General features: G+C 38.6%; 1 protein-coding gene and 1 long non-coding RNA gene across 3 annotated transcripts; one reads left to right on the forward strand and one right to left on the reverse strand.

Annotated features, from left to right (window-relative positions):
* Positions 1-208: 208 nt before the first annotated feature.
* Positions 209-67,389, reverse strand: LOC112657173 (uncharacterized). 2 transcript variants are annotated; one of them, XR_004818105.2, is made up of 3 exons: positions 67,168-67,389; positions 5,144-5,208; positions 209-725 (listed from the first exon to the last, which is right to left on the reverse strand). It is a non-coding gene; the product is annotated as an uncharacterized LOC112657173 (long non-coding RNA). The 2 variants fall into 2 exon arrangements; XR_007412321.1 differs by lacking the exons at positions 209-725; positions 5,144-5,208 and adding exons at positions 27,469-28,527; positions 28,843-28,922.
* A 19-nt stretch (positions 67,390-67,408) lies between these two features.
* TMX1 (thioredoxin related transmembrane protein 1) lies at positions 67,409-82,127 on the forward strand. The gene is made up of 8 exons (XM_025443059.3): positions 67,409-67,688; positions 70,795-70,910; positions 72,434-72,479; positions 74,674-74,802; positions 76,719-76,764; positions 76,859-76,960; positions 77,072-77,138; positions 80,335-82,127. Exons 1-8 carry the CDS (start codon positions 67,537-67,539, stop codon positions 80,511-80,513), a joined length of 837 nt encoding a protein of 278 aa, XP_025298844.1. The 5' UTR covers positions 67,409-67,536; the 3' UTR covers positions 80,514-82,127.
* The last annotated feature ends 62,052 nt before the right edge of the window (positions 82,128-144,179 follow it).

The following is a 144,179-nucleotide window of genomic DNA, read 5'->3' on the forward strand; positions in this document are numbered from 1 at the left end:
TAAAAATAAATAAATAAAATTTTAGAAATGACTCCTTTCTTCAGATTTTAATTATTTACTTAATTAAAATTCATAGATGTACACAAAAGGCACTGGATCTAGGGATAGTCAGATCTTAATGCAGTAAGAAGAAATTAGTTTTCTGCATAAGGGTTTAGAGATTTATAATTCATGGCCTTTATCACTTTGCTATGCTTCATAATTTTGCATTGCTTATCACAGTGTATTAACGAATACTCATTAAATGCCTGTGAACAAAATCCAGTGAGTTAAAGGACTGATATCAACACTGTCTTACCTACTTTGTCAGAGGAGAGAAGTGAAGATAGATTGAGTTTACTCTTTCCTTCCTAGAAGAATTTGGCCAGAATAATAATTCACTTGCCTCTAACTGGCTGGAAAATGTGGGAGGGGAGGTGAAAAAAAGGCTGGAGGGAAAGAAGAAAGCATCTATATTTTAAGCTTTTCTGTATGTTCCACACACTGGCGATGTGAAGGCAAGGTTCCTGGCTTTGTCTTGATTTTAGATCACTTGGCTTCTGCTGGTGACTGTGTAAATGAATTCATAATGTTTAACATATCCCAACTCACGTGCCTCTTCTGTTTTCTTCACACCACATTGCAGATCTGCTTGTTTGTGTTCTCTCATTCTCTCTGAGGCATTCCCCTCAGATGGCTTAATACCAGGGAGTCCTTCCTTCTATTAGGATGGTGGAGGTTACAGCCTGGAAGCAAATATCAGGCCTCAGGGAAATGCTCAGCAGGGAAAATCCCAGAGCACGTGTTCCCACCATGTGGTGCTACACAATGGACCTTCTGATATGTGACCTCTGGGAGAGAGGGCTAATGCCAGACAAAGCAGTTGCCAGCATGAACCATCAGTTTATCAAACCCTCTAAGATCACTGTCACTCTTTTTTTTTTTTTTAAGATTTTATTTATTTATTCATGAAAGACAGAATGAGGCAGAGACACAGGCAGAGGGAGAACAGGCTCCCCATGGGAAGCCCAATGAGGAACTTGATCCTGAGACCCTGGGATCACACTCTGAGCCAAAGGCAGATGCTCAACCACTGAGCCACCCAGGCATCCTGCCATCACTCTTCCTAATTGGCCTTCCTCTTTGAAATCAACTTTTTGTTGTTCCTGTTTAACGAGACGCTTTTATTAAAGACTTGGTTACATTCCATATTTGAGTAGGATAGCTTTGTTTTGAAATTGAAGTTCAATTTTATACTTTTCTTACAAGATTCACTTATACAGAAAGGATATGTACAGATACCAATGTACATGTAGTGGGGAAAATTTGCTATTTTGAAACTTTACAGAGAAATTAAAGGGGCCCAAGAGAAAAACAGGAAGAGAGATCTCTTTTGAGAGATGGAAGTCAGGCCTATCAGAGATGGCAGGTGACTTCAGAAACAGTGATTTCTTGAAATACACACACATATTAAAAATTCACATGGCTCAAAAATCAAAAATTGAAATCTCCCTCCCACCCCCACCCCCCAGTTCATCCAGACTCTCTCTCTCACTTTCCTTGCCCTAGTAACAACTGTTATTATTTTCTCAGGAAGTTTCTTGAATTTCTGTGTGCCTATACAAGCAGATGTGAATAAATCTATGTATTTATTTGTTCACTTAAAAAATTATCAACTGTTTAGGTAACACAGATTCCTGTCCCCCAAAAGATTACATCCTAGCTGGAAGAGACAGGCAATAATCAGTAGACATAATAAATTTGGAAACAACATATTCCATTAAATTAACAGGGTTAAGGAATAAGGAAACATTAAGGAAGGAGAATTGACATGGGGACCTATTTTCAACATGATCGTCAGAGGGGCCCTCCTTGAGCAGGTGGTATTTAAACAATGACTTGAGTTGAGAAATCCTCATGGGGGAAAAGTTTAATTCCATTCATGAGAAAAATGATTTCACCTGTTTTCTGTGTGCACATGTGGTATTCATTCTCAATTACAGGAGAGTGGTTGGCCTCCACTTCACAGAAGTGGATACACACATTTTCTCCCAAGCAGTGCCTCCTCCAGAAAACTGCCTCCCTTTTTGGGCATCTACCAGTGCCAGAGGGACTCGCTTACTTTATGTTGTTGATGTACAACTTCCTTACCCTAGGAAGAACCCAGAAGAAACTGCTGCATTTCCGCTGTGGTGGGCACCTCACATGCATGAGGAAGAGAGGCAAAGCAGAGCAGCTCATTGCTTCCCTCAGTGGGGAAGGTAATACAAAGTCCTCTCATTTACTGAGCACTTACCATTCATCAGACACACTGCTAAAGCACATTGCCTCATTGGACCTTTTGAACAACATTCAGTTGTTGTGAGATAGGCATTTCTATTCTGTTTTTATAGATTACAATGGTTAATTTTATAGATAAAAATTGTAGACTCGGGTTATGGAAACTGTCCAAGGCCACACAGACCCTAAGTAGTTAACTACAGAGTGTGAGGTTCTGGAGTGGAATAGATTCACTGCAGTCCTTGCTTTGCAAAAAAAATACCAGGGAAGGGACGCATGGGTAGCTCAGCTACCCAGATGTTCAGGTTGAACATCTGCCTTTAGCTTAGGGCGTTGGGTTCTGAGATCAAGCCCTGCATCAGGCTCCCCACAGGGAGCCTGCTTCTCTCCCTCTGCCTATGTCTCTGCCTCTCTTTCTGTGTCTCTCATGAATAAATAAATAAGTCTAAAAAAAAAAAAAGAAAAAGAAATACCAGGCAAGTGACTCATTTGCCTTGTCCTTCAAGTTTAGAACAGCTTGGTAGTAGCTTTGGGTAGTACAGGTAAATATGTATGTTATCTCCTGGAAGGTCATTCTGTGGTTACTTACAGAATGCATGGTACTTGGTATTTGGCTCGATATTTTTCACCTTCTATTATAAAATACCATATCAAACCTACCCCTGTGAGGCCAACGAATGTCTTTATTGGCTGTCATATCTCTAAGCCTACCTGTAGATTGCTGGGCAGTTTTAAAATTAATTACATGTTTCTCACATGGAACTCACAAAGTCATAATTTTGTTACTATGATAAAATAGTACAGCTGTCATTTAAAAGTTAACACTTAACACGACACAATCGCCACAATACACACATGGCTTCCATAACACTGTTTGTCAAGTTTTTAAGTTCCTCGACTTGTTGTCAAGAGTCCACAGGAGAAGAAACAAGTTTTTAGTAAAGTGGATCTTATTTATAATAATGTTTCCATTAAAATATATCTCTGATGTTCCTATCTCTAACTAAAGTCTAATTACTCATTAGAGGTAAGACATAACACCTTTATGGGATAAAACCCACTCCCAGGTCAATGCCAGGTGCCCTATTTGAGTTGTTGGAGCTAGACTGTCGATTTTATAATTAAAAGATCAATATTTAGTCCTTCAAAAATGGGGTCGTTTTAATGTTCTGCTGTCATTCTCTTTGATTCTTAGAAAGCAAGATTTAAAATAAACTTAGTTTGTAACCCAGGTAAAAAGTTGACCCAAATACTTCTTTCTGTCATCGAAGATTGATTTTAATTATTGAAATGTCAGTCTTGGAAGTATTATTTTGTAGAAATGAAACTGAGGAGCTTCTCAGGATACTTTTATGTGTGACTGCCTTACCAATCAAATGCATGTGATTTCAAAAACATAATTTAAGAGATTTATTTATGATTTCTCAGTATGCCACATATTCATTGTTCACTGTAAGATGCTTCAACCACAAGTGATGCTGACATAGAAACAATTTAGGGAGGAGGACAGAGATAGAAAATGAGTTTCTGACATTCTGATATGTTTTTAAAATTACTTGGAAGCAATACTGAGAAATATTCCTTAAGTAGTTGCCAGCTTTCAGGCTGCAATTTGTAGTGAACTCTAATTTGATGTCCAAAGACACCTCCTTATAGGAGGAAAACACAAATCATAAGGATAGATCTATGTGACACTTCCTGGAAATTCTTACAAGTTGCCATATAGTCCTATCTTATAATGCAGAAAACAAAACAACTGAATTCACCTCATGTGGCTGGCTGCAAAGACAAGAAAATGTCCTTGTCTGTTTTATTACTGTCATCATTATGATCATTGAGACCCAGTTTAGGAAAACTGCTTTCTATTGACTTTAGGTGTGTCTTTGGTCACTTGCACATAGTAGATGCTTGATGCCCACTTTTTGAATGAATGAATGAGATGTCTATGTTTATGACTGAAATGTGGAAAGAGTTGGAGGATCTTAAAACATTTCAGAGTTCTTCCATGAGGCAACATTGCAATGCTCATGCTAAAGAAAATCTTTCAGAGTTCATTTTCCCCCAAGTTGTTTCCTGCATGAATCATTCTAAAGTTCTCCCAGACACAGTGGGGCTCCCAAATGCCTGTGATGTAAAGCCTCTGCAATGTGTGAAAGTGTAGGAAGTGTTTTTAAGATTTTCTTTCCCAATCATCTTGCCTTTTGGCAGATGACACAATTGAGGTACAATATGTAGGTGGACATTTTCTAAATTATAAAATAAAGGAGGCTAGTGGGTGACTGCAGAGGCAATGACATTAACAAAGTAGAGAAGATAAGGTTTGAGAGTTAGAAAAAGCAAGAATTCTTTCACAATTAATAAAGAACCATGAAACATGATACTAATAGAAAGGATAAAGCAACCAAAATGTACATCGAGTATGCTGCAAGAAGTGCTAGGAAAGCAAAGATCATTTTATTTTTGAACCCAAACTTTTATTTTGATTGCTCTTCCACTACCCTAACTCCTATTTTCAGATTTCACACACTTTCTCTCTCTCTCTCTCTCTCTCTCTCTCTCTCTCACACACACACACACACACAGCTATACACAAAAGTATAATGTGAGCATGTGTGATTTACAAAATAAAATCAGACCATGAAGTACTTTCTAAATATAAAATGAAAATTGAACAATGTCCTCTTTGGATTCCATATGGTGACATTAGGTAGTTCAATCTCACACCATTGAGTGAGGGTGCACACCACTGTGATTTTAGCAGCAGTGGTATTTCAATCCTCAGCCTTGAAGACTGACACTGGGGGTTGTTATACCAAGAGTGGATCCACCTCTTTAGGGCTGACTTACTGGTACTGATATGTAAAATCAAAATGTCACACTTTACCATGAAATATAAAACTGTCACATATGCAGGAGTCCTCACATCACCATGATCAGCTCCTTCACTCCCTATAAAAAGACCAAATGGAGAAGTCATGTGGAACCAGAAGATTGTATGATGAGCACATACATTCTCATTAAAATGCAGGAAGTGAGAGCAATAGATCAGCTGATGGTATTCAGCAGGGGGCAGGGGTGGTGGGTGGTCAACAGAGATGCCTTTGGGGTCCAGGCAGGTTAAGAGAGCTGAGTGAAGGTAACTGATTGGGGAGTGAAGGTGACAGCTTTTACCCAGTTCAAGCAGATTTTTGCCACATGAAAATGTGGGCTTTTTCAAGAAAAGCAATAAATGGAGAATCTTACCACAAAATCTTTTAAGATTTTATTTGACTGTGTGTGTGTGTGTGTGTGTGTGTGTGGCACGCACAAGCAGGTGGAGCAGCAGAGGGAGAGGAAGAAGCAGACTCCCTACTGAGCAGGGAGCCCCATATGGGGCTCAATCCCAGGACCCTGAGATCATGACCTGAGCTCAAGGCAGATGCTTAACTGACTGAACCACCCAAGTACCCTGAATCTTAAAATCTTAAAAAAAAAAAAAAAAAGTTTCTAGTTAGTTTGAATATCAAAAAGAAAACCTACAGGATCCAGATAATCAATCTGGGAGCCAGGTTAGGTGGGTGTGACCTCTGCCTTGAGTCTCCATAGTCTGATGCATTTAGTTCACAGGAATGGGAATGCAGTCACTGGTTAAGGTTCTCTGTCCTCTGGACAGTGTTTAGACACACACAGCCAACATTTGCCTTAGTGATACTTGCTTTTCTATATTTCTGTGACCACCTCCCACATGGCTTTGGATAATACATTCTTTAGGCACCACAATATATTCATTCTTTCATGGCCCAGTCCTGCTGACCTGACAGCTGCTTGGTCTCTAAGCAGATGTGCACTGTCAGCTCTGATCACTATATATTGATTGCATGGTTTAGCACTCAAGTCAATCCTTATTTCCTGTATTGGAAGTTCCAGGGGGATAGAGTATTGTATCTCCATGAACTGACAATATTGCCCTATAAAACATATGTCATTTTGTCAAAATCTTACTTTATTTTTAGTTCTGCCCATTTGACCTGGGATAAACTATTTTTTCCTATCTCTTGATAAAAACAATGATCCTCCTGGTGGCTGGTTTAAAATAGAACCCATCAAATGGACCATCTGTATGGTATCTGTATGAGAGTTTAGTAAAGAGGGGAGTAATATTTGAGAACTGTTTAGTATGAAATAAAATGCAGAAATGATTATTAATTTTTTTGTCTAATCACAGCTGGCTCATTAGATATGTTATTTTTAAAATCAGCAGCATGGTCATAGAAACATTTTCTTCTCAATTTGCCACACCAGTAGGCATATGGTGCTGATGCCAGCATGATAAAATTGAGGCATTGAGGCCTTAAAAAACAACCCATATTATTATGTTTTCCTTTGGGTGCTAACTTGAGATTGAGCAGCTGTTCAACAAGTGTGGGAGGTGTTTCAAAGACAGCTTTTGGGTCTGGGCCTGAAACTCTGCAGAATATGGAAGGTTCTGTCCTATAAGCTGCACCAATCTGGGCATCAGCTCCCAGACAGTACATTTACTGCAATTTAGCATGTGCTTCATGGTCTCCAAACCTCCAGAGAGAAGTTAAAATATGTTTTATTTTGTCAGATTGGTCTGAAAGAAGCATTATGATCTCTGGGATTTACCTGGCTCTGAAGTTTTGGTTTACTTAAATAATCATTCCATATAGACAGAATTTTCAGAACAGTTAATTGAAAAGAGGGGAAGCTGCTCATGTAGTTGATATACAGATCTTATGGGCCCATGTTTCATTTGCTTATGAAATACTCATCCAAATCACGACAATAAAAGAAATTTTTTGTTATGGAAAATTTCAAATACCTACAAAAGTTGAAGGAAGGGGTGCCTGAATGGTTCAGTTCGTTAAGCATCTGCCTTTGGCTCAGGTCATGATCCCAGGTCTTGGGATCTGGGATCATGTGCCATACGGGGCTCCCTGATCAGCGGGGACTATGCTTCTTCCTCTCCCTCTGCTCCTCCCCTTATTCGTGCTCACACTTTCTTTATCAAATAGATAAGATAAAATATTTTTAAAAATTAATTAATTGTAAAAAGTTGAAGGAATAATAATAATATAATGAACCCCTGTGTACTCTGAAACCAATCTCACCATTTAGCAACACTGGTCAATTAGTTTCATTTATACCTCTACCTGCCATTTCTACTGCCAATGGATTAAATCTCAAACATTATCTAAAATATTTCAGTGTGTATTTTTAAATAATGACTTTTTTCCTAAAACACACAATAGTATTACCACACCTATAATTAAAAGTTAATCCTAAATGTCATCAAAGATCTAGTCAATGTTCTAATTTTCCTGATTATGTCATACATATTTTTTAATTGGTTTGTTCAAATCAGGATCCAAACAAGGTCTACATATTATGTTATTGTGTCTCCTAAGTATGTTTCTCTCTTAAAATATTTTTTTGGAATGTAAAATATATAGAAACTGCACAGAGCAGATACATGGCAATGAATTTTTATAAACACGAACACCTTTGTAACTACAATCAGGCCAAAATATAAAACTTGGCCTTTCACTTCAAAAGTCTCTTTCCACAAGACTTATCCTAATGATGAACACTGTCTTCCCCATTTACTTTTATAGTAATTGTTGCTTTGCAGATAGTTCCATCCTTTAGTGATAAAGTGTCTCTGGAAATTGTAAGTTAGCCTTGCCCATTAAAAAAAGATGTCTTTTAAGTGTTAACCTAATCATCGCTGTCTTTTTCTTACCTTTTATTTGGGTCCTTTGACCTAATTTTGCTTATTACAAACTTATGGTACAGTTCAACATGTTTCTCTGTCCTCGCTATTTCCTGAGAATTGGCAGCTGGACCCAGGGACTGGGTCAGTCTCTCGTTTGATGATCCTTTAAGCAAGAGCATAGGAGGTGTTGGGCAGTTCTATAGGAGGCACATCTGGTTGCCTCCCTCAGAATGTTAACAGCCACTGACGATTACTGCCTATATCTAGTAGTTCATTCGTTTACAAAATGGACATATTCTAATTCTAATAATTTCTATTTCATTTGTTAAATATTACTAATAAAGAGATACCTCCTCTAATCTATCATTTGGCTACCCAGTAGTATAGTTCATATAGGAAAGGAGGATAGATCCTTGATTCTTTGTTTTTACTTATTTATTTTTAAAGATTTATTTATTTAAGAGAGAGGGAGAGAGAAAGATAGTGAGTGGGGCAGAGGGAGAGAATCTCAAACAGACTCCCCACTGAGCACAGAGCCCACTGGGGGTACAATCCCAGGATCTATGAGGTCATGATCTGAGTTGAAATGATGAGTTGGATGCTCAATAGACTGAGCCACCCAGGCACCCCTCTTTGTTTTTATGTAAATCATCTTTCAAGATAATGAATTTATTCCTATCACATCCCGAAGGTGATCAATTCTTTATGTGTATATATATATATATATATATATATATATATAGTTACATAAAAACGTATGTGTACACATATATTATATATATGCACACACATATATAAATATGATTATGGCCTCATAGATTTAAATATATTTAATTTGTTTCAATCCATCAAAATTACTAGTATCATGATTGAAGTTCCACTTGTTCCACCTTTGACCAGGAAAATCTCCTTATGTTGTCTCCTGAACTTTTTTGTGGCAACCCTAGCAGTCTGATAATTTCCTCAGTATTTGGTAGACAAGATATTCCAGGCGTTTTTTTGTCATTTTCTGTCACACACCTGGAATCAGCCATTTTTTTTTCTAGAAACTCTAGTTTTAGTGAAAAATGTTACTTCAAGACCACAGTTTGGGCACTAGAGATGCTTACTGTTATGAAGTTGGTCATTATTTCTATTCTCTGTCTCTATTTATACTTATATATGTATATAACTTTTATACGCTACATATAACACATAAAAATATATACCTTATTAATCATTTTAAAATAAGTTGCAAATATCTTGACACTCTTAGTGACATTCCACCTATGTTATCATTTACAAAAATTTTACATTGACTTGATAATATCATCTAACATACAGTCCATATTCAAGTTTCAACTCCCCCTGCCAATGGCATTTACATTTATTTTTAAAATTCAAGATGAAATCCAGATTTCTGCATACTGTATTACTGTTATGTCTCTTTAGTCTTCTTTAACACAGAATAGTTTCCCTCCACCTTTTCTTTTTCCTTTTCTGACATTGACATTTTGAAGTCTGAGCTGTTGTCTTGTAGAATATACCACAGTTCTGTGTTGGTCCTATGATTAGATTCAAGTTAAACATTTTGGCAAGAATACTACATAGATGGGAAGCCCAGGTGGCTCAGGGGTTTAGCACCGCCTTCAGCCCAGGGCCTGATCCTGGAGACCTGGGATCGAGTCCCACGTCAGGCTCCCTGCATGGAGCTGGCTTTTCCCTCTGCCTGTGTCTTTGACTCTTTCTCTCTCTCCTCTCTGCTATGTTGCTCATGAATAAATAAATAAAATCTTAAAAAATAAAAAAAAGAATACTACATAGATGAATCTGTATAGTTTCTTTTATAGCTTATGAGAAAGAGGTGTAGTATGCCAATTTTTCTGTTATTACCGAGAAAGTCTGATAACTTAAGGTGTGTCTGTCAGATATCTTCATTGTAAACATCTTTTCCCTTTTTAATTAAAAAAGAGTCTGTGGGGTGATAATTTGAATAACATTATTTTTTCTCCAACAAACTTTCACTGAATGGTTTTAGCATCCTCTATTTATCCTTGAATCAATTATTAAATAAGGATTGCAAAATGGTGATTTCTCATTAAACCATTTCTTCTATATTTATTATTTCCCCTATATATATTATTTTCCTATAAAGGAGATCTTTTTCTCTTTTCTGTTTTTCTATCCCTTTCTCTGAGTTTTACTATGGGAATTATGGATATTTAAGTTTATATTATTCAGTGTGGCTAGTGGCAGCACTCAAAGTGCTTCAAAGAAATGCTTGGTCCACTTTCAGTTTCCTGTCACAATCACAGGACACTTTATAAAACATACAGAAATGCATAATGTAAGGTCATACATCATATATGAATATTGGGCACAGTGACCAGTATCCTGTTGAAATGAACTAAACTTGCACACTCCTGAACCATGTCCATACTTAGTGGGAGTCAAGCCAGTGAAGAGCTTTTTCATCTTCTCAAACTGAAACTCTGTGCCCATTAAACCCTAACTCCTCATATCCCTCTCCCCTAGTCCCTGTTAACTACCATTCCATTTCTGTTTCTATGAATTTGACTACTTTAGCTGCTTCAATAAGGGGAAGCATATAATATTTGTGTTTTTGTTTTTAGTTTTTAAGCAGCTCACAACCGTATTAATTATTTTAAAATATTTTGTTGGAAAAGGAAAAACTGTATAAAAGATTGACAGCATCATCGAGTTTATTACACAGTTTTCAACTTATCAGAAAGACAAATCACTGACAACACGGGGAACAAGGCCTCCCTTTTTTTTCCTGTTTGCCATCAGGAATTAAAACTGAAAATTGTATCATTTGAGTAAAAACAAAACAAAAAATTGGAAGAAAAAAAATTCTCCAGGTAAATGGTTTCTCCCACATTCTAGATATATTTTCCCTTAGACTATCACTTCACTTGATTATCTCTGCATTTTAAAAAGATATGATATGCTTAGAGTGGATGCATAAAAGGAGGGACTCCAAAGGTTGAGGAGAGAGGTGGTGAGGATGGAACTAGGGGTGGGGATAGATCCAACAGGTGAAGGGCTGAAGGAGGGCAATTGAAGTGTGGTGGCACATGTAGGGCCTACCTTCCAGGTAGATAAAGGTCCAAGGTGCTGAGGGTATGGTCCATCTACCAGCAGAATCACTAGTATCTCAGAAGTGGTTCCATGGGGATATCCCCTGTCTTGAGACACAGACACACATTTTTGAGACTATGCCTCAAACTGTGATGGGTTCTAACACGTGCCTGGCCTCTGGTCCACTTTTTCTACATTAAGAATTTTTCCTGTAGGAGTTCCAATGATTTGTAAACAGTTTTCAGAAGCTTTTACCACCTCAGTATACCCTTTGGATTGGCCATTTGCTCCATTCTCTGCAAATTTCAACTCTACCACATTATAGATTCCTACCCAAATCTGCTGCTGGTCTGTGGTCCAGCAGGAGAAGTTGCCACCTACCTCATCTATTTTATAGACCATTGTAGGCATGCAGAACCACAGGGGTCTTGTTGCTGAGCTTGGAGCTGGCTCCCGGCAAACAGGAGGAGGTGACTCCGTGCTGCTATCCTGTCATCTGAGGGCTATGAGGTGGCCGTCAACACATCATCATATAGGTCAATGTGATCCGTAATGCTAAACTCCAGGTTCTGATTTTTTTAAAAAGATTTTGTTATTTATTCATGAGAGCTATGGAGAGATAGAGAGGCAGAGACACAGGCAGAGGGAGAAGCAGGCTCCATGCAGGGAGCTTGATGTGGGACTCCATCCCAGGACCCTGGGATCACGCCCTGAGCCAAAGGCAGATGCTTAACTGCTGAGCCACCCAGGCATCACTCCAGGTTTTGATTGAACTCTTTGTCCATATATTTATCAATCAAGTTCACTCCTTCTGAGATGGTTCCAGAAGGAAGGGGGAGAACCCAGAAAGAGGCTTATTTCACTTAGCATAATGTTCTCAAGGTTCATCCACAAACTATAGCATGAAAAAGGATTTCCTTCTTTTTTGTTTAAGGCTGAATAATACCCCATTGTATGTATATACATATGCTTACCCATTCATTAGTCAATGGCCAGTGGATTGCTTTCACCTCTTGGCTATTGTGAATGGTGCAGCTATGAACATGGATATGCAGATATTTCTTCAAGACCCTGCTTTCAGTTCTTTTGGATATATATCTGGAAGTGGAATTGGTGAACACTTTCCTTGTTAAGGCTGAATAATATTCCATTGTATGTGTATACCACATTTTGTTTATCCATTCATCCCTCCATGGACATTTGGGTTGTTTCTCCCTTTTGGCTATCATGAATAATGCTACCATGAACATGGGTGTACAGATCTGTTTCTGGGTTCCTTCTTGATGAATGCTTGAGGCTCCCTGTTAATTTGTTCATTCATTATGCCTACTATGTGCCAAGAATAGTTGCAAGCCACAGGATACCTCGGTGATTAATCAGATAAAAGCATCTGCTCTATTAGCACTTAAATTTCAAGGAGGGAAGGTATTCCATAAAAAAGAAATATAATAAATAATGTATTAAGTGATATTATGATACATGTCTTGGGGAAAAATAGGGCAGAGTTAGAGTGATAAGATGAAATGGATGGGTTGCAATTTTTAAGTGGGATGCTCAGGATAGGCCTCATTAAGAAGTGGCATTTGGGCAGAAACTTGACAGAGCTTAGGGAGCAAAGTTCAGAAAATAAGTTCTATTCAGCTATCAGGGAGAAATGATAAGAGCATCAATTTAAGTAATTTCTTAACCAAAATTTGAAATGTGTAAAGAATTAAGTTTTTAGGATTATGTCAGTGATAATCTTTTCTCTGGCAGACATAATTTAGTGCTATTATATATAAAATACAGCTTGTGACACAGCTCTCTCTGTATTCACCGAACTCTTTTATTTCCTTCCTGGGCTCACAGGAAGACTACTTTTCCCAGACTCCAGTATCTAGGTGGGACTGGTGTGACTAGTTCTGGGTAAAAGATTGCAAATAGAAATCATGTAGGCCACCAGGTCTCCACCTCCCAGGTGGTCCTTCACCATCCCTCATCATTCTCTCTCTCTCCCTCTGCACTTGGGATGGATGGAGGTTCCAAGGCTCTAGGGGAGAGATGAGCCACAATATGAAAGAAGCCTGGGCCCCTGAGCCCTGCTAACTTGACAACATTATGAGATGAGCAAGAATTAAGCCTTTTGTGTGGGTGTAAGCCATTGAGATTTTGGGTTGTTACAGCAGTAAGGCAATTCTAATACGTATCTTATCCTAACATATAGCTGAAGCCAGCTGGAAGCTATTTCTTTTCCAGTTATGTGTAAAGCAAACAACCCTACATTGAGTCCCAGGTAGACAGTTCCTTAGACAGATGGTGCTGCTTTTCTTGCACAACTTTCTGCTGCTCCTACCTGAGGTTTGCTGGGCGTGAGAGAGCAAGGCCTTCCCTACTTTGAATAAAGTTTTGCCCCTCTGTGCAGGACTTCCCATGCACTGTATCACAAAAGGTGCTTCTGCTATAATGGCAGGGCCTTCAGGGTAAAACTATATCTGACATAGTCTTAAATATATAGACTCCTTAAATATACAATCTTAAATATATAACTTCCTGACTTCATTCGTGTACCTCAGAAGTAAAATGTTGCCTGGTATCTCCCAGTCACTTCCTGTTCTTTTTCATCCCACTCAGATGGGACAATCATTGTCCCCTCTTTCTGGTTTTTTTCTAAAATGTCTGAGCTGGGTCTCTCAGGTGTTTTTGTTTATTTTTGTTTTACTGTTTTGTTTTCCAGTCCCTAGGAAAGTAAAACACTTTTCTTCATGGGTCTTAGCTTTAAATCAATGGCATACCTCAGATGGTTCAACAGGAGAGGAGGCAAGATGGTGTACCAATTCATCTGGTCCCACAAACTTACCTAGATAACTTTCAAAACATTCTGAATACCTACAAATTCGACCTGAGATATAAAGAGAGAACAGCTACAATGCTACAGAGAGAAAAGTGATTGCTTCACTGGCATACCTCAGGTTTTGACTAAAGAAGTTATTTTAATGAATTTGATGTCTATTCTTGATTTGATAGTTCTGGGAATGGGTTGATTATCCAAGGTTCTAAAATGTTGGTCAGTTTTCCTGAGTTCCCTGTAGTTCACTAACATCTTGTAGCAGACAGTTGAAGTGCCCTGAGCCACACTCCTGGCCCACCTGATTTCGTAATCATTTGAACCATTCCATGCATTCTGACAACATCCTACCTCAAGTGTGTGCAAGGTATCTCTCTGCTTTTCTTAGTGCTTTCTCAGAAGCTGTGGAAGTTTGCTCAATTGGCTTGTGGATTTAGGGGAACCCAAGGTAAAACAGCTGGGAATGGAAGTGCTAGATAAAGCAAACCCTCAGGATGGGACACTGAAACTGGTGAGATGAAAACAAGGACCCCACTCTTACAGTGGTATGTGGAATGGAAAGAACCTCTGGTGAGCTTTTCCTCATAACTGCTAAGAATCTCACTAGTGGAAGACTGGCATGAGGGTTAGGTAGAGGGGGGAAGCACTGACTTCCATAGTTGCTCTAGTATTTATGAGGGTAAGTATGAGGACCACAGCCCTCCACCCTCAGAACTCAGGATGGGACATGGGAGCTGGTCAGTGAACAGTCCCTGTACATGGCCAATGTCTTACCTCAAGCATGTGCCAGGGGATCTCTCTGCTTTTTGCCTTAGGACTTCCTCCAAAGTCTTTTTGGTTCACAAAGAGGTGATTCAGAGGTGTGTGTGTGTTGGGGGGGAAATTAATGCCTGAGGGGATAAACTTCAATGAACGAGGAAGAAGTTAGGGAGTGAATCACCCCGCCTCCCTGTCTTTCAGTGGGCTAATTATGAGACACATTCTCCATAGTTTCTTTGAGGGTCTGCAGTGGGAGTGAGTCCCTGATGTCCACAGCAGTAAAAAGTCTCCCTGTTTTGGCCTCTTTTTTTGCTCAGAAAGTCACCATGTTTTATTCTCTCTCCTGTTCTGTCTCCCTATCTCAGTAGCCTCACTCTTGCTCCCTGGAAACACCTCCCAGTTCAACTACCACACCCCAGTTCTTGTCTCACATTTTGCTTTTAGGGGAGCACAAGCTAAAGCTCTTCTGTGCTAGAATTTCAAGTTCCTAAAATTCATATCTGGGTAGCAGAGTACATTAGGAACCAGTTAACCTATTAAAATATCCTCACTTGGAAAACATATCCTAGGTTAGCATTAGCTGATTCTTGATAATATTGGTATTCTCAAAATTGTACATTTCACTCTCTACCTCAAGTACATTCAGGGAGGATGCAAATTTTTCCTACAAATACTACCCAAGCCCCGTGGAAAGTCCTTGACAGCAGAGCTGAGACAGTAGAGGGAAAGCAAGAGGGAACTTAACTCCTGTAAAGCTGCTGGTCTGAGACAAGGGTTAAAAGTTTCCATAGGCTTAAATACCTCCTTCTGGGAAACAGAACAAATGACAGATAACAACCGCCAGGGGAACAATGGTTGTCTGAGCAAAATAAGAAGTAACAGTTTAAAGCCTGCTTGCACAAGGTATTTCTGTTTTCCAGGGCCCTAAAGAACATCGACCACAAAGAAAGGCATCCTGTGACTGTCTTGTGTCCAAGACTATTATTAAAAAGTAACAGTCACAAGATAATGACCATGGGACTGAAGGACACTTCCCCACTCACAGTTCCTCACCCTCTGGAAAAGCATCTTTATAAGCCTCCCAAGCTCCCTGTTCAGGGAGTGACATTCCTCTTTCTAATCAGCTCCCTTATATACAAGTTATCTCTAATAAACCCAAAATCCTTTGTCTCGTGTTCAGTGTTCATTTCTATGGCAAGACCTGGTCTTGGGGGTCTGGTAACAAAGCCAGGTAAGGCTTACAATAAGGGTGAGCAAATAACCGGAACCACTATATTTCATACAGAGCAGCTGTTATTAAAAGCAATAACGGGACCTAATTAGGTCTAGTGCAATTGAAAGTAATTGCATTTTCTGACGTAAGCACTTCAGTGTGTCTGAGTGCTTAGCCTTAGTTCTCCATGCTAACTCCCATCACTTATTTGCCCTGCTGTTAGTTAAGACCTGTTTTGCCTGAATTATTATCATTTCTGTTAGAGTTTGTATCTGACTGACTTTTGACCTGTACAACATCAGATGTCTCTGTTTCTACTTTTATCAGGAAAAAAATATCCTTCCTGGTTTATATCCCAGATCTTGCAATATTCTCTCTTTGGTAGACACAAGCCTTACCACTTCATTTGAAAGCTTCCAGAATCTCATTTTGTTTCTTTTATCTTCTCTCTTAGGAGTACAATATAATAATGGCTCCAGCCTCTCCAAACTTGGAACCCCTTAGAGCCCTCCTTTTCTGATTCCCCAGGAGAGGCCCTAAGCCCCAGGCAGGCAGTGAGATTCAGACTGGTTGTTTAGATGTTCTTTGTCTTCACTGTGGTGGTTTTCCTTTTTTTCTTTAAAGATTTTATTTATTTGTTTATGAGAGACACAGAGAGGGAAGCAGAGACATAGGCAGGGAACCTGATGTGGGGCTCGATCCCAGGACCCCAGGATCACAACCGGAGCCAAAGGCAGACACTCAATCACTGAGCCACCTAGGCACCCCACTATGGTGGTTTTCCATTACAAATTCCTTGATCTTAAAAATAACATCCTTGTAATTCAGTTCCTAGTGCAAAGTCATGCACAGAAAAACACTTAATATAATGTGTTTGTTTTGTTTTGTTTTGTTGTTTTGTGTTTGTTTTTTTAGGGAGGAGAGGGAGAGAGAATCTTAGGCAGTCTCCACATCCAGCCCGATACAGAGCTCCATCTCACAACCCTGAGATCATGACCCTAGTGGAAATCAAGAGCCGGTCACTTAACCCACTGAGCCACCCAGGTGTCCTTTAATACAGTCTTTTATAAATAAAAGCTGAAGGGCACCTGGGTGGCTCAGTGAGTAAGCATCCAGATCTTGGTGTTGGTACTGGGAACCAGCCCCAGGTCTGGCTCTGTGCTCAGCAGGGAGTCTGATTGAAGAGTCTTTCACTCTGTCCCTCTCCCACTCTCAAGCTCTTTCTCAGTCTCCAAAATTAACAAATAAGTCTTAAAAATAAATTAAGACCGAGCCAGATTTAAATCCAGAGAACACACAAAAATTTTTTTTAATGTGACAATTTAATATAATCTAACAAGTGAACAATATTTTGCCTTGGGTTAATATTAGAAGGCTGGCTAGCAGGTTCACATAGCTATAATATACTTCTTAATACTTAGAAGCCAAAAGTAATTTAAAAACACATAAAAAGCACTAAGCTATATGAGTTGGAGAGAGGAGGGTAACAGAATCAACCATATTCCTATATAATGTTTAGTGTTCTCTATGGTATAAAAATAGTGATATAGTAATACCCTATATCCATTATCAGTGCTATTCCTTGGTGTTACACAGCTCTAAAGAGCATAAGAAGAATTATGGTACTGGATAGGAGCTAGGTCCACTGAGCAAATATTTAAGGAATATTGAACACGACTGGAATGACAGAGATTATCTAATTTGACTCCATGATTTTATACCTGTAGACTTAGAGGTAAAGAGGCTTGCTTAGGGCACCAAGGTAGTTTGTGGAACAATGAGTCTTGTGACTGCTTGGACGGTATGCTTCTAACATTCTGTGTGGATATAGAGAGTAACCTATTGATTCTTCTCAGCTGTAGGCTTATCAGGAAACCAGGAAGTATTTTTAGGGATCTAGGTAAAAGGGGGGGGGAAATCTTCAAATGCAGACTAAAGTTTTATGAACAAAGATATTCATTATAGACTGTTTATAATAGCCAACAAATTAGAAATTATCTGAATTTCAACAATGAGGGAATTGTTAAGTAAATAGTAGGATAATGGAATAATAGGATAACACACAATGGAATACTGTGTAGACATTAGGGGTATTCTATAAAAAAAAAGTTTAATACCATGCAGGAGAAGCAGGATACTAAATTTATATTTGGTATCATCTTACTTGGGTAGACATGAATATAATGTATAAAAAAGATAGAACAAAAGCATACTGAAATGATACCTGGCTGTCATGTACCTTCAGGTGCTGAAACTGGGTGGTGATTTTTATTTTTATTTATTTTTAAAAAGATCTTATTTATTTGAGAGAGACAGTGCAGTGGACAGAGGGGGAGGGAGAAAGAGAGAATCCCAAGCAGACTCTGCACTGAGTGTGGAGGCCCATGCATAGCTTGTTCTCATGACCCTGAGATCATGACCTCAGCCAAATCAAAGAGTCTGATCCTTAACTGACTGAGCCATCCACCTGCCCCTGATTTTTAATTCTTAAAAAATTATGTTCTAAGGTTGCCTGGCTGGCTCAGCCAGGAGAACATGGGACTCTTGATCTCAGGGTTGTGAGTTCAAGCCTCATTCTGGGCTTAGAGCTTACATATAAACAAACAAATAAATAAAGTTCTCAACTTTTCATAATGACTTTTCTAACAGGAAATACTTTTAGGCAGAAACAGTATGATGATCTAAAATGTATTAATCAAAACCTATACATTTTCACATGAAAGAGAGTTTTCAATATTTTGCATCAATCTTTTGTTTGTTTGTTTGTTTGTTTTTGCATCAATCTTTGAATAAGAGAGGATGCATCTCAGGAAAAGCTACACTTTTCATCACAACAATGTGCTGCTGTGGATATTTTTGACATGCCAAATACAGAGGAAGTAACGTCAGAAAATATCAACTGGTTTTAAAGTTAATTTGCAACCCTGACAAGAAAACTAGTAAACTTTCAGATTTTTGTCTTTTTTACTCTAGGTTCAACTTTTTCCCCTTATTTCATTTATTTTAAAGATTTTATTTATTTATTTGAGAGCCGGCATGAGTGGTGGGAGAAGGGCAGAGAGGGAAGGAGAAGCAGACTACCCACTGAGCAGGGAGCCTGACCTGGGGCTCTATCCCAGGATCCTTTGATCATGACCCTGAGCCGAAGGCAGATGCTTATCCAACCGAACCACCCAGGCACCCTTCTTTCCCCATTACTTAAAATTCATTCTTAAACACCCTGATTTTATCTTGTGTGATAGAATAAAAATCATGGTCTTTGTGAGTTCAGGTCCTCTGAGAAGCAGATTCCAAGATGGGGTTAGATGCACATGAGAGGGTAATGGAAGTGATGGATGAGGAGGGGAGGGCAGAACTAGGCAGGAAGACCCTTTAGATGGAAAAAAAGGTCCAACTCCTATGGAAGCAGAGAGGAAGGAGAGGTTGGGTAGTACCGAGTCTCAGACTGCCGTACAGTTCCCAGAGAAGTTTAGGCAGGCCAACAGGGAGTCTTTGAGCCAAATTACCCATTGAAGGAGTCTGGAGTTTCACACAAATAGACACATTTGTACCTCATTGTGGGGGTGGCCTGTGGGAATTGTGACCTTGGTGCCCGTACAGTGGTACATTCAGAGGGATAGCTATTAGAGCCAGAGTCAATTATGCTCATTACAGGTGGTATTTGGCTAGCCCAAGTTCAGGGCCACGACAGTCATTAAGATACACATTACAAGGAAATGGCTGGCTGGCTGGTTCCCTAAGTCTTTGAAACACAGAATGAGTGACTTTGGCATTTTCTTATACTAAGTTATACTCTCTGCAGGTATGCTAAGAGGCAATGTCTCAAGCAACTTAGGAGTGAAGCACATCTGCATTTGTGGGCAAATAATGCATATCACTTTCTGATTCCTAACACATGAAGAAATAGTTATTGTATGCATATTTAACTTCTCCAGATGAACTTTGGCTGGGGATACTCAGCTTATCTATTCTGCTGTACTTTGGTTTTGCTAATTATCTATTTCAGGTAAATATAATGAAGATAATAATATATTGCAAATGAGATACCAATTCAGAACATTTCACAGTATTTCCTTTGGAAGTATTGGCTCAACAGATTATAATTACTGGAAAGCAGAAATGTAAAGCTGTCATACAAATTGAAGTGTTTCTACTATTTCTCTGAGGCATGTAATCAATTCAGCGGAAGCAATCAACAAAACCAGTTGTTTATTGTTATGCAGTCCAAATTGCCTACTGGTTAACTGGGTTTCTTCAGATTTAATTGACTAGCTGCTGAGCTGCTGTGATAACATATCAGCGTACCTAAATGGCTTTTAAGGTGGTAAGATTGCTGAAAGGCCACTATGGCTAATATTAATGAGTAAAACTCCTTTCAATTATTTTACACTTTGAAATAAAGACACTATTGAATTGTAAAATGGTCAACATAGCCAGTAAGTTTAGATAATACAACAGTTTATTGATTTTTGGAATTACCTTGCTATAACTGAGGAGTGACTTAAATTTTGTCTCTGGAATCTTCTTTTTCAGTGTGCCCTTGTATTACCCGGGCAGAATAAACCCTGGATGCCCTCCCTGCTCATGGTAGGAGTTCAATGACTACTACTTTTTTTTTTTTTAAACTGAAGTATAGTTGATATACAATGTGACATTAGTTTCAGGTATACAACATAGTGTATACACTGTACTTTACAACTCTATACTTTATGTTATGCTCACAAAGTGTAGCTACCATCTGTCACCATATAACGCTATTACAATACCACTGACTATACCCTGTAGGAGGTACTTTTCATCCCTATGATTTACACACTTCATAACTGGAAGCCTATACCTTCAGCTCACTCATTTTGCTCATCTCCCCCACACTTTCTGGCAACCACCAGTTTGTTCTCTTTATTTATGGGTCTGTTTCTGCTTGTTTTGTTTGTTCATTTGTTTTCTCTTTTAGATTCAACATATAATTCAAATCATATGGTATTTGTTTTTCCTCTGTCTGATTTATTTTACTGAGCATAATACCCTCTAAGTCCATCTCTGTTGTTACGAAGGAAAAGATCTTATTCTTTTTATGGCCGAGTAATACCCCATTGTGTGTGTGTGTGTATATATTCCACATTTTCTTTATCATTCATCTATGTAGGTCAGTATTTGGTTTGCTTCCATGTCTTGGTTATTGTAAATAATGCTGTAACAAACATAGGAGTGCACATATATTTTTGAATTAATGTTTTTGTTTTCTTTGCTAAATACCCAGTAGTGGAATTACTGAATCATATGGGATTTCTATTTTTCATTTTTTGAGGAAACGCCATACTGTTTTCCATAGTGGCTGCACCAAATTACATTCCCATCAACAGTGTGTGAGACAAGGCAGGAAACAACAAATGTTGGAGAGGATGCGGAGAAAAGGGAACCCTCCTGCACTGTTGGTGGGAATGTGAACTGGTGCAGCCACTCTGGAAAACTGTGTGGAGGTTCCTCAAACAGTTAAAAATATACCTGCCCTACGACCCAGCAATTGCACTGTTGGGGATTTACCCCAAAGATACAAATGCAATGAAACGCCGGGACACCTGCACCCCGATGTTTATAGCAGCAATGGCCACAATAGCCAAACTGTGGAAGGAGCCTCGGTGTCCAATGAAAGGATGAATGGATAAAGATGTGGTTTATGTATACAATGGAATATTACTCAGCCATTAGAAATGACAAATACCCTCCATTTGCTTCAACGTGGATGGAACTGGAGGGTATTATGCTGAGTGAAGTAAGTCAGTCGGAGAAGGACAAACATTATATGTTCTCATTCATTTGGGGAATATAAATAATAGTGAAAGGGAATATAAGGGAAGGGAGAAGAAATGTGTGGGAAATATCAGAAAGGGAGACAGAACGTAAAGACTGCTAACTCTGGGAAACGAACTAGGGGTGGTAGAAGGGGAGGAGGGCGGGGGGTGGGAGTGAATGGGTGACGGCACTGGGGGTTATTCTGTATGTTAGTAAATTGAACACCAATAAAAAATGAATTAAAAAAAAAACAGTGTGTGAGAGTTCCTTTTTTTTCCACATCCTCATCAACATTTGTAGTTTCTTGTGTTTTTGATACTAGCCATTCTATCTGGTATAAGGTGATTATCTCATTGTGGTTTTGATTTGCATTACTTTGATGATTAGTGATGTTGAGCATCTTTTCATGAGTCCGTTGGTCTTCTGCATGTCTTCTTTGGAGAAATGTCTATTTAGGTCCTCTGTCCATTTTTAATTGAATTATTTGGGGTTTTTTTGGTGTTGATTTGTATAAGTTCCTTTTTTTTTTTTTTTTAAGATTTTAAAAATTTATTCATGAGAGACACAGAGAGAGGCAGAGGGAGAAGCAGGCTCTTCACACGGAGCCCGATGCGGGACTTGATTCCAGAACCCCGGGATCACACCCTGAGCCAAAGACAGACACTAAACCGCTGAGCCACCAGGGAGTCCTGTAAAAGTTTTTTATGTATTTTGGATATTAACCTCTGGTTGGATATATGATTTGCAAATATCATCTCCCATTTAGTAGGTTGCCTTTTTGTTTTGTTGATAGTTTCTTTTGTTACGCGAACACCTTTTATTTTGGTATAGTCTCGACAGTTTATTTTTGCTTTTGTTTCCTTTGCCTGAGGAGACATACTTAGCTAAGTATTGTTAAGGTTGATGTCAAAGAGATTACTGCCTATGTTTTATCCAGGACTTTTATGGTTTCAGGTCTCACATCTAGGTCTTTAATCCATTCTGAGTGTATTTTTGTGTATGGTGTCAGAAAGTGGTCCATTTAAAAAAAAACTATTGTAGTAAGAACACTTAACATGAGATCTACTCTCTTAAAATTTTAAGTGTACAGGGATGCCTGGGTGGCTTAGTGGTTGAGCATCTGCCTTTGGCTCAGGGTGTGATCCCGGGTTCATGGGATCAAGACCTACATCAGGCTACCCGCCAGAAGCCTGCTTCTCCTTCTGTCTGTCTCTGCCTCTCTCTCTGTCTCTCTCATGAATAAATAAATAAAATCTTAAAAAAAAATTTAGTGTACAACACATTATCAATGACTGTAGGCACAATGTTGTACAGCAGATCTCTAGAGCTTATTCATTTTGCTTAACTGCAACTTTATTCCTGTTGATTAGTAATTCCCAGTCCCTGGCAACCACTATTCTACTCTTTGAAACTATGAATTTGACTATTTTAGACAACTAATATAAGTGAAATCATGCAGTCTTTGTCTTCCATGATTGGTTTGTTTTACTTAGCATGTTGTCCTCTAGGTTCATCCATGTCGTTGCATATTGCAGATTTCCTTCTGAATGATATTCCATTGTATGTATATACCACATTTTCTTTATACTTTCATCGGCTGAATGCCATTTAGGTTGTTTCTACTCTTTGTGAATAGTGTAACAATGAACATGGAAGTGCAGTATCTCTTCAAGATCCTGATTTCAATTCTTTTGAATAAATATCCAGAAGTGAGGAATCTTCATACTGTTTTGCATAGTGGCTGCACCATTTTTCAGTTTTCCCAACACCATTTGTTGAAAAACTGTCCTTTCCCCATTGTGTATTCTTGGCACTCTTGTTGAAGATCAGTTAATTGCACATGCATGGATTTATTTCTGGGCTCACTATTCTGTCCCATTGATCTCCATGTCTCTCCTTAGGCCAGTACCATGTTGTTGTGGTAACAATTGCTTTGTAATATATTTCGAAATCAAGAAGTATGATACCTCTGGTTTTATTCTTCTTTCTCAAGACTGATTTGCCCATTCATGGTCTTTCGTGGTTCCATGTGAATTGTAGAATTATTTTTTTCTATTTATGTAAAAAATTCCAATGGGGTTGTGATGGGAGTGCATTGAATCTGTAGATCATTTTGGATAGCTTTGATATTTTAACAATATTAAGTCTTCCAAACAATGAATACAGGATGTCTTCTCATTTGTGTCTTCTTTGATTTTTTCCATCAATGCTTTGTAGTTTCAGCACACGAGTCTTTTACCTCCTTGGTTAAACTTATTCCTTAGTATCTTATTCTTTTTGGTGCTATTATAAATTGAATTCTTTCAGTGTCCTTTTCAGATTGTTTATTTTATGTATAGAAACACAAGTGAATTTTGTATGTTGATTTTTGTATACTGCAGCATTACTGAGTTTATTAGTTCTAAGTTTTCTTGTGGAGTCTATAGTGTTTTCTATGTTTAATAAGATCATGTCATCTGCAAAAAGAGATGATTTTATTTCTTCCTTTCTAATTTGGATGTCTTTTTATACTTTTTCTTGCCTAATTGCTCTGGCTAGGACTTCCAATATACTATGTTGAATGAAAGTGGCAAAAGTGGGCATCCTTGCCTTGTTCCTGATGTTAGAGGTAAAGTTTTCAGTTTTTTACCACTGAGTATGCTGTTAGCTATAGGCTTTTAATATTTGGCTTTATTTCAATGACTGTATTTCTTGAAGAGAAAGAATGGAATAGACACTTTCAGTCTGTGATTCATTCTCAAAGTGTGGTTCCTAGACCTAGCAGCAACAGCATGCACCCAGGAACTTGTTAGAAGTACAAATCCTCTCAGGCTCACCCCAGACCTACTGAATCTGAAACTTTGGGAGTACAGCCAGCAGTCTGCATTCCAACAAATCATCCAGATGATTTTGATGCATGCTAGGAAGAAGTCTGGCTATCAGCATTTCCCATGTATATTTTTCAGAATGTGGCATATTAACAAGTGTTATGTAACAGAAGAGTTTTTTATTTTGAATACATTTGGGAACTTCTGAGCTAAAAAAAGCTAAATAGAACTCATGGACCATGCTCACAGAGGTCCCCTATGGGTCATTTCTCCTGATCCGTCACTAGTTACAGGAACCTGCTTATGTCCCACAAATAGCACATTTCATGTCCTTTCTCCAAAGAATCTAGTTTCTCATCCCTCTCAGCCATTCAGAGATAGTTCTCCTTCTATCATTCCAAAGTCCACCTTTCTTTTATCTACCCCAGTATGACTGACAGTGGGGAAACAGTGTAGTCTGCTGCCCCACTCACTCTACTGCAGGGTAATCACAGTAATTAATGAGCAACATATTAACCAAAGAGTAGGTTGTTCAGTCCTAAGTAACTACTCTTTTGGGACACAGTGAAATATATATTTAGAAAAAAGACATTTTTCTGCAAGGACACAGTCTTGCTAAAGACATAGCCAATTCCTATTTCTAAACTGAATGAAACATCTCCGTCTGAGGCATCTATATTTGTGCTATTTCAGTGGTTCAGTCCTCCCAAAATTAATGTGGAGTTATTTGCTTTACATTTCTCTGCAATGCAAAACCTAACAAAGGCCTGCCCACAGAATAGATTCCAGTTTCCATTTTAAAATGCAGAAATTGGTTATGGGCCCCCAGATAGCAGCTTTTTCTTTTCAGCAACTTAGAATTCAAACTCTACCTCCAGCAACAGGAAGAAACTTCAGGCAGCTTAAATATACTGGTGTGTGCCTGATATAGGACTTATATGAGAGAGTCTAAATTACCTTTTCACTTAAGAAAAAAAATGAATATACTCCAAAGCTTTCAAATTTTAGTTTAGTTTCCCCGTCAGTTCGACACTATAAGCCAAAGAGCAGGAGGAGAGCATGCAGAAAAAAGGATTATTCGACTCTAAAAAAACAATACTGTGTATCTTGTCTGCCTTTACTTGGATCAAGATATATCCCTATACAATAAAGTACAAACCTCTAATGGCTGCGTAGGAAAGAAGCCTTCCAAAGCACAGACCCTACAGAAAGTGGATAAAATCTGGGTGAGAAAGAACTTGGAAGTTAACTTAAGCATGATTTAAACCGTCTTAAAGGAAAACACCAAATTATGCAAAGTTGCTTGTGCCCTGTCATAATGAGAACAATTCAGTTCCAAAGGAGAAGGGGCATTGATTTAAGGATTGTTGGCATGGGGAACAATAGATGACGTGTCATCCCTTTATATCCTATAATAAGTGCGTGTCATCCCAGTCTTTCCTCCAGTTCCTCTGACTCAAATTCATGCATTGTTAAAAACTTATTAAAATGAACTGAATCAGAGCACTGCAGACAACAAAAATAGAGACAGTTTTTGACGCCAAGCCAAATAATTTTGGCTCTTCTTCCCAACGTTCATGTAAACAAACTGTCAGACACCCATACATGCGAATGGAAAATTATTCACAAAGCAGGCCAATCACTGAGGTTCTCAGAACAGTTCTAACAGCAGGGAATTAACTCACTGACATGTTGTCTGTGGAGGGCTGTTCCTTTCCTTAGTGTCATGTCATATTAACAGGTATTTCATTTTATGTTGTCCACCATGGAACACAAAACTCTCATGTAAATTATAGTAATTAAAACCCAGGTCTTTCTAAGCAGAAACAATAAGCCTTTTCCTCATGTGCTGCTGCTTCTTTCTCCATGTGGAAAGGAGATGCAGAATAATTGTCCCAAAAGTTTGGAGGTCAGATCTTAGGAAATAATAATCAATAAAGCAATCACAATTATCACATGATTTCCCTCATTTGTGGAAAATAAGAAATAGTGAAAGGGACCAATAGGGAAGAGGAGGAAACTGAGTGGGGAAAAATTGGAGAGGAAGACTCCTGACTCTGGGAAACAAAGGGTTGCAGAAGGGGAGATGGGATAACTGTGTGATAGGCATTAAGGATGGCACACGATGAGATGAGCACTAGGTGTTTTACTATATGTTGGCAAATTGAATTTCAATAACAAAAACATACTTGGTAAAGCAGTCACATCTATTAAAAAGATGGTAAAGGGGAAGAAAAGGGGGTGTAGAGCACCAAAAATTCATACAGGAGCTAGAAGAAACTGAATCTAGGGAGATGACCACATTAAAAACATAACTGGATTTTAAAAGTGCTCAATAAATACATGCTAAAGGTTTTGTCACAATTGGGTAACAGTTATAGATTGTAATGGATCCATGAAACAAAAAGTTTTAGTTGTAGTAGAGATTGCCAAATACTCTCCAACATCTGTCCTCCCATCTTTTATAGCATAGGATTTGTAGCTGACTACGTGGCCCACTAGTTTGTCTACATAGCCCAGGCCCTAGAAGCCAGCTGTGACCTAGAGGGATGCACACAGGGGGATGCGGGCAGAAGTGGCACATGCATCTCCCTGGCTGCCCCTGAAGAGAAGAAGCATGCCCTCCACTTCCCTTCTGTCCACAGGTTGAAATGTGGATGAAGATGTAGGTACAGCTGAGGGCAAACCTTAATGATGAGGACCCATAAGACAGAATCCAGGGTCCTGAGACCATGGTGTTGTCAAAGCAGCTCCTGACCACTCACATATAATTAGAGAAATAAACTATCTTGTTTAAGTAATACTGTTTAGATTACCTGTCATAAAAGCTGAATGTATATTCTATTGATGCAAGGTATGTTTGTTTAAAATGAAGGATGTAGAATTCTAATCCTCTACAATGAAGCTTGGTAAAATGACAGCCCCAGGCCAAATCTGGCCTGCTGCTTGTTTTTGTAAACAACATTTTACTGAAATACAGCCATGTTCATTCATGTCTATATTGTCTCTGGCTGTTTCCATACTATAATATCAAAACTGAGGAGTTGTGACAGAGACTGTATGGCCTACAAAGCCTAAAATATGTATTGTCTGGCCCATAACAGGAAAAATGTCCATGCTATCGAGGGAAAGAAAAAGAAAACCTAGTCATCCAGTACAAGTCAGGAAAGAGGGAGAAACAATAGAAAATCGAGAAAAAGAAAATTTAAAATAGAAAGTTAGGAATATAACTAAATGTTGTGGTGGTTCAAATTAATGTGAGTGGGCTGAAGTCCTCCACTAAACATGTTGACACTCATCAGGTAAGACAATGAGTCACATCCGGAGTTGTCAGGAAATCTGGGGCATTTGGATAAATTAGATGATTAATTAGAGAAGCAACAACAGAAGGGATTTGTTGTAGGTAGAATTTTCCTAGGAGAAGAGGAACTTTACTTTCAAGAAATTCTGTGTGAAAAATTCCAGGTAGCTATTAGTAAGCTAACTCAGAGAATCAGTAATCATTTCAGCTGAAGAGAAAAAGACAGGGAGAACAGGCAGTCTTGCTTCTCCAGTGATCTAATGGCCCTTGGTGAAATAGTCTCAGGGAAGAGTGGCTATCAGAGAGGTAGAAGGGACACAAAAGCCAGTTCCTCCAAAAACACAAACCAAGTCAACTGATGGAATTAAGGGCTTGGAAATCATCTAATTAGCATATACTATCTGCCAAATTTATTCCTTTACATTTAATAAAAGAAATGTATACTTAAGTATCCTAAAGAGCTCTTAACCACTGGAGAAATGCTGAGAAGGAGCCATGATTCTAGTTATGGGTAAAGGACAAACTCGCATCCTCTGGGGGTTACCCAAGGGCGAAAATGGTAAGGAAACCTGTCTTTGAGCTTCTCTGGGCTTCTTCTGTGTTTGTCTTGCCAGGAGGAGCATGCTAGCATTCTTGTCATTGACTGCGGCCTTGGTCACGCCTCTTTCAGGGAGCACTTGACTGGACTTCCTCCTAATGCAGCCACCTGCTATGATGTCATCTCCCCGGCTTCAACCATTTCCACCAGAAAAGATTACACAATTGCCCAATTACCTACAGAACCAAATAAGGAGATGCTGACATGAATGGAGCAGCTGCTAGGGCAGGCATGGGGAGGGGGAATGGGGATGTAGGGAGGGCACCCTGACTCTCCTCTCATGCCTCCTTAGAACTAGGAGTCTCCAAATTTGTGATTCAGTAACACTTTAAATCCAGTGTCAGAAAATCATTCATTCATTCATTCATTCATTCATTCATTCATTCATTCAATCCAGTGTCAGGGTGAATTTTTCTGGGATGCTAGAGGTTATAATTTGAAGAACTACTCTTATTATTAGTTCAGTTCAATAAGTATATCCTAAATGTTACCTGTATGTGAGGTATTATGTTAAGTATCAAGGATGCCAAGATGGATTAAAATATGTCCCCTGCCTTTGATGAACTTATACCTAATGGAGAGAAAAAAATTCAAGAATAAAACTCCCTCCATTCTCCTTCCACCACTTTCCCCTAATGCACAAATATAGACATATATGCACAAGTGTGCCAACTATTGGTCCCACATTTAGTTCTATAACTATTACAGTACTTAGGTTGGAGTGGACCCCAGAAACCATGGGTCCCTTCCGGTTTCCAAAATCAGTTGTTTTTGGAAGCAAGGGGACAGAAAATATGGATTTTGTGTTGTTTATAAGCTAAATCTGTTTTGCTGGTATTTTAGCATTACTTAAAAAGGGAAAAATTTGTCTGGTTTAAAAAAATAAAATTGGGGGGATCCCTGGGTGGCGCAGTGGTTTGGCGCCTGCCTTTGGCACAGGGCGCGATCCTGGAGACCCGGGATCGAATCCCACGTCGGGCTCCCAGTGCATGGAGCCTGCTTCTCCCTCTGCCTGTGTCTCTGCCTCTCTCTCTCTCTCTGTGACTATCATAAATAAATAAAAAAATAAAATAAAAAAAAAATAAATAAAATTGGGGCACTAGGGTAGGCTCAGTCAGTTCAGCCTCTGACTTTTGCTCAGGCTATGATATCAGGGTCCTGGGATCAAACCTCTCAGTGCATCCCAGTTCCTGGCTCACTTGGGAGTCTGCTTGTCCCTCTGCCCTTCCCCCACCCCTGCTTGTACTCTCTCTCACTCTCTCAAATCCCTTAAAGTCCCTTAAAGTCAGTATTTAATTTGTGCTATTTTTCTTGAAACTGGTTCTAACATTTTCTGGCACCCAACACATACTGCTTGAGTAATATACTAATGAAAAATCACATTTCAGTATGGAAGGGACTTGAACTCATTTTCAAGTGTTTTAGAGTTTTTGTTCATTTGTTTCTAGATTACTAATGGCTTTCTGAAAAAACAAAACAAAACAAAACAAAAAAACCCTAAAAAAAGCTCTCCCCTTTCCCCCTGCAAAAAAACTCCTCTACTTTCAAACTTTCAGTGAAAGGAAGGAAGGTTAATCAAGAAGATTTGGGACAAATTTTCCTGTCTTAGAGGTGCAATTTTGAGTTTCATTGACCACTTTCAGAGTTCTATTTGGCCCACAACCAATGTGTTTTATGCATAGCAGAACTAAGTGAAAGTCATTCAAGTTATGATGGTTGTCCCTCTGCTGACAACTGTCAAATTTGTCATCAAAGGGTTGCATGTTGTAGGATGACCTTGGGCAAAATTACCAAGGAAGTACAGGTTATCTTTGACCCCTCTCACTTTTTCTTTCCAGTCCTTCTGCCCTTTTCCTAGTTAACCTTCACCTTTCCTTAATATGACCAGTCTTCCCATGACTGACTGACAGCCCCAACCCCATTATATCTCATCAACCCCAGACTGGTTTTCACTGCCACTTGTTCCTAACAAAATCCTGTTTTTTATGTCATATTTCCTTAAAGCCCATTCTCCTCCAAACATTCCTGGAGCCAATCTGCTCAGGTAGAGTGAGTCAATGTATTTGTCCCTGTTAAATGTCTTAAAGCATTGCATTGGCAGCTTCACTGAATTTAGTTTGAGCTTATACCCTCGGATTTGATCAAAGGTCAGAATAATAAGTGACTATGGGAGAATGATCTTGCATCTTTTCCTAGATTACTGTTGAAAAAAAAGAGTTCATTTTTCCATTTCCTAAACACAAGGGTCTTTTTTTAAAATTTAGTATCAGAAAAATGTCTCTCTCCTGAAAAACCGGTGTCTTTTAACAGGCCATAATCAAATAATGAATCGTAATAAAAAATTCATTTGACTAGTTTCAGGAAACTTGGAGCTCAATCAATGTGTAAGCATAGTCTGGATTTGTGGCATATTTATTCCTTTCTGTGGTCTCTATACTAATGGTCTTAGGAGAAATGTCTCTTTTATTATGTGCCACCTCATGTTTTCCTAGAAGTAAACAAAATATAAAATTGATCATAAAATGTTATTCCTCCCAGAAGCAGATTTGCAATTTCCCAGAATCACATAGCAGCAAATGACTTAACAAAAGCAGTGGTTGTTATGATAACTGGGGACATAACATAGCCTTGGAGATTATTTTGGGATGGTGGTTTTTGGTGTCCCCCAAATTACAGTCCCAGGGTACTGCCTTAACAGGCCCACTCTCAGGCCTGGCCCAGGTAGATCCTGTCTGTTTTGCCTGTGTCCGGTAGGGAAAGTTTGGTGAAAGCCTCCTGGGAGCTCAGATGGTTGGCTTGAAAGAGCTATTCAAGATCAATGTAGAAAGCATGTCAATTTATAATCTAGTCTAGTCTAGAAGGTTAAACAGGAAGACCCTGGGAGGGGGTGCAGAGGGACAGGGGGCTTATCAACAAACTCTTCTGATATAAATATTCAAACCTAGTTTTCATTGGTCACAGTGCTATTTTTGTGTCTGAAATGATGCCCTGTGGGAAAAAAATCAGGGCAACTAGGGCATGGCTGTGAACACCTGGGACTTTATAACAGTTCTAGTTCTAAGTAAAGGTTCTGTTTCTTTTATTCATCCACCTACCCCCCAACCTAATTCCAAGCTAGTTCCCACTTAACTCAGAAGAAAACCTTCATTTAAAAAGCACCTTCACTGTGGATCTCCTTTACATGATGTAAAATGATCTCTTTTAGAATTTAATTCTGCACAGCTGGACAAGCAAGGGGGCGACGCAGGTTGCCACAGAAACTGCTGTTGGTGCTAGGAGTCTTTATACTTTGCTCCTAAAAATAAGATGTAAAATGTACTGAGGGTGTGATTAGCGCAGCACAGAAGGGAATTTCTAAAAGGAGAGCCAAGCCTCCCACCCCCACAGGCACGGGGGTGTTCTTCATAGCTGGAGGACAGGACAGAAATCCAGGAGCAGATGCTTAACATGGCTCCTCCCTCAAAAGGTGCAGGGAAAGACAAATGGGAAAAAGTGGCTTTTGAAGAAGAACACAGTCTTGAATCAAGCATAATTCACAGGAATTTCAAGTTTGGGATGTCCTAAAATCACCCAGGGAGGAAATACTGTTCTTCCTAACCTACAAAAAAGCTATAGAAACTTGGCCAAGAATCTGGATCAGAACATTGTAGCCTGGTGTCTTGCCCAGTGCAAGATGCCGTCTTGCTCCACTTTTGTCAGGTGGTCCTCCAGTCAGTTGGGACATGTTCAGTAACCTTTATTTCCTTAGGAAACATCTAAAAGCTGGGCCTCTCTGTCTAAATATTGTTGGAATCTGCCTTTCTGTAATGTGCACTCACTTGCTTTTGTTTACCTTCTGGAGCAACCAAAGAAAATCAATTGCCACATTATTTTTTTGGTCTTAGTATGATAATACTTCACTTACTACCAAAGTGGAACAATTAACACAAATGTCCACCACATAGCTCAGCAAGGCTCAGCAAACTGAAAAATCAGTCCATTTCACAGATCTCTGGCTTCAGTGCAGAATGACATGCCATTAAAACTGCATCATTTCATGATTACATGCAGAGAATATGTATGTACTCTCCAGCATATTCAGCATCTACCATATGCCAGGCATTGTGCTAAGCGCATACATTATTTCATTTTATCCAGTTACATGAGGTAAGTAGTTTATTATCCCCATCATATAGAGGAAATTCAGTTCAGTCTGAATGGCAGCATCCTCATGGGTGTGTGCACACAGTAGAGTAGCAAGGGCATAGACTCTAAAGTCAGAGGGGGTTGAGCTCATTGAACACCAGTTCCTCGACTTGCTAAATTTGTGATCTTGGATAAGTTATATAACCTGTTTAAGCTGCAGGTTTCTAAAAACTGGGTTAATAAAATGTCGTGAGTTAGTAAAAGTAAAGAGAAGTACATGCTTAAAATGTCAAATGTAAAGTGGGTGCTCTCAATAAACCCCAATTCTCCTTCCCTTCCCTTTCAGTCCTAGAGGACCTCACCGCCATTATTGTATGCCAGAGCTGTCAATCAAAAGTCACCTTAGATCCATGTGCAATCAAACCTGGAGAAGCTATCTGTATAGATATTGAACAGTCTGAGCAAATGAACCATTAAATGACTAAATCCTTTGCAAACAGAATATAGTGAAATGATATAAGCTGTTAACATAGAACAATTTACCTCCTTCAAGGAGGTAATATGGAAATCTCACTGACTGTTAAAATGGAAGGAAAAAAAAATAAAATGGGAGGTTGCAAATATAATCTTTAGTTGATCAGCTATATGCCCAGAAAGAGAGAATGAATGTAAAAAGATAATCAGGACTCTCCATCATGACACCGTATAAGATAGTCACATTTTTATCCCCATTGTGCATATTTAAAAAACAAACAAACAAACAACAACAACCCTGAAGCATAGAGAGGTTACGTAACTTGTCCAGGTAAACTAAGCAAACAATGATGGGGCCAGGATTTCAGTTCCAGGTAGTATGGCTCCAAAGGGCTTGCTCTTACTGACCCTTCTGTCCTCTCGGAGTCTACTGTATTTTGTGGTCATTTACTTTTTTTCTCTTCACTGTGCTATATAAGCTCCTCATGGACAAGATCTCATTCATTTTAAAATTTCCTGCAAGGTAGCTTTGCATATAAAGGGTGTGTCATTTCTTAGTTGCAAAGGACAGAGTTGCACACTCTAGCTAGTGTAAGTAGAAAATAAAGGAAGCAAATGATTTTAGTAGCACACATACCGAGGACCATAGCATCAGGGTGAAGGTTATAGAGACTGCAGGAATGTGCAAATTCTACCATCCTGTGGGGTTACCAGATGAAGGCAACACCACAGCTCACTGCTGCCCCCCAGAACACACTAGCTTGTAGCTGAACCTGGGTTCTGGCTGCCTCTGGGTGCCCACATCTTTGCAGTCACATTCCCCAGAATGAATTTGTATAGTACTAGCTTAGGCAAGGCACCAGTTTCTGAACTGAGGTGTTACATGTTTCTGATTGGGGTGGCCTCCATCACTCTGGGGTGGCCTCTATCACTCTCACATGCTGGTGTCTGGCTGCATGGAAGGTGGGAAATAGTTTCTGTCTTCCGTAATGAGAAGGACAGGACTCAAGAGATGGAGAATTTCCCAACATAGGAAGGGTGCTCCAAGGAGTAGGGCAGCCAAAAATACATTAAGTGTCTACCCCATCTGGGCTTGAATAAGGTGTTTTTTTCCCTTCTAACTTTCCTAAATCTTTTTTGCCTGAGAAGTAGATTGTCTGAAATATTGAGATGACTTTCCAGTGGCTGATTAAGAAGAAATGTTTAGAGTTCAGAGAAACCTCAGAAGTTTCCAATTCTATAGTTTTTTTGGCATTGATTTAGTAGGACACAGATAAAGGTAACCTAGCCCATTTAGCTGCTATAAGGGGTAATTAGCAACCTAAATGGTGCCAGAATCTTTAAATGGACTCCAATCTCTCCTCTATCCTCCTCACCTCACTTTAAAAAAAAAAAAAAGGCAGTTATGTTTTTCTTCCTGTTCATCTAGAGCCTATTGATTCCTATCTACTGATTATAAAGTTTCACTATTTTTGTTGATGTTTTACTGATTTATAAATTCATATCAGAGAGAAAATATATGTGAATGAAGGAACACTGAGTTAGCATAATAAAAAAGGTCTTTGAAAACATTAGGTATTTAAAATAGTAATTATTGTTATGCACAATACCATATTATCAAAGTATAATAAAATGAGATTTATTAACCAAATGCATTCTAATAATCTGCTATTTTGACTAGAAATTTGGAGATATAGCAAAATTCTAGAACTATGACTGCTTTAGTTTGGATTCCCCAATTGTAGACAATGACTTAAGTACAGGTAGTTGATTTGATCAGAGTGAAGAAATGAGACAAAGAAGGGAGGGCAGCCAACAAAGGACATGTTATCAACCCAGCTATCAATGTGGGAGGCTGAGCTAGAGGAACTTGAGGAACCAGCTTAGATCTCACTCATACCTCAGAGTTATCCTACCTAAGAAGGTGAGGGAGTGCTTGGGGGCTGCTCTCAGGCAGTGCGCATTTTCCTGCCTGCTGACCATCACAAGTGATGACAGTAAAGTTGCATCTGGGTGGTTCTTGTAGCAAGAGTTCTTGTCCTCAGGTAAAGAAATGGAGGTGCTAGCAGTTGGAAATCATGCTAGAGTAACTTGGTGAGTTTGGGGACTGTGGGCAGGACACCAAGAATGTCTGCCACCATGATTCCTAACTGAACTCTTAAAACTCGACTTACATAAGATGTTGACCTAGTAGTTAATCTATCTGTTAGGAGAAATATGTTTGGGACAAATGTTTTCTAAAGTTTCTATGATATTCTCCAGTTGCCTCATCTGTTTAAACCCTGCAGCCCCAGAGTTAATGCTTGCTTGTTGTTAATAGTATGATATAAATGGAATGTTTAATGCTTCTGCTATGAAGGGAAACTTAAGTTCTAGGATATTATTTGTAGTATATGGTATCAAAATACCTGATTTCTTGGTAGGATCTTTTGGGATGTTATTATGACTCTATTCCAGTACATTTTATTGCAATAATTTCCTAAGCCATGGGTAAGAAAAGATGCTTGTTACAGATTTATAGAGAAAGTGGAGACTGGGAGATGTTACAAAAACATTTTTTCATAATAAGAAACCATTCTGGGCCTATAGCTTGACCAGGGAGACAGAGAGAAGCAGATGCCCCCCATTGAGTATGGTGCCAGAGACAATGTGGGGCTCAGTCCCACAACCCTGAGATTAGGACCTGAGTCAAAAATCAAGAGTCAGATGCCCAAATGACTGAGCTACCCAAGAAGCCCCTAGTGCCAGTTATTTTTATCTGGGTTATTTTTTTCTTTCTTGCATAAAGTGGTTGGGATTGTTCCGTGGCTTTAGAAAAACAAATAGACAAGAACTTTTTTGGTTTCTCTTCTTATCTAGGGTTGCCAAATTTAGCACACAAAAATATAATACATACTGTTAAGTCTGAATTTCAGATAAACAGCAAATAATTTTTTAGTATAAGTATGTCCCATGTAATATCTGGGATATACTTGTGCTAAAAGTACCTGTTGCTTATCTGAAATTCAAATTTAACTGGACAAACTATATTTTATCTGGTGGCCCTAGTCTTAACCCACTTTAAAATCTGTTTTTGCTTTTATTATGTGACTGACCTACCAGCAATAACTGCAGTTCAATTTCCATTTTCAGCTCTTAAGGCCAAGGAGATACAGGCATAATCTCATCATTTATGGTGAAAATGCAATTATTACAGCAGATGTACTTCATTTGAGAAAGTTTTCTCTTGCCTTTTTCTTTTGAGACTGAAGTATTTCTAGGATTATGTGGAATAATAAAATGAAAAGTGTAATTATTATGGTGTTGAGTTGTGGAATGGAAATTAAAAAATCTATTACTAAAGGCAATTCTCATCCATCACATATGGCCTTTGTGATTAGTTTGTATGTAATCTGCTATACTCAAGGAGTTTTATATACTGTCTGTTATAATAAAAGTAATTTAATATGGGGTGCCTGAGTGGCTCAGTCAGTTGAGCATCTAACCCCTTATGTCAGCTCAGGTCATGACCTCAAGGTCATGGGATCAAGCCCTGCATCAGGCTCCACACTCAGTGGAGAGTCTGCTTCTCTCCCTCTTCCTCTGGCACAAAAAGGCATTAGAAGGCATAGCTGATGCCAGGTTGGAGATAGATGCTCTATGAGGAGGGGGTGCTATCCTTCAGGATGTAAATCCAATGCCATTTTATAGTACTATGTCCCAAATAGGGAGACTACATGGGGTAGGAAGCCAAGGGATAGCAGCAGGAACAGTACTATTCTCCATCATTACCAAGGACCGACTTGGGGACTTTGTGCTTCCCATTCTCACAACTTTTGGCTCTGTGGGTCTGGAAGTCCTTCACATCAAAAGGATGTTTCCAACAGAGAGTATATGAAGATACCCACTAAACTTATTGCTATGGCTGCCATTCGGTCACTTAAGGCTGGCTCCTTGTGCCAGTAGACCAGCAGATACACACAAGACTTCTCACACTGCCAGGTGCAGTCCACCCTGAGCATTATGAAGAGGTAAGCCTGATACAAAATGGGGGTAAAAGGAATATATTTGGTACTTAGGCTATCTACTAAGGCATCCTGTGGTTCTCTCACACCCAATATTAACTGAAAATGGGCAGACGTGAGACAGTAAGATGAAGCCCAGATGTGGATGTAGGTCACCGCACAAGCGAGCCACTTAGTAGAAGTACACACCAAAGACCCAATATTAACTGAAAATGGGCAGACGTGAGACAGTAAGATGAAGCCCAGACGTGGATGTAGGTCACCGCACAAGCGAGCCACTTAGTAGAAGTACACACCAAAGACCAGGGGAATCTAGAATAGGTGCTAAAGGAAGGTGGTAATGAACAATGGTTATAGCTTGGGGCCAAATGCTGCAGGAGAAACCTGCTTTCTTCCTCTAACCTTCCTCCTATAAGCTTCTGAAGAAATTGTGAACTAGAATCCTAGAGAACTTATATCTAGATGGAATGAGCTTAATGAACTGGAAGGCAGTGGATCTGAGCACTGCACAGGATGAACTGTAATAGATGCTGCTGGTGCTCCATCCACTCAGATAACCTATATTATACTTACACACATACAGTCTATTTTCATCAAGTCCCATGGCTAGAATGCTTGGAAGGTCATATACTCCCTTCCTGGGGACAATGATAGTCTGTTAGAGGTGAGACAACTTTGTATGATTTTTACTCCACAGCACCCCCCTCCCTACCTCTGTACCTCTGTCTTTACACACACACACACACACACACACACACACACACACACACATACACTAATGAATCAGGCCAAAGCTAGACCTGAGACCACATCCTTGCTCAGTGCCTTCCTCTTTCCTTACAGATTTTTTTTCCTGAAGATTATTCCTGCAGTAGAACACATTACCCAAACCCCTCTTGCAGGCTCTGATGCTAGGAAATCTAACCTGATACTTTGTCATTTCTGACTCCAGGAGGCAGAAACTATTTTTAAGTTGACTTAGACCAAATACAAGACTAATTCAATGATAGGTGGATCTTGGAAGAGAATCCCATGGTATAATTACAGGAGATTAAAAAAAAAGAGTACCTCCCTTCCAAAAAGATATTAAACATAGGTTAAGCCTAAACACTGGAGAAAATAGAATTGAGTAATAGTCGATCTCAAAAACCAAATATGAATTAGCAATGGTAGTGCTATTGTTTAAAGTATTGTTAAAAACAGAGATATATTGAAGAAATTTGATGTCTGAACAGCCAGGAATAAATTTTCCAGTATTTTCTGAATTGGTCAGACCCTTAATAAAAGAGTATACCCTTTTTGGTTAACACAGAGCATGGAGAAACTAGACACCTTGTATGATAGTCACAAAATTGACTGTAAGTACGAAGAGTAGGTTCTGTATGTGGAAAAGATTTTTGGGGGAGAGAAGTATCTTTTTCAGGGAGCCTTTATCATTGACTTTGTTTAGAATTGTCAGTGATCAAACGGTGAATAATAACAAAAATTGGACTCATTTTTAGTCAGTTTTATGACTATTTAAAAATTCTCTATAAACAATACAACTTCTATTGTGTATGCCTAGGTGGTTTGCTCACACCTCCCTGCACTTGGCATGACAGAGATGCACACACATGACAAAAGACTGAGATAAAGTAACAAGAATGTCTGAGAATAGTGCCATGCAAGACATGGCTTATGTTATGATATTGGTTTATGACAAGATAGGTACAGAAATTGAGAGGAAGATCTTAGTTATTTCTTACAGCAATTTGATTCTGCTGATATCCAGTATTGTCTTCTAATAATTCATTTTCTTTGTATTTTACAGAACTACTGGTCTGCAACAATGTTAAATTGTTTTTTTTAAGATTTTATTTATTGGGGTGCCTAGATGGCTCAGTTAGGTGTCTGCCTTTGACTCAGGTTATGATCCCGTGGTCCTGGGATGGGGCCTTGCATTAGGGTCCCTGCTCAGCTGAGAGCCTGCTTCTCCCTCTCACTCTGCTGCTCCCTTATTTGTAATTTTCTCTCTCTCTCTCTCTCTCTCTCTCAAATAAATAAATAAATAAATAAAATCTTTAAGAAAAAAAGATTTGAGAGACAGCGAGAGAGTGAGAGAGAGCGGGAACGGGGGGAAGGGCAGAGGGAGGAGAAGCACACTCCCCTTGAGCAGAGAGCCTGATGCAGGGATCGATCCCAGGACCCTGAGATCATGACCTGAGTGGAAGTCGGATGCTTAACTGTTTAACCAACTGAGCCACCCAGGTGCCCCACAATGAGAAGATTTTTAAAAATCATTCTTTACTCCAGATACTTTGAGAAAATTAGTTGATATCTCCTGCTGAAATACAAGATACACGTGAAAGTCTCTTGATTAAACAAGATGGTGAATAAATCTGTGAATCTAAAAACATAACAAATGGCTGGGCTTAAGAATGGATTAGAAGTCAACAAAGCTGATTATATCAGAACATAGCAGGTTATATTAGCACAATTTTAAACATTAGGTTCTATCCTGGAACAGACTTAATATGGTTTTCCCATATTCCCATATTAGTATGAAGAAGATGAAGATGTGAATATTTGGATGGCTGGTTGCATTATTTGTTTACCTGAAGGCAACAGATTGGAACCAGATAATTCCTTGGGAAGAGTGCTCACCTTGACTTAATAGGGCAGAATCTGGGTAATTGGAAGGATGCCAAGAATAAAATTAATACTATATGGATGATAATGTGCAAAAAAGAGTAGGAGGGATTCTTTGTTAATTCCAGAGCAGTAATAACTGAGATGACTAAGGCAGTATATAATGGAAGACATTTCTGATGGAAATAATTAGGAGATGAATGAAAGCGTCAATCTCTTAGTGACAGGGATTTCTTTCTATCCTAATTTTAGTCCTGATTCTTCTTTGGTTCTTCTGTTGTCTGAAATCTTCTTAAAACAGTTTGGCATTTCCTTTTCAAAAATGCCACCAGGCATCATGATTCAAGCAGCAACTTAGCCCCACAATGTTAATTTTCTCTATAGCAGAGCACAGTAGAGAAGGAAGGAATGTTTATCTCGCAAGGAAGTTTAAATCTATGACTTTTATAATTTCTATGATAGATCTTCTGGGGTACAATTATTAGTCATCTTCACTTCATTATTCATCCATTCATTTCATACTTTATGGTGTATTAGGAAATAATTCTTTGGCAAATGAATGGACTAGATGAATAAAAAAGATTGGAATAAATCTGAGTCTGAGGAATGCTAGATATTCTTGCCTATGGTAAAAAAAAAAAAAAGGAGAATTTTTTTTTTTCCTTTTCAAATCTATCATGTTGGAAAAACAGTCTGAGAAATCCATTGTTCCAATCACTCAGGAATCAACTGGGCAAAAAAAAAAAAAAAAAAAATGGAGGTCTATCAGGGTCCAAATGCTTTATGATTAGAATGTTTTTTATGAATAGGCAGGTTTTACTGACTTTTTGAAAAAGAGATCAGAGATACTTTTTACATAATCATATTTACTGCAAAAAACCACTTTTGATCTAATGACCCATTATCCAGTGTTCTGCCTGTGGTCAAGTTGCTACTATGTCATAAAACACTGTCATATTTTTAATAAAAGTTATATTAAAAATGACTCTTCTATTAAATAGCTATCTTATGACCTTGTTCAACAGCCAGTTTCAGTGTATAATTAATCTTGCCTCCATGAAATTCTTTGTATGCCTAGCTTGAAGTTTTCAGGTAATCATCGAATTTCTTTATACAACTTTTTTTTTTCTTTTTAAAGGTTTATTTATTTGAGAGAGAGAGAGAGAGTGCATGCACTTGAGAGGGAGGAGGGGCAGAGGGAGAGGCAGAGGGAGAGGGAGATGGAGACAAGGAGACTGCCTGCTGAGCAGGGAGGACAACTGGGGACTCTATCCCAGGGCCCTGAGATCAAGACCAGAGCTAAGTAGGTGGCTCAACAGACTGAATCACCTAGGCATCCCCTATAGCTTCTTTAAAGAATGACTTTGGTAACATGTGACTGTAGGACAATGTATAGGACCCATACTCACAACTATTTGTTGGTTTTCTGATTAAACTTGAAACTTGGTGGGTTTTTCTTACCCATCTATATACCACAGGAGGCAAAGCAGGACTCTCTTGATGGAAGAAGCAAAGCAGAACTTGTGGGACGAGACAGGAGGAAATAAAAATGTCAGAGGTGGCTGAGTGTCCTGAGATTTTAACCGCCATGGAGGGCTTTAAATTTCTAAGGTTTCTTTTTTCTTTTTTAAGATTTTATTTATTTATTCATGAGAGACACACAGAGAGAGGCAGAGACACAGGCAGAGGGAGAAGCAGGCTCCATGCAGGGAACCCAATGTGGGACTCAATCCCAGAAATCCAGGATCATGCCCTGGGCTGAAGGTAGGCACTACACTGCTGAGCCACCCAGGCATCCCAATTTTTAAGGTTTCTTATCCGTAATCCAATACTTCCCTGTAGCTAATAATTTCTGACAGTTTTTCATGCATTATTTCCAGAGGGAACATTGCTTTTAACAACAAGCACCATGTTATATCAAAAGAAAGACCCGTACAAATACAAGTGGGTGAATGTAGAACCTACCAGTTCACATGTTAATTATTCTTGATGAGGTAAAGTGTGGGTGAGATGAATAAAGTTTCAGACTCAGTTTCAAATAGCTGATAGATCTCCACAGACTCTGTCAACATGTATGTGGTATGTAGTATATTTTCATTGATCATAGTTTATGGAAAACATCTTTAAAAGTATGCAGCATAATCTACTGAACATAAAATACAGGATCCTTTTTTCCCTTAACTAAGTTAGAGCTCTTTTATTGAGAGAACCTTAATAAAGGATTCTAATTTGGCATTAAATGGCACAATAAACTGTGCACATAAAATTTTACTTTTCCCCCTACAGCTCTTGAAATCTAAGATGTAACAAACTGTTGGTAATCGTCATCAGTTAATTGTTATTTGCAGCTCAGTGTATAAATGAAATTTATGTGGGATTTCCCCCAAATACTTTAAGAAAAAAAATATAGGTTCAAATACTACTGTAGTAGAAAGGTTGGCTTTTGGATTCTGTGACCAGGGACTCTGGGATTCCTATATATTCCTATATATAATCTTGCTCAATTTCGACCTTTAAAGTCACAGTTAATCTCTATTTTTATTCCTTTTTTGGTTTGCTTTATTCTTGTTTTTGAAAATTAAACCATTAAGTGAGTCCAGATTTCTCCTTACACACTTAGATTGAATGTGGTGTATAGCATCTTATATAGCATCCCACTGAAGGATGATTACCATACTAAATATTTTTCTTGATTAATTTAATTGCTGTCACTCTTATTTTGTATTAACTAAGTAAGCATAAATGATGCATATTATTTTTATTACACTTATTATATTTCTAGAAAGAGGTACAATTTGTATTAGGAATTTTTACAAACTTCAATAAAATGCATTTTAATCATACAATAAAATAAGTTTTACTTTGTGAAAATTCCAAACAGAAAGACATGTCAATGAAAACTAAATTTATTAATTTTAAGGATGTATTTGAGAGAGAAACTGAGCACAAGTGGGAGGGGCAGAGGGAGAAAGAATCTGAAGCAGACTGTATGCTGAGTGTGGAGCACGACGTGGTATCACATCTTACAGCCCTGAGATTGGGACCTAAGCCGAAAACCAAGAGTTGGTCGCTCAACCCACTGTACCACCCAGGTGCCCCTCCTTTGTCACTTAAGAAATTTAATGATTGGGCCAGTTCATGCATTTATCACGTTTAAAGTCTAGCACTCTTTTTTTCCATAATGAGAAAGAAATGTCCATTTTTCTTGGCTAAACAATTTTGCATAGAGCACTTTTTAAAAAATTAGTATTAAAACAGAAATGGTAGACTCTTGGGCATGCCATGCATATTGGTGGTCAGCTTAAAACTACCTGTGTGTGTTCCCTGGTTTCAGTAGTATTTGAGCACAGAAGTCACCTCTCAATAGATGTGAGGATGAGTAGAGACCTCTTTTTTTTTTTAAACAAGATTTTATTTATTTATTTGACAGAGAGAGAAAGAGAGAGAATAAGCAAGGGGGAGCAGCAGGCAGAGGGAGAGGGAGAAGCAAGCTCCCCCCTGAGCAAGGAGCCTGATACGGGGCTGGATTCCAGGATCCTGGGATCATGACCTTAGCTGAGGCAGACACTTAATCGACTGAGCCACCCAGGTGTTGCTGGAAGAGTGGAGACCTCTTAAAGCCATGGTGGGGACAGTGTACATCTCTGCATAGAATGAATGCCTCCCAGCATCCAGCATATAGCATGGCAGAGGGCTAGGAAGTCCAGACATACCTGCTGTCTGGCCAGTCTCCTCCAGGAGGAGCCATGCCAAAGGCAGGTCAGGAGTAGGGGTAAATTGTATGGTGAAGAGCAGCACAGTCTCTATCCCCAGCTGGAGCTAGTTCCTTCTTACTCTTTGCTGCTTTTAATATCATAATAACATAGGCTGTACCACTGGCTGCTGGTGGCAGGAGAGAAGGCTGTGACATGAGATGAGAGATGTGATGAAGGATCACAACTACTCTGCGCAGATAATGTGTCACTGCAGACCAGCTAAAAAAAAATGGAGATGTACTCTGCATTTCCTACATTAAATACCTAGTGTAATACCTGACACATCTCTTGCATTATCCTAGAAGTTAGTGCTAGCAGATGGCACTAGTTTCCAGATTAATAAACATTACCATTTCCTTAGACATCAATTCAGATAAGCCAGTGTTCCTAAACTTGAAGGTTCTAGGTGGCCAAGAGACCTCCTTTTAGTGGGTGATTTTTCTTTGAGAATTTTATTGTTTTTTGAACACATACAAAGATGAAACTTCAAGTTTAGGTCACGGGCAGCTACAGTTTCATATGTTGGGAAAATGAAAGAGCAGAAACTTACTTAGCTAAGATCATTTGAATACAAAGAGCCTGAGATGAGTATCGACCATAAATTCTCTCACCTATTCATCTTAGGCTCATGTGTCAGTTTGCAGGGTCCATTCCTGAATTCTAATAGTCACCTTTTACAGCTGTTTCATTGATTTCTCTCATTTGTTTTCCAGAATGTGTGTTTTCTTCAAAAGTACCTCATAAATCACTTTTACCCAGCCTCCCATTTGGGCAGGATATGTTCTTTTCTAATGATAGATGGGACACAATTTGTTCTCAATCCAAATGATATAAAATTGGCTGTGAGCCATTGCTCAAACTTCTATTTTTATATATCTCCCCTTGGTTTTGTAAAAAAATACCTCTAATGAATACAGCTCAGATTTCTGTTCTTAGTAAGATGCATGCAGCATCTTAAACTTATTTTGTTTGTTTTTAGGACTATTTTCAGTTTATCTAATTTTAATAAACCTTGCATTTCATCAGAGTGAACCAGGATTTCTGTAGAAGCATATCATCTCACAAAGGAGTGTCTAACAAATCCTTAAAATGTTCTTTTACTTATGAATGACAATTGTCTTGAAAGCTGATCGTCATCATAGGCTGATGATGCAGGGAGAAGCCCACTGATTCTCTGGCAGATTGTAGCACTTTGTGAAGAGGAGTGGGTCTTTCATTTGAGAGTTTGGATTTTGATTTATGCAGGGAATTGCTAATGTGCCAATATCCATTCTATAGACTTTGTGTAAATATAAATAGAGCCTCCTCTACGGTCCAACTGCAAGAGTGCAAGAACTCTTCTCTCCTGTCCAGCATCAGGATGGGCTTTTCCCATGGACAGTGGCTGCTGGGCCCATGCTGCCTGTCTCCTTCTCTTTGTCTATCTTCTCTCTCCATACCAACTGCTGCTTTCTGAAGCCCCAGACCAACTGTGGCTTGAGGCTCAGAATGATGAGACAGGAGCCCACGATGCATTTGAATTTGCCTGAACCCCAGGGGTCTGATCTCAGCTCCTATATGCTTTCCAAGTAGGAGAGGCAAAGCCCCAGACAATGACTTGAATTTTGAGATGGAACTTGCAATAAATGTGCATAAACCAACAATATTACCAATGATGCTTCTTGTTTCTAGGACTATTAGCATATCACTATGATTCACTTATAGAATTCCTATGAGAACTAGAGAGATCCAACAAAGGAAAACACAGAACGTGGCTGTTTTCATATAACTTCTTTCATGGAGATGAGATTTTCTAATTTCATGAAGATTACCAAGAGCTGCTAATGTATTATAGATCCCATTGCTCCTGAGCTCAGTTTATATCTTCCAGCCTATTTCCTATGTCTAAATGGGGTTTTCCCTTCAGAAAGAGAAATTATAATCTGATTATAACATTTTCCCCAGTAGTTGTGAAGTGTTTCTTTCAGTTTCTGTCAACCTTATTTCAAGATGGAGAGCACTACTAGTATTTTGCCAGCCTGTTTGAAAGATGTAAGAGTAGTAGGCAGATCACTCAGATAACACATAACATACTTCAAAAAGCAATATAATGGCTGCAAATGGTTCTACACCTACTTTCCTCCTTTCCTCAAAAATATGAATAACTTCTATGAGACAGAAATGCCACTCAAAGGAAGCTAAGACAAAGTAATGCATTTTGGATATATACTACATTCATGAAATAGAATATTGAATTCTGGTGATACTATAAAAAATCTGGGTTAAGATGGAAGGATCTTTTACTAAAGAGATAATCTGATCTTTACAAGATGTGCTTTCAGGTAGAATATTGTTTGATTGTACTACATTGTATAAAGGATATTTTACATTTTGAAAGATTAATGTCATCAGATCTTCATGATATACAAAAAAATGTAATAAGTGAAAGGAATGGGTATTACTTATACTCTCAAATATGACACACTAAATCTCACAGTAGGCCATATCAGCAGAACCAACAAGTTACAGATCTACCTTTTTAATTTCAGCTTCATACCACATCGGGCACCATTTCCTACAACTATAGTGTTAACGTGTTTCATGTGATGTATTAATCAGTGACATTCTGATGTGTCAGGCAGTCAGCTGTACCCAGCAGGTTCCCATAGCCTAGCAGATGGTCCACCACTGAAACACACTGCAACACCTGTTCTTTAGAGGACTTCTAACCCAGGCCTTCTCCCTAAACTCAAATAATTTTTTTCAACTTTGTGTAAAAGTCATTCTATTATCTTTTATTGCACATACATACAAATTAATATTTCATGTATCTATTGGGAGTAGAGGAGGTAGAGACAGAAGAGAATGCTTTTGAGCCCTCAATAAAGTGAGAGAGTATATGTAGTGGTGTGTAAGCAGATGCAATGGAAGGCAGGCTCCCTGTGGCTGCCCTCTGCTCACTGCACCATCTGCTTTGCAGCTGGGACAATAGCAGGGGCTGAATTAGACAAATAACTTAGCCCTGAAGAGGGCCATCTTTAACCTAAAAAGCAACCAAATAGCCCCAGATGGCGGGTTAATGTCAATCCATAGCCTATTTAAGATGATTTGGGCAGCAAAATTGAGATAAAATACTTGATTTAAAAAAAAAAATTAAGGGACTAGGTCTTTAAAAAAAAAGTTTGTATCTTAAAATTTCATTTTTTTTATCTACAAATATTTGAAGATACAGATTTACATATTTAGATACATTAGCCCCAGTAGCACAAATAAAAGAGCCAGTTACAGATCCCCGAACTATTTTGATCATCTTCACTAGGAAGATCATTGGGGACTGTGGCAAGAGTTATAAATAAAAATCCTTTGGATAGTTCTCTCTAAATTTTAGAGTCTATAAATGACTGTTGACTAAAAGTATAATTATAGGTAGCTATACCATAGCAAATCAGTATTTTTTACATACTCAACTGCAACTCAAAATTCAGGTGTTACTGTTAGTTTGAATTAGGACAAAATGGTAACCTAAAATTAAAATAGAACGCATCCAAGACATGGTAAAAACTAAATCTCAAAGTTCTTCATTAAAAGGCAAACTAATGAAAACTGAATTAGGCCATGGGACAGAGGGAATTCTAATTGTAAAATGAACCATAGAAGGTCATTAGATTGACAAACAGGATGAATACCTGATTCTCAAAACCAGAGCCAGTTTGATAACAACCACCACATCAAAAAGCTCTTGAGGCATATAACATAGAGGATGAAGGGCAAAGATGAAGGGTTTCCAGAATTGAGGACAAAGGAAAATCTTAGTAAAGCATTTTATTTGCATACTTCTTCACAGAATAGTCTATAGCTGTTTACTTGAGGTCATTTAAACAAATCTACTCTTCAGGACATTTTCTAAAACCTTTCTTGTGATCCTAAGGGAATCAGGACAGAAGAGTGGTTGCAAGTGTATATCCTGTGTAGCTTTTATAACACTCTCTTGGCCAGCCCTCAGGTAGATCTACAGAGCTGGGATTATCTGAGGCCTGCTACTTGGCAGACTCACTGCTTAGTGCTGGGGATCCACCATGCTATTTTGTTTTTATATATACACACATAGCTAACATATTTACATTTTACCATATATTATACATTCAATAACGTGTTCAATATATGTTTTTTTAGGATGACAAATCCTAAAAACACTGTGAAGAGTGATGCTCTGGTGTACTGATAAAGGTTTAAAAATCAGCTCTCTCTCTCTAAAAAAAGAGCCTGATTTGTAGCATTTGTTGATTTCTGTGTGTAAATACTCCCCATCATGGCTAATTTTAAGCTACAAATCTGATGCACTGAACATGGGGGTTAGGTAGAAATTTGTAGCAGCCACTGCTATATGCTTTGGGGCCATACAGATACAATAGATACAAGTAACTTTAAAAACATAGATAATGGTCAAATGCAGTAAAATAATTAGGAAGTGGTAAGTTTTGAGTATTCCTTTTGATTTAACACAGCTCATTTATTAAATTATACCACTGAATTTTTAATAGGGACTGTGTTTGACAGTAACATGTAAAATTCCTGAAAATTTAACTGGCTTTTATAAACAGATAAGCCCTCATACCACTATTGATGAGGTAAGTTATTCCCATTTTACATTAAGAAGAAACTGAGGAACAGAGAGGTGTAGTAAAAGTTTAGTGACTTCCTTAAGGTTCCATGATCTGTGAATGGCTGAGCTGGGATAGCAAATTTAGTCTCCAAAGTTTTCCTGCTTCTCTGATGGGGCAGTGTAGACTTACAACAGCCCATAGGGACCCCAAATGCATCTCTATTTACATTCTTATCACTGGTTGTGGCAAAAACTATTTTGTAGATCTTTAGTGGGGAGGATAATTTTAGGAAGGAATGGATGATTATCCAGCCTTGATGGATAGAAGACTGGTTAGAGGGACACCCCAAGAAGCTAAAAAGGACGGCTTCTTCTCTCCTTTGCTCCCCAGCAGGAGGCTGTGTCTGAACTTAGGCTTACATGCAGAATTTTGTGGAATATTCTTAGTGGAGAATAGCAATGCAAAGTTACACTTCTTAAATTTATATTTTTATATGACTTATAGAAGTCATATATAGAAGTCATTTCTGGCTAAGATGAATGAATTTATAGACTTATAACAGTCATTTAGGCTAAATCCACATTTTCTTCAAAATCCTCATGGAAAAAAGAAAAAAAAATCCTCATAGAGATTTCTGAGTCAGTCATAATTCCAAATGAGAAAGACACAATATTTAGGGGAAGAAAATGTTACCTTTCAAGCAAAGAGTTTTTTATGAGAATTAATTAAATATTGCTGGTCATAACCATTACTAACCCTATACTGACAACAATTACTTTCTGGTATGACTTTTAGTGGTTCTCATTTTATATGTATCTTTTGAAATAATTATTATTCTGAGATTGAGAACAGAAATAATATAAGTCCTATAAAATATTAGGTAATTTTGAATACAATATTAACATTAATCTTGATATTATATATAAAATTTTTCATTATAACTGCACATTTTAATGATCTGCAACTGATAAAAGCAGCTGATAGCATTAAATTGCTTTTTTGTTATGACATTTTTGTGATGAACTAATTCATAACTTTAGGCTCATAAAATGAATATTTCAGTGAATTAATTTTATATTTATAACCTATGATCCTGGGCTGCATATTTATGAAACTCAGGCAAGTAAAAAAATCCATATTCATTTTTGACAAAAATGTAAATCATTTCAAAAACCATTTGAAGCAAATAAAGTACAAGAACATTCATTGCTTGGAGGCTAATTCATCTGAGTTACGAATTTATACATTTATGTGCTTCCTGTGGTCTCCATGGTAACAACAATAAAACAAGTTAACAGAAGAGGTTTCTTTTAATCCCATAAAGGAGGTTGAGACCCTTTCATGACATATTCAAATTTAAGCTATCAAATCAAATTCACATTCAGTCAGCTTCAAAGATTAAAAAGGTGATCAATACACTTGGATGTAATTTTCAACAACCAACAACCCAGTTACCAAATTCAGTGCTATGCACAAGTGTCCTTCATGGCATAAGGCTAAAAACAATGTTTTAATCTATTGCAAATATCATTAAACTATGCATTAATACATTTGCTTAATGAACCTCTAACCTTACTAATTTTCTTATCCAGTTTTTCAGTTTTCATTCTACAAATGAATATGGGCCACGTTGATAATGAATTCTCTGGCTGTCAGAGGTGGAGGCCAGGTCGCACTAGAGGCACTCACTGGAAAAATGGATTCAGAGGAGAGCTGGAAAAATAGCAGTAGAGCTCTCATTATGGCTTTGGGCACTGCGCTCAGCAGAGTCAGGTAAATCTGAGCCCCTGCTTTACCTACTGGATGTCCATTTTCCTGCTTTCATGACTCTTACCCAACCACTGTCTGCTCTAAAGCCTCTGAGAGCCATCTAACATTTGAGGCCTCTCAGGGAAAGATTTCACTATAAAGGTTCAAAGATTAGGAATGGTGGCAGGGCAAGGAGGTGGCTTGAAAATCCTACAGCCTCAAGCCCGACTTGCTTCTGCACAAGGTAAACATGAGAGTTGTTGAAAGTAACTTCTTTCATAGGACTACTACCATGGACTAGGCAAGGACTGCCACATGTTCAACAAAACCTCCTTGATTTCTGTCCCATGGCTAAACAACATCTCCCAGCCTCCCTTGTGCATGACTCAGTTATGGCTAATGGAACAAGGGCAAAACCATGCTGGCCGTTCCAGGCCTGTCACAAACTTTCTGTGTGATTCTCCACTTCTTCCCAGTCTATATTTGCCAGCTGGATGCAGAAGATCCAGCAAAGAAGTCTGGGAACCTAGCAGATGGGGGGCCATACATGGGAAGGAGACAGCTTCCCTGAGTGGCTACACTGGAGGCTGTCCTCCAACCCAGAACAACCTCCTCACACTTTACACAAGAGCAAAAATAAACTTCTATTGTGTTAAGCCACTGAAATTTTGAGATTTGATTGTTGTAGCAGCCAGGTTTACTTATCCTAGTATTGGGAAAAGGGAAACAGTCTTACATAACATGAATTTTTTTTATCTTTGATGCTTTTGCCAAGGCTGCCCCCTGTTTGTTAAAACATTACTATTTTCAGTGGAGAGATGGCTCCTGATGCTTATTGGATAACTAAAAATAGCAATTTTTAGTAGGAAGACAAAAGGCATTACAGAGGTTCAGAGAAAGGGAGAACAGTACAAATATATAAAATGTCTGGCTCTTAGTGATTTATTGCATAACCATATATACACAAATCAAATCATGCAAAAAGTAGAAATGCAGGTGATAATCTCTTCCTAAACAATTAATGGATAGAGTGGAATATTATCTAACAGCTAGAGGAAATAAGTAGCTAAAATAATAGTATGCAGGGTAATTACATTCTAAATGCATGGTATTTTAAATTGTAAAATCAGAAGAGAGATTTCTGACATAAAAAGACTCTCAAAATTGCTCTAGGTAATCATGACCTCTTTAAAAAAAAGGAAAGGAAAAAGGGGCTGGTAACCACTTACGAAAAATCAATTAATCAAGTAAGTGACAGTAAATAGCTGTAAACTGCTAATCCCTAACATACTTCTATTTATTTCTTTAGCTTAAGGAAATAGTAATATTAAAGAGTCGTCAGTGAAATTTATAATCAGTGTGATAACAATTTTTCCTCCCAAATTCCTATGATGTTGGATTCTTAAAAGGTTTATTTATCTATTTTGTTTTGTTTTTAGAAAAGTTCTCCATTATATATAGTCACAGTGAATAATAAGTCACAACTTATTGGGACATTTAAAATGTATGCATAGTATACATTTAAGTTTGACCAACATAAAGTTTGAATATTTAAAAGGAAACCAGGGCACCTAGGTGGCTCAGTGGTTGAGCATCTGCCTTTGGCTCAGGTTGTGATCCTGGGGTCCTGGGATGGAGTCCCACATCAGGCTTCTTGCAGGGAGCCTGCTTCTCCTTCTGCTTGTGTCTCTGCCTCTCTCTCTGTCTCTCATGAACAAATAAATAAAATCTTAAAAAAAAAAAGGAAACTAAAAAAGGAGTAGTATTTTTGAATTTTCATTTTGCCTACTATAATTTGAAGATCTTCATAATGAAAAATGATAAACACTAAAATCTAGTTTAAGTGACAATACAAATAAGTATCAAATTTAACATCCAAAAACTACCAACATCCAATGAACTACTAATTGCTCATCTGTTAGCTTTTCTCCCTTCCCTATTGCAAGGGATAAGCTGACGTTTTTGAAAGCATCTTCTAAACTATAAAGCATTTTATGAATGTAATATAAAGTATCATCAATCTAGATGATTTGAGGATAATATCATAATTTAATGAGTAATAAAGACATATGAGATTCAAGCTTCCTTCTGTTGGCCTGCACTCCCATTTTCACATCCAAGAACATGAGGATTTGGAGATGCTCCTTCTTTTATTCAAATAACATCTGTGTAGATATGGGATATCACCTTCACTGCTCTCCCCTCCCCCAATCTTTTCTTTTTCCAAAGAAGAAAACTATAAAGGAAACACAAGGATAAGATACCAACTAAAGCTTTACCAATTAGAAGGAGGACTAGCCATAGCCTTATGAAATTTCTACATGATCACTGCCCCATTTCAGATTTATGTAACAGTTACATATTGCCACAAAGCTTAACATTAAGCAATATTGTATCTAGTTTCTCCCTTTTCCCATTACAGTGTATATCTTTAAAACTGCTACTGTTATTGAGGAAATTTTTAAAAATTGCTTCTTTGATAACTTATGTCAGCTACAGGCTTTAGAATATGTAGTTTTCTGAAGATGAATACAATGGATTGCAAAAACTATTAATGACTGGGTCATCTGATTTCACTTTATTTTCTATGTGTGGTCATGGACACCATTATAATATTGTTCTTGTAAACTACACTGTTGCAGGGAACTTAAAAATTTTTAGTTAGAGGAAGATCTATAAAACAATGGAAAAGTTGGCTTTCATTCATAAATTGTCTTTTCTTGACATACAGGTATAATGGAAAGGAGGTTTTGAGGGAATAGATTAAACATGATGTATAGGAATTGGGTTCAAATGGTTACTAAATGGGAAAAGAGATAGGAGGTTGGACCTACCCACTTGTGAAGTCCTTAATAAACTTTTTATTTTGTAAGGTCTTTAAGGATTAGATTGACAGATATTAATGTGACGTCTAAAATATTAGAAAATATCTGAATTTAACACATGTCTAAAACTAATTATATCATAGAGCAGTTAATCCTCCCAAAAAGATTTAAATATTCTCCCAGTGCTGAGAATCTGTGAAGTAGTTAATTCCTCACTCTCTGGAATCCAACAAACCTGGTTTGAATCTGACCTCTGCCACTTATCACTGTCTCAGGCACATCGTTTCTTTTCTTTTCAAGACTCGGCTTCTTCTGCAAAGAGTGACTCAAGAGTGTTTGCCTCTGCTAGCTTCTGTGAGTATTAAACAGCATAATGTGTGGGCGCCTCTTAGTCTGGTGCCTGGTATACACAGTAATCATTCAATAAATCTTTGTGGTTTTGGTATTATTGTGGTTGTTACTAAAATATGGCAGTAAGCCAAAATTGTTAATCCCAAGGCCATGGGGCACTAGAATAACGTTAACCTATGAAGTCTACAGTGTGATGCTTTTTATGTTTTCCAAAACCTATTTCCTACTGAAATTCTTTTTAATGTTTTCTCCCTGCTATCAAAAAAAGCATCCTCTGCCACCTAGTGGTTCCTTATGACCAGTCAAGAAAAACCTAAGACACCACCCCCTCCCCCAAAAAAGTAAGGAAAAAAACCACCATACTTATTTTAAACAAAGGAATTGTGCTGTAGGTTTTCAAAAGAAGCAATACATAGTAGGAATAAAGCTGCTTAAATTTAAAATATTGACATATTATTTTTTCTCTATAATATTGGTCAAATTGCATTTGAATATTTAATTGCTAACAACATTTCTGCAGAGTGACTAGTATGGCTTTTATGCCACATTTAAGTTCCTTGGTTTCTTCATGGCATAGGTGATACATGAACATAAGGATTTTAACTGCCATGCTTTTAAAATATAAATATCACAAATGCTGATTTTAAAAAAGTGTGGGGTGCTTAGGGGCCTTCTATTTCTGTGTCTTAAGTTGGGGGTAAGAAAATGTTCATTTTATTACTCTTCTTTAAATATATATATGTGTTATGTAAAAATGATAGTTCATTGGGCAAAAGAGGCAAGAAGGGTCCTCTAGATAGAGGGGACACTGGATGCACAGGCGGGGTATGTGTAATATCAGGTTTTGGAAACCACAGTCGGTCTATGTATTTAGGCTACAAAGTGCAAGGTGAAAGGTGTGGGTAAAAAGGTGGGTGGGGCTCGATTCTCAAAGGCCTGGAATATGATATATCTTGACTTTAGCCTGTGGGATATTAGGAGCCATCATAGAACTTCACAGCAGAAAATACTGTAAGGATGAAAGCTGCCACTAAATAGTCACCTCCTATGTGCCAGATCCCTTTTGTTCTAAAATTATCTCAATCTTTACAATAACCCTTAAAACTTTCCCCCCTCATCTTATCTATTGAAAAGCTGAAGTTCATGGAAGTCAAGTCACTTAGGTGAAGTCACACAGCCAATAAGTGAAGAAGCCTGAATTCAGAGATGATCTATCTCTAAAGCATGACTCCATGTCAGTAAAACAGGAGGCCTATGCCATGCTTCCTGATATGGTCATATTTGTTTTAGGACATTATGTAGCATTCTCTTATTTTGATGGACTTTTTGAGAATTAGGGAACATACTTTGAGGCTGGGGACTGTCTCTTTAAATGTTTTTGTCTACCACTACACACAGTAAGTGTTCAGAGGCTTGCTGAATGACTCAACACTGAGTCCAGAAAGGGTGAGTAGAAGGCACTGAAGTGAAGCAGTGTTAGATGGAACTGCATTTTCATAAACGCATGAGGAGGCATTTTGAACAACCTTCTTAGGTTTTCCAGGCTACCTTATATAAACAAATAACATGTATTGACTATAGATTTTATATATTAACTCATATAATCCTCACAATGACCCATGACTGAGACAAGAGAGATTACATCACTTGCCTAAGGTCTCAGGTTACTAACTGGTAGGATTCAAGACCAGGGCATCTGACTTTAGAACACTCGCTCTTAAGTGTTTCACTCTGAAGTCCCCACTATACTAAACCGCCTCTCAGTGAAGACTGCTGTACTCGGTATGATTTAGCAGGGTAGTAATCTCCTAGAATGATAGTGAGATGTGCAGCCTGTAAGGAGCACAGAAGGAACAAGAGATGTCCTTGGCCTGCTACTGTGCTCTAGGGCCTCCAGCCAAGGGCCGAATTGGGCTCAAAGTCAGCCTGTGTTTTGTTGGCAAAGCCATGTGCCCTGGCTATTGTCCACACCAAATCAGGTCCCTAGTAGGGTTCCTTTGCCAGGACAAAAGTTTGCCTTTTTCAAATTAACATGAAGGCGCAATATAGGCAAGCCCCCTTGCATGGGGATCTGGTTTGCTAGGGGCAGTGAGGGTAGATAAAGAGGATAGTGAGTGTGTGGAAGAAATTACTAACCTTCTAGGACAATTCCAAGGTCAAAGAGTCATAAAACATGATCCTCTGCTTCAGAGTTTGGTCAAGAAAGATCCAGGCAACTCTCCAATCTCTAAAGACTCTTTTAAAAGTCAAATCTTAAATGAACTTAAAATGATCTGTACATAACATACCATTTGTCCCTAGCAAAGCCTGCTTATTTGGGAGGAAAAGACCAATTCTCAGGTAGAGCCATCTGAAAAAAAGTCACGTATAGGAGATAAATCCTCCCTTTGCACTTCCCAGTTTTATTACCTGCCAAATCATTTTAACTATAGCTACACAGGGGCACCTGGGTGGCTCAGTGGTTGAGCGTCTGCCTTTGGCTCAGGTCCTGATCACGGGGTCCTGGGATTGAGTCTCACATTGGGCTCCCGCAGGGAGCTTGCTTTTCTCTCTGTCTGTGTCTCTGCCTCTCTCTGTCTCTCATGAATAAATAAATAAAGTGTTTTTAAAAAAACTATAGCTACACAATGATAGCTTTGATTTAAAAGTATTATACATACTTTCTATAAATAACAAAGGAATTTGAAAATTGTAAAGTACATATATATGTGAGAGATTAGGACGGTCAAGATAATGGGAAGGATGTTGCTGATGAGATGTTGATGATGATGAAGTTGAAGTCAGATAAGATTTATTGAATTCTCATGATGCTGTGGGTCAATGTGCTGAATAATTCATATGTATTATTTAATTTTTAAACAAATATTTTTGGGACACCTGTTGTAAGCCAGGCATACTTTTTTTTTAATTAAAAAAAAAGATATAATTTGTTTATTTAACACACACACACACACAGAGAACAATCACACAAACAGGGGGAATGGCAGGCAGAGGGAGAGGGAGAAGCAGGCTTCTGCAGGAAGCCTGAGCCTTTGACCTGAGCCAAAGCCAGATTCTTAACTGACTGAGCCACCCAGGAACCCTGCCAGGCATACTTCCAAGGAGTAAAGATAAGTTGGTGAATGAGATGCAGTCCTCATGGAAGTGACACGGTAATGAAGGAAAGGCATGATAATCAAAATAGGCAAACATATAATATCAAGTAGTGGTAAGTGATATAAATCAAAAAGTAAAGAAGGATAAAAGAAATGGTCAGGGAAGGTCTTTGAGGAGGTAACAATTAGGTAGAGACATGAATGAAATAGGCAAATGATCTATGAAAACATAAGGGAAAATGTTTTCATACATCAGGCCCAGGGTTAGCAACTGCAAAGGCCCTGAGGTAGGAGAGAGATAGTGTGTTTGAAAAGGTGACCAAAACATAAGGGAAAATGTTTTCATAGATCAGGCAGAGGGTTAGCAACTGCAAAGGCCCTGAGGTAGGAGAGAGCATAGTGTGTTTGAAAAGGTGACCAATGGATAGAGTGAAGTGAGGAAAGGAGACAGTAAGAAGAAATAAGATCAGTTGGTGGCGGTACCAGTAGTAGCAGCAGCAATAGTGATAGTGGCTAAGTCAGTTAGTTGTAGGTAGGTCAGGATCTGGTAGTCCAGTTGAATTTCTAAGTCTGAAAAAAATTTTTTTAAGATTTTATTTATTTATTCATGAGCAACATGAGAGAGAGAGAGAGAGAGAGGCAGAGACACAGGCAGAGGGAGAAGCAGGCTCGATGCTGGAAGCGACATGGGACTTGATCCCGGGTCTCCAGGATCATGCCCTGGGCTGCAGGCGGCTCTAAACCGCTGTGCCACCAAGGCTGCCCTAACTCTGAAGATTTTGAGTTGGGAAATGATATGATCTGATAGAAACAATTATTCTGTGCACTGTAAGTCATTTAATGCTTACAACAAACCTTTGAGGTGGATCTATCATTTCCATATAACAGATAAGAAACAGAGGATTGGAAAATGTAAGTAGTGCCATTAAAATTGGAATACTGGTCTGTCTGACTTCAGAACCAGGTTCCTAGCCACCAGACCTAACCTATCATGACCATTAAAATGGAGCTGTAAGGTGTGGAAGCCAGCCTCCAAGATATCCCCCAGTATCCTTACCTTTTTGTATCTTACACTCATGTGGTCCTCTCCCACAATGAATAGATCTGACCTTTAGCACCAATGGGATGTGGTGGAAGTGACCAACAGTCAGTAGCCTCTGAGGCCAGGTCAGAAAAGACATTACTGCTTCTGCCTCGCTTTCTTGGATGGCTCCCTCTGGAGGAAGCTGGTCATGAAAACCTCAAGCAGCTTATGAAGAGGCCTTCCTGGAAAGGTGCTGAAGCCTCCCCCAGCCAGCACCTCCCATGTACCGGGCACATGAAAGTAACTTTGCAAGTGTATCCTCCAGCACCAGTTAAACCTTTGGATGAATGTCCCTCGAAGAATACCTTGTCAACAACCTCATGAAAGACCCTGAGCCAGAACTCCCAGGAATTAAGTCATTTCTAAAGTCTGAACACACAGAAACTGTGAGGGATCATGTCTATTATTTAATTTAGTTGAGGTAACTTTGGGGAGCAGTACATAATTAATAACTAGGCTTCTGTGAAAGCAATTGCCCCCTACACTGTTGATCTAAATATTCAGAATGGAAATATTAAAAACCAAAAGCAAGGGCACCAGGGTGCTCAGTTAGTTGGTTGAGCATCCAACTCTCGGTTTTAGCTCAGGTCATGATCTCAGGGTCATAGGATCAAGCCCTGTGTTGGATTCCATACTTAGCGTGAAGTCACGCTACAGATTTTTTCTCTCTCTCTCTTTCTCTCTCTCTCTCTCCTTCTGCCTCACCCTCAACATGAGCTTTCTCTCTCATTAAAACAAGTAAATAAATAAAAATTAAAAAAAAACCCAAAACCAAAAGCATATGGGCTTGCTCCTTTTAATTTTTAAAAATGACTGTAATAGTCTGCTTAGGTTTCTATAAGAAAATACTATAGCCTTGGTGGCTTAAACAACAGACATTTATTTCTCACAGTTTTGGAGGCTGGAGAGTCTAAGATCAAGGTGCAGACAGTTTTGGTTCTTGGTGAGGGCCCTCTTCCTCATTTACAAATGCCTGCCTTCTTGCTGTATCCCCACATGGCAGAGAAAACCAGTCTGGTGTCTCTTCCTCTTCCTATAAAAGCACTCATCTCATTATGAGGATTCCATTCTCATGAACTTATCTAAACCAAATGATATCCCAAAGGCCCCACCTCTTAATTCCATTGCATGGTGGGTTAAGGCTTCAACATATGAACTTTGGAGAGATATAAGCATTTAGTCCCTTAATGACAATTAAGGGTCATTTTCTATAATTACTGAGTTTTAGAGAGATACTTAAATATGTGTGGTATGTCAATATACATATATAAACTTTGATATTTAACGTACTAAAATTAATGTAATAGGTAAAAATAAGATAATATGCAATGTTGTTCCATATTAACTGTCAATTCTCATGGGCAAGGAAACTGTGACATCCATGGCATGCTCAGATAACCATTTCTGTCTGGGTCCATTCAAGCATTTCTTGTTGTCCTGACCCCGTATCATTTATGATCCTTTCTCTATCTTGGGCCATCTATGCAGGAAGAGCTGCTACTTGTGTCAAAGATTTCAATGCTAAGTGAACACATTTCTCTTTCTTCTTCTGAAGTTGACATTTCAAAATTTAAGTCTGGTGTCTGTGGCTTTAGCTTTCCTCACGCCTTGTGGACATCTGCAATAATATATATTAAGCTAATCTTGAGCTACAAATCCCCTCTAACTTGCTAAGTAATTATGCCAGTGATTATAATCCTTCAGATGGCTAAATCTTCACTTATGCCTAAATTAGGGGTTTCATGTGATGGCATCACTTTGAATACTCAGAATTTTCTCAAGTTTCATTTAAACATTTTATGCATGAATGAGAACATTATAAAATATTTAATACGCTTCTTTAAAGTAAAATTTTTAAGTCAACCTCATAAATTTAGAATGGTCCTTACTTTTGCCTTTCTGCATCTAGATGGGAAAGGAGAATAATTAATCTTCCTAATCTTGGCTTAGAGAGCTGTGAGACTGTCTAAGGATGTTATCTCACAGAGAGTGTAGTTGTCAGAGTTTAGCTGGGCTACTCCATAATATTGCTGCTTTGGCATCCTTTTGGGGTGGTGAAGCAGCCTGCAGTCTGCAGGTGGTCAAATCAGCCTTGAGCCCTTCTGTGAGTGTATGCCCTAGATAACAGCCCATAATAGAGTCATAAGTAAATGTAAGCTCCTGATAGGACTCCCTCAATGGCCCTTATGATAAATAGTCCCCACCTTCTTTCTAGGACTTTCACTTTGTGTACCTCTTAGATAAAAACTCTGAAATTTACCAAAACTCTGGGGTTTTTTTTTGTTTGTTTATTTGAATTGGCCAATTTGGCCATAGCCCAAGAATCCCAAAACATTCTACCCACTGACCCTCAAGACATACTGTGTACTTCTCTCAGGACTTGTGAGCAATAAACTTCTCTATTTCAATTTCCCTTGTGTTCTTTCATTAAACTGCAACTCGCCATCTGATAAAGGCTCTTATCAGGGCTCTAACAACAAGTATTAATTTAACAAAGTCACAACAAATGGCTAAGCTAATATCAGACAAAACAGACTACAAAACAAAAAAGTTACTAGATTTAGAGGGAAATTTTTTTTTAAGATTTTATTTATTCATTCATGATAGACATAGGGGGAGAGAGAGGCAAGACACAGGCAGAGGGAGAAGCAGGCTCCATGCAGGGAGCCCGACGCGGGACTCGATCCCGGGACTCCAGGATCGTGCCCTGGGCCAAAGGCAGGCGCTAAACCGCTGAGCCACCCAGGGATCCCCTAGAGGAAAATTTTATAAAGATAAAAGAGCCAATGGATCAGAAATGTATAACAATTATAAAGATATAAATAATAGAGCTCTAAAACACATGAAATACAAATGGTCAGAATTGAAGAGAGAAATAGTTCGGAACGGTAACAGTTGGAGACTTCAATACCCCATTTTCAATAATGGATAGAACACTTAGGCAGCAGATCAGCAAGGAATTAAAAGATTTAAACAACCCTATACACCACCTAGACCTAATAGACATTTACAACAGAAGAATGTAAATTCTTCTCAAGGGTTGGAATATTCTGTGGTTAGCCTATATGCTAGGCCATAAACCAAATCTCAATAAATTAGGAAAAACTGAAATCACAGGAAGTATCTCTTTGATGATAAGAGGGTGAAATTAGAAATTAATGACAAAGAAATTTGGGAAATTCAAAAATATGTGGAAATAAACAACACACTTCTATATAACCAATGGATGAAGAAGATATCAAAAGGAAAATTATTAAATACCTTGACAGCAATGAAATGATGACACAACGTGACAAAAATTAGGGGACGCAGCTAAAGCAGTGTTTAGAAGGTAACTTAGGGGTTCAGTGCCAATGTTAGAAAAAGAAGAAACATCTCAAGTCATTAACCAAATCTTCCCCCTTAAAATATGTTAGAAGGAGGAAGGGAGAAAACTAAATCCGAAGATGCAAAAGGAAGGAAATAATGAGACAGAGAATTTTTTTTAAAATAGAGAAAACCAATGAAACTAAAAGTTGGTTCTTTGAAAAGATTAATAAAATTGACAAACCTTTGGCTAAACTGACCAAGAAAAAAAGAAAAAAACTCACATTACTGAATTATTGATTAGTAAAATTAGGAATGAAAGAAGAGATATTAATATTGACCTTACATATATAAAAAGGGTAATAATGGGATACTATGAGCTACTATAGGACAAAAAATTAGATAACTTAGATGAAATAGACATATTCTTAGAAAGATACAAACTACCCAACTGACACAAGAAAAAGTAGAAAATCTGAATAGATCTACAACAAAAGATTGGATTAGGAATTTAAAAACTACCCACAGGGCAGCCCCGGTGGCGCAGCGGTTTGGCGCCGCCTGCAGCCCAGGGTGTGATCCTGGAGACCCGGGATAGAGTCCCACATCGGGCTCCTTGCTTTTCCCTCTGCCTGTGTCTCTGCCTCTCTCTCTCTCTCTGTGTCTCTCATGAATAAATAAATAAAATCTTTAAAAATAAAATAAAAATAAATAAATAAATAAAAACTACCCACAAAAAAAAAGCCCAGGCCTAGAACACTGCACTGTTGAGCTCCACCAAACATTTAAAGAATTAATAGAATTTTTCAAAAACACTTCTAAAACATAGAAAAGGAGAGAGCAATTTCTGCCTCATTTTATCAGGCTAGTATTATTCTGATATCAAAACCAAACAAAGATATCATAAGAAAATAAAACTACAGATCAATATCTCTTATGAATATAGATGTAAATATCCTGAATAAAATACCTGCAAACTAAATCTAGCAATATATAAAAAGAACTAAACATCATAACCAATGGGATTTATATCAGAAATGCAAAGTCGGTTTAAATCAATTAATCCAATACACTATATCAATAGAATAAAAGACAGAAACACCATGATCATCTCAATAAATGCAGAAAAAGCATGTGACATAATTCAACATTCCATCATGATAAAACTACACGACTACCTAGGAACAGAAGGAAACCTCTTCAAGCATTTGTGAAAAACCCAAACTCACATTAGACTTAATGATGAAAACTGAATGCTTTCCTCTCAAGAATAGGAATCAAGACAGACTTCTCTAGTCTTGCCACATCAAGACTATTCAACATTGTACCAGGGGTCTAGCCAGGAAAATTAGGGAGGAAATTTAAATAAAATGCATCTAGATTGAAAAAAAATGAAGTAAAATTATCTTTATTTTTTTTAAATTTTTTATTTATTTATGATAGTCACAGAGAGAGAAAGAGAGAGGCAGAGACATAGGCAGAGGGAGAAGCAGGCTCCATGCACCGGGAGCCCGACGTGGGACTCGATCCCGGGTCTCCAGGATCGCGCCCTGGGCCAAAGGCAGGCGCTAAACCGCTGCGGCACCCAGGGATCCCTATCTTTACTTTAAGATCATATAATCTTACATACAAAAAAATCCTAAGAAATCCACTAAGATGTATTAGAACTAATAAACATATCTAGCAAAATTATAGGATACAAGATAAATATAAATTCTATTATATTTCCATACAGCTGCAATAAACAAACAAAAAATAAAATTAAGAAAATAACTGCATTAATATTAGCATCAAAAAGAGTACTTAAGAATAAATTTAATAAAAATGCAAAGCTTATAATTTGAAAACTACAAAATTTGCTGAAAAAAATTAAGAAGACATAAATCAATGAAAGACACACCATGTTCACAGACTGGAAGGCTTAATATTGTTAAAAGGGAAATACTTCCCAAATTGATCTACAGATTTCATGTAGTTTCTTGAAAAATTCCAGCTTGCTTTTTTATGGAAATCAATAAACTGATTTGAAAATTTATATGGAAATTCAAGGGTCTCAGAATAGCTAAAACAATCTTTAAAAAGAACATGGAGCACCTGGGTGGGTCAGTGGTTGAGCATCAGCCATTGGCTCAAGTCGTGATCCCGGGGTATTGGGATAGAGTCCTGCATCAAGCTCTCCCCACAGGAAGCCTGCTTCTCCTTCTGCCTATGTCTCTGCCTCTCTCTGTGACTCTCATGAATAAATAAATAAAATCTTAAAAAAAAAAAAAAAAAGGAGAACATAGTTGGAAGACTCACACTTCCTGATTTCAAAACTATAGTAATGAAGACAGTGTGATAATGGCATCAAAGGAGACATGTAGATCAACAAAACAGAACGAAAATTCAAGGAAAAAAATAAAACAACATACATATATGACCAACTGATTTCTGACAAAGTTGCCAAGACCATTCAAAGGTGAAAGAATAGTCTTTCCAACAAACGATGTTGGGACAACTGGATATCCACATGCTACAGAATGAAGTTGGACCTCTTAAGCCACACCATATATAAAAATTAACTCAAAATGAATCAAAGATTTAAATGTATGAGCTAAAACTATAAAATTCTTTTATTTTAAGAGAGAAAGAGAGAGAGAGGTGGGGGAGGGGCAGAGGGAGTGAGAGAAAGAGAAAAACTTAAGTAGGCTCTATGCCCAGTGTGGAGTCAGATGTGGGGCTCGATCTTACTGCCCTGAGGTCACAACCTGAGCTGAAATCAAGAATTGGTGTTTAATCAACTGAACTACCTAGGTGCCCCGAACTATAAAATTATATGAAAACATAGGTAACCCTGGATTAGGCAATAGTTTCTTAGATCATAAAGACTTTCAATTCAAAGTGGATGCCCATGAGAAATGAGAACATTATATCCACACAAAAACTTGTACATGAATGCTCACAGAAGCATTATACCCAACAGCTAAGGAGTAGAACAAATCAAATGTCCATCAACTGATGAATGGATAACCAGGTATGTTCTAATTATACAATGGAATGTTTAATTAGCAATGAATAGAAACGGAGTACTGATACATGCTACAACATGAGTAAACTTTGAATACATTATGCTAAATGAAAGAAGTTAGTCACAAAGGGCCACATATTATATTATTCCATTTCTATGAAATATCCAGAGTACCCAAAACCATAAAGGCAGAAAGTAGATTGGTGGTTGCTGAGAGCTGGGGAAAAGGGTCATTGAGAGGAAATGGGGAATGATTGCTAATGTATATGGAATTTCTGTTTAAGGTGATAAATAAGTTCTAAATTTGACTGTAGTGACAGTTGCATAACTGTGAATATACTAAAAACCATTAAATTGTATATTTTAAAGGGCTATGTTGTGCTATAGGTACATGAATTATATATCAATAATGAGATTATTATTTTAAAAAAGGAAAAAAAAAACCATTCAAGATTCCAGAAGAAAAAGATGATGGCATATATCAGGGCTATGACAGTGGGATGAACAGATAGATTTGAGATGAGTTTAGATGTTAAAACCAACAGGACTTCATGATTTGGTTGATTAGTTAGGAGGGTTAATCTGGTTTTAGTAACTTAAATTTAAGAGTATTTCCTTGTGAGTTTCTGTGGTAAGCCCTAGCAGTGAAGCTAGATCATCAGTGGCTCTTCCCCCTAAACCTAATGAAATAAACCAGAACAGTGAAAAACTAGCTCTCAGAGGGAGAGGAACAGCCCTAGCCTGGGATAAGTCTTCAGTTACATTGTGAAGGTAAAGATGCACCAGTTGTTAAAATATTGAAATACTTGGTTGGTAAACAGCTGCTGCCTGGAGCCTAATGCAGGAATCTATCACCAGGGTGGATCCCAGGACCCAGAAATCGTGACTTGAGCTGAAGGCAACTGCTTAACTGACTAAGCCATTCAGGTACCTGTGTGTGTGTGTGTGTGCGTGTGTGTGTGTATTATATACACACACACATATGGAATATATATATATGGAATAGTTTATGTACACAAAAAAATTCCAAAAGCATACAAAAGAAAATGTTAATAGCAGTTGCCTATGGGGTACAAATTCTCACACAAGATGGGAAAATATTTTAGATGGTATTTCTTTTCACTTAACAGTCTTTAGTACTTTTAGTCCTAAGTGCATTTTTTGTACAGAAAATTTCCTTAAAAGGAATTTTAATAATCTTGAATGATTTATAGTTTAAAAGGAATACTCATGAACATAACCTCATTTTATCCTTTTATCAACCCTGTAAGTATAAACAGGAGGTATTATCTCTATATTACACATAAGAATATATTTATATTCTTTCTTAATACAGCACATACATTAAAATAAAAGCATGGCATATCTATAATTATGATTTTCCTTATTCATTCATTCAACAAATATTTATTGAGCATTTATTATGTACTAAGTTCTAATAGTGGCTAGGCACTATACCTTAGAGATTACAGTAGTGAACAAAATAGAGCTTTCCACTGTCATGAAACTTATATTCTTATTTTTTTTTAAGATTTTACTTATTTGGGGATCCCTGGGTGGCTCAGCGGTTCAGCGCCTGCCTTTGGCCCGGGGCATGATCCTAGAGACCCGGGATCAAGTCTCACATCGAGCTCCCTGTGTGGAGCCTGCCTGCTTCTCCCTCTGTCTCTGCCTCCCTCCCTCTCTCTCTCTCTCTCTCTGTCTGTCTCTCATGAATAAATAAATAAAATCTTTAAAAAAAGATTTTACTTATTTATGTATTTGGGAGAAAGTGTGAGAGAGAGAGAGAGTGCAAGCATGGTGGGGAGGAGCAGAGGGAGAGGGACAAGCAGACTCCATGCTAAGTGTGGAGCTGGACATGGGGCTCCATCCTATGACCGTAATATCATGACACAAGCTCAAATCAAGAGTAGGTTGCTTAGCCAAATGAGCCACCCAAGTGCCCTAAAACTTATATTCTTATTGAGTGAGGAAAGAAATCAAATCAGATAAACAAGGACATCAGTTTAATATCATGCAGAGATTTAGAGTAGACTAAAATCATGGATAATATGACTCTCTAACAGGACTTTTAAGAGATAACATTTAAGTTGAGATCAATGACAAAATGGAATGATATGAAAACAAGTGGATAAGTAGTCTAGGTACAGGGAATACCAATGCCAATTCTCTAACGTGGGAATGAGTATGGCATATTCAAGGAGCGATGGGAGTGTAGTAGGGTAAAAGGAGGAGGGAGCAGTTAGGCAGATTTCAGATCATGTAGGAATTTATAAGTGATAATAAGGAGTTTAAGAAGTTGGGATTTAATTTTAAGTAAAGTGGGAATCACTTGGAAGGTTTTAAAGAGAAATGGCTTGATCTTATTTAAGGAGGCAAGAGAGGACAAAGGGAGATCAATTAGGAATCTAATATAGTAGAGGCAAGAGATGATAGAACCTTGGAGTAGGGTGTTGGCTATGGAGATGGAAATTAGTGGTCAGATTCAGGATATGTTTTGGGGGTCGAGTTTATGGGACTTGCTGATGAAGTACAAGAAGAAGGGATGAAGAGGGAAAGCGCCAAAGAATTAAAATGTAAATTTTTGGTCTTGAACAACCTGATGGACGTTGGAGCTTTTTGCTGAGATGGAAGACTACGAGAGGGAGAACCAGGAATTTTATTTTTTGGCCACATTATGTTTAAACTGCCTATTTGATATCCAAGAGACGTCCAGCAAAGAGTTGAATATATGATGTCTGAAACTTCCCAGAAAGGTCAGAGCAGAAATGACAGGTATACTGATGGCTTTTACAGCCAGATTGAGGTTACCTGGAGGAGTGTGTGGATACAAAGAGAAGGAAGGGCCAGTAAAGCAAACTGGGGCAAGCCGACGTCTAGAAATCACATAAAAACCAACCAAGAAGCAGCAGCTAGTGAGGAAGGAGAAAAACAATCGAGTGAGGCCCAACTGAAGGCCAGACAGTAAGGCAGCTTCTAGGAGGGTGTGGTGACTGCAGGATGCTGCAGTCAGTGGAGTAAGATGAATATGGAGAAGAAACAATTGGCTTTGTTAACATGCAGATCACTAGTGTCCTAGAAAGAGCCTTTCAGGGGAGGGGTGAGGAAGTCAGCCAACTGGGGTGAGTTGAGGAGAGATGTGAGGTGAGATGTAAGGGCTACAACTACTAACGTTGGACTAATACTTTCTAGAGGCAGTGCACGTTTTGATGTGCATTTGCATTTACAACGATTGAGAAAAAAAATTTCTAATATTTGTTATAAGCCTATGTGTTTTGTTCCCATTTTGAATTTCAGATCTCGCATCTCTGTCAACTACTACATTTAAAAAGAAATTGAGGGCAGCCCAGGTGGCTCAGCGGTTTAGCGCCGCCTTCAGCCCAGGGTGTGATCCTGGGGTCCTGGGATCGAGTCCCACATCAGGCTCCCTGCATGGAGCCTGCTTCTCCCTCTGCCTGTGTCTCTGCCTCTTTCTGTTTCTCATGAATAAATAAAATCTTAAAAAAAAAAAAATCTTGAAAAAAAAAAAAAAAGAAATTGAAGGACAACATACATCCTAAAGTGCATACAGTGCACTAATCTCAACATGTACGGCTTGATGGTTTTTTATATGTGTACGCCCATGTAACCAACTGTTGAGACCAAGATAAAGAATGTAAAACGTATGCCCTAAGGTTCCCTTGTTGCACCTTTCCAGTCTGTATTCCCGTAGTAAACCAATATTCTCATTTACATAAACATTCATTAGCTTTCCTACAAAAAAACTTCAAAAGAAGCAAGGGAAAACTCTAGAGGGCACTTAATTGGAAACTGCTTTAGAGTAAACTTACCAATTGGCTGGAGGAAGTACGACTACCAATTATTTGGCGCCAAAATGCTGGAGCGGTATTTAAGCCAGTCATCTCCGAAGCCCCGCCCCACTGCCTAGGCCACGCCCCCTGCCTGTGCCGCTCCTTTCCAAACGTACTGGGGGCTCACCAGAGGGGGGGGAAGAAAGCGCAACTCTGTCATGCGCACTAGGGACAGGCGTGCTTTACAAACCGACTCAGTCGGACTTGGCCTTGTCATGCGCATTGAGAGTTCCCAGGAGCGCGCGCGGTCAGGCGCATGAGCAGATTCGCCCGCGAGGGCGGAAGTGGAGAGCGGCTGCGCAGAGGTGGGGGCCGCCGCGCTTGCTGTGGGGTGGGCGCGCTGCAGGAATGATGCCCTCCGGGAGTCCCGCGGTTCCTGTGGCGGTGTTGCTGCTCTTGGTTTGGGGGGCTCCCTGGACCCACGGGCGGCGGAGCGACGTGCGCATCATCACGGACGAGAACTGGAAAGAGTTGCTGAAAGGAGAGTGGATGATAGAATTGTGAGTGTGGGGCGGTTGTCTCGGGTCCCCTTGGTGGGCCGGAAGGTCCGCGTCCTAGATCCACGTCTGGACACCAGACTTCACCTCCACCCACCACGCCCTGCGGGCCCTGGGCTCCCCAGTACTCCCCCTCGGAGCCGTGGAGCCGGCGCCCCTGGCTCTTCGGGATCCCTAAACTCGTATTCGGACGCGCCGCTGGCTTGGTCCCACCCCTTCTTGGTTTCTCACCGGGGAACGTTGAGTGTCCCCCGAAGGGCGTGTCCCGCGCGGTGCTGCGGCTCCGAGGCGGCGCTCCGCTGGGAATTCTCGCTCGGCTTCTCACGACTGGGCTGGAGGTGGTTGGTCTGACTAGCTCCCCTACAGCTGTCTATTTTAGCACGATCCTTCCACAAACTTCTCACTTAACTTTTCACCAGACTTTACAAAAGAGTGAATTGAGCAGAACCTCTCTTCTCCTTCTCATTATCCTTTAAAAGTCCATTTATAGTGTTGGAATTTGAGACTTTTTTTTTTGAGACTCTTTTTTTTAATCTTAAGTTTTATTTTATGGATTGAGTATATTCTTATTTGAGGTGCTGAGTAAATTCAAGTTGGAATGTTGTTAAATTTTCTTTTGCTTTGTTTTTTGTTGTTGTTGTTGTTGTTGTCTGTTTGTTTCACTTTCTCCACATCTCAATTTTCCTTTGGATGTGTTTTGCAAAGAACTGAATACGGTGGGCTGTTACTCTCAGGCTCAAGTGTTATTTCATTAAAAAGTAAAATTAATGTATGAGTGTGATTGTAAACTCTTAAGACCACCCGTAAATGATGATTTACTGTACAGAGGAAATCACTTTTCTGTGGGGACTCTAATAGTGTCCCTTCTGCATCGATAGAAAATAAACTGCCTCCCTTTGCTTTAGTTGCTGATTGGTGGTGGTGGTGATGATAATGATAATGGTACCACTGTTGATAATAGTGGTGTTAGTGATGTTAATTAAAAAAACACTAATGAGTGTTAAGTGTGCTAGACACTGCTACGCACTTTGTATACATTATCCTGTTTAATGCTCTACAAATTCTATAAGGTATTATTTCCCGCATTTTACAAGTGAGAAATGCCTAAAGGCTTTAATTAATGTGGTCCAGTACTGTTATACTGGCTTCCTTTCTGTTTTCAGAGCCTAAGAGTAGGTATGCAATAATTGTTAGAATAGCCCCCTTCTTTAAAACAGTTCAGGTGAGTGATTTCCTGTATCCTTAGGTTGCCAGTTGATGGATGGAGGTAGATGTCCCTAAAGGAGACCGCAGAAGGCCAAATCAGTAACTCCTGAGTTATAAAATCAAAAAAGGCATAGAACGTTTATATGAAGGAAAAGTTAGGGGGAAGTGTTTATGTAGTATACATATAATCTGTAACTTAGTGAAATGGATTTTCAGGCACCTTTGAAGCTACAGGGCAGAGGAAATATAACCAAGGACAACATTTAGTTTTTATTGACATGAATGACTTATTTTAGATTGTGCCAATAAAATAGTTACAGTTTCATGAATATTAAAACAATAGTTATTATGAATTTATGTGCAAAATACAGACAAGTGGTACTTGAAGTTTTTTTTTTTTTGAAGTTGTTTTTTAACTCATTTGCTTAAACTATAAATATAGTGGTCAAAAGTTTATTAGGGGATTTGAATTAGAACTCAGTGAAATTAGACTATATTATTGTACTTATTTTTTTCCTTTAGCTTACTGAATTTGGGGTTAAGATTTTAAAAAGCACCTAAGAAACAAGAGGAACTTGAAAAGGGGATAGATCCTTCTAGTCCTAATGATAGTCAGCTCATATTACAAGTCTGTTATCTGCATTACATCCATCTTGATCGGTTTTGTTACAGAGATATTTTCATTGAAATACAATCTCTTGTTAAGGGCTTTCCCTTTCATGTATGGTGCTAGTCTTGTTCCACAGTGCCAATTACTTTCAGGAATTTTATTTTCATAAAGTAATTTCAGATATAATGAAATGTAGAAACTACTCTTGTGTTCAACAAGTACAGGCTTTATTCTTGGTTACATTAAAAAAACTGATTTTTTATTCTTGGTTACATTAAAAAAAAAACTGATTTTTTTAAAACTCAAATTAAAAGATGATAAAATCCTGGGGGAAAATCAGGGCCTTGAAAGATGCTGAATGTCTGAGGAGTAATTAAAAAGCTAATAAACTTACCCATAGATTTGTAAACCTGAGGTCTTAGAAACTGGCTGACCAAGGGCTGGCAAAAGGAATTTTGTTTGGCTTGCCTACTGTTTGTATCTTAGTTAAGTTTTGAGGTAACATTTTTGTATAAATACAGATTTTCAGCTAATTTTAAATAAAAGCTAGACCTTGCTACCAAGCTGTAAATTGCTTCCTGGTGGTCTTGCTGGTGATTATTCTCCATTAAGTAGGGGCCTACATTTCCTTGTTCACCTCAGCCCTGGGGAGTTCCTATTTTTCTCATTTGTGACTCCTGTAGTGCAAATTATTAAAACTGGTGAGCTCCAAATTTGGTTTTTAGGTTTCCAATGGCCACATACTTATAGAGAAATTTACAGGTTTTGGTTTTTTTTTTTTTGTTTGTTTGTTTTTAAATGATTTTATTTATTTATTGAGAGAGAGAGAGCACGCACACAAGTGGGGGAAGGGGCAGAGGAAGAAGTCGACTTCCTACTGCTGAGCAGGGAGCCTGACTGGAGGCTGGATCCCAGGACCCTGGGATCTTGACCTGAGCTGAAAGCAAAGCAAATGCTTAACCCAAGCACTGAGCCAGCCACCCAGGCATCCGAGAAATTCAAAGGTTTTTAAAGAGCTCTTTTGCATGTGAACTTAGAAACTTACTTTTGTGTCTTAAGAACTTATTTTTGTGTCTTAAGAACTTACTCTCATAATTACTTTTCTGTGATTAGTGTTATCAGTTAAGAGTTTTGATTTCCAGAATGTTTGACCCACAATTAAAACTTTTTTATCTTCACAAAATTAATCATTTTGCTGTATTGTTTTTAGTATGAAATATTCTTCACAAGAATTTTTTTCTCTGTGTGGTCATATGGTGCTTAACTTTTTTTTTTTTAAACTATATTTCTTAGTTATGCTCCATGGTGTCCTGCTTGTCAGAATCTTCAACCAGAATGGGAAAGTTTTGCTGAATGGGGAGAAGATCTTGAGGTTAATGTTGCAAAAGTAGATGTCACAGAGCAGCCAGGTACTGTAAGTCCGTGGTTAGTCTTTGCAGATTGGGTTAATATGTTCATCCTGTTTGCCACATCACTTGGTTTTAACTACTTTTCCTTAGATTTTGAAAACGTAACTGACTATGCTACTTAAGCTCAACTACCTCCCCGATGAGGGATCCTTGTGCAGTGGCTGCAGAAAGCAGATTGTATTGCTCTAAGGGACCTTGGAGACATTGCCTTCTTCCCATTCTTGCCCATATAAGAGCCTCTGATCTGATCTTTTTTTCCCTTCTTATCCCAGGCCCCAGACTAGTGGTAAGATGCCTTTGAGAAATCCTAGAATACTGTGGTTTAGGTGGACATTGGCCAAGCTGTCATTTGCATCCATACCAAGCTTCAGAATAAGGAGCATGTGGTTGAGGTTCTATATAGAGCCAAGGGCACATTTCCTGACAAGTGATCTGGATCTTTTAATTGGGTTTCAAATTTAATACCTTTTAATACAAAGATCTCATGGTTATGGGGTCAAATATACTCCTGACATGGCCCCCTGAACAAGTGGCACGCCCTACTCTTACAGATGGATGCTCTTTTTTTAGACCAGCTTTATCTTACCTGTTCTTGGTCACAATAAACTTGGGTTGTTGACTTTGTTCCCATCCCAGATGGTAATAATAGCTAATATTTATTGAGCACTTACCTGGTACAGATATTGTTCCAAGTGTTTTGCGTTTATCCTATACATATAGTTCTGTACAACCTTGTGAGATAGGTAATATCCCCATTTTACACATAAGAAAACTGAGGCATAGATTAAACTCTAGTTATATTACTGCCTAACATGGTTAATAATGTTAGCTGTTATTGCTCACCTTATGAAAGGTTCAAAATATTTTCCATTTTTTAAATATTTTCCATTTTTAATAACACATTGACTCTGCCTTTGTTTTTTGAATGTCAAATGCAACTTTATTTTATTTTATTATTTTTTTAAGATTTTATTTATTTATTCATGAGAGACAGAGAGAGAGAGAGAGAGAGAGGCAGAGACACAGGCAGAGGGAGAAGCAGGCTCCATGCAGGGAGCCTGATATGGGACTCGATCCCTGGACTCCAGGATCACACCCTGGGCCGAAGACAGGCGCTAAACCACTGAGCCACCCAGGGATTCCTCATTTGATTTAGACCTAAGATTACTGTTATATTGTGCTCTCCCATTACTCATTGCTAGTAGTCTTATAATTATACCACACAGTGGTATAATTGATCAAATGTTAATATATATATTCACAGATACCTTCGATATTTAAGCATTACGTACTTGTAATTGAGATACTGCGCAATAGTATTGATTTTTAAAGTTGCTTTAAGTACATAATTAGGATTTTTTTTATTGTTACAAAGCTCAACTATTTTTAGGTATGATTTCATATGCTTTCCCCATTAATATTTAAATAATTGAGAATCAACTTTTTAGCAAGTGATTGTTGGCTCATATAAAACCTGCTGTGTGTTCTTTCTTGTATTGATTTCTAATCTTTATAATTTTTAGGGCTGAGTGGACGATTTATCATAACTGCTCTTCCTACTATTTATCAGTAAGTATTTGAAGATTCTGTAGTTACGGAGAAGGATTCGACATAGCATAATCAGAATAGTAGGCCTCTGGCCTGGATTAAACAGCATTATATTCAGTAAGGCTTATTTTGCCCTTAGTGCTGTCCAAGGTGTCTCTAGATAGATGGATGATGTATGAGACAGTCCCTGGTCTCAGAGCTTTGTAATTATTTTGGAGGATTATGTTCATATGACATGATGTGATACCAAATAGTATAGTAAATGATGATGAGCCCAGAGTTGTGTTTAAGTCCTGTAGAAAGTCTGGTAACAGAAAAATCACTGGGCTAGGGTGGTTCCTGGTTCATCACAGGGATGTAGATGCAACCCTGAATTTTCCAAAGAGTGCAGAAATAAGCATTCTACCCTTTGGATAATCTCATGAACAGTCATAAATAGTCTCATGAATCTGATATGTTCAAAAATTAGCTATGAAAGGGCTATAGCTCAATCTTCAGACAGTAGTAAGTGAAACGGTTGAGTGCTAAGTAAGAATGAACAAGATTATGTAGTCTTCAGTATCACGTCTTTTAGTTTGAATTTCTCTTCTAAACTGGGGATCAGAAATCTCAAGTCTATACAGGCCCACCTCATTTTATTGTGCTTCACAGATCCTGCGATTTTTACAGATTGCAGGTTTGTGGCAGCCTTGTGTCAAGCTAATCTGTACCATTTTTCCAATAGCATTTGCTCACTTTGGGTCTCTGTCACATTTTGGTAATTCTTGCAATATTTCAGATTTTTTCATTACTCTATTTCTTATGGGTGGTCTGTAATAAGTGATTACAACTTACTGAAAGCTCAGTTAATGGGTTACATTTTTTAGCAATAAAGTATTTTTTAAGGAAGGTATACTTAGTAGACCACAGTACAGTAAATATTTATATGTGTTTGGAAACCACAAAGTTTTGTGACTTGCTTTGTTGTGATTTACTGGGGTGGTTGGGGTGGTACTGTGATATCTCTGAGGTATGCCTGACCTGCCCTATAAGGTAAAGTTCATCTAGCTGGTGAGTTGAATGCCAGGAGGTACTTCTCTTCTCATATAAAGTCATGAAAGCAAGTTGACAGTTTTTTGTGTGTATCTCGCTTTTCTTTGTCAACTTTTTTTTTTCATGTTTATGTCTGTTTCCCTATACCTTTGTATTCTTCCCTACTCCCTTTGTGCCTGTTCATACACATGTTCTATGTCTCTGTAAGTACTACTGTCCATTTTCACTCAATTCTTTTCTCCACATGCCCCCTAACTGGTTCAAATCACTGTCTTTGATTTTCCTTCTCACTTCTTAACATCCCCTGAACTTATCTGGAATTTCCTGTCTTTTTTTTTAAGTCACATTGTTTGTCATGCCCATTCTTTCACCTGTTGAACTTCTACCTATTCCTCAAAAACAGCTCAAATGCCATTGACGTTACAAAACTGTATTTTTTGAGAGGGGGCCTCCTTGTGGTCTTTGGCTCTGGATGGCTAAAGGATCCTCTAACCCTACTATAGGTAGGGAATTTTCGAAGGTTTTTGCACTTAAGCAATAAAAATAAAAGTATTATATAGGGTTGGACTGGCAGTATTATTTAGGGTAGCTTGAAAATAGTAAAGATGTGGGACCAGGGAGAACATTTTTGAACCTATGAGAACTTCATACATTGGGAATGGGAAGGGGGAGGTGGCTGTCAGGAAGAATGCAAAGCAGACAGTAAAATAAGAGGAAAGGAAACACGAACAGATCCCTCCAGGACTTCATAGTAGCACAGTTAAAATGATGTGATTAGGGCTGAAAATACCAGAAAAATGCCTTAAATTTTTAACCTATATAGCTTAAAAGTGGCTAATAATAAGTGCCAGACACTATTCTCACAACTTTTCATGCAGTCATCCTTTTAATATGTGCGTTACACATTTATTGAGCTATAATTGACATATAACTACTGTGTTTCATAGTTTTATTATTTGGAAAGGTAATAATAGTCTTAAGGCTTATGATTGTTTATAACCCCATTGTTTAAATTTGGAGCTAAGATGTTATGAGTAGGCAGTTAGTATGATTTGTTACTTATGCATTACTAATGATTCTGAATATAAGGATTGATTATAAAATGATGTTAAAGAAATAGTAAAAACAAACACAAACTTTACCTACTTGGTTCTGTTTAATATGTAATTCTGATCCTCTTTAGTTGTAAAGATGGTGAATTTAGGCGCTATCAAGGCCCAAGGACTAAGAAGGACTTCATAAACTTCATAAGTGAGAAAGAGTGGAAAAGTATTGAACCGGTTTCATCATGGTTTGGTCCAGGTTCTGTTCTGTAAGTATGAAGGATTTTTCTATTATTTATTTCAGAATCAGTTGGACCAGATAATTACATTTTGTGGAAATAAAGCATTCATACTGAGTTTTAATTCTTGGACCCTTAACAGTACATTCATATTTACTGTGATATTTTTAGTTTGGCTTTTTCTTTTAAGTCCGATACTTTGATCCTTGTTAAGCTAGAAGGAGGCATTCACTAGAATTGAAAGCCTTTTCAGGAATATTTTAGCTTTGTAGATCATGGTTATTTGTATCATCAAAAACTAATCAGTCTTCCTGAACAGTATAATGGGTAAAGTTATCATTTGAACTTATTCTTTGAATGAGAAGCCTCAGACATGTATCTCCTCTTGCCGTCTTTAGATTTCAGTTCTTCATGTGATTGAATTATTCTACCCATCTGGTAATTTTTTGGTTGAATAGTATAGATGAACAATGATCTTAATGGCATGAATAACCACTCGGCTTTATGTATAGCTAGGCAATGGAGTAGTAATACCTGGAGATAGCTAGCATATTTCCTCTTAGCTGTTGGTGTATAAGGCCTCACACATCATTTGAGAGACATCCAGAAATACTGAGTTTTGCTGAGGTCCCCATGGAGTCATCCTGGTGTGGCCAATCTGTTTCTTCCTGTCCTCTTACCACACTTGCTCTTGAAGGATGGGGGGGTTGTTACACCAATGGTATAAGAGATAAAAATGCTCTGGATTCTGGGAGTGGACAAAAGATCAACCCTAGGCAGTATTTTAAAGTAGAATTTTGTCTTTACCACCTTTTCCTGACACCTTTCCTGTGATAATCTCTGAATTCACTTGTCCTGTAGCTCTCAGAATTCCCCCTACTGAACCATCATGCCAACCCAATTAAGGCACCTGATATTCCTGATAGAGCCTAATTAGTGCTAACTACAGTGAGGCTACAACAGTGCTTTATGTTTCAGTTCCTTGTTCCTGTTCCCATTTTGCAGTTCAAACAGGAGAAGCAATGTGGTTGAATCACCTTTCTGGGTTGAACTGAAAATGCAACTGATTTTTGTTAATTTGAAATCTTGTAAATGACTCTTCCCCTCTCCAGTAGCTTGTAAGTCTCTGTTGAATTGAGCAGTCCATGCCTTTTTTACTGGTGGACTGAAAGAGGCACTTCCTGTGTCATTAGATTCACCTACCCAATGATTGGCAGTGGGTAAGACCATCCTGCATCCAGGAACTCTGGCTTAGGTGTGAATTAGTTCATGTGTTAGTGGCAACACTTTTCCGCTGGGGGAAAACAGGGTTTCTGGGTACAAACCCTTCTTAGTTTTGGAGCATGCCTTTTTCTAACTTCCCATCTAAGCTACTTGGGTTTATGTGAAAATAATTATTATTTTTATTTATATTATTACTTAGCATTTATTTCCTATCTAGTTTCTTTTTTTTAAGATTATTTATTTATTTATTGATAGACACACACACACACACACACACACACACACACACACACACACACAGAGGCAGAGACACAGGCAGAGGGAGAAGCAGGCTCCATGCAGAGAGCCCGATGTGGGACTAGATCCAGGGCCTCCAGAATCACGCCCCAGAAGGTGGCGCTAAACCGCTGCGCCACCGGGGCTGCCCTCCTATGTAGTTTCTTTGTATATCATTAAATGATATCAAACTAATGCTATTGTAAGATTTATTTTTAATACAAAAGGGGGATAATTCTTAGGTGGGCAGGATCAGTTCAACAAGTGCTCCCAGTTCTCCCTTCAGGCTCCCTTCTCTGCTCATGCTTTGGAGGATTAACACCAGCAATAAAATCTGTCATGATGGGGAAATTTTGACTGAAAGGTAGAAGGTATAGATATGCACATATTGTACTTCTAAGCTGTGTGTCTTACTCAGTTTCTGATTCCCCTCTCCTTTCTTTCAGGATGAGTAGTATGTCTGCACTCTTTCAGCTGTCTATGTGGATCCGGGTATGGGCTAAAGTTTTATTTCTATTTTAAACATTTTTGACACTTTTATTCTAAACAACTAGGTTTTTAGTTTATTTTTTTCTTTTTGTTTTAGACTTGCCATAACTATTTTATTGAAGACCTGGGGTTACCAGTTTGGGGATCATATACAGTTTTTGCTTTAGCAACTCTGCTTTCAGGACTATTACTAGGACTTGTAAGTATTTCATTTTCAGAGTACTAGGGAAAAAAAATTAAATCTGATAATTTAATGTAGTTACACTAGCTCTGTTATATACATTTGAATTTCTTGTATTTATTTTTGCAGTGTATGATATTTGTGGCAGATTGCCTTTTTCCTTCAAAAAGGCGCAGACCTCAGCCATACCCTTCCAGTAAGTATATTTTTAAATGTTTATTTGCTATAATTCTGTTCATTTCTGTGAACATAATCACACACATAACAGATTGCCCTTCCAGCTTAGCATTCTAAATATGAATGGTAGATTATTTTGGACGGAACTGGGAGACACTTACTCTGTGTAAGAATGACAGCCTGGTGGGTTTTGGAACATAGTTATTTTCTTGGCTTTTATAATGTGGATAATTTTAACAGTGCATATAACTTGTAGATATTTAATGACATTGGTCTATTGTCATTTTATTTGAAAATTCCATGATATTCATGGATCCATTTGAGTATACTTGAATGAGAAAAGGTTGAATATATTCTACTCTTGAAGTCATTCATTATTATAGTGACCACATTTAAAATTTTTCTTTGTATGCTAGCCAAGTTAAGTTTTTATGGTAGGCTTTTGGAAAAATAGCTGATTTAGGATTAGCATTGACACTGTACTACAAGATGAATTTATATAATTAGAAGTATTCACTGATGTCTGTCTTCATATAATTGCTTCTCAAACATGCATTTTAATCTTGAGAATTATACTGATTTGGAAGCACTCCTGTTTGCTGTTTATAAAGAACTTTCATTTTGTGCCATCCCATTCAATTTTCAGCAACTCTCTAGATTTCATAAGTGATACCCTCTCCATTTTGTGGTTGAGGAACGTAAGGCTCAGAGAGGTGAACTATTTTCCCAGGGTCACACAGAAGTGACAGAGTAGAGAGTAGAGCCTAAATTAGACTGTTGGCATGACATTTTCATCGTGCTGCCTTTCATGACTTAGGATATTTTGAGATCAGAACTCTTCAGTTGAAATCAGTGGAGATTGCTGATAATTGACAGATTATCTTTTCATTTCTTAGATCATTACATCAGTAATGAAAAGGACATATACAGGGAAAGGAATCATTTTAAACAAGAGCCACTGACCTGTAAGAAAGAAATGCAAGCACAGATTACTTAAAAGACCATTTAAAAGTTGTTGAATAAAAAAATGATAAAAGTTGGTGAATGTACATGTAATGTTTATACCACTTAAAAACCCTTAAAGCTAACAACAGTTTGTCTCTTAAGTAATCTGTGGCACAACTGATAGATATTAACCCATACTTTAATGTGATACTGCGCCCTCTATAGCCGGCCACATGATTTGAGTTGTTTTCCAGTATGTGTGTTTAACTTAGATTTTGAGTTGCTAGGTAAGACCTACCTCAGTCTAACTTTAAGCAAAATGGAAGTTTATTGCTTCAGATAGCAAAGAAGTCTTGAGGGCAGAGATGGTTGGATTCTAGGGCTCAAATGTTAAGATGTGTTTCTGAATTGCTTAGTTTTCTATGCCTTAGTTTGCTTCATTTTTGGCTCTTTCCAGTCCTTAGCATAAGATGATTAAGAGAGCCGTAGTTCACAATCCAGAGTAAGAAGGAGATACATTTTTTTCTTACACCCACCTATCTTTTAGAAAAATTCCCGTGTACTCCACTAGTATAGAGAGAGTTCACTTGTTTGGAACAGTCACTCTGAACCAGGGTTTCTCAGCCTGAACACTTCTCACCTTTTAGACTGGATAATTTTTAATTGTGACAGACTGTCTTTTGTATGTTGTTGAATGTTTGGTAGCATCCCACTGGTTGGCAGTAGCACTGCTCCTTAGTTGTGACAACCAAAGATATCTCCAGACATTGCTAAGTGTTCTTTTGGCCAGGAGGTGGGGAATAGGGGATGGGGGCAGAGTACAGCAAAATCACCCCTGGTGGAGAACTGCTGTTGCATACTGTAGTGCTCACCACTGCTACATGGGATGTGGCACAGAGAAGGGGCTCTTAACCCAACAGAAGGAGGGATGCCAGACCAAATAACATTGTCTACCATGTGGTAATTTCTTCCAGTGTTTTCTTGTGCCTTAACACCCTTGCAACTCCCTACTCTCTTCTGGATCACCTAAGATTAGGGGCAGGCTAGGATCACTGAACAGACTGAAGCTCATTGACCCAATTCTGTGTTCTGTATCTCAGTAACATGGTGTGTTCTAAGTTGAAGTTAACTATCAATGGGTCTTTTTAAAAGAATGGAAAGGGTATATATGTGATATGTGTGAACACAGAAAATTCATTGAGCTGGGCAGCCTGGGTGGCCCAGCGGTTGAGTGCTATCTTCAGCCCAGGGCATGATCCTGGAGACCTGGAATCGAGTCCCATGTCGGGCTCCCTGCATGGAGCCTGCTTCTCCCTCTGCCTGTGTCTCTGCCTCTCTTTCTCTCTCTCTCATGAATAAATAAATAAAATCTTTAAAAAAAATTCATTGAGCTGGATACTTAGGATTTGTATATTATATTATTTGTAATTTGTATCTTAATAAAATTATATATGTAAGGAAGAACATTTGTGAAACTCCTTGAAAAAACTTGGGTAGGAATATAACCTTTAATTGTAAATGTCTGATTCCTGTTCACCTGGGAACTGAAATGAAGGTAGTGGTGATTTATTTCAGTGTACTTGTTAACTGGAAGAGTGATTGATTGATTTAAAAATTTTATTTATTCATGAGTGAGAGACAGAGAGAGGGAGGGGAGTAGAGGCAAAGGGAGAAGCAGGTTCCCTGCGGAGCAGGGAGTCTGATATGGGACTCAGTCCCAGGACTGTGGGATCATGACCGGAGCCAAAGGCAGACACTTAGCCACTTAGCCACCCAGGCACCCAGCTAGAAGATGTAATAGAAAATTAAGATAGCTCTGTTTAATGCAGTGTATTTTCTTACGGCATCCACAATCACAGCATTAATTTTAGCTTATTAATGTCAGTTCAGTTTATAAACAGGCAGGTAATTATAATGAATTTGGTAAGGTGGATTTTTCAAACCAATTTTTATTTTTATGGTGTCGTTTATTCCTAAAGATATCCCTTTTGGAAATCTAAATTTAGGATTGATAAAGTGGCAAAGCAATTTATGGGCATATGAATTGTCTCTTGATTTTACTCTAGTGCAAGTCTAGTACATCAAGGAAAACCTATTTCTGGTCTTGATTTTTATTATTATTATTTTTTAATGCCCGCTGTGGATGTTATTTTCTGTTGTCATATAATGCTATTACATATTCCGTATGCTGTACTTTTCATCTCAGTGACTTATTTATTTTATAACTGGAAGTTTATACTTCCTAATTCCATCTGGTCTTTATCTTTAAGAAAAATTATTACCAGAGTCTTCTCAACCTTTGCAAAAAGTGGAGGAGGAACAAGAGGCTGATGAAGAAGATGTTTCAGAAGAGGAAGCTGGAAGTAAAGAAGGAACAAACAAAGACTTTCCACAGAATGCCATAAGACAACGTTCTGTGGGTACTTCATTGGCCACAGATAAATCCTAGTTAATTTTTCTAAATGTTGTAATATTATTTTGGCAAAAACAGAAGATCAATCATTTCTTTGTGGTTTGAAGTGAACTGTGACTTGTTTGTACATTGCAAGGTTCAGTCTAGATTGTCATTAGATTGAACAGACTACCTTCAGAAAATAAAAGTAGCACTTGAACGGAGTACCTTCAGAAAATGAAAGTAATACTACGTAAAAAATTTTGAAATAGGATTTAAGAACAGCAGTATGGTGGTTTAAACAATTCTTTAATTTTTGAAAAATCTGGTGCCAAGCAATAAGATTTGAGTATGTTAATAATGTTTCAAGTTTTCTGAGTTGATCAATTACATTTCCCAAATATTGCATTATTGAGATACTTAAGAGGATTACTTTGGAGAAGAAGATTTCTCATTTGATATGATTTTTCTCAGTTTCACTGTGTGAAAAAAGAACATTTTCCCATAAATGGGAACTTTGCCCATTGTCTGAAGAAATGTGTATTTCAGTGACAACTCTGGTCATTTTAGAGATATAGTCCAAAATTTCTTCCTATTTTTAGATTATGCAACTAATAAAAACTACTTTGCTTTAGTTTTCTACATGTGATAATACAGGATATGCTACTGATTTAGGAAGTTTTTATATAAGTCCATGGTGTTGTCTTGATTCCTATAAAGGTCGGTTGCCTTTATTGTCCCCTTCTGTTCAGTGTATGATTTGTATTTTTTTTTACCATGGGTTACATTTTTCATTTTCCAAATTGGATAATTTTCTGGAAATGTTTTTCATTCTTTAATAAATGGTTCTTTTTTTGTTGTTTCAAACTGAAGTTTACTGCAGGATTCTTAAAATTGAAGAGCTATCTACTAATAATTTAAAATTTTGGCCATTCATTTCAGGTTTTATAACATTCTACTGAACCTCTACTTGAATTTTCTTTTTAATATGAAAGTGAACATTCCTGATTTTTATTTGGTGTTGAGGAAAAGCTTTGATATTTTACATTTTGAAAATTCATAGAAACTTAATTTGATATAAAATAAAGTTAACATTCTACTCAGGAAAAAGTATCTCAGTGTATATTTTCAATGCACATTTGTCCTCACACAGAAAGTTCTTAATTGATTTTACAAAGGCTGTACATGTTTGATGTTTAAAAATCATAGCATTCTTAAGTTTATGAACACACAAAATCCATATTCTGCTGTACTTTTTATTGTGTAGTATTTCACAGGTGAGCATCAGCAGGATGGGACATTTAATATGTTTTTACTCCTCAGACAGCTACAGCACAGAGTTTTCACCTTTCAGCAAAAGCAGTGAGGTGTGATGAGTGGAAATAAGAACTGTATTACCTACAAAACGGGGAAAAACCATAACTCAGAATGAGTCATTTGTCCATTATGTAATAGAAAAGTTCTGTGATGCCCCCTTTTGTCTAGATTCTGCTGCTATGTGACTCCATTAGACTTACACAGTATCATAATGTACAACAGTTTTTCTGAAAGATCTTGCCTTTAGAATATTAAACATTCTATCATTGAAGAGTTTTGGATGTATAATAATTTTGTGATGCTTTAGAAAAATAGTCTAAGCACAAAATAAACTTTTCTAAGCACTTCACTAAAGCTGGAGACAAGTGTGATTTCTGGTTGCATATTTAGAAAAGCCTAATTATTTTGTATTTAACGATGTTCGGATGAATAGTTGTGTCACTGTGTGTTCTTGATCTGTACAGTCAAAAAGCTAGAGTCATACACCTCTTTTTCTGTTACTTGAGATGATAGAGGAAAATAGTGCTCCTTAATCAGGCATTCTGTTTTCTAGTGTTCTCATATACACAGCATAGATTTTAAGTTTTTAAATGATTAGAAAATACTATGTATGTAGAATATTTAAAAGTAAAAAATTAAAAATTTTAAAAAGTAAAGTAAAATTTTAAAGTAGCCTAAGTAGAGCCATGATATTTTAGAAAACATCTTGCATTTCATCACGACTCTTGCATCTCTCCAGTGACTCTTCAGTTACTCTAGACATCTGAATAATCAATTTTCTGTCACACTAGGGGTGTACAGAAGCTATGCAGTATCATTTTACCTTTAACAGAACCCTTTTGTTTTCATTATAGGAAAGATTAAGGTGCAGTATCAGCATCCTGGAGAACTCTGCTCCCTCCTGGAGAACTCTGCTCCTTCCCCCCCTCCCCAATAATTATTCAGTGATACCATGGAAGTGTAAAATCTTTCCACTCCAATGGAAAATGCAGTTCTACTACATATTATCTAGATACTTAGCAAGAATGACAAAAGTTTTAATGAAGAGTCCTATGTATATAATCGTGGCTTCCATTCACAAGGGTTCTTTTTTCTCCACATTCTCACCAACATTTGTTATCTCTTGTCTCATTAAGTATAGCCATTCTGATGGGTAAAGTGATACCTCGTGGTTTTGATTTGCATTTCCCTGAGGATAAGTGATGTTGAGTATTTCATGTCTGTTGGCCATCTGGATGCTGTATTTGGAAAATTGTTTAGTTAGGTCCTCGGCCCATTTTAATCAGATTATTTGGGTGTTTGTGGTGTCTACTTGTATAAATTCTTTATATATTTTGGATATTAGCCTGTTACTGGATAAATCATTTGCAGATAAATTCTCCCATTCAGTAGATTGCTTTTTGATTTTGTCAATCGTTTCCTTCGCTGTGCAAAAGCTTTTTATTTTGATGGAGTCCCTATAGTTTATTTTTGCTTTTGTTTTTCCCTTGTCTGAGGAGACATACCTAAAAAATACTTCTAAGGCCGGTGTCAGAGAAATTACTGCCTGAGTTTTCTTCTAGAAGTTTTATGTTTTCAGGTCTCACATTTAGGTCTTTAATCCATTTTGAATTTATTCTTCTGTATGGTGTGAGAAAGTGGTCCAGCTTCATTTTTGAATGGTGCTTTTGAAAACAAGTTTCTGTCAAGTCACTTGTGTTCTTATTCAGCCCAGTGCATCAAAGGCATAACTCTGGATGTAATTACATTATAAGATTAACATTAAGCATTTTGACTTATTTTAGAGTTACCAAGGATATTCTGATCTATCACGATAGTTTAAGTTAGAAGTCTTTCAATAAGTTTTTTCCAGTTTTAGGGATCCCTGGGTGGCGCAGCGGTTTGGCGCCTGCCTTTGGCCCAGGGCGCGATCCTGGAGACCCGGGATCGAATCCCACATCGGGCTCCCGGTGCATGGAGCCTGCTTCTCCCTCTGCCTGTGTCTCTGCCTCTCTCTCTCTCTCTCTCTCAGTGAGACTATCATAAATAAATAAAAAAATTAAAAAAAAAATTTTTTTCCAGTTTTATCAAAACAAATTACTTTGATATGGATCTTTTATTAATAAAATAATTGACCTGGGGTGGAAATTTAAATGAGTAGTCCTACTGAGTAACTGTATAATTGTGAAAGTAAAATTTTAAGTATCTTACTTGCAGATTTAGATTTGTATTTATGTAGCAACTTTCGCATTTGTTTTAAAACCATTAAAACTAGAACAACAATAAATTTAAATGAGAAGTTTGGTAATATATAAGTAGTAAGGTCAAATTACATATTTGAACGATCTAAAATAATATTCTTTTAATGATTGTTTCTTTTGACTCAATTACAAATGGTGGTACTGTCAGTATTGTGGCCATTTATGAAATCAGCTGTCCTTTCTACCCATTTGGTTTTGTGTGACATTATTTTTATACCTATTTTCATTGTGGTATGACAAGTCACGACTGGTTGTATCCTGAAAACGAAAATATGAAAAATGAAAATGTAAGAAGTCAAATGACCAAATAGAGGTTTGATTCTCTGAAATTTCTTTCAAATCTAAATATAATTAAGAGCTAGTTTTAAACTGAGTGAAAATATACTTAATTTTGAAGAATAAGTAAGTATTTTTAAAAAACTTTTCTAGTTTCAGTGTTTTTAATACAGCACGTCATAGAAATGATGTTACTAGTAGATTGGATTATATCCAGTCCAGTACTTAGGAAGATTCAACTTAATGCCACCTGGGCATTCCAAAGAAAATTTCTCTATATAAACTTCAGACATCTCTGCTTCCACAGAAGCATCTATACTATACACTTGGTTGGAAATTAACAATGCAATCAACTTTACCTCCCCACCCCAACCCAACTAATATTCCTGAAACTATTTTAACAAATCTTCTGTTGTTAGGTGAACATGTCTCACATACCATCTGTTGGTTTAACAGTCCGCTCAAATCCTTTAAATCCTTTCTGACCTACAGTCAGAAACCTAAAATGTAGGTTTGCATCATTCCCTGGCAGTTAAATCACATTCTGTCTTGTAATATTTATTCTCGCATTTATTATCCCAATTAACTGAGTGATACTGAGCAAATCACGATATATCCCTGGCCTCAGCTTATGAGTTCAGTGATTCTGGGGTTCTCTACCTTTAACAAGATAGTCACTGCATTTTTAAGTTGTCTCTAAAACCTGATTGTCATCACCTTGAGACCTGAAAATACTTGTTAGTTTGAGACAAAGCATACTATTGTGGGGAAACTTGGCAGAAGTCAGGAGAGCTGGCTTCAAGTCTTGTCTCTGCCCCTGACTAGGAATGTGACTACCACCTCTCTACACTGATTTTCATTTTTATGAAATGCGTGTAAGTCAAGTAGTCTAGTTCTTGGATAAATTACTTTGAGGAAGTTCTTGAACAATGAAGTTATTTGCAACTTTAACTTCCTGGGCAGGTTTCCTAGAATATTAATGCCTTGTGAAGAAAGACAGTTGAAAAGTAAGATTGTTCATGTTGACAGTAAATTGTGTGGGTGTCACTGGACACGAACTTAGGTCCTCAGTCTGCTGAGCTGGGAGAGCAGGAAAAAAAAAAGGCCATTGTGCCTTCACTATCATTGTAAACACTGATGTCTACTCTACTCTCTAACATTCACATCCTTCACAGCAGAACCCAGATTTTATGTTCTCCATCTCTCTCTGCAGCCATGTGCTTCAGGACAAGCTGACTCCCTCCTCACCTAGGTCTGAATTTGAATTATGACACCATGATAATCCAAGCCAGTGATTGACGTGGTCAATAAATATGCAGTCCAGTTTGAGCCAGTGAGGAGGTAGGGGCTTCTTGTAAGGTCTCTGTTTAAAAATGAGGATTTAAGGGAGATGTCTCTTTCTTTTGGAGTTGGCCATTTTCTTAGAGTTTTATGACCGTCTCACAGCCTGAGGATGAAATGAATAAATAGGAGGGCAGAACCAAAAGAATCAGAAAAGCAAAGCTAGAGCTTTGCCAGAGCACATCCTATCTCTGGGCATCTTGTTATTAGAGATAATTTTCCTTATTACCTAACCACTTTGAATAAGGCTTTTCAGTTCCTTGTATCTAAAGTATCAGCATGGTTGTCACCGTTCTGGACTTTGTGAACAGTGGTATCTTTATTTGGCATAATTTAGCTCAATTCCATGTCATTTTCAGATTGCCCACCTCAGGTATGGTTAACTTTTCTCCCTGTGACATTCCAATGTCAGGAAAAAGAGTTATCTCTATGTATGTATTTGAAACTAATTCAGACATGTACTTCAAACAGACTTGGTAGAGAAAAGTTAAGTGAGTATAGTTTTACTTTTTTGGAAGGTTTGTGTGTGTGTGTGTGTGTGTGTGTGTGCACTTATATTTTATTACATTAATGTTAGGATCTGTAAGCATTAGAGGTGAAATCCTAGAAGCTAAAAATAGTGTGTCGAGTGTAAGTATAGCTGGCTATTTAGTGTTGACTCAGGTTTGAGCCTAAAATAGCCTGGTTTGGCTTGTAAAATCCTCTTTTATTTGGATTTTGTGCTTAGTGAGCAAATTCCTATTGTCATTTTTGACAATAGCTTGAGTTTTGCTGAGAATGAGAACAATGTAAGTTTGAAGATGGTAAGAAGGAATTATTTTGCCATTCTATTCCATTTGGGGAGGAGCAAATAAAGGATGAAGTAGTAAAAGGTGAAGTTTGTTTATGTCTTCTGGAATGTTTCTCTCCTTTCTAAGTTTATTTGTTTATTGTCAAGATTAAATAAGAATGTATGTGAAAATGCCAATCATAACTTAGCATGTGCAAATAGCTTGATATAGAATGTTTCTTAATCTGATGTTTATGAAAGGGGATTCCAGCTGAATAAGCCTACTGCTTAATAGACTGTAACTTGCATTATAGTATGAAGTGTTTATTTTGCAAATCTGTTGAGAATGCAGTTACTTTTTTTGATGGTTGAGCTCCTTGTCAATGCATGTTTTGATATTTCATTGTTGGAGGACTACTTGCTAACTTTGAGTTATATGCTGCATGTAAAAATGTTTAGTTATGTTCATTGTTTATGTATGAGTTCAAGTTGCTAACAGGTTCCAGCCTTCAAGCTGATTTTTAATCTGGAGATATGTAAACTGCATAAAATGGTGTGTTACTTGTTCTCATCCTTGGATATGAGCTTACAGAGAAACTTAGAGTAAACAAAGACAAGAGAATGTGATGAGTTTTTTTATTAAAGGCCTAACTTTTATTCTGGGATTATATCCTTCTTTTAAAGATATTTTAAAAAATTTTTTATTTGACAGAGAGAGTGAGAGTGCACAAGCATGGGGAGTAGCAGCAGAGGGTGAGGGAGAAAATAAGCTCCCTGCTGAGCAGAGCTCCATGTTGGGCTCCATCCCAAGACTCTGGGATCCTGACCCAAGCTGAAGGCAGACAGATGCTTAACCAGCCTAGCCACCCAGGCCCCCCTATGTCCTTCTTCTTAATGTTTTAAAATTAAAAATGTTAGATTTTTTTAAATGACCCTACCGTAATAAAGAGTTGACAGTCTCTTATGAGTATCTTAAATTTGGAGAATTTTACTGGATGATAAAATTTTGAAGTCTGGGAGCCACTCTTGTCCAAGATGAGCAACCTGAAGTTTCTTCCCTAGACCACTCATGAAGGGCAAATAGAGAGTAAGAATTCTGGTCTCCTCACAATTGATTCCTTCTTTCTTCATAAGGTTTTCTTAGTGGGGTTATTGGAAGCCATGCCATGTTATACAAACTGTAAGCTAAAATGCTCTGTTCATATTATTAAATAGAACCCAAGTCTGATCAAGCAGAGCTGTTGGCTTATAGGAGATCTGTCATGTCACATTTGGTATTACTATGCAACGTAAACCTGTAGTAACCTCATTTTTCTGCGTCTCTGTGTTAAGCTGCAATCATCAAGGAGAATAATTGAATTTAAGCTTCATCAGTAATATTTCCACCTGTTCATATAGGGAGATCAGATTAAATCTGATATTGGTGATAAGCAATAGAAAGTGTACCAGTGGTACACTGAGGTTCTGTAGCTTTATTATTTTTTTCTGGTTGAAGCATCATTATAATATATAGTAACAAGGAGAAGTACCCAACTTAAGTTTGTGTCAATCACATTCATATCCTAACACTACAAGAGCTCAATAAATGTTTGAACAGTATATTTATTTAGCTGTTTACCACTAGGCTTGAGGTAGATAAAGAAAGCTCTGATGGTGCTAATTACCCAATTTTGCACAGAATAGTTTTTATTAACATAGTTTCCATTTTATCTCACTAATAATACTGCCCCATCATCCCCATGGATTTACCTCTCTCCTGTGAGGTACTGTTAAGAACACTTGACTCATGGGGCACCTGGGTGGTTCAGTCGGTTGAGTGTCTGCCTTTGGCTCAGATCAGGATCCCAGGATCCTGGGATCCAGCCGCATGTTGGGGTCTCCCCTCAGTAAGGAGTCTGCTTGCCCCAATTCCCCTGACCCTCCCCCTGCTGATGCTCTCTTGTGCTCTCTCTTAAATAAATAAATATTTTGTTTAAAAAAAACAAACACACTCTCCACGTGTGTACTGCTGTAGAGTTTTCAAAGAGCTTTCACAAGCTTTGTCTCATGTGACTCACAGCAACCTTAATGAGTGAACAGGGTAAGTTTTGTTATTATTTTACTAATAAGGAAATTGAAACTCAGGCCAAAGACCTGCTTGAGGTTATACAGTCATTAAGTGGTGGATTTAAGACTAGAACCTAGGTTCACTTACTTTAGTAGAGTTCAGTGTTTCTCAGGTTATCTTTAGTTCACAAGTCCCACAAGATGTTTCATGAAGAGTCTTGTAAAACGAGTTAGGGAAAGCATGTATATTCTGTTCCTTCTGGATGTTCATAGTACAGACTGTCCCTGTAATAACAAGACCAATTTACCTTTGTTCAACCTGATACTTCCCTTTATTTGAACATATAACCTCTTTTTATTTTTTATTAAAGATTTTATTTATTTTAGAGAGAAAGAGAGAGAATGAGCAGGGAGAGTGGCACAGGGAGAAGGAGAAGCAGACTCCCACTGAGCAGGGAGCCCAATTCAGGATTTGATCCCCAGATGCTGGGTTCATTACCTGAGCCTAAGGCAGATGCTTAATCAACTGAGCCACCCAGGTGCCCCAGAACCTCTTTTAAAATTAACATTCTTTAAACTTCCCAAGGCAATTAGTTTTCCTTAAAGTACACTTTAGGGCAGTGGCAATATAGGAACTTATATACCATGCTACCCTCATACGGGGCTTTCTTTAGTACCTTATAATTTAAGCTTCCTAGTCAATTGTTGAATACTAGCTTCCTGAAAATATACAAAAATGATCTATTGATTAAGCAAAGCTGAGTTTATTCTTTATGATGGTAAGGACAATCACATCATTGACAGAGCCTTAGTACACTGTGTCTTGGAGAGAGGGAAAGCAAAGGCAGGTTATTTGAGTTCTTTTGGGATCTGATTTAAGGTGGGTTTCTTGATTTGAGAACTTGTTTATGAGTGAACAAATTTAGGAGTAGGGTTTTAAGCTACATCTTAAAAAGTAGTCACTGAGTGTCAACTAAGAAGGGAGTATATGCTTTGTTGAGGAGAAATTGAATAGTCTAGTGTTCAGGTAAATGACTTTGAGGAAGTTCTTGAACAATAAAATTATTTGCAACTTGAACTTTCTGGGCAAGTTTCCTAGAATATTAATGCCATGTGAATGAAGACACTAGGATAGTAAAATTGTTAATATTGACAGTAAGTTGTGTGATTGCAAATAGTTTCAGTTCTCAGTATCATACCCTTACCACCATTCTTTGGTCTGAGCTGAAAGATTTGTAACTGGGGATGTGGTCCCACAATCGTTACTGCAGATCTTCACTGCTATTTGTGGCGTTGTGATCATGTATCACAGTTCCCAGATGGTTGTTTCAACATCCATGGTGTTAGTTTTTTCTGTTCTTTGCATTGCTTATTTGTTTAATTATGTGATGGGACATTAGTTGCACAGCAACATTGAAAACTTGCCATCACCCATCTGAGTCCCTATATATATCAAATTCTAGGAGAAGGACTATGATCAGAGTTTGTAGGGCACCTTTTAAACCCTGAGCCAAGAGTGCCCAAATGAAGATGGAAGAATAATTTTCATTTCCATTGCAATGAGTCTGCAGGACCAGACATGGGATTATTAGCCAAATTGCCTAATTTTGTGATTTCTTTGTCAGGTCTCTTTAGAAGTATCAGAGATGCCAGAAAGCTCTGCAGGGATATAATCACACCATTTTCCCCTAAAACAGCACATACTCCCTCTCAAGACATCAATATTAGGTTTAATGGGCTCTTAGTTCAATTTCCTGAATCTCTTGGATGAGGATCACCTTGGTGGAACTATATAGCCTTAGTGGCTTTGTCTAGCTCTCCTGCTTTTTCTCTGAACCACAGCATGTAAGATGGCTCCCTTTTTCTGGGCCTTTTGCAAAGTGAAATTAGCAGAGAAAAGAAAGCAACCTAGAATCTGCTGTGAGTGGTTAAAGTTTTTGAATCAAGGCCCAGTTTTTCTCCTTTCACTAATTTACCTAATTTCTTTTTCTAAAAGGCAAATTGGTGAGTCAGACTGGCTAAGAGACTATTCTGAGAGCAGGTGTCTATTTACCATGGTAACAACCCTTTGTACAGTTTGTAGTTAGTAGCCAATAGACTTTGGTGTTACAGATCTAAATGTATTATAAATTTGATTTTGTGTTACAAATGAAATCACTGGTGGCCACCCACTTACCTGTTTTTGGTCAAAATACCTCTATGTGGTTGTCAAGTAGTTTTTTATGATTTGGGACCATTTAAGGAGTAGTCTGGCTCTAGGTACTGAAATTTATAGTGTCAAGAACATCATTTAGGCACATCTAAAGTGAAAGAAATAGTGTGTTTTACCTGTAAAACTGGATAAAGTGAGACCACTTCCAAATCTCTACCATATGTACCATAGTTCTCTTCCAGGCTCTGTATCTGAAATATCTGCATAAAAGGTTCCAAATATTAGTGTTGGTGGATACCAGAGCCTTTTTTCCCTAAAATATCATAGAAGATTTTAGATTTCTGGCTGCCTGTGTTTTGTTTGCCATCTAAAATTTGCCTAGGAGGAGGGGCAAGATGGCGGAAGAGTAGGGTCCCCAAGTCACCTGTCCCCACCAAGTTACCTAGATAACTTTCACATCATCCTGAAAACCTAGGATTCGGCCTGAGTTTAAAGAGAGAACAGCTGGAATGCTACAGTGAGAAGAGTTGCCGCTTCTATCAAGTACAACTTGTTTTTGGCCACTGCACTGAGCAAAATGACTAGAAGGAAAAACTCACCTCAAAAGAAAGAAACAGTCCTCTTTCCCACGGAGTTACAAAATTTGGATTACAATTCAATGTCAGAAAGCCAATTCAGAAGCACAATTATAAAGCTACTGGTGGCTCAGGAAAAAAGTATAAAGGACTCAAGAAACTTCATGGCTGCAGAATTTAGATCTAATCAGGCAGAAATTAAAAATCAATTAAATGAGATACAATCCAAACTAGAGGTCCTAACGACAAGGGTTAACAAGGTAGAAGAACGAGTGAGTGATATAGAAGACAAGTTGATGGCAAAGAGGGAAACTGAGGAAAAAAGAGAACAAAGATCATGAGGATAGGTTACGGGAAATAAATGACAGCCTCAGAAGGAAAAATCTACATTTAATTGGGGTTCCCAAGGGCACCAAAAGGGACAGAGGTCCAGAATATGTATTTGAACAAATCATAGCTGAAAACTTTCCTAATCTGGAGGGGAAACAGGCATTCAGATCCAGGAAACAGAGAGATCCCCCCTTAAAATCAATAAAAACTGCTCAACACCTCGACATTTAATGGTGAAGCTTGCAAATTCCAAAGATAAAGAGAAGATCCTTAAAGCAGCAAGAGACAAGAAATCTCTAACTTATATGGGGAGAAATATTAGATTAACAGCAGACCTCTCCACAGAGACCTGGCAGGCCAGAAAGGGCTGGCAGGATATATTCAGGGTCCTAAATGAGAAGAACATGCAGCCAAGAATACTTTATCCAGCAAAGGGTCTCATTCAGAATAGAAGGAGAGATAAAGAGCTTCCAAGATAGGCAGAAACTGAAAGAATAGGCAGATACAGAATAGGCAGAACAGAAACTGGTTTGGTTTGACCACCAAACCAGTTCTCCAAGAAATATTAAGGGGGACTCTGTAAAAGAAAGAGGAAGTCCAAGGGAACAATCCACAAAAACGGCCAGAATAGGTATCATGATGACACTTAATGACCCCATCAAAAGGTGCAGGGTTTCAGACTGGATAAAAAAAAGCAAGACCCATCTATTTGCTGTCTACAAAGACTCATTTTAGACATAAGGACACCTACAGCCTGAAAATAAAAGGTTGGAGAACCATTTACCATTCAAATGGCCCTCAAAAGAAAGCAGGGGTAGCCATCCTTATATCAGATAAACTAAAGTTTATCCCAAAGACTGTAGTAAAAAATGAAGAGGGACACTATATCATACTTAGAGGATCTATCCAACAAGAGGACTTAACAATCATCAATATTTATGCCCCGAATGTGGGAGCTGCCAAGTATATCAATCAATTAATAACCAAAGTTAAGACAAACTTAGATAATAATACACTTATTCTTGGTAACTTGAATGTAGCGCTTTCTACAACTGACAGTTCTTGTAAGCACAACATCTCCAAAGAAACAAGAGCTTTAAATGATACACTGGACCAGATGGATTTCACAGATATTTACAGAACTTTACATCCAAACGCAACTGAATACACATTCTTCTCAAGTGCACATGGAACTTTCTCCAGAATAGACCACATACTGGGTCACAAATCAGGTCTTAACTGATACCAAAAAATTGGGATCGTCCCCTGCATATTTTCAGACCATAATGCTTTGAAATTAGAACTAAAGCACAAGAAGAAGTTTGGAAGGATTTCAAGCATGTGGAGGTTAGGGAACATCCTGCTAAAAGATGAAAGGGTCAACCAGGAAATTAGAGAAGAATTAAAAAGATCCATGGAAACTAATGAGAATGAAGATACAACCATTCAAAATCTCTGGGATACAGCAAAAGCAGTCCTGAGGGGGAAATACATCGCATTACAAGCATCCATCCAAAAACTGGAAAGGACTCAAATACAAAAGCTAACCTTGCACCTAAAGGAGCTGGAGAAAAAAACAGCAAATAGATCCTACACCCAGCAGAAGAAGAGAGTTAATAAAGATTCGAGCAGAACTCAATGAAATAGAGACCAGAAGAACTGTGGAACAGATTAACAAACCATTAATTCTTTGAAAGAATTAATAAGATAAATAAACCATTAGCCAGCCTTATTAAAAAGAAGAGAGAAAAGACTCAAATTAATAAAATCATGAATGAGAAAGGAGAGATCACCACCAACACCAAGGAAATGCAAACGATTTTAAAACCATATTATGAGCAGCTATACGCCAATAAATTAGGCAACTTAGAAGAAATGGACGCATTTCTGGAAAACCACAACTACCAAAACTGGAACAGGAAGAAATAGAAAACCTGAACAGGCCGATAACCAGGGAGGAAATTGAAGCAGTCATCAAAAACCTCCCAAGACACAAAAGTCCAGGGCCAGATGGCTTCCCAGGGGAATTCTACCAAACATTTAAAGAAGAAACCATATGTATTCTACTAAAGCTGTTTGGAAAGATAGAGATGGAGTACTTCCAAACTTGTTCTATGAGGCCAGCATCACCTTAATTCCAAAACCAGACAAAGATCCCACCAAAAAGGAGAATTATAGACCAATATCCCTGATGAACACAGATGCAAAAATTCTCAACAAGGTACTAGCCAGTTGGATCCAACAGTAGTACATTAAGAAGATTATTCACCATGACCAAGTGGGATTTATCCCTGGGATGCAAGGCTGGTTCAACGCTTGTAAAGCAATCAATGTGATTGATCATATCAGCAAGAGAAAAAAAACAAGAACCATATGATCCTCTCAATAGATGCAGAGAAAGCATTTGACAAAATACAGCATCCATTCCTGATCAAAACTCTTCAGAGTGTAGGGATAGAGGGAACATTCCTCGACATCTTAAAAGCCATCTACGAAAAGCCCACAGCAAATATCATTCTCAGTGGGGAAATACTGGGAGCCTTTACCCTAAGATCGGGAACAAGACAGGGATGTCCACTCTCACCACTGCTATTCAACATAGTACTAGAAGTCCTAGCCTCAGCAATCAGAAAACAAAAAGAAATAAAAGGCATTCAAATTGGCAAAGAAGAAGTCAAACTCTCCCTCATTGCAGATGACGTGATACTGTACCTAGAAAACCCAAAAGACTCCACCCCAAGATTGCTAGAACTCATACAGCAATCTGGCAATGTGGCAGGATACAAAATCAATGCCCAGAAATCAGTGGCATTTCTATACACTAACAATGTGACTGAAGAAAGAGAAATTAAGGAGTCAATAGCATTTACAGTTGCACCCAAAGGTATAAGATACCTAGGAATAAACCTAACCAAAGAGGTAAAGTATCTATACCTTAAAAACTACAGAACACTTCTGAAAGAAATTGAGGAAGACACAAAGAGGTGAAAAAATATTCCATGCTCATGGATTGGAAGAATTAATATTGTGAAAATGTCAATGCTACCCAGGGCAATTTACACATTTAATGCAATCCCTATCAAAATACCATGGACTTTCTTCAGAGAGTTGGAACAAATTATCTTAAGATTTGTGTGGAATCAGAAAAGACCCCGAATAGCCAGGGGGATATTAAAAAAGAAAACCATAGCTGGGGGCATCACAATCCCAGATTTCAGGTTGTACTACAAAGCTGTGGTCATCAAGACAGTGTGGTACTGGCACAAAAACAGACACATAGATCAATGGAACAGAATAGAGAATCCAGAAGTGGACCCTCAACTTTATGGCCAACTAATATTCGACAAAGGAAGAAAGACTATCCAATGGAAAAAAACATAGTCTCTTCAATAAATGGTGCTGGGAAAATTGGCCATCCACATGCAGAAGAATGAAACTGGACCATTCTCTTACACCATACACAAAAATAAACTCAAAATGGATGAAAGATCTAAATGTGAGACAAGATTCCATCAAAATCCTAGAGGAGAACACAGGCAACACCCTTTTTGAACTTGGCCATAGTAACTTCTTGCAAGATACATCCATGAAGGCAAGGGAAACAAAAGCAAAAATGAACTATTGGGACTTCATCAAGATAAGAAGCTTTTGCACAGCCAAAGAAACAGTCAACAAAACTCAAAGACAACCTACAGAATGGGAGAAGATATTTGCAAATGGCAAATCAGATAAAGGGCTAGTTTCCAAGATCTATGAAGAACTTATTAAACTCAACAGCAAAGAAACAAACAATCCAATCATGAAATGGGCAAAAGACATGAACAGAAATCTCACAGAGGCAGACATAGACATGGCCAACAAGCACATGAGAAAATGCTCCGCATCCCTTGCCATCAGGGAAATACAAATCAAAACTACAATGAGATACCACCTCACACCAGTGAGAATGGGGAAAATTAACAAGGCAGGAAACCACAAATGTTGGAGAGGATGTGGAGAAAGGGGAACACTCTTGCACTGTTGGTGGGAATGTGAACTGGTGCAGCCACTCTGGAAAAATGTGTGGAGGTTCCTCAAAGAGTTAAAAATAGATCTGCCCTATGACCCAGCAATTGCACTGCTGGGGATTTACCCCAAAGATACAGAGGCAGTGAAACGCCGGAATACCTGCACCCCGATGTTTATAACAGGAATGTCCACAATAGCCAAACTGTGGAAGGAGCCTCGGTGTCCATCAAAAGATGAATGGATAAAGAAGATGTGGTTTATGTATACAATGGAATATTACTCAGCCATTAGAAATGACAAATACCCGCCATTTGCTTCGACGTGGATGGACCTGGAGGGTATTATGCTGAGTGAAATAAGTCAATCAGAGAAGGACAAACATTATATGGTCTCATTCATTTGGGGAATATAAAAAATAGTGAAAGGGAATAAAGGGGAAAGGAGAAAAAAATGAGTGGAAAATATCAGAAAGGGAGACAGAACATGAGAGACTCCTAACTCTGGGAAACGAACAAGGGGTGGTGGAAAGAGAGGTGGGCGGGGGTGGTGGTGGTGAGGGTGACTGGGTCATGGGCACTGAGAGGGGCACTTGATGGGATGAGCACTGGGTGTTATGCTATATGTTGGCAAATTGAACTCCAATAAAAAAATTAAAAAATAAAAAAATAAAAAATAAAAAGTTGCCTAATAAAATGATTGAGTTTCGTTACCCATAAAGTTACCAGATTTCATTAAAGGAGTGGAATCATGGAAACTGGGTGGTTCCTCCCAAAGGAAAATGTGTAATTCCAATAGTTAGTTTGGTTGTATGGGTTACCAGTTTATGAGTAATTTGTCTCTTCCAAAAGGCCAAATCTTTACGTTTTAGGTTGTGCACTGTTTAGGAGGATTCTGAGGCAGGTCTCCTCATACCTGTTGATGCTAAAATTGGATGTATTGCATGAGCACCTTGCAATATTTGGTCATGTCTGCTTGCTGGTAAGATGTAATAATCCTAGATGCCTGGACAGGCCAATCACTCATAGAGCAAGAAGAGGTCATGAACCCCAGAGGTATCATTAAAGCCCATGAGAATATCTTCAAGCCATAGAACTTGGAGAGTCTGTGAGCTTTGCTAAACTGAGTTTCAGAATTCCATTTGTTCTTTTTTACCTCTCCTGGAAATTGGGAAAAAATACATAGCAGATTTTCCGAGTACGTGGAAATAACTCTTTAACGATAGTCCCAGAAGAATTGGTACCCTGTTCAGTAGGGAGAGAGATTGGAATTCCTCAGGTTGGGTTATGAAATCAGGTTAATATATTTTTTTAAGATTTTATTTATTTATTCATGACAGAGAGAGAGGTAGAGACACAGGCAGAGGGAGAAGCAGGCTCCATGCAGGGAGCCCGACATGGGACTTGATCCCGGGTCTCCGGGATCATACCCTGGGCTGAAGGTGGTGCCAAACTGCTGGGCCATCGGGGCTGCACAGGTTAATACTTTTTATACTGTAGAGCTAGAGGTCTAGCAAGAAAGGATTTCAACATATCCTGCAAATGAGGCTAGAACAATGACCAGAGCATATTTAACACCCATACTAAGATGTACTTGTATGAAATCCATGAAGTGTTTAAGGAGGACCTGAGTTTGGGGCTCTTGGACAAGTTCAACCTTTGCAGTTTTACCAGGACTATGCTGGTGACATGGGACATGCATCAGAGACACCACCAGCAATTTTAGTAAAGTTTCCCCACTGAGGGTTAAATTTATGTCACTCGACTGAGCTAAGGGATGCCCAGATAGCTGGTAAAACATTATTTCTAGGCGTGTCTATGAGGTTGTTTGTGGAAGAGATTAACATTTGAATCATTAAAGATCTGCACTATCAATTTGAGTGGGCAACATCTAGCCAGTTGAGGGCCCAAATAGAACAAAAATGCTGAAGGAGAGTGAATTTTCTCTCTTTTTACCCTTGGACATCAGAGTTCTTGGTTTGGGGGCCTTTGAACTTGGACTGAATTATTTCACCAGCTTTCCTGTTTCTCCAGCATGCAGAGCAGATAACAGATCATAGGACTTCTTGGCCTTCATAACCACGTGATCCGATTTCTGTTCTCCCTCTCTGCTTATTTGTGTGTTTGTGTGTATGTGTGTGTGTGTGTATGTCTATATTTTGTTCCTTCTGTTTCTGAATAATACACCATAGTTGGTTCAGTACAGCGGCCAATTTTTCCTTACTGTGGTGAGTAGTTTCATGGAAACTTTTTTTACCACATCCCTTGCTAAAAGTGTCAAGAGATTATCCTCATGACATTTGCATCCAGATTCCTTGCAGTAGCTTTCTTCTAACTCTGGATCAAATTGCTGGCATCTTGTAATATAGCCTCATCTCTCCAGAGGTTTGGTCTTTTGGGATTTCATGGATGCTAGGATTTTACTAAGGGATGCCTATCTCACATCATGATATGCCAGAGCATTTTGTTTAGTGTTGTGTTATTCCTTTTGAGATGAGTTCCAATCATCATAATAACCAGTACTTTAAGAAGCATTACAGTAACTTCAAGGTTCTTTAATCTGTTAACTGATCTTGGATTTTCTGCTGAGATAAAAAAAATCATACCTGTTATCAGTTTATATATAGATTCTCTTATCTGTAAGTAACCAACAAAATCTGGTTAGTATAATGAAAGAAATTCTGCCTCTTGCAGGGTGTCACATCCTAGAGGTGAAATTTGAGACTTGTTACAGTGTATCTCTCCTAATACTTTTCTATGTAGGTCCATCAACAAAGAAGTTTAAGTCTGTATTTTCTAATAAATCAGTTTGGAGCATAGATTGTTCATGCACAGAGGTTAAATAGTTATGAGTGTCTTCTCCAGGTAATACTTGAGCAGCAGTATGGAATATGTTACAACAATGAATGTAAATGAGTACAAGAGAAAATAATAGAATTTCATAGAAGATAAGATCCCCTACTAAGAAATGTATATTTCTAGCGAGCAAGAAAGACTGTACAGCATGAGACATCATCAAGTTTAAAGGAGACCCTAAAACCAAATCTGCAGAAGCCTCTACTAGGTTAGCTGCTGTCCTTACCAGGTCCGGAGGTTTTGCTACTAGGTTAAATGGAAGATTGTAGTAAGCACTTGACCTCTAGTGATTCCCATGAAGTTGAATCAGAACATTAAAAGCTTGTCCAGATTCCTTTTATACAAATAGAAAGGTTTATGATAATTAGGAAGACCCATCGTGAGACATTGTTGAAGAGCTCAACTTTGCTGTTGTAGCGCAAAGACAGCATTGGATGATCTATAAATGAATGAATGTAGCTGTGTTCCAATATACTTTATTTATAAACAGGTCACTGAATATGGACATTTTCTTTTACTAAACAATTTAGTTTTTAATATTTATTGTGGTTACTAATATATTTGGAGTTCTTTCCACCATCTTATTTTGTACTTTTTAACTTTCTTATATATATATTTTTTACTTTTTCTTTTGGATATTTTTTAAAATTTTGTTCTCAATTCTATCTTCTGCATTGAAAGTGATGCTCTCTAATTCTGAAAATTCCTGAAAATTCTAACAAGCATGTTTAATTTAACAAATTCAAAATTTAATCATTATTTTTGCCCAGCAACCAAAATTATATACTATTATCTTTTATTTTACTTCTCTATATTTAACCTCATAATTTTAGCATGATTATCATTGCATTATACAGTAGTAGTTTAGATTTTCTTATGCATTTTCCACTTACTTTTGCTCACCATTGGTTTCTGCATCACAGGCCATTTTTGGGAGGGTCCATTTTATTTCTTTCTGGAGTAGGTCTTCTGAATTTTAGAAGCCACTTATTAGACTAATTTCTTTGAGATAATCTTTTCTTTTACTAGCTGCACTAAAATCTACCCTTTGTTCTTCTGTAATGTCTTGTTGTGAATGTCTTTGTTTAAGCATTTTAGGATTCATCAAGATTCTTGAATCTGAGGATTTATTCCTTTTATCAGTTTTGGAAATTTTTCAGCTATTATATTTTTCAGTATTGCCTCATCCCTATATTATTTATTAAATCCTTCTGATTTTCTTATTAGAGGTATGTTAAAAATTCTCCGTCTGTTCTCTACTAAACTGCCTTTTTTGGGATGCCTGAGTGGCTCAGTGGTTGAGTATCTGCCTTCAGCTCAGGGTGTGATCCTGGAGTCCCGGGATTGAGTCCCTTGGGCTCCCTGCATGCAGTCTGCTTCTCCCTCTGCCTGTGTCTCTGCCTCTTTCCCTGTGTCTCTCATGAATAAGTAAATAAAAACTTTTTTTAAAATTGCCTTTTTATTTTTCATCTCTTTATTACTCTCTCCTTTATTCTAACTTCTTCAAAATTATCTCTAATAGTAATTCTTCAACAGTGTCTAATCTTCTGTTTTGTCTCTTTACTGAGTTTCTAAATCCAATTATGTGTTTGAAATTTCTAGACACTACTTATGAAATATGCCTGTTCATACTCTTAAGTTCTATCTTTAAATATTATAAAAAAAAACAAAACAAAAAAAATAAATATTATCAGTGTAATTATTTTCAGTCATTGTGAGTCAGATATGGTTGTGTTCTGTTTGAATGTCAGTCATATATGCTGATTTGTTTTCTCTTGTGCCTTGGGATTTTTTATCTTAATTTCATAATTTACTTTATCTGTAAATTCATAGGGGCCTGGCTTCAAGGTACATTCCACTAGGATTTGATTTATTTCTGCCAGTCATTTGGGAGTGTTTTAAATTCAGTTCTTACCTTAGAGTTTTTCAACCCCATAGGTACTACAGATTTTTTTGTGTATGCAGGGTCAGTTTGTGAAGAAACTCTCAGAAGAATCGTCCCTTCTCCCAGAGCTAAGGTAAAATAGGTGCATTTCCTTCACATATCCTTCTGTGTTAATCTTATTTCTGAGGGACTTGTTGGCAAGCCTCATCTCATCTTATCTCATCTGACCTATCATCCTAGGTCCTAGGTTTTTTCTCCAGTGCCCTTGTTTGTATAAAGACCAAAAAGCTGGAATCCACTGGCATGGATCAGCAGAAGCATCAGTGGGAACTGTTAGTTCCTACACTTAGCTGTCTCACTTGATTTAAGTTCTTGCTTCATTTTTAGCCTATGGAGTGTTTCTTCATAATGTCCAGCCATGAATATAAAGAGATTTAAAAAAACATTTTATCCAGAACTTTTAGGCATCTGTCCCAGGAGTTTTTCTTAATTTTTTATTTATTTATGATAGTCACACAGAGAGAGAGAGAGGCAGAGACATAGGCAGAGGGAGAAGCAGGCTCCATGCCCCGGGAGCCCGACGTGGGACTCGATCCCGGGTCTCCAGGATCACGCCCTGGGCCAAAGGCAGGCGCTAAACCGCTGCGCCACCCAGGGATCCCAATAAATTCTCATTCCACTAAGTCATTTTGCCTGAAACAGAAGTACTCTCTTGTTCTTTTTGGTATTCTGTGTTTACACTTAAAAATAAATAAATAAATAAATAAATAAATAAATAAATAAATAAATAAATAAAAAAAATAATCTCCTTACCATTACTTTAGTAGTGTTTTGACAAAATCAGAGATTAACAAAAACTTTTTATTGTGGAAGGTTTTTTAGCTATTACATTGGGGACTTTTTAATATTGAAGCATGAGATGGTAATGTCACAGACACAGAATTGAATTTAAATTTATAGCTGCATCCTGAAATTAAGTGTGATGCTTTTGTTCTTTTTACTGCCAAATATTTTTATTAAATCAGTTGGGTTTGACAGATGAATGTATGTATTTAAAGGTATGTTCTTGTGTCATTTCATTCAGTTAAGCTGTTATAACTGATAGATTCAATTGATAAATTCTCATTTTATTTATTTTTTTAAATTTTTGATGCTTCCTTACTAGAAGAGTTGCGTCATCAGTGTTTTTTACCACAGGGTTCATTATAGCACTTTCCACCTCGCCATTTCCTTATATTGCAATGTCTTCTTTTTTGTAGGAGAAACCTGGCTCCCATTATTCATAATATTTACTTATTTGTTCAGAGCCAGTATTCACATAAGATGATTTCAGAATTGCTAACCACCCCTGTGAAAAACAAATTTCCAGGGGATCCCTGGGTGGCTCAGGGATTTAGCGCCTGCCTTCGGCCCAGGGCGTAGTCCTGGAGTCCCCATATTGAGTCCTGCATTGGGCTCCCTGCATGGAGCCTGCTTCTCCCTCTGCCTGTGTCTCTGCCTCTCTCCCTCTCTCCATGTGTCTCTCATGAATAAATAGATAAAAATATTTTAAAAAAAGAAAAAAAAACCAAATTTCCTAAGTAGAATATAATATTTGTGCATGGTTTACAGTAGATAGTCAAAATACTGTTTCTTAGGCCAGCTCTTGCTTTCCCACTTCCTTCATGTGGTTATAGTGTTCATGTAATACAGTTAAGTTCATTTGTTACGTTTATTCCACTTTGGGTTCCCCCAGGCCCTAGTTTAATCATTTATTTTGAGGGTATATGGAAACATTACAAGATTTTAAGAGTCAGATTTATTTACAACAAGGTATATTCAGATTAGTTTCACTGCCCTGCCCTCACCTTCACTACTCTTCTTTTTTTCCCATTTTTTTTCCTGCTTTGTTCCCACTCACTTTCTATAGGCAAAACTCATTAACTTATAGTTTATCCTTTTGGCATTTATTTTGAACAAATGAATATATATAATGAATACATATGTACTATTGTTATATCCCCTCTATCTTACATGAAAGGTAGCATACTTCATTTTGCTTTTTAAATTTAATATGTTATAGAAATCACTCCATATAAATTCAGAGAGATCTTCATTCTTTTTTATAGCTGCATAGTATTCCACTGTGTGGATGTCTCGTTTATTCAGCAACTTCCCTACTAATGGCATTGAGCACATAGGTTGCTTCTAATATTTTGCAGTTACAAACAGTGTGCAGTGCATAACCTTACACATATTCATTTTGTATTGCTGGAAGTTTATCTTCAGAGTAAATTCCTGAAAGTGGGATTGTTGGGGCAGAAGTGAAGTGCATCTGTAGTTTTTATTAAGTGTTGTCAAATTTCATTCTGGAAAGAGTTGTATCAATCTTCATTCCTACCAGCAATTTAGGAGAGTATTTCCCCACAGTTTTACCAATAACTTGTATTCTATTTTTTCCAGTCTGATAGATAAAAATGGTACTTCATAAAAATGGTTTTTTTTCTTATTTTACATTTCTCTAACATTTTTTTCACATTTTTAAGGACTATTTTATACTTTGGGGGTGAGTTGTCCATCTTTTTTCCCTTTTTCTACTGCATTTTCAGTTATTTTGATTTACAAGAGCTCTTTACATATTACAGATAAGTCTTGCAAATATTTTCTCCCAGTTTGTCAGTTATCTCTTGTCTTTGTTTATCATGGGTTGTTTTATTTTTGTTTTTGTTATGTAATTATTTTTTAAAAGATTTTACTTGTTAGAGAGAGTGTAAGTGGGAGGGGGGCAGAAGGACAGGGAGAGAGAAAATCTCAAGCAGAGTCTCCACTCAGCACAGAGCCTAATACGGGGCTCAATCTAACGGCCCTAAGATCATGACCTGAGCCAAAATCAAGAGTTGGCAGTTTAACCAACTGAGCCACCCAAGCACCCCTGTATTGTATTTATTTTTATGTGGTCAGATTATCAATCTTTTATTGCCTCTGTATTTTAAATCTTTGTCTCTACACCAAAACTGAAAAGGAAGTTACTCATATTTTCTTCTAATACCTGTATGGTTTTATTTGTCAGGTATCTGATACATTTAGAGTCAATCCTTCTGCATGAAATGCAATACAGATCTAATTTTACCTTTTGTTCCAAATGGCTACCCATTTGTCCTGACACCATTCAAATCCATCTTTGCCCCAGTGATTTGAGATGTCACTTTTAGCATATACTAAACTGCATAGAATCATCACAGAATTACCTTTATACATTTATTTTGGCTTCTTCTTGCACTTTGTCATGGTGTAGTTGGTGTTATATTATCTGTTCATTGCCTGTAGCCACAGATAATGCTCCAGATTGATGTTTGTTCTTCTGAAAGAATAGTTAATTAACCCAGAGAAATTTACCTTCTGGCTATGTATTAAACACTGTTACCCAAATTGAACCCACAGCTATGAGGCATTGCTCCTTCTGTCCAAATGTTATTGTCAGTTTCTGTTGTATTATAAAATCGTTAGGCTGATAGGAAGCTTCCTAAAATGAGTCTCTGGGCTCCTTGTTTGAAACTATGTATTGAGACCTTGAAGAATGGCCTCATGAGTGCTAGCTTTATAAAGGTTCATTGTCTTTGGCTCCTTGGGTTGTTTTCTTAATTCAGTTGCTAGATCTTGGTAGACAAATTCTAACACTGTGATTACTGCCAGAGCAGACATTAGAATTATGAGGTAATTAAGCTTTTGAATACACCTACATCTAAAGTACAGAGTTGCCTGGTGACAATGACATCCTTGTTAAAATACAAAAAATCTGGGGGCACTGAGTGGCTCAGTGGTTGAGCATCTGTCTTTGGCTCAGGGCATGATCCCGGGGTCCTAGGATCGAATCCCACATTGGGCTCCCCTCAAGGAACCTGCTTCTCCCTCTGCCTATTCTGTGTCCCTCATGAATAAATAAATAAAATCTTTTTAAAAAATACAAAAAAATCTGAAAGTCCACAGACATTGCCCTTCGAGATGACTATAGGTTGATGTGAGGAGAAACACTATCCTAGGGGCGCCTGTTCTGCTCAGTCAGTGGAACAAATGACTCTTGATAGAGATTACTTAAGAATAAAACCTTAAAAAAATACCATCCTAAAGAATCTTCCTGTTTACAAAATAAACGAGCTGTTTGGGGAAATAGATTAATGTAGGCTACTGCAATATTGTACCTTTTCCCTATCTTAAAAGGCCATAAGTATTTGATTAGTGCTGTACTCTGGCTTTGCTTACAAAGCACCTCGAGTTTTTGGGCTTCAAATTTCAGAATATATGGAAAGTACCCAAAAGCCAGAGGAGTATTTATTTATTGCCCTTATTTTGTCCTTTTGTTTTAATACTGATTTTATTTTGTTAGTATTTTTTTCTGACTTATTTTAAAGTGAAGAAGTTGCAGTCCAAATGAAGTTGAGCCTTTTCTTACAGTGATTTTTTCTTTTACAGATGTTATTCACACTCTTGACCTCCAGAGGGAGCAAGAGGGTTATAGTTAAACAGTAATCATTCCTGAAAAAGAACTTTTCTCCTCTCCTGTTCTCGCTCCTCCTCTCCTGTCTTCCCTTTCTCTTTTCCCCTACCTACATAAACATGTAGATTTTGAAGAGTCATGTCTTATCATTTTCTATTTTCCTGATTCTTTTGTGTGACATCCACATAGGTTTCCCTAAACCCTTATTAAGCCTATCTGTCTTCTAGTTGTCAGCCTTTCATTCCTGATAGTGGAGGGGGTACCCTGATGTCTCAAAAGAGTGATTCTCAAGGAACCCAGACGGAAATTTGTTTCAGCAATTAGCAATATTTCTTTGGAAATAGTATTGGTCCTTTCACCCCCATCGCTGCACTCTGCCCCTCCCCCACTCTGTTAGGGGGGCCTACACATCTTTTCCCCTTATTCCTACCCAACAACAGAAACGGTAGGGTGAAACTCTAAACCACAGGTCCATTTTGGATAGACATCTCACCCTCAGGGTGCCTTCTGGGTTGAAAAACTGGTCCATCACAAGATCCTTTGTTGATAGGTCAGTTATTAGGAGGTGCTTTGTATCTCTGTGATCTTCACGATGAAGGATCCCAAGTGTTTGTTATTTTCTCTCAGATAAAAGTCTGTACAAAAACAACTACCTAGTTCCAATATACATATTTTCTCTCTCTTCTGTGGTTATAGCTAAAATCTAGATGGGTTTGTGATGCCTGAGTCTGGACCTTAAATGTTACACTGAATCTTGAGAGCTTGCCTTGAGATAGATCTGGATTGGGTCAGGATAGTTCTTGTGCCTTTTGTCCTAAAGTGGCTTGGCCTACAGAAACTTCCATCCTTGGTATAGCCCATGCATGAACCTACCATTTCTTCATAAGGAGCATTGGGTGTTAGGTACCATCTGTATGCTACTGACTCCAAGGTGTTTATCATCATCTCTGGCCCCCATTCTCAGTGGCCATTTGATATGATCACTTAGATGTTTGATTGAAATTTCAAATGTACTGGGTACAAAACAGAATCCTTGACTTTTCCTGCCCCAAACCTGTTTCTTCTCTAGTATTCCCAAATGGACCACCATCTCTCTATTACTCTTAGGAGTCATTCTTGATTTTCCATTTTCTTCACCTGCTACAATCTCATCCTTCAGCCAATTCTATTTTAATTCCAAAATATTTCCTACATCTGCTGTCTTTACTCTCTCCTACTCTCTACTTCACTTCAGCATGCTATGCTTCTCTCTCATCCAGACCATTAAGATAGATTCCTAACAGGAGTAACAATGGCAATGACTTGGAGAAATTTAATGTGCTTTTCTTTTTTCCCCAAATATACCTGCTCAGAGAGGGGATAAAAGAATACAAACTGAGGAGCACCTGGGTGGTTCAGTTGGTTAAGCGTCTGCCTTTGGCCCGGGTCATGATCTCATGGGTCTTGGGATGGAGCCCTTTGTCCAGCTCCCTGCTCAATGGGGAGTCTACTTCTCCCTCTCCTTCTGCCCCTCCCCCTTGTGCTCATTCTCTCTCTCTCAAATGCATAAACAAAATCTTAAAAATAATATAAAGTGAAAAAGCTAAGATTTGGCTTCTGACATTAAAAAATAGGGTCATACAGAAAGACAGACTTGAAAGCTAGTCTTTGTAGGGAGAGAGGGTTTTATAAATGTTTTTGGTGCCCATTTAGATAACAAAGATCAGGGCTGCAGGACTAGATTATAAATTTCTCCCATAACATGTAGAACATCTGTACTATTCACCATTCATGCTGAGTGAGTGATAAGGCTGGAGTTTCAGACAATGGGGCTATGGTAAAGAAGCCTGCACATCTGTCCACACTGATTTTTGGAGGAGGAAGACAGGGAAAGAAGACAAGAGATAATGGTCAGTTAGGCATTCTCATCTTCCCTTGCGGCTGCAGCCCAGAGGGAAAGAAGTCAATTAAATACCTGGAGGAATACAGAGAACAGAGGAGCTCCTCCTTGGCTTCTAGTCTGGGACACTGGGAAAAGTTACCTAGAGGTGCCAACCTGGAGGGTGACCACATGTAAATGAGTTCAGAGATATGGTCAGAGAGTGAGGATCTTATTTGTATCCCCAAGCCTTCCTCTGTTCTTCCAAGGCATGAATGTGGAGTTGAAAACCGCCAGGGCTGACATGGACCTGTTGAGATGGGGACTTCGAGACATTCAGAGGGGCCTGTAATGCCAGTGAGAGTGGAGGTGACGGCTAGTCCTACCTGGTGGAGAGCTTGGTACAAACCAAGATGTAGACCAGCTCAGCTTCAGCTGCAGCCCCTAATGACACCATTGTAGGCTAAAGACATTGGGGACAAGGGACATGGCTGGGGAGCCAGAGAAACCAGAGGACCCTGCATGGTTTTGAGGAGTCTTTTCCCCAAAATCCACTAGGTCATGCATGCTTCTCTCCCTCCGTACACCATCCTGGAGGGCAGGTATGGTGCCAAAATCTAGAGACTAAGCATGTCTAACCAAAGAGGCTGAATTTTACCTAAAAGAACTACTTAAATCACCGTGTTTGTCAGGGGTTATCTCTCTGCTCTTTTTATTTTCCTATAGTTGATAGGGGCTAGTGAGCAAGAAGAGATCAACTCTAGACCAAGTGGTAGTCTAATTTCTTCACATTTTTGAGTCCTGAGGTGGGTTCATTGCAACCCTGCTACCCTGGCTGCTTCTGCATCCACCCTTACTGCCCCTACAATGCCTACACAGTAAGCAGAGCAGGTCTTAAAAGTGTGGGAATTTGATCATACCACCTTTCCACATCTTCCAAAGTCTTCCCATTGGGCCCAGAATGAGGCACCTCACCTCAGCATACAAGGCCCCATATGGTCAGGACCTGTCTCTTCTCTGTCCTCATCGTAAAACTTGTCCCGTAAGCTCCAGCTTAGTGGCCCTGCTGTTCCATGAATGAGCTCTGCTTTTTCCTATCTCAGGTGTGTGTACTTGCTGTTTATACCGATGCCTTCCTTTTGTCCTTTCAGACCCAACTTCCATCCTTTCTCACTTTGTTCTGTGCCCCCTAGGCTGACCATATAAATTGCATCAGTAGACATGCTAGTTTTCTGGCTTCCTATTGGAATTGGCCAATGGGAAGCACTAGCAAGAAATCAGGAGGGAAAAGATACTTGTTCAGGGTATTTATTCTCCCTGCTTCTTTCTGGAAAGGTCACCGGCAATTGGCTGTATCCCAGGAGTGCCCTGGCTCCCCCCACCTTTGGTAGATCACACACTGTCTCTAGTTTCATTAAACTCTGTGTGTACTTTTGTCCAGAGTCCCTTTTGGGTGCCACCTGCTTTCTGCCAGACCTATCTGTCACAGTCTTATGCGTGCTCCCTGCTGGGCTCTCTGCATGCTAGTTTCTTCCTGAGTCTCAGCTCAGATGTCACTGCCTCAGGAAGACCTTCCCTGACTACCCACCATCTCACTGCCCTCCCCTGTGGCCTGCCTCTCGTCCTTCACTCTTTATCACAACATATTTTTAGTTTCTTGCATTACAGTGCTCAAAATCTGATGCTATCTTTTTTTTTTGTTTTATTGTTTTCTACTTGTCCTTTTATTTGGATTGTAGCAGGAGGCTTGTCCATAACTCTGTATTATGTCCCCAATAGCTAGAATCAAGCTTGCACATAGTAGGCAAGTCAGTAAATGTTTTTTGAAGACGTGAATGAAGGACTGATTTTTCTTGTTCTTGAGAAGCCTGGATCTCAAGGCAGGGTATAGGGTGTATGGGAGGGTGTCGGAGGCAGGTCAGGAAGTTGTCTCATTTCCTTGCACCTTTATTGCATAAGGTGTTAACAAAGCCTCTCAGGTCCTATTCGCCAACTGGCTCAATCACTAATACTCAGGAGGTAGAAGAGAAGGTTCAGAATAAGCCCTTTGAATGGAAATATGGAAGGGTGTCTGTATCGTCTAATATCTCTGTCTCCTTAACCTAATTCAGGTGTGTCCAGTCTCAGCCGCTTATGGAAGCTGCTTTGTGTGTTTCTTTGGGGTCTGGGGATGGTGCTGAAAGAGTATCACAAAACTTCTTTCTGAGGGGACACTCTTGGAATGCCTGAGCTGAGCAGCGCGAGTGCCTGATAGAGGCTAACTGTCAGAGTTCCCTGTGGAACTTACCCAGCTCTCTGGGCTGTGCCCCTTGCCCACTGAGTCATACATTCCAAGGGACAGGTTCAGGAATCTGTACTTTTTAAAAGTTCCACAGATGTTTCTAGGATATGGGCTGGATGGGAGCCACAGGACTGGCATAAAGAAGAGGGGCTTTGCTTAGTTCTATGAATTCAGGGATCTCATTATGTTGTTTTAAATCTCCTGTACCATTAGCACAAAGCTGGCTGATGAGCCCAGTCCATTTTGTGTTTGAGTCAATCAATGTTTCCTTTCATATCTTTGGAATTATTTCTCATGGCAATAGGGTCTCGAAAACTTGGCATTTGAAGGGTAATATTATTTTTAACTTATAAAGTAAGAAACTGAAATCTGGGAAGGTTGGCAGACTTTTTTGGCCACAGTGGTCCTAAGACCACTCTCCTTCTACCAAGTTGTATTATAACTCAACAGCCCATTGGATAAAACTTTTCAAATGTGACACCCACCAAGTCCCTGTAGAGTTTTCTCTACACGGATTTCCGTGAAAGGCCATTTCATCAACCAATTTGGTGATGTAGTCACATTCACCTGAACTAGACCCATGTGTGCATTGGCCAGTGTTGGCTCTGGTCCTACATTCAGATTGTACAGATTTACAGTCTGGGATTATATGACATATATCTTCCCTCTGTAATATACCTGGATTATTTTAAAAATTTATTGAAGTATAATTTACATATAAACTATACAGATTTAAATACAGGTAGTTGAATTTTGACAAATGTGTGCACCTTGTAACCACTATCACAATTGAGACATAAAATATTTCTTTCACTCCAAAATGTTCCCTCATACCCTACTCTTCCCCCACTTTTGGCTTCAGGCAACCATGATCTCCATCACTACAGATTTTGCATTTTCTAGAATTTCACACAGATGATATCATACATAGGCAAGATTTTGGGTCTCATTTCTTTTACTCAGCAGTTTTTCATTATTTATTTATTTTATTTTCATTTTTAAAAAATTTGTTTATTTGAGAGAGAGAGCTCAAGAGTGTGTATCAGTATGAGCAGAGAGGAAGGCCAGAGGGAGCAGCATAACTCCTTCTGAGCAGGGAGCCCAATGTGGGGCTTGATCCTAGGACTCTGGGATCATGACCTGAGCTGAAGGCAGACACTTAGCCACCACCCAGGCCCCCAGGATAATGTTTTTAGATGTAAATATTTTTACATTGTTCCCTAGTCTTTTTTTCTCTTACCCTATATTTCTACTACCACCACTCTCCTTCCCCTTTCAACCAGGGAGCTTAAGCTTGGTCTGTATTTTCTAGCCCTTCTATCAATATTCATATGACCATGTGCACATACCTGTGGAGAGCCCAGATAATTTGGGTTGTAAAGGTCAACCTCTGTGAACACAGACTAGAATAGCAAAGGGCCAAAAATGGATTTGGAAGGGCAAAAGGAGAATAATCAGCAGAGGTAGATGGGCATTCCTGCTTAACAGATGAGAAAACTGGGAAACTCAGAAGGCACCTACCTATACTTGGTCACCGGCCAGGGCAGGCTTCAGTGGAGCTCTTTGGACTCCAAATCCCCACTTCTCATTTACCTTAAGAGAGGTTTTTTTATTTTTATTTTTTTCTTAATAAAAATTTGAAGGTCCCAAGGGCAATGAAATTTAAGGATATTTAGGACTTGGAGCAAAGATGATATTAGTGATGAATGACAATGGTGATGGTGATGATGGTAGCAGCAGTGGAGGTGCTGAGAATGATGGTAGAGATGATAGAGTGGCTGGTCATGACGGCGACAGTGATGGTGGTAATGATGGTGCTCTAAAGAATCACACTGAGATCCAGGGAGGACTGAAGGGAACAGGAAATAAAAACTCATCTTTAAAAAAAAAAAAAAAACTCATCTTTTTTACAGTGCTTTAACCTATTTTTTCTTATTTCAATTTCATAACAATCCTTTGGGGTGTGTATTATTATTATCATCCCCATTTTAGAGGAGGAACCTGAAGGCAAAGCAGTTACTCAACTATTGGTAAGAGAAGTGGGTAAAAAACATTTGGTTCACTCATTACAGTAAGGTGTTATGAAAATCAATAAATATTTTAGTGGTATGTATTAGGTATCTGACTGACTTGAAAAATGTGTCCAGGGATCCCTGGGTGGCGCAGCGGTTTGGCTCCTGCCTTTGGCTCAGGGCGCAATCCTGGAGACCCGGGATCAAATCCCACATCGGGCTCCCGGTGCATGGAGCCTGCTTCTCCCTCTGCCTGTGTCTCTGCCTTTCTCTCTCTCTCTCTCTCTGTGACTATCATAAATAAATAAATAAAAAAGAAAGAAAAAGAAAAATGTGTCCAATTTCTCACTTATTTTTTTCCAATTTTTCACACTTAAAAGTAAATTTTCTTCGTGCCAAGTTATTGCTAAGTGTATTAAAAAGAATGGGTTGACCTATATTAATTTGGAGGGATATCTGTTTCATTGTTACTATTGTCCTGAAGTGGCAAAATACAGATGCAGATATATGTATGTAATAGATTCTATTTTTATTAAGTGAATATGAAACCTACTGATCCCTGGCTTCCAGTTTGGTTTGGCTAAGCTGAGGCTGGTTTCAGGAGATGAGCAGGTGGGAGGAGAGAGGTCAGGAGGTTATTCCCCCACACACACACCTGCTCCCTCCTTGCTTGGCTCTAGTTCAGGCAGGTGATCACAGCTTCCCCTGGTCTCCCCTTTCCCACAGCTTTGACCCTCAGGAGGTCCCTATAAAATCATTCCTTACTCTTGCCCCTTAGGCTTGGGGTGGTAACTGCCTCCTGCTGTTCCCAGTTGTGGTTGTTTTACCCTTCCCGTGATCTTGCCCCACACCTTTTGTGCCTATTAATTAAGCTAATATTGCTCAGCTCCTAACCCTTCTGTGTCCTGCTTTTTGGTGCTGGTCTGGGACTTTGCAAATTATACCCCTTTGTGCCAGCAGCTCCCTGTTGATTCTGCCAACACTGGGTGCCACAGGAAGCCTAAAGGCTGAGGAGGAGGAAGGGCCTGGTCCACCCTTTGCTTGCTTTTTCTATTCTAGTCCTCTCACAACAGCCATGCTTTCCTGAACCATTAGCACAGCGGGGCACCTGTATCATCCAGGCAGCGCCTCAGAGCTTTCAACCCCAAGTTCTTCCCTTGGTTCCCTGGCCAGAGTAGTGATAGTCTCTTTTTACACTAATTTGTCTGTCTACCTATTTATTTATTTAATAAGTAAGCCCCACACCCAATATGGGGCTCAAACTCACGACCCCAAGATGGAATCTCATGCTCCACCGAATGAGCTGGCCAGGGCCCCGTGCTATTTTACTGTTAACTTTTCTGTGTTATGTCAGTGAGCTCTTTCATGTATTCAGCTCTCCAATACTGTTTTCTCTTTTTAATGTGGTAAAAAAAAAAAGCCACATTAGATACAATTTGCCATCTTAACCATTTGTAAGTGTACAGTTCAGTAGTGTTAAGTATGTTTACACTGTTGTGGAATCTCAGAACTTTTTCATCCTGCACAGCTGAAAGCACAGCTCTTCCCATTGAACAACTCCCCTTCCCCCTAGCTCCTTGCCACCACCATTCTATGTCTGTCCTTATGAATTTGACTGCTTTAGATACTTCATGTAAAGATCTCCAACTCTTTTAAACTAATTCTTTTTATTAAAGTAATCAGCATAGTTTATGTTTTCCTGCTTGGACTCTGGTATATCTCTATAGATGGTTCCTTCTTTATAATTTTCAATTAAACTCTTTGTGCTCCTTGATTCCTGCTGCAATCCTAGCTGATACTCTATCTTGAGAGGAGTAAGATAGAGTTACTATCTTGTTAACTACTATTTTAACTTAATTGTTAAGATAGCAATAAAGGGGAAAGCCCTTTTAAAACCAAAAGCAGTATAAATTGGAGAAAGACAATCCATCATATGGTTTCACTCATATGTGGAATATAAGAAATAGTGCAAGGGACCAGAAGGGAAGGGAGGAAAACTGAGTGGGGAAAAATTAGAGAGGAAGACAAACCATGAGAGACTCCTAACTCTGGAAAACAGAGGGTTGCAGAAGGGGAAGTGGGTGGGAGGTTGGGGTGATTGGGTGCTGGGCATTAAAGAGGACACATGATGGGATGAGCAATGGGTGTTATACTATATGTTGGCAAATTGAATTTAAATTTAAAAATAATAAAACCAAAAGCACTATATATCATTACTAGGAGGAGGAGGAGGAGTGTTCCAAATGAAGCCATATCTGAGCCTCCCTTGTGTGTCACTGGAAGTGCTAACATCCAGAGAAGCAGAATGACAGACAATGGATGCAACCTCAAGAGTTTCAACAAACTCCATGGCTCTGGGCCTGAGGATCAGAAAGAGAAGCCAAGTGGGAACCCTTTCCTAAGAGAGGGTGCGGAGAGTATAACAAAAGCCCCATACTCATATTCACAAGTTAACATGGGGAAGAAGCCAGAGTGCCTGTGTCCTTAAGTGATACAAAGACTCTGGCTGTGGTCACGATGAGACTCTAGTCCCAGATGTCAGTGCCCAGCAACTCAGTGACACTTCAACATCCTAACTTAAAATGAAAAATCTGGTTGCTTTTACAGAGTAGGAAAATCCCCAACCACCAGCCAACTCACAAATGCCAGAAACTCCTTGTAGCCATAGTCCTGGCAAGAGATTTCCCCGGCAGGGTGGGGTCCCCCAACCTCTTTCAGAGGAGTCTTCTCTGAGGAGGTCAGATTTTACAATGAGGCCCAGTAGGTCTTGCCCAAGGGATTTAAAGGGGAAATGGGGGGTGGGGGCAAGAGGTATTGTGGGCAAGTCCAGGGAGGACAGCCTTGGGTTTTTTGAATAATGCCTTGGTTGGCTGTGCACTCTGGAGAATATAGTCACTCCCTGCCAGGAAATAAGGACTCAAAACACAAGTCTGAGCAAGATTAAGGCATTTTTCTGTAGCAGCTGTTAATCAAGAAAACCTGAGCTCCAAGGACAGGCTATTACTCCTTCTTAAACTGACTTGGTCTCTTTGTATTTGGGTAGGACTATAACATGAGTTTCATGGCTGGATGCTATAGAACACACACATGCATACTCATTCAATGTCTACAAGCTCTATAAGCTCTAAGAAATGATTTACCAAGTTGTGTGAGTACATGGGGATCTGGAACAATTTTCTACCACCTATAAGTGTCACCTGATTCACAAAAGGGTCCATGCCCCCTCCGTGCCTCTCCTTCCCAGGCTGAGAACAGCTCTAGATTATGAATCACGGGAGGGCAGGACCATCACTTTCATCCTGAATCTCCAACAGCATCCTGCTTGGTGTGTTTTGTGTAGTATTTTAATGAGTATTTACTAAATTGAACATGTATAAGGAGACTTCAGCTTCTAGGAACCCACAATAAAGCATTTCCATCTTGAAGGTGGGCTTGTGATGAGTGACCCTTTCCGGGATCTCAGTGAGAGTTGCTTCTCTTTGCAGTGTGGCTCTTTGCATAGGGGTCTTGAAATCAGAGATAAGTAAACACTAGTTTGGGAGGCTGCATGCTTGTGTTGTTTCCCCCACCAACAGTCCAGGCTTTCTTTCCAATTTCATCACCTGAAACATCATAGTCTCTTTCTGTCTCTACTACTCCATGGAGTTATCATGGGGATTCATGATAAAAGTGAGAGAAAGGAAATGCATAGTTTTTGCAAAGCAACAACTGACTGCTTTCTGGAACCTAAGAGGAAAAGAGCCATCCCTCAAGTAGAAGAAACTCTAGCTGAGAGCCACAGAAGAGTTGGCCATCACAAGCCCAGCCAAGTGCAGGAGAAGCTGCTTACACATGTCGGATGGATGAAAGATATGTCAAAGCATTGAGTGGCTTTTATGACTATAGAGGACCATGGTTAAGACATGTGTTGTCATTTAATGGATAGTGCTTTCTCCTGTGGGCATAAGAAGAGGAGTGCCTTACAATCAATGGAAAATGGTACAAAATACAGGCTTACAAAGTTCAGGGAGCCACTACCATTTTACAGGAAAAGACAGATTCAGAGCCTCCTCTGCTGATGAGTCTACAATTAGGAGATTCAGCGTAAGGTGGCAGATAGTTGACCAAGCACTGTGTGAGTAGGAGTATGCTGCATGCTTGTGATGCTACGAGCCCAATAACTATAACAAAAAGAAGATATAACAGGTCTCAAGAGTATGGAGGGGTAAAGAACCTGTCCTCTTAGATATATGGACTTGAGATAGACAAAAAAAAATTTTAAAAGCATGTTTTTTTTTTTAAATTTAAAATATTTACGGTTTTGGGATGCTTCTTTATACAACAGCAAAAATTAAACCTGAATTCATAAAAAGTTTATCAGTTTTCATACCCCACAGCAAATATCAAACATCTTCAAGTAAATTTGACAGTAAATATTTGTCTTAAAGATTATATTTGTTGGGCAGCCCTGGTGGCGCAGCGGTTTAGCGCCGCCTGCAGCCCAGGGCGTGATCCTGGAGACCCTGGATCTAGTCCCACGTCAGGCTCTCTGTATGATGCCTGCTTCTCCCTCTGTCTGTGTCTCTGCCTCTCTCTCTCTCTGTATCTATGAATAAATAAATAAAATCTTAAAAAAAAAGATTATATTTGTCAAGCATGATTTTTTATGAGCAGATTAAATTCTATATAGTCAATTATTAATGTCCCTAAAATAACAAAACTACTTCAGATTAATAAAACTCCAGAAAATTAACTATTACAAATATCTACATTTCTGCCAAATCTCTATTAATGGAACATGAATGAAAAGAATACATACAACTTGTTTTCTTATGTATCCCACCTCATCCCCACCTTGACTTTTCTCATGTATGTATAAAAATTTTTAGCCATTTCTGGTTCTTAACTCTCCATCATGTTTATGGTTAATTCTTAACCTGGGGCTCATGAGCAGAGATACAGGGATGGGCTCAAAGGAGCCTTTGCCCCCCTGAAATTATATGAAAACTCTTGGGTGGTGTTGAGAAGAGGGATTCTGGTTGTCATCAATTTCTCAAAAGTGTCCAATTTTTTAAAGTACAAAAGAATCCATGAACTACCAATCAGGATTCTGGATCAGTTGTGGCCTGGCCCTGGGCTGCTCCCAACAGTTGGAACTTTTGGCAGATTTATGGCCCTAGCAGGAGGTGGGATTAGACCCAGCAGCAGCTGAGTGAGTAACTGGGAAATGAAATGGGCTTTGTGATTCTATCTTGGTTTTGGGATGTGGCTGCCAAAATGTCCCTGCTCATCCTCAAAATAAACAAAGAAAAGCCATCACATTCCTGTGCCTTCCAGGTTCAATCTGGCACTTTGAACTGTTTATAAGTGACAAAAACCAGGTCCTAATCCTTTAGTTTTCTTCTCATTCTGGCAGGTCCCAGATACCTTGACTGTGATAAGGATAAGCTTAGAGGTGGACTGAAGAGGCAGTGATCCAAGCCACTTGCCACTGGTGGCAAAGAATTGGGTTGGATGGATTCTCCTTTAGTCCCGTGGAATTCCTCTACCTCGAAGGCCCGGCTTGGCTTAAACTGATGCTCAGCTCTGAAATTTCTAGGTTAAAAAGGGACTTGAGAGCATCTAAGGCTTTAGCAAGCATCAGAAATTTGTTGGAGAGTTTGTTCAAAACAGATTTCTTAGATCATCACTAGAGATTCTGGTTCAGTAGGTCTGGGGTGGAGTCCTGGAATTGTTCTGTTTTTTTAGATCAATATCTACAAGTGATTGTGAGAAAGGGGCCATAAAGAGTTTTGCTTTTCCAAATGTTGAGATCTTGGATGAAGAAAAGGACAATCTGGGCCCTCAAACATTCTCTCCTCCATGAGTTCATTCTGTTGGGTCTGGGTGCTCTCCTTATCTTCAGAGATTGGCCTGAGAGGGAAGCACTGTGTCTGTTTTATTTCTTTATAGTTGTGATTGCAAGGACAGGGATGACTTGGGTCTTGCTGCTGTAGCTCCATCAGTCTTGGCCGATAGGAAGATTCTGCTCAGCTCTGCTACCTCCAGCACTTCAGAATTTCTCCCCAGCTAAGGGAATAATCTCCTGAAAGGGCACTCAATGTGGGATGATACACCTTGGCTAACTCAACCAAGAATTGTCTGTTAGGCACTGTGTGTTTCTAAGCCCCTGATCGGCAGAAGACAGTGTCCAAAGTGGCAGTTGCTGTAGTCTCCTTCCTCACAGGAGGCAGAGTAGTATAGTGGGAAACCACCCATCTGGGAGTACAAAGTCCTACATTCATTCATTTATCCATTCACTGAACAAATATGGTGCTTACCATGTACTAAGCACTGGGTTAGGTGCTGAGATTCAAGAGTGAGCAAGACATAGTCTGTGCCTTCATGGAACTCTTACTCTATTCAGAGTGAAAGAGATTAAAAAATGGTTCTAAAGTGCCTACACAGGAGGGAATGGGTTTTCAATCTAGTTTTCAGAGAGAAAAGGGGATGGTATAGAGGTTCATCCTGAAGGTGATTTTGTATTCCAAAATGACTTCTCTCACATTATCTGTTTATTTGGGATAGATGGTGAAGGAGAGCTAATGGAGATTGTCAAGTGGTCAAAGACATCTCCCTCCCAACCTAACACAAAGCCACCTCTTGGTGCCAACATCTCAGAGTAAACAAATCATTACCTAATTCATTTACTCAATCAATCAATCAATCAATCAAGTGATTAGTTAATGACAGCCATAGTGCAAAGAAATATATAGCTTTGTGGGAGTTCACAAAATGGATAATTAGTCTAGGGTAGGGCCTAAGGGAAAGATTTCTTAAGTAGGTAACTTTGAAGCTGAGACCAGAAATAAGAGGTAAGAATGGGTGTAGAATGAGCAGTAAGTTGGGGCCTAGCCAGGATGACTGTAGCTGAGGAAACATGAGGAAGAGTGTCCCAATGAAGTTAGAGAGAGGTAGAGTGAGATCCTACAGAGGCATACGGAGGTTTTTTTCTTTATACTTGTTGGTGTGTGATCTTGAGTAAGTTTCCTAACTTCTTACCTGTAAAATGGGGGGCAGAGCCAACCTGACAAGGTCACAGCAAGGATAAAAAGTTGCTTTGTAAAACATAGTCTTATAAAAATAGAGTGATTATGACTGCTCAGTGTCTAACAACTCATTTTTCTCACTTAGAAATGGCAGACTGGTTTTGGCAAGAGCCTAAATGGGACCCTCCTTAGCTCTTCAAAAGCCTTTCTGTATAGGGAAGGGAGCAAATCTGACCTGTTTCACCAACCCTGGCTCTGATGGCCATGCCTCTTCAGACTCTCCGCTGGGCTCAGCCAGAGCCAGCATTTCCTCCAATGGGATGTCTAGCTTCTGGAAGTTTCTCAGTTTCTGGGTATGCCATCACATTCATTTATTTTTATGGTTTCTCTGACTTAAGGAGTTCCAGCCCATATATTTTGTTGATTTTTAAAAAGTAACTTTGAGAACAGCAACCTGTGGTTAGACAAACATTCATTTTTCATGTCTTAGTAGATCTGTATTAATGGATGTTCAGTTTTCAGTTTTATTTATGAAGTACCACATGGTACCTAAATGCTCAGGGCAGAGTCTTTGGTGAAATGAAGGTCTGTCTATTCTTTATTCCTCTTGTCCTTGTCTCCTTTTTTAAAGTTGGGTGAATACACACATGCAAAACTCCTAGATTAGACCTGATTATCCAACCCTTAAGATGTTACTGTCAACTTCACAAGAGTTGATATAACACTTCTTTTCCCATGGACAGATGCATCCTCACATTAGCACCTTTTTTTAAAAAAGATTCATTTATTTTAGAGAGAGAGAGAGAGAGCATGATCAGAGGGACAAAGGTGGGGGGAAGAGAGAGAGAATCTCAAGCAGACTCTTCTCTGAGTGTGCAGCCTGACTTGGGGCTCAATCCCATGACCTTGGGATCATGACCTGTGCCAAAATCAAGAGTTGGATGCTTAACCAACTGAGCCATCCAGTGTCCCTTAGCACGTCTTGATTCCCTATGTGTTTATTAAAATGTAGTCAGAAAGGAGATTTCTCTGGCTTAATGAATGAAGGAGGAATAGGAAGTATTTCTGGGCTGGGAGTCAGGGACCTTGAGTCCTAATGTTGGCTTAACCACTTGCTAGCTGTGTAACATTACATAGGATGAACAAGTGGTGTCTTATACAAAAAGAGATCTATTTACTTTTAAATGACAAGAAAGCTGAAAGTAGGAAGTTATTGGCTAGATTTCAGCCACAAGCTAAATGATGTTATCCAGGACTAGGTTCCTTGTGTCTTTACCTTTTACAGCCCTTATCCTGTGGCTCTTTTATTCTCATGCTTGTAGCTTTATTGTGACAAGAGGCCCACCCCAGTTCCAGACCCCATGGCTGCTCAGGTGGAATGAACAGGGAAGGGTAGTACATCCACCTCTGGCTTACTCTACTGACAAATCAGATTTGCAAAAAAACCCTCAGGACTGTCATATAGTCACTCATAGCAGCAAGGGAGACTGGGAAAATATGTAGTTGTTTTACATTGTAAAGTGGAAAGTAGTAAGGGAGGAGGGGGTTGGAAATGCCTATAGGATTAATCAAGGGGTAGCATCTGCCCCAGAGTTTTTGGACAATTTATATTATTTTGGCCTTTTTAAAAAATTTTTATTTATTTAATCATGAGAGACAGACAGAGAGAGAGAGAGAGAGAGAGAGAGAGAGGCAGAAACACAGGCAGAGTGAGAAGCAGGCTCCATGCAAGGAGCCCGACGTGGGACTTGATCCTGGGCCTCCAGGATCACGCCCTGGGCTGAAGGCGGCACTAAACCGCTGAGCCCCGGGACTGCCCTGTTGGTAGAATTCTTGGTCCTAATACACAAGCACCAAACCCCAAAGAATAAACAAAACTGCAAGGCTGCAGTTTGATTGATGAAATCGATTTCATCAATTTATCCCAGAAAAATCTATCAAAGGACTCACAGGCCTTTAGAACCTTGTCAATTAAAGTGCGGTCCAGCAGCATCCCAGTCACCTGGGAGCTTGTTAGAAATGCAGAATCTCATGAAGTGATGGATATTAACTAAGTCCTTGGTTGTAATCATTTGACTATATCTGTATGTATCTGTATGTCAAGGCATTATGCCGTATGCCTTAAACTTCTATCTCGATAAAACCAAAAACCAAAAACAATGCAGAACCTCAAGCTTCATACCCTCACTGGCCTCTGTAATTTTCATTTTAACAAGATTTCTGGGTGATCTGTATGCACATTAACATTTAAGAATTCCTTAAAAAAAAAAAAAAGCTTAAGAATTCCTGGTTTTGAACTAAAGAGCCCCAGAAACCATGTACATTCAGGTTAAACCATCTCACTTTATAACTGAGGAAACTGATATCCAAAATAATATAGCGCAGCCGGGTGGCTCGGCGGTTTAGCACCTGATTTCGAGGTCTGTGCTCTTTCCATTTCTCCATGCTGACTCTCACAGAGAGAGGCCCACACATGAGGGACACTAAGACGAAATACAAGACAGTCCCCAGTTGAATGATAATTAGCTTGTTTCAGACCTGTCCCTGCTGATTAGCCTCCATCTGCCCCTCCAGATCCCTTCTCTACCCTTCTCTGCACCCCAGGTAGACAGACCTCTGCCCAGGCTCTGGCCTCTATTCTGTGTGGCCAGTGGGAACCATCTGTAAGAGATTGCCTGAGTGGAAGAGACAGAGGTGGGATATTGATTTTTACCCCCTGCCCATGTGGTCTCAAAGCCATGACTTGGGTGGCCTCTTCTAAGCTTCTCACTTGTTCTCAGTAACTGCCTCCACCCCTTGTCTTCTCAGGCCCGGGGACAACTGTTTCTTGTATTGCTAGTTCCCTGGGTCACTTTGTGTTTCCCTTAACCCTGCCCACACCTCCATAAATAGCTCCTTTGGCTGCCTTTTTGAGGTGCTGCCTGTTTTCTCACAAGACCCTGACTTGCCTCATTTTCTAAAAATTTTCAGGTAGCGGCAGATAGCAGTAAGCAGGACAGAAGTTGGCAGGAGATCTGGTGGGCTCTGACAGTCGGGACTTAAGGAGAATGAAGAGCTTCAGTTGGGGAATTTATGGCGATGGAGAGAAAATATTTGGGAAGAGCATCAGGCAAAGTTAAAGATTGAAGGGACACATGGATCTGCCTGCATCTGGGGATCAGTTGGAAAGTAAGTGGCCTGGGGTGAAACCAGATAAGGGCGGTTATAGTAATGGTGCTAACATTATTAAGTGCTATGTGTCATTATGTGCCAAGTGCTTTACTTGAACTTTTGGCGGCCATGGGCTCATCCTCATTTTTAGAGGGGGAGAGAAAATTAATTCACAAAGAAGTTATAAACTTGCCCCAGGTCACCTGGCAACTCAGCGGCCAGGGTTTGAATCTTGTGGTCTGGCTCTGAGCTTGCCCTCAGAACCATTATGGTGGGCTGAGGCACAGATTTCCACGGACTGCTTTGGGGCCAGGATGAAATCTCAAGAGAATGGTATTAAGAGATTGCAGGATGTGTAAGGGAAATACCACATGGGGAAGAGCAGAGGAGTCTGATGTGCCCTCCACAGAGCCTTCAACTCAGTGTAGCTCTGGATCATGTGTGGAATCCACCAGGTTGGTTCATGGTTTTCCTCCTTCCCTTTTCTGGACGTGATGACAGAAGTTCTGTCTTTCCTTTTTATAGCCCCAGATCAGAATTCATGTTTGGTCCTCCCCAGTAGCAGGGAAATGGGAGGGGCCTGGGTCTGCATGCTGAGAGCGGCCTGTGTTGCCAGAGACCTGTTATGGAGAGGCCTGGAGGAGGAGATGCCCCCTCCCAGCCCCCAGCAGAGCCTGCACATCTGCATCATTGTGGACTGAAAGGGAGCACATTAGGAGTCAGCATAATTATTTTTGTTTTTAATCTGCTCACTGGGAAATTTCTTTAGTGGCCAAGATAATTCCAATGGCCCAATTTGTTCTCTATTTTCCATGTGGAAACAGATTGAACCCAAGTCTAATTTTTCTCCTCTATAAACTTGTGGTAATAAAAGCTACCTGACGTGTAATGTGCACACATATGAGGGCACATAGCACTGAGACTAAAGTAGGTGTTCACAATATTAGTGGAAATTCTCCTTCCTCTTAATTCGCTTTATTTCTGTTGAAAGATAAACTGAGGCATATTGAAAATTTTAAGCATTTATATGAGCAAAAATTGATTCCAGTGGGGAAGCACCAAATGAGAAGTGGTTAGGAGCACTCTACCAGCAGGAGTTGGGGGAGGGACTTTTATAGAGAAAAGGCAGAAGGAAAGTAAGGAAATTATTTATTGGCTCTAGCTTATTTTTATTTTTTTAAGATTTATTTATTTGAGAGAGACCCTCAAGCTTCATACCCTCACTGGCCTGGGGCAGGAGGAAGGGCAGAGGGAAGGAGAGAGAGAATCCTCAAGCCAATTCCACACTGAGTGCAGAGCCTGATGCAGGGCTTGATCTCATGACCCCGAGCTTATAATCTGAGCTGAAACCAAGAGTTGGCCACTCAACTGACCGAAACACCCAGGCACCCCATTATTGGCTTTAGCTTACCATCTAGTTTGCTGTTTGTGATCAGTTGTCCTTAGGTTTCACTTTTGTAACCCTTAGGCATTTATAGGTTTGGGTTTTTGGCTTACTTACTGGGCCAGCATGACATTAGAGCCACCTCAGACTAAAGCCCTTCCTAATTAATTAACACTTCCTTCCATTTAAAGTCATTATGAAATAATAGTAAGTGTGGCAGAGGGTAGGTTTTCTCCCTCCCTTCTCCTTTTCTTCCTCCCTTCCTTCCTTGCAACTTTATTGTCAAAAATTTCAGACATAAAAGCATAGGGACAGTGAAATGTGCCTGCATCATCTGAATTTAACAATGTTCAACAGCTTGCCATATTTAGTTTCTCTGTTTTATTTTTTGCTAAATATTTTATTTTATTTTAAGATTTTATCTATTTATTCATGAGAGACACAAAGAGAGAGAGAGAGAGAGAGGCAGAGACACAGGCAGAGAGAGAAGCAGCCTCAACGCAGGGAGCCTGAAGGCAGCCCCAAACTGCTGAGCCACCCGGGCTGCGCATATTTTTGCTAAATATTTTAAAACAATACCAAATGTCATCAATTTCACCTAGAATACTTGAGTATGCATTTCTAAAATATAAGAATATTTTTTAACACAATGAAACTGATACACCTAGCAAAACTAACAGTAACTTCCTACTAGCAAGTTCTACTCAGGCCATATTTAACTATGTTCAAGGCCAACACAGTCTTTTTGTACTTGGTTTGATCAAATCAAGATCCCAACGCAGTGAGGAGCTACAAAGGGCCCTGTTTACAGTTCTTAGAGTTCAGGAATTTCTTTGCCTTTTGCACAATGACTCAGCTTTGCCGATAAAGTGAACCCTAACATTTGTGGTTTTGACTGTCTGGAAACAACTCCAGATGTCCATGGCATTTAGCAAAGTCTGCTGAGGCACAGTTGTGAATCCTGGGCATTTCCGGGGTTGTGTCTGAGAGGGAGTTGTTCAGCTGGAGTGTGCGCCTTGCAGAGAATCAGAAATCTGATTTGGGATTTCACAGATTGGGACTTTTTTTTTTTTTATGATTGGAGTCATACATAGGATTACTGATTTTTTTTTATTTTGCCAAGTAAGGACATTAAAAAATACCTTTTATCACCATTATTTCATAAAAGGAAGGACATTTAGAGAGACAGAGTGTGTAAGCTGGGGGAAGTTTGGGAAGGAGGGAGAGGGAGAAAAGCTTCAAGCAGACTCCCCGCTGAGTGCAGAGTCCAACTCAGGGCTCAGTCCCATGACCCATGAGATCATGACCTGAACTGAAACAAAGAGTTGGACACTCAACCAACTGAGCTACTCAAGTGCCCCAAGGAAGGACATTTTAATGTTTAAAGGACAGAATACAGGGGTATCATCCCCAGGAAATGAAAGTTGGCTACTTTATGCTGACTTATATATGTTTCATGGTTCCAGTTTTCTCATTTTGCCATGGACTGATGAGCACTCTTTTACAGTCTGATATTTAGGAAACATCTGTTTAGTCAAGATTGCTTGGGCAGGAAAAACTTGCAAAGTGATAAAAATGTCATTCTTTTTTGAAAAATATTCATTGAGTGGGAGATGAAATGAGTAAAAGTTGAAAAAGAAGTTCACTTGTCAAGTGGGGTAGGTACAGGAGAGGGGTGCCATTTGTTTGAATTATGATTTGGGGACATGTCAAGAGCCAGGTATAAACTTTTTCATATTTTCCTAGAGGTCTGGGATTGGATCAAGGGATGTTAAGAATTAATTATTTTCTTAAGTCATTAGACTTCTGATGAAACCTCTTCTTGATTATCAAGAACTCCTTCTGATCTTGTTCCTCTTTTCCAACCCCGTATCGCCATCTCCCTGTCCAGTGCCCCACACTTGCCATGCGTTGTGTAAGACAGTAGCTATTTTGTACCTCTGAACCTCTCCCACAGCCTAACACCAGCACTAAGCCCGTGACCCACACATTTGTAGCTCTTGCCTACCCTGATCTGCTGAGCTTCCAGTTGCCATTCAGCAGCCTCACTTGAGTGTCTTTGACTCAATCCTGCTCTTCCTCCTCACTTCTCCACTGCACAAAGTAGAAAAGTTGCTCATGTCAGAACCGGGGAGTTCTCCCTGACACATCTGTCACTCCTCACATTCACACATTACCTACTTCTGATGCATTGACTGCATAATATGTTTCTAGTCTATTTACTTCATGCCAGGACCACTGCTACTGCCCCAGTCTTGGTCACTGTTTGCTCCTCCCTGGGTTATTGCAACAGTTCCTCTTAATCCCCATCACTACTTTAACTCCATCAATCTGTTCTTCACACAGTAAGCAGCAGAAAGACTTTCTCAAGACAGAGATTGTGCCACATTGCACCCCCTGTTCAAAACTCTGAGGTTATTTGAGACAAAGTGGAAAAAAAATTCCTGACAGGGCTTCCAAGTCTCATGTGGCCTGCCTGTTACCCAACTCTAATCCCATCTCAAGTTATTTTCCCTTTTAGTTACCATATATGATTGGCATATTGTGCACTTTGATTTTCTAGAACACTCAAAGCCCTTTCTCATTTCATGGTAAGGAACATGTGGTGTTTCTTCTGCTTAGAAAGTTCTCCCCAACCTTCCCACTCTCTGCCTGTTCCCCCTCCAGACTGTAAGCTTTCTGAGGACAGACCTTTGACTGTCCCTCTCTTTAATGAATAGCTGACATCTAGCACAGTCCAGGCAGAGAGTAGGTGCTTGGTAAATCTATGCTGAATGGGTGAGTGACTATTCTAATTAACATCAAAATTCTTCCATTTCTATAAAAGGAATAGAAAGGGGAGGCTGAATATATTTTAGAAAGAAAAAAGGCTAAATTTTTGCTAGATCAGCCAAACTGACATTCAGCCTTCAGTATTCAGACCAGTATTTACCTCTACACTAATAATAATGGACCTTTCTGTGAAATAAAGTAAATCGTATTTTAAGGAAATGTTAAGATCAGCTTCATTTTATCTGCATTACCAACATTGCCGAGGTTCCTATAAAACTCCTGTCAAAAAATCACCTGTCTTCAATAAAGTGCTAAATCTGTCCATTTCTGAAGGGCCTATAATACACCCATTTAAAAAAACTACGTGCCTTATTAACATTGGTTATTGAAAAGGCTAAAATCAAGTATACTTAAAATGGCCTCGTAATTTAAGCTTACATTTTTATTACAATTTGAGAAGAGTCAAAATATTTGTAGAGCCATTTCCTTTTACACTTTTCAATAAATTATGTAATTTCATTTTTTCTTTTGTTTAACAGAAATGAAATGTTTTCTGAGAACTTAAGCCTGTGCTGAGCTCCCCCTTTTCTTATTCCCTTCTAATGCATTGTCTTACTGACTCACCTTTTTAACACCATGTCCTATTTGCTCATTATCTCTACTTTCCAATTTAGGTTTTTACTACCTGCTAATTTAATCTCTACAGTTATTTTGTGGATATGACTTACCCCTTCAACTATACTCTAAGCTTCTTGTAAATAGGAGTTGGTGTCTTTTTCTGCAGCATCCTCAGTGTAACAATCAGGTCAGGCTAAGTCATAGTGCAGTAACAAAATGTCCAAAATCTCAGAGGCTTTATTTCCTACTCCACCTGCATGTCTAATATGGGCCAGCAGGGGGACTCTGATCATGTGTTCTCTCAGGGACATAGGCTAATGTAAGACTGCTCATCTTCACCCACATCCCTGATGGGAACAGTGGTGGGAAGGAAACATGGCAAACCACTCAGCCAGCTTTTAAAGTTTCTGCCAGGATGAAACACTTATCATTCCATATGTATGATGTTTGCTAAAACAAGTCACATGGCTATGCCTGAGATCAAAAGAAGTGGGCAAGTGAAACCCTAAAATGTCCCTGGAAAAGGACAGAGACATTGGATGAACTGCACTAATGTTTCACACTTGGTGCCTGCAGAGCCCTACTCCTTTCCAGGGCTCATGGTGGGAATTCTATCATACTTGTTTACTGAAGTTTGGAGACTCCTGAAATTTGGAGACACCTGGAGGAGTACAGGCTAAAGGTAAAGGAGAAGGCGGTTGCTGGTTGAAAATGAAGAAAATATTGCTATAGTGTATTTGCATTCTCCTGGTTTCAACTTCCCTTCTAAAATGTGGAAATAGGGAAATCTCTGGAGAATATTTCAAAATAAAGGACCCATGTGAATACCTGCCTTTATGCACCAGATCACTATGCATACACTAATGATCTGGCCCTATACCCTGACCTAGTAAACATTCCTGCCAATGATTTCAGTGACTGCAGATGTTGAGACTCAGAAAACATCTGTGGGCTACATGAACCTGGGAGGAGAGTGAGTGATCTGGGTGATAGAATTATGAGTCAAAGATGGAATTCTGGGCTGAATAATGAGTTTGCTCTAAGGGATCAATGTGTAATGTTTGTGTCCAAAGACAAATTGCATAACTACAGGATGGCAGATCTTTGAACAACAGCATGTGTGAAAAATCTCCAGGGCTTTCTGTTGACATAAACTGTACTGTTATTTAGTTGTGGGATGTGGTAGCCAAATGAGCTAATAGAATGTCCACATGGGAGCATGATGCCCAGGACAGGGGAAGGGCTAAAGGAGTCTGCTCAGGTGATACATAGAAGCTTGAACTCAGTTTGGGATGTCACCATTTGAGGGACCTTAGCAGATGAGCTTACCCAGAGGAGAATCATTGGCTTACCAATGGAACAAGAATACTCAAGGAGTAGATGAAGGAACTGGGTCAATTTAACCTAGAGAATCAAGAGACTGGATTGGGGAGGTATGAGATGGGAAAGGGTAGTCTTCAAATAATCACAAGGCAACCAGTTGGAAGGGGGAATTTATTTTGCTACAGAAGACAGAATAAGGATAGGTTATAGGGACACTGATTTTTGGCTCATGATCAGGAACAGAATCCTGTGAAAGTTAAATCTCTTGTAGATCATGTTATCAAGGGGACTTATGAATCCAAAGACTTATGAATACCCAGTTGTTCAAGGCTGAGGAATTGTTTTTTTTTAAGATTTATGTATGTATGTATGTATGTACGTACGTATGTACGTACGTATGTATGTATTTATTTATTTTATTTATTTATTTATTTATTTGAGAGAGACAGAGAGTGAAAGAGCATAAGCAGGAGGGGTACAGGGAGAGGAAGAGAGAACCTCAAGCATACTCCATGCTGAGTGCAGAGCCCAATGCAGGGCTTGCTCTCACCACCCTAAGATCATGACCTGAGCAAAAATCAAGAGTCAACTGGTTAACTGACTGCACCACCCCCAGATTGAGGAGTTTTCTAAGACTTAGGATGTTGAGTGCTAAAATCAGAAAAATCCCAGGCAAACCTGGATGAAGTGGTCACCCTATCAGAGAGGATTGCCCTTCCTGTAATCTAAGGTCTCTTCCAATTTAGAGATTCTGTGATATGTTGATTTTCCCAGAAAATGTTCAGGCAAAGCAACTATTCTTATACACTATTTTTCCAATCCCTGCTTATTTAATCACAAAGGACTTTTGCATGCTCTTTGAGCAATTGTTCCACATTTGTGTTTAAGATTTAATCGCTGCTGCTGGATTCATGTCCTACAATTGTATTACATAATAAGGTGAACATTTCCCTGCAAGTCCAAAGTCATTCATTACATAAATGAGTGTTTTAGAAACAAAGAGCTGCACCTTTCTTAAGAAACAACAATGGGTAATTTTTTGATAGTTTGAATTGCTGTTATTCTTAAATAAAGCATTAAAGAGGTGAACAGGGGTATAGGAAGTTAAGAAGTTTCATTATAATGAAATTTCTCTTGGATAATGCACAATGCAAGAGCTGTTTGTGTTCCACACATCCTTGTAGAAACTTTATTCTTTTCTTTTACTCACTCATTTTATTTGTGATTCTGGAATAAATTGATGAAATCAAACTGCAGCCTTGCAGTTTTGTTTATTCTTTGGGGTTTGGTGTTTGTGTATTAGGACCAAGAATTCTACCAAGAGGTTCTGCAGTTTTTGCCTGGCCTTCTTCCTAATGATGTACTACCTGCCCATTCCAACTGTTTAACTTCAATAAGAAGCATAAGAGATAGTTATTGAGTTTGGCCAACTTTCCCAAGCCTTTTCTCTTTAACTCACTTGATAAAGCCATGGAAATAAAGCCCTTTGAGAAGAGAAGAGTAACTGGTGAATAGGCTCTATTTTTTGTCTAGCTTTATAGAGGAGTCCCTTCAATTTTCTGGCTTTGCATCCAATCCCAAGAATAGAAATCTAGGGAGGTGAGAGGATCATGGGAAGACTCTTGACATGACTTAAAGGAAGTGGCAATTTAAAAAGTTCTGACTGAGAGGATAGTAGTGGGGGACTAGCTGCTCATTCAAATCCACTCCACCACATGCTCCCTCCTACTTTGGTTTGGAATCTTGCCTTCTGAGAATTTTCCTTGTATATACACCTGACTCTGCCTCTCAAACAGAAATTACTCTGTTCTTACACCTGTGCTATTGAGTGTTCACTGTAGTTGTTGGTGATAGATTTGTCATAGGGCCAGGAAAAATATCTTGTGGTTCATGATAAATAAAGACAGTAACAGTGGGTATGGTGCTGGACAACCTACTCATTTAGTTGTCATCCATGCAAGAGAGGCACAAACAGCTGTCTGAGATCAGCCTCCTTGTTGTAGCAGTGTTTTGTGTTCTTGACCATAGAGCCTCTGAAACTCTACTTGGGAACATAATATAAGTAATATATATAGGACAGTAATGCATCTCCCAGAGGGCCTTATGGGGAAGAGATGTCATGCATTGGTTACTATAATCTGCAACTGCACTCACAGCCTCACCAATCTGTTACATTCTCACAAATAGCATTCTGGAATATCAGACTGAGCACAGAAATCTGGGCTTACTTAGTGCGGCCCTTCACACTGATTTGTAAAAAGTCAGGACTGTGAATATTTTCAGTGGGCACTATACTTTTGATCCAGAATCTCTCTGAAATTTTGACAAATCAACCTGATGATAAATATTGGAAATCCATTGCTCATGTTCAGAAAAAGGGCCACTTGAGGTAAATAGCATGTGTTCATCCATGATAACTAGCTTTATTTTATTTTGCGGTCTTCCAGCCATGTTGAAACACTCATGGGAACGTAGCTGCATTTTTTCCAGGTTTGCATCAGAAATTGTCTAACAGGATAAAGGTGGATTTTCCCCCTCCTTCAAGTGATTGCTTACTTTCTTCTTTCTTGGTACTCATTCCTTGCTGAATTCACATCCTTTTCTCACGCAATCCGTGTTGAGGGCAAGTGAATATCTCCTTACCATTTCCCACAATTAGCATGAAGAGGACACCTGGTGGTTGAATGAAAACCTACTCTCAGGAGAGGTAGCTGGAAGTGCAAGAAGTTGAGAAAGAGAATTGTGGAATAATTTGTGGGCATAAAAAATATGAGAGATTTACAAGTACTAAGCATGTGGTGAGGATGATGTGGATGAAGTAACTCAACAGTATCAGTTGGTGTGAGAGAAGCTGTAGAACAAGACAGTTGTGTGGGCTCCTATGGCAGACCTGTCCACAGACCTGGTGCCCTGGGCTGTCACTGGGCCCTGTCTGCTGCCCACAATGGCTCCCACTGGGCTAATAGATCTTGCTGAACAAGATATAATGTGATCTCAGATCTACTGTGACTCTACTTTTCAAATAATAGTGTTTTAAATTTATGGGCTTATTAGGAAAAACAGAAAGTTACAGATTGTATTTATATCACCCATGAAAAAAAATTCTCCTTCATAAGCACCCAGCACGTCGCCGGGCTCCATTATCTTTGATTTTCTGTGCAGTCACTTTCCACATCTGCTGTGTTTTCCCATAGGCTGCCCTGTCAGTGTGATGCTCCCTGCACACGAACTACATGCCACCTGTCTTGTTGCCCTTAATTTGTCCCCTGCCTGAATCTCACAGTCACATTATAAATCCAGCAAAAGCTTCCTGTTTTATTCAAACTGGTCTCAAAGAAAAATTATCCATGGACAACCAAGCTGTTTCTCCTTTACTCCACTTGCCTTTAAAAGGCCCTTTAAGGGGCGTCTGGGTGGCTCAGTTGGTTAAGCGTCTGCCGTCAGCTCAGGTCATGATCCCAAGTCCTGGGACCGAGCCCTGCATCAGTCTCCCTGCTCAGTGGGGAGTCTGCTTCTCCCTCTCCCTCTGTCTACCTCTCCCCCTGCTTGTGTTCTCTCTCGGTCACTCTCTCCCTCAAATAAATAAAATCTTATTTTAAAAAAGGCTTTATAAAATAATAACATGCATAATTTACAGTTATGAATTTGATTATGCCAGGACAAGTTACCAAGCTATTGTTTGGTTTATACTTTTTTCCTCACATCAAAGGCCTAAATAAACAGCCAACACCAACTGACCCTTTTATTTCCTGTGTGTTTTGTCGGTCTTCCCTATATACTTCTCAAGTGCTTGAGACAAGTTCATGCTCCATCTGATCTTTTCATTGAACCCACAAAATCACTGTAGGTGGTGTTTTCCCCAGAAATTTTAAGTGAGATATTAGGTCCAATATCTGAGGCAGTCAACACAACTGTGATGCTTCCTTGTTTGTTTGCTTGTTTTTAATTCCTATAGATTGTACCAAGATAAACCTCTCATTTGTATTTATCATTATATATAAAGGCATTATAGAGACAATAAGGTTTGCTTAACCTGCCCCTTGATTCGGAGGATGAGTGTGTGTGGGGGGTGTGAGTGGGTGTGTTTTAACATAAAAAGAAAATGTAGCATGGGAAGAATTTTTACCACAGTCATTAAGAAGGTAATGACCTGGTTTGATTCCTTAACGTAAGGGCAGACTTCTCTGATGTGCTCTATTTTTACACATCCTAAGATGGCTGTGTTGTAAACTGGGGTCATGGTATGTTGACTTTATTACCATTGTTATACCCTTATATCAAAATCACTAGCCTGATAATTAGCATCCTCTCTTTCTGTTTGTATGTAGATAACAATTTTTGAGACATATTTCTCAAGTTGTTTTAGAGTCTACCAAAAAATGTCTTTGCTTATATATTTTAAAAATATATTCTGCCTTCAATGTTCATTTTAACCAGCAAATATTTATTGAACATCTTATTTGTGAAGTCTGTATGAGGCAGTGAGAGGGAAAGGACCCTTGTCCTCAAGGAATTTATTTAGTGGAAGTGGATAAGTTCATTTGTGGGTTAGACGTGGGAATATGAGATTACTAAAAAGAGGCATTTTTAAGCCTCCCAATGAAATAGTTCTACTTCCTGTAGCAAGAACAAACACATACGCTGCTGGTTAATATGCCAAGGTGATGGATACTTAGTTAGATTTTGGTCCTATGAAAAGTGTTAGGTTATGCATACTGTAACACACACATGCACATTTGTTTCTTTTCATGCATGCACATTTATTTAGATCAGTGGCTTTCAAACACATTTTATCTTCTAAGGTAACAAAGACTGGCTGATGTCAGTGGGAGGCAGGAGACTTCCCCATTTACCTGTTTCTGTGGCCCCTGGTCCCCTCTCCTTATGCAGTAGCCTCACTGAAAGGCCCTGGTTCAGATTGGTAGATAAACAAAACTTTATCTTACAACATTAAACTATTACCACTGTGATCCATTTTACTCAAAGATGATTCAATACACATTGTAATATGCTGGTTGATTGTTGTGTTGCTTAAGTAATCTTATCTCTCATGCATTTGCATATCTCCTTCCCCACCCCCACCCCAGCCTTTCTCATCAAGGCCTTTTGCTTTGATCTCTAGTAACATTCCATTGTGTTCGATATTTCTTCAATGTTTGCCCTTTCTCTACCCATTCTTTTTTTTTTTTTTTTTTAAAGATGTCACCTATTTATTCATGAGAGACACACACACAGAAAGAGACAGAGAGAGAGAAAGAGAGAGAGGCAGAGACACAGGCAGAGGGAGAAGCAGGCTCCATGCAGTGAGCCCAAAGCGGACTTGATCCCGGGTCTTCAGGATCACACCCTGGGCTGAAGGTGGCACTAAACAGCTGAACCACCTGGGCTGCCCAAAATTGTTAGAACTTTTTAAGCTTTTGTAGGGAGTCAAAAGTATTTATCGTCAGAAATCAGGTTCTTTTGCCATTATGTTCAAATTGTTAAACTGTTCTCCAAACAGTTTGTAAGAAGACTCAAGCAGAGAGCTTGACACAATGGCTAGCCCTTGAGCCTAGCCAAATCCCATCATAAATGGAAACTTCCAGGTTGCAAGGTAAGTAGCTTGAGTGGGTGGTGAAAGGAAAGCGTGGTTCAACTTTGAAAGAAATAAAGGGGGATCCCTGGGTGGCTCAGCGGTTTAGCGCCTGCCTTCGGCCCAGGGTGTGATTCTGGAGTTCCTGGATCAAGTCTCACATCAGGCTCCCTGTGTAGAGACTGCTTCTCCCTCTGCCTGTGTCTCTGCCCCCCTCTCTCTCTCTGTGTCTCTCATGAGTAAATAAATAAAATCTTTAAAAAAAAAAAAAAGAATTAAAGGTAGAATGCTTTTAACTAAATGTATTTTGTTATACATTTACCTGTACAAAGAAGTGGAGAATAAAGAGATATAAAAATATATGTAGTCTTATCTCACAAACAACTATTTACATTTTGGTTAGTTCTGAATGGAGGAGTGGAGGTCACATGGCAGACAAATATGCCCAATAAAGGTTAGCCATGGTGGAGAAAAAGGTGAGGTGTCTGTGATAGGAGTTTAAAACTCTAGCCAAAGAGAGGTCCAGGTAATGTGAGGCAAAGTTGGGAAGGAATTTAACAGTTTAAAGGATCCATGGGCCCAAGATGGTATAATGAAGGGCAATGTAGCCGGTGAAATGCCTGAGATACCAGATTATCACTGGTACTCAACCAGTGATAAAGGAAGAATGAGAAGTTTGGGCAGAAGAAGCTGATTTTTCAGAACCAGGTTTGGAATCCTTCCAGAAGTGTTCCCTCCATAGAATTTGTGTGGCTAGAAACAGGGGGTTTAGATAAGTGTAAGACAAACAATATTATAAAAAGGCAGAGAGAAAAAGCAACTATTTTCTGTAGTGGCCAGAAGTATGACCTGGAAGGTAGCAAGATGGTGAAAACAAACAAACAGGAATCCAAGGAATGGTATCTAAAGTAGGGTCTTCAGAGTAGATATACACAGGGAGCTGGGAGGGGGGAGGGTCACTATAGGGTGCCCAATTATTTATTACCCAAATTGGGATCCTCTTGAAAAGAAGAAGGGTGCTATGAATAACTATACAGTGAAATCCAGGACTGTCCCACACAAACCATATGGCCACCTCTTTTGTCATTAAGAACCTCAACCATACATAATTTGTGTCTTTACCACTGAAATCTTCTATAATCAAATTGGCTATTTGACAATTACTACCTCCTTTATTTTCCTAATAAATAACTGTGCCTTGGATCAGGCTCTCATCATTTTTCTTCTGAATTATACAGAGAACCTCTCAATCGGCTTTTTTGTCTCCATTCTCAAAGTGGTGCTTAAGCCATTCTCTTCCACCTCATTACCAGAGTGATATTTCTAAATCATCAGTCATTTCTTGCTCTTCTCTCCTTAAAATGTAGCACTTTGCATGGTTCTTGAGGTAAAGCGTGAACTTAGCATGGCATGCTAGTTCAGTCTAGCTGTGCTCATTCAATCTCTGTTGAGATGTAATTAGAGACGGGAACCCCTGGAGCCCCTCCTGCCTCATCCCTCCTCAGGCGTGCAATGATGTTTTAGCCAGAACCTCTGTGCCTTGCTGCAAGCTGCTCTGTCTGGCACAGCCCTCCACACTCATGACTAGTCCTACCTTTTTAATTTTTTCCCCGAAACTCAGCTTATGTTTCACTTCTTTTTAAGAAACATTTCCTGATTGTTCCCAGAATAAGAGCTCTTTATATTCCCCTTCTTCACTCAGATTTGTGCTAGTATATGTTTTTGTTAGAATTCTGTTGTACTGGTTGTAATATTCTGTCTTCCTTTACAAGAATGTGTCTCTTTGATGGACAGAACTGTGTCCTGATCATGGTTTCTCTTCTCTTCTCTTCTCTTCTCTTCTCTTCTCTTCTCTTCTCTTCTCTTCTCTTCTCTTCTCTTCTCTTCTCTTCTCTCCTCTCCTCTCCTCTCCTCTCCTCTCCTCTCCTCTCCTCTCCTCTCCTCTCCTCTCCTCTCCTCTCTTCTCTTCTCTTCTCTTCTCTTCTCTTCTCTTCTCTTCTCTTCTCTTCTCTTCTCTCTCTTCTCTTCTTTCTTCTCTTCTCTTTCTTTCTTTCTTTCTTTCTTTCTTTCTTTCTTTCTTCTTTCTTTCTTTCTTCTTTCTTTCTTTCTTTCTTTCTTTCTTTCTTTCTTTCTCTCTCTCTCTTTCTTCTTCCTTCCTTCCTTCCTTCCTTCCTTCCTTCCTTCCTTTCTTTCTTTCTTTCTTTCTTTCTTTCTTTCTTTCTTTCATTATATCATTTAGCATTCTTCTGAATATTTATTTTAAAAAATGTGAACTTGAATTTATCACAATAAATGTGATAAATAAATATCACAATTTATCACAATCCTCCAAAGATCAATATCACAATATTGATCTCTGGAGGATATCCTCTGCTTTAGATGAATGTGTGTGTCCCTCCAAAATTCATACATTGCAGCCTTAACCCACAGGGTGATGGTTATTTGGAGATGAGGTCTATAGGAGGTAATTAGGGTTAGATGAGACTGTAAGGATTGGACCCTCATGATGAGATTAGCATTTCTATAAGAAAAGACATCAGAGAACTTTTTCTCTCTCCAAGAGCATGTACCAAAGAAGGGCCATATGAGAGCATTCAGGGAGAGGGTGGCTGTTTGCAATCCAAGGAGAGAGTCCTCATGAGAAGTTGCCATGCTAGCACCTTGATCTCCTACATCAGCTTCCAAAACTATGAGAAAATTACTTTCTGTTGTTTAAACCATCCAGTCTATGATATTTTGTTATGGCAGCCAAGTGGACCAATAGACCTTCAGAGGAAGAACTGCCTATTTATCATTTTGTTTACTGTCTCTAAGTCAGATTTCTAGCTGTAAAAATCATTTCTTTTAGTTCCATGGTAACTCAATATTTAAAAACTTCTGTTTTTCCTTAATTAGAAAAAGTAGGGGCGTGTGGGTGGCTTAGTCAGTTGAATACCCAACTCTTGATTTTGGCTCAGGTCATGATCTTAGGATGTGAGACTGAGTCCCACTCTGTACTGGGTGTGGAGCCTGCTTGAGATTCTCTCTCCCCAATTCTCTCTCTCTCTCTCTGCCCCTCCCTGCTCACAATGCACACATGCTCTCTCTTTCAAAAAAAAAAAAAAGAAAAAGAAAGAAAGAAAGAAAGAAAGAAAGAAAGAAAGAAAGAAAGAAAGAAAGAAAGAAAGAAATACATGCCTAATGCACAAGAGTTAGAATACATACACACACATACACAAAGAGAAAAAAATCACCCATAATACAACAGGAAGAGAAAAATCACTGTTAATATTTTGGTGTTTGGTTTTCTAGTGTTATATACAATATAATATACATATATATTACGTATATACACACACATATACATATTCCACAAAAATGGGATCATATGACTTTGGAGACTACTTCATACATAGTTCACATTTTCTTATGACAATAATTATTCTTCTGTAACATTATTTTGGCTACCCAATTTTCTATCAGATAAATATATAACTCAATTTTAGAAATACTTCTAAGTATTCTTTTAAGAGGTAATTAAAATTTTATGAGTTTATTAGTTTCCCTAATTGAATATTTTTTTCACTCTCACAGGTTTTGTAGTTTCCTATGGTTCAAGTATGGCAATTTCTAGCAAGAGTATTATGGAGAATCATGAAAACCATTTATTCTTTCATTATATTATTATATATTATTATATTTCATTATATTAGTATATTATATATGATATATAATATATTATTTTTATTCATTCATTTTATTATAGTTATTAAGTACCCACTGAGTAGTAGACTATGTCTGTATTTCTGGAGAGAAATTCAGCAGCATGTAGTAAGAATCCTAAAAATATGCGTGACCTTTGTTCCAGTTATTGTTCTTTTAAAATTTCTTGTAAGAAAATATCATAGATGCACAGATAGATTTACGTTCATTGCAGCATGGAGAGTGAAGGAATGGATGTGACATAAATTTCCACCAGTGGAGACAGAGTTCAAATAATTGTGGCCCATCTATATGATAGAACATTTTCCAGCCATTAAAAGTACTATTTTCAAAGGGCATTTAAGGATGTGACAATTGTTTAGAATAGAATATTAATTTTTAAAAAGTTTACAAAAATTATGTGTACAGTATGCCATCCTAGTTTTGCACAAACCAGACTAAACCGAATCAAAAATCTGTTCAGAGAAAATAAAACAGAATACCAAGACAGTGATAGTATTTTCTCTAATACCTGGATTCTTGGTAATTTTTACTTTTCCCTTATCCTTCTGTGTATTTTCCAGAGTTTCTATGGACAACATGTATTACTTTTGTGACTAAAAATGTTTTAAGCAGTAAAAAATATTCAGGATAGTTTATTAATTTCAGAGAAATGGAACACCTTTTATTGGAATCATTGTTTCTTTTTGGTACAATGAAATGCTTCAAAAACAGATGGAAGATTCATCCTTATGGTGATGTCTAAAGGCTCTGGGAGTGTTTTGAAGAAGGGGAAATACACCAAAGAACCAGAGGAGGCATCACCAATATACCCTATACACCAATCATTCAAGACTCCCCTTAAATACCACTCTCCTGGGGGCACTTGGTCTGCACCCTACAGCAGCACCACAAACATATCTAGTCTAGCCACTGATCATACTGCATTGCAATTATGTTTCTTTTCCCTCCTGGGTTGTTCAGAGCCTACCATGGTACCTGGTTTATAGCACTCAGTAAAATGTAGAATGAAGAAATGAGTGACTCTCCAGACACTAGTATTGCCCAATCATTGTGTGAAACCCTGAGACCTGAGCAAACTAGAGCTGGTCTGTTGGACTTAATGGAGTGATACCAGCTTTACTTAAGAGGAGCAATTCAAGTCAGGATGTGGGACGGCCTGTGTCATTACAACTTCAGTGAATATTTTTCATCCCTACCCCTTATTCTTGCTTTCCCAGGCTTTGAGTCCTGCAGTAGAGTGGTCCATGTCAACACAGTGAACTATCTTTTCTAAGTCGGGTGGGGGAAGCTGCTGGGAACCCCTGACCTCAAAAGCCTAATAAAAGAGCAGTCATATAGTAAAGACCTTGGGAAGAGGAACTGTTGACCAATGCTTTTTTTATGTGGCAGCACAAAAATATGGGGGTCTGGGCTAGAAGTAAGAGCCTTGATAACTAGCAATCAGCCCTCTGGCTGCTCTTGTTGTCCTGTGAAGGAATTAAAGTCAACGAGCAGATGGTTAGAGCACAGGACTCTTTCTGTTAACTTCAAATTCCATTCCTATGGTGTAGGACTGATTAATAGGACATGGGTCACATTCTGGATCCTGATATCTTGCCCACAATTCCTGCTGGAATCAGTGGGAACTGTGGATTGACAGCTGAGGGCACTTTGGTTTCCTTAGATGAAGAGTATAAAGTATATAGTGTGTATGTGTGTTGGAGAGAGAGAGAGAGAGAGAGAGAGAGAGAGAGAGAGAGAGAGAATGTGTGAGAGAGAAACAGAGAGGTTGAGGTTGAGAAATGCTGAGTATTGGTCTTTTCCCGGAGAAAGGACTAAAGACATCCCTGTATGTTTGGGGATAGCTCTGTCTTTACTGTTCTGAATTACTCTACTAATAGAAAGAAATCTGCCATAGATCCCATTTAATATTCATGCCCAAAATAAACCAAGTTCTTGCCCTAATTTGGCTCACTGGCTATTACTTTTCATCCTCAGGGAAGGGATCATCCCCATGTCCTCTCTTCCAGGTATTTGAAGAGAAGAGGGTGAGAGTAGAGAAAAATGAAAAGATTGATTCTTGCAAGGAGTGGAATTAATGCCACTGCCCTTTAGCCCAGGATTACTTTGTGGCAAATGGCTCATCTTGGTTTTCTGAAGCTTACCCGCTCTTATTCACAAAGGCCATTTTAGGTCACCATGATTGGCCTTTATTTCTCAAGTGTCTCTCCCTGCCCAGCCAGGGCAGATCTCAACTTTTATTCCGTCTCCTGATAAGGCTGTCTGTTCTGTGTGGGATTCTGGAAGACTGTTCTATTTGATATTCAGTTTTACAGGCTATTGCCAAAAAGCTATTTACATTGTCCAGACACAGAAATGAATGGGTTTTCTATTTTCTATAGGAGCTCTTCATGAAGGATAGCAGAGAATTTAACTTTATGATTTAGCGAGATCAAGCTGACCATAGGTGTGTTGTCAGTGCAGGGCCTATAAAACTGTGTCCAGGGTGGGGGGTGTCACCCACCTCTCTGTGGATCTTAGTGCCAAGAACTTACTCTCTTACTTTGTGCAACTTGAAAATAAATTTTGATATCCTATTGGGCTAATGCTTGTGGCTTGTTCTTCTTTAAAATTGTATTAGGTATTCTTGTTCCTATGATTTTTTATATTAATTTTAGAATCATATTGTCATATTCCTATCAAAATTATTTTCAATTTTGACTAGACTTTTACTGAATTTATAGATTAATCTGCAGAGAGTTACCTCTATAGAATATTGAGTCCTGCCACAATGACATATCTCTCCATTTATTTGGTCTTCTTTCATATCTTTCAGGAAAGTTTCAGTTCTCCAATGAATGAAAGTCTTGCATGTGTAATTCCAGTACATGATTCAGTGCCTGAATACTCAAACTTTTATTGAATGAATATATTTTTGTGGACATAATGAATAGAATAAGAGTTCAAAAAATTTTATTCATCTTTTATCTAGGAATCATTCTTTTTTTAAAAATATATTATTTATTTATTTATTTATTTATTTATTTATTTATTTATTTATTTATTTATGAGACACACACGGAGAGAGAGAGAGAGGCAGAGACATAGGCAGAGAGAGAAGCAGGCTCTATGCAGGGATCCTGATGTGGCACTCAGTTCTGGAACTCCAGGATCATGCTCTGGGCTGAAGGCAGGTATTTAACCTCTAAGCCACCCAGGAGTCCCCAATCTAGGAATCATTCTGAAGCATCTTATCCAATTCTAGTATTGTAGTTTTTCTGGGATTTTCTATGTATATAATAATATAGTCTGAAAATCAGAAGTTTATTTTTTCTTTCCAATCCTTATGCATTTAATTTTTTTTGTTGACCTGTTTTACTTGATACGGTTTCCAGTACAATGTTGAACAGATGTAGGAAGTCTGTGTCTTTTCAGAAATGTAATAGGAAATCAAAATTTCACCATAAAATGTATGCTTTTAATGGATGCCCTTTATCAAATTCAGGAAGTTCCCCTTCTATTCCTAGTTTTCTAAAGGTTTTTTTTTCTTATTCTTAAAATCATGGGTGGTTTTCCAGTTTTATTAAATGTGTTTAAAAAATAAAAATTGTGTTTAAAAATTGCTTTTCTGCACCTATGTTCATTTGGTTTTCATTCTTTAGTATTTCCTTATCGGAACACAGGTGCAAACAGGAGGGAAGATACCTAATTAATGGTTAAGGCTGCAGGCGGTGGAGTGAGGGTGTGCCAAGTATGAGTTCTTGTTCTATCACCTCCTGACCCCTAACTTGGGCAAGTTACTCAAACTTGAGAGAAATTTCTCTTCTTTTACTCTACAATAGAGCTTATATAGGATTAGGATATATGTTCACTGAAACTTTGGTGATAAAAATAATAAAATTAAAATCATCTGACTTGGGAATTTATATAGATACATTTTTTGCTGTTTAAAAAATACGTAAATGTAGTTAAGCTTCTTATTTCTTGTGGAGTCAGTATTGACAATTTTGTCTAAAAACTAAATTTAGTTCTCAAAATCTGGATGTATAGTATTCACTTAGGTCATTTCTTCAGTCTCTATAACACCTGAAATGATTATCTTTGCTACTTGTAACCTTGCTTAATTTATGCCTTCTCTTTTTCCTGACCAGTCTTACCAGAAAATAGTCTATTTGATTTGCCATTTCAGAAAAAAAACTTGGGTTTTCATTCCTTCTATTGTTTCTTCCTATTATCTTTATTGTATCCATTCATCTTTGTTTGAGTTTTATCTTTCCTTTTTCTGACTTCTTGAATGCTTAGCTCATCTTATTTTTAGTATATGTAGATGTATATTCAAGACTATAATTTTTCCTTTAAATCTGCTTTAGCCATATCCTTGAGTTTTGGCATATTATGCAAATGATTTCTACTATGAGTTCTTTGTTAACCCAGATTATTTGGATACATGTTTTCTTGTCATGTGTAATTGTTCCATTGTTTCAAAATTATGTCTTTCTGCTACATTTTAGGCTTTTTTTTTTTCATTTTAGGCATTTGGATTCTATATTGCCTTTAGGTCAATATTGATAACTGTAATTTGACTCTTCTGTGTCTTGTCAATTTTTGGTCTCGGTGATTAATCACTTTCTGGGAAGGCATATTGGAATCTCCCTCTATGGTTTTCTTTTTTTATTACTGGGTTTTGTAGCTTTTTGCCTTATATATTTTGAGACCATATTGTTCAGCATAACAGAATCAGGCTCATTCTAACTCCCCCAGCCCCCAAATTCCTTTTCATTTAGTTTGTTTATGCCTAATTTTGTTTGCCTTAAATTCTATTTTGTCTGAGACTAATAAGGCTCCACTGGCTTTCTTGCAGCTACTATTTGCCTAACACATGTTTTTTTTGTTTGTTTGTTTGTTTTTTGTTTTTGTTTTTTTTTAATCTATTGCAAATATCATACAGTTGGAATTTTAAAAGTACCAGTCTGAGACTATACTATTACCAGTGGTTTTAATGTTTTTTTCACTTATTACTTATACTTTTTCCTTCCATCTAATTTTCTGTTTTTGTGTTACTTTCCTTTCTCTTTGCTATTATTTTTGCCCTTTTTGTCCTTACTTTTTGATTTTTTATTTATTTTATCTCCCCCTTTTCTAATTTGGAAGTTATATATATTTTTTGTCTCAGCCAGTGGTAATCTTTAAATTTTTGCCATTGATACCTAAGTATAAAGTCAACATTTCCCTAACAATGGGAAGACTTCCACTTTTCCCCCCATTTTTTTAAATTGTGGTATCCTACACATAATGTAAAATTTACTATCTTAACTATTTCTAAGTGCACAGTTCAGTGGTATTAAATACATTCATAATGTTGTACTGCCATTACCACCATCTGTGTCCAAAACTCTCTTGTCGAAATGAAGAGTCTGTATTTGTTAAACAACTCTCCCGGTCTCTCCACTACCTGGCATCCACCTTTCTAATTTCTGTCTCTGTGATTTTCACTACTCTAAGGACTTCATGGAAGGGGAATCATAACCTATTTGTCATTCTGTAACTGGCTTATTTCACTTAGCATAGTGGGGAGCTTCCACTTTTAAAACTCTGCTCTTCTATTTTCGTGTTGTTGGTGCCTACTCTTTTCTTCTATCTTATTTCCTACTTCCTGTTAATTACTCATATTATTACTGTTTTCTTTAGAGGCAAAGTTACTTAGAGTTATTACTATCTATACTGACATTGGTGTTCATTATCACATCTGGCATCTTGCTCCTTTGCATTTCCTTCTTAATGAGGTATAGTTATAGCAGGTATTTCAGTGAGAGTCTGTGAGTGATAAATTCTTCCTTGTCTTTGTCCATATATGTTCTTATTCTGCTCACTCTTTCTTAAATTTTGGGTTCATCAGGTAGGATTCTAGGTTGACAGTTACTTTCTCACAATGGTCTGAAAATACTGTTTCATTTTCCCGTGGAATCTACGGTTGCTAGTGCAAAGTTGGCTGCCAATCTGGTTGTCATTCATTCCCTTCTAAGTGATTTGTGTCTTCTCTACTCAAAGGATTTTCTCGCAATTTTGATATTCTGCAGTTTTACCATAATCTATCTGCTGGTTGATTTTTTTTTATTTATCCTCTTCAGCATTTATGTAGTTTTTTTATCCTAAGAAATTAAACATCCAGTTATGGAAAAAAAATCGCAACTATTATCTTTTCAAATCCTGCTTTACCTTTATTCTGGCTTTTCTTTCTTTTGAAGAAGTATTTTGGAATTTCACATTCTAGTTTTCATATCTCTGAACTGATTCACATTTTCTGTCTCTCTCTCTGTACTATATCCTGCATGATTTCTTTAGATCTATTTCCCATTTATCTTATATCCTCTTCAATCTGCTATATCTCTTGAGAATTTCATTTTTCACACTGTATTTTTCATTCCTAAAATTTCCATTAAAAAAACCTGTCCTTTTTTGTACTTTTATTTATAATTTCTATTCTTTTAAAAAGTATTTAAATTATTTAAAATATACTAATTTTGTAGTCTGTTTCAGAAACTTGGAATAAAAATTCCCTCACATATTACATCCACTGGCATTTTCTCTTGGTGGTTTATTCATTTCTTTTGTGGACTTTAATGCTTTCTTTGAACTCTGTGTCAGCAGGGCTTTTGTTTTTTTCTTGTGGGACTTCTGTGTTCCCACTTGGTTCAAGCATCCCTACCAGGAATAGCTGAAGTATGGTTTCAAGAAGTTATGTATTTCTTGCTATAGGGGACATAGTAGCAGCAGAGAGACAAGTCCCAAGTGAGAGAGGACAAAATTGATAGCGTAAGATCCTGGAGAAGGTGAGAAGCTGAAAGGTGAGGAACCTAGGAATAACTTTATGGAAAGAAAGAGGAATACTTCTTTCTTTGAAATTGGAGAGAGGATAAAACTGTAGTTAAAAAATTGGAGAAAGTTTGACTAAAGGACTTGAGAGGATTCCAAGCAATGGCCTACTAATCTTCTCAGAATAATAATTGAGTTTGTCTTTCTACTTAAGGCAATCTCATGTGTCTGAGGAGACAAGTGCTGTTAGAAGTGGTATATCAAAACAGGAAAAGCTGACAAAAAAGTTTGTCAGTAGGAATGAGGGCTCAGCCAGAGTTTAGAGAAAAATGAGCACATGGGATGCAATCTACATGCTTTGGTGTTTTATCCCATATTACTTTGCAGCTATAGAATGGGGAGAAGGAAAAGTGAGAGGATCCCAGACTTGATGATTGGAAATCTGGCCACAAGAGATAGCCCGTGAGTGAGTAATTCAAGATTCAGGGGAAAACCCTGCTGAGGTCCTTTCTAATTGGTCTAGGTTGGGATGGGTGGAAACGAACCCAGAAGGACACTGATGGATGAGGACACAAAAGAAGGATTTAGAGAATGAAGGCCCAGAGGAGGTAAGGACAGATTTACTAGGAATTAGACAGCTGTCAGGTGAGAAATAAGGGAGGTTTAGGTCAGAAAGAGGGATTTTTCAACTTGAGTATCTTGGTGATGGAATAGTGCCCAGTGGGGGAACATATCAATAATTCTTAGTGGATTGTTGTTTCCTACATACTTGCTATCTGGAGGAAAAGTTAGTTGCTCTGAGCTACAACATAGCAGTCTCTCTATTTCAATTACTTCTCTCTTTTTGTTTTTCTTTCTTAAGTAGGTTCCATGCTCAGCTCAGAGCCCAACACAGGGCTTGAATTCACACCCCAAGATCAAGACCTGAGCTGAGATTAAGAGTCAGAGGCTTAACTGACTAAGCCACCCAGGCGCCCTTCAACT

The sequence above is a fragment of the Canis lupus genome, chromosome 8 (assembly GCF_003254725.2).
Source record: "Canis lupus dingo isolate Sandy chromosome 8, ASM325472v2, whole genome shotgun sequence".
In the NCBI taxonomy this organism is placed as follows: Eukaryota; Metazoa; Chordata; class Mammalia; order Carnivora; family Canidae; genus Canis; species Canis lupus.

Coding starts and splice junctions, on each gene's coding strand:
- TMX1 (XM_025443059.3), top strand. CDS start 67,537: ATGATGCCCTCCGGGAGTCCCGCGGTTCCTGTGGCGGTGTTGCTGCTC. Junction 74,803..76,718: donor TTTGGTCCAGGTTCTGTTCT/GTAAGTATGAAG, acceptor CCTTTCTTTCAG/GATGAGTAGTATGTCTGCAC. Junction 76,961..77,071: donor CAGGACTATTACTAGGACTT/GTAAGTATTTCA, acceptor TTATTTTTGCAG/TGTATGATATTTGTGGCAGA.